General features: G+C 44.6%; 1 protein-coding gene across 2 annotated transcripts; it reads right to left on the reverse strand.

Annotated features, from left to right (window-relative positions):
* Nucleotides 1–35,455: 35,455 nt before the first annotated feature.
* On the reverse strand, nt 35,456–104,086 carry LOC129851493 (rho GTPase-activating protein 40-like). Of its 2 annotated transcripts, none has more exons than XM_055918073.1 (15): nt 103,922–104,086; nt 76,297–76,523; nt 73,312–73,586; nt 54,823–55,144; nt 53,836–53,996; nt 51,924–52,089; nt 51,600–51,691; nt 51,420–51,497; nt 51,114–51,273; nt 47,227–47,309; nt 46,353–46,658; nt 41,551–41,694; nt 41,270–41,418; nt 40,574–40,641; nt 35,456–38,799 (listed from the first exon to the last, which is right to left on the reverse strand). In XM_055918073.1, exons 1-15 carry the CDS (start codon nt 104,029–104,031, stop codon nt 38,684–38,686), a joined length of 2,457 nt encoding a protein of 818 aa, XP_055774048.1. In that variant the 5' UTR covers nt 104,032–104,086; the 3' UTR covers nt 35,456–38,683. The 2 variants fall into 2 exon arrangements, with proteins under 2 accessions (XP_055774048.1, XP_055774047.1); XM_055918072.1 differs by lacking the exon at nt 103,922–104,086 and adding an exon at nt 78,720–79,163.
* Nucleotides 104,087–144,179: the final 40,093 nt, after the last annotated feature.

Genomic DNA, 144,179 nt, shown 5'->3' on the forward strand with positions numbered 1-144,179 from the left:
GTCCACATCACCAACAAACTGTCATGGTCCAAACACACCAAGACAGTTGTGAAGAGGGCACAACAACGCCTTTTCCCCATCAGGAGACTGAAAAGATTTGGCATGGGTCCCCAGATCCTCAAAAAGTTAAACAGCTGCACCAACGAGAGCATCCTAACCGGTTGCATCACCGCCTGGTATGGCAACTGCTCACCATAAGGCGCTACAGAGGGTAGTGTGAACGGCCCAGTACATCACTGTGGCCAAGCTTCCTACCATCCAGGACCTATATACTAGGCATGTCAGTGGAAGACCCCAAAAATGGTCAGAGACAACAGTCATCCAAGTCATGTTCTCTTTTCTACCACACGGTAAGCGGTACCTGAATGCCAAGTCTAGGACCAAAAGGATCCTTAACAGCTTCTACCCCCAAGCCATAAGACTGCTGAACAACTAATCAAATGACCACCAGGACTATTTACATTGACCCCCCCCCCCCCCCCCCCCCCCCTTGGTTTTACACTGCTGCTACTTGCTGTTTATTATCACTTTACAAATTACCTCGACTAACCTGTACCCCCACACATTGACTTGGTACCTGTACCCCCTGTATATATCCCCACACATTGACTCGGTACCAATACGCCCTGTATATAGCCTCCACATTGACTCGGTACCGTAACACCCTGTATATACCCTCCACATTGACTCTGTGCCGGTACGCCCTGTATATAGCCTCCACATTGACTCGGTTCCGGTAACCCCTGTATATAGCCTCCACATTGACTCAGTACCTGTACCCCCTGTATATAGCCTCCACATTGACTCGGTACCAGTACCCCCTGTATATAGCCTCCACATTGACTCTGTACCTATATCCCCTGTATATAGCCTCCACATTGACTCAGTACCGGTACCCCCTGTATATAGCCTCCACATTGACTCGGTACCGTAACACCCTGTATATAGCCTCCACATTGACTCAGTACCGGTACCCCCGGTATATAGCCTCCACATTGACTTGGTACCGTAACACCCTGTATAGAGCCTCCACATTGACTCGGTACCTGTATCCTATGTATAGAGCCTCCACATTGACTCAGTACCGTAATACCCTGTATAGAGCCTCCACATTGACTCGGTACCGTAACACCCTGTATAGAGCCTCCACATTGACTCGGTACCTGTACCCCATGTATATAGCCTCCACATTGACTTGGTACCGTAACACCCTGTATAGAGCCTCCACATTGACTCGGTACCTGTACCCCATGTATATAGCCTCCACATTGACTTGGTACCGTAACACCCTGTATAGAGCCTCGTTATTGTTATGTACATTCCTTGTGTTACTTTTTGATTGATGATATTTTTATTTTATTTTTACTTTAGTTTATTTGGTAAATATTTTATTAACTCTTGTAAGTAAGCATTTCACTATAAGGTCTACACCTATTCTATTTGGCGCATGTGACAAATACAATTTTATTTTATTTATTTTATGTCTTGTAAACAAAGAATCAAATAGCGGAGATGGTCAATTCAGCACCACGGACAGCAGAGATTTATCTCAGTTCTGGGGCACGTTCAGAAGGACACTACGTTTTGAAACGTTCAGATATAAATACGTAATGTAGAACAAACACGCCTCTCCGACATGTAGACCAATGAATGATACGCCTCTCCGACATGTAGACCAATGAATGATGTCGGCTCTATTTGTGGCATTTTTATCTGCAACGTTGGACAACGTTTGGCAACTGAACGTGGCCCAGATGTTTCGACCTTCAGCACCACAGAGCAGTGGACAGCGACAGACCGTTACTCAGGCGCTACTGAAAACACAGTTACCACTGAGGGAATCCCTGAGGGTAAACTGGGAAGGTCTAGTAGCAGCAATAAGCATTACTGGGTCGGGAAGACTGACTCTCACACAAACTGTTTCATAGACTGTTCACACATATCTGAATTGAAACGTTTGCATTTAGAATTGTAAATAATTGGGAATCAATCTGCAAATGATTGAAATAGACAACATAGTTAGATCTCTATGGAAGTATGGACTTCTCCAGTGATTACCTGAACTAAAAGTCAGTCTGTGAACTGTTCATGAAACAATTGATCGTCATGCTAGTGGCAATGGGAAATAATCAATGGATATCACACTTCACTTAATCCAGCACTGGAGCTCTAGAGTCTGGGGCATGTGTCTGGTGTGTGTGTCTGGTGTGTGTGTGTCTGGTGTGTGTGTCTGGTGTGTGTGTCTGGTGTGTGTGCCTGGTGTGTGTGTCTGGTGTGTGTGTGTGTGTCTGGTGTGTGTGTGTCTGGTGTGTGTGTGTCTGGTGTGTGTGTGTCTGGTGTGTGTGTGTGTCTGGTGTGTGTGTGTCTGGTGTGTGTGCCTGGTGTGTGTGTCTGGTGTGTGTGTGTGGTGTGTGTGTCTGGTTTGTGTGTCTGGTGTGTGTGCCTGGTGTGTGTGTCTGTTGTGTGTGTGTCTGTTGTGTGTGTCTGGTGTGTGTGTGTGTGTGTGTGTGTGTGTGTGTGTGTGTGTGTGTGTGTGTGTGTGTGTGTGTGTGTGTGTGTGTGTGTGTGTGTGTGTGTGACTCATGGCTAATGTCTCCTTGTAGTGAGTACAGCAGCGAGTCACAGACACAGTAGATCATGTACAACCGTTTTGTTCTCATTAAATTTGAATGTGTGTGTGAGAAGCGCCGCCATATCAGCTCTCCCTGGGCCCCAAGCACTTCTGCCTTGGGTCATATTCAGTAGAGAGAAAACGTTTTGAAACAGACTGAAACAGGGAGGTATATCCTGAACCTTGACCACTAAGAACACAGATTTCTGCTATGGTAAGCCCTACTGAACACAACCCTGGCGTGTATAACTAGGAGAGGTGTAGCTGCCTGCCTTATCTATTTAAATCTGTTTCACTGTATATAGACTTTGTTGTTTTCTTTTGTTCTACTGTATTATTGACGGTATGTTTTTGTTTATTCCATTTGTTGTTATTTGTTATTTGTTCTTGTATGTGTCGAATTGCTATGCTTTATCTTGGCCAGGTCGCAGTTGCAAATGAGAACTTGTTCTCAACTAGCCTACCTGGTTAAATAAAGGTGAAATATATATATTTTTAAATGACTGTAATCATTCTGAAGAGGCAAGTCACTCCAAGTCGTGATTCAACGTTTCTGTCAAAGTCATGATCTGACATAGGACAGACATGAAATGATGCAGTGAGTTGATGAGTACATGTTACATGTATTCTTTCCCATCGCAGGCCATTGCTGTCTGTAACCATTTAGCCAAATACTGGTGTTCCCTCCCCTCTATTAAAGACCTTATTTTAGTGCCTAATATTAGCCGCTACATCAGCATCCCATCTACCTAGCATAAGCTCTGTTTCTATTAGCATAACACTCACCGTCCTCTCATCACTTGCTGCGCTCCAAATTGCACCCTATTCCCTATATAGTGCACTACATTTGACCAGGACCCATAGGGCTCTGGTCAAATGTAGTGCTGCATTATATAGGGTTATAGATACCATTTAGGACACCCTCACTATGAATGATTCATTGAAATGCACCATCTTGTCCCCAAATTGACTACATTCAGAAACTCTGAAAAGGTTTTTGTTCAGTGCTCAGTCATTGTGATGTTCTCTGGATGGATACAGGCAGGAAACCCTTTGATTTAATTGAAGCTAGCGGCGCTCTGGACTGGAGAGTGCTTGTAGCCCTACCTTAGTAAAGAGTCGATCAGGTTGAATGAGTAAAAAACACTGTTTGACTTTGAAAACGTTTGATTGTGTGTGTGTGTGTGTGCTGTGTGTGTGTTATGTATGGTGTGTGTGTGTGTGCTGTGTGTGTGTTATGTATGGTGTGTGTGTGTGTGCTGTGTGTGTGTTATGTATGGTGTGTGTGTGTGTGTTGTGTGTGTGTGTGTGTGTGTTATGTATGGTGTGTGTGTGTGTGTGTGCTGTGTGTGTGTTATGTATGGTGTGTTTGTGCGAGCGAGCATATATGTGTGCGTGTCTCTCTCTCTCTCTGTCGGTGTGCGAGTGTGTCGTCCCCCATCCCCCAGCCAGCTAGCCACAGCCACTCCTGGATGTCATTAACGTCTATTGTGGGCTTCACAATCACACTCAGTAAACTCAAGCTCTTATCATCAGACACCAGACACACTGTAATAGCCACAGTCACACATCCCCAGTAGAACAGACACAACTATTGATTCCTGGACTGATGTGTCAGACACACACACACACACTCTCACACACACACACACACACACACACACACACACACACACACACACACACACACACACACACACACACACACACACACACACACACACACACACACACACACACACACACACACACACACACACACACACACATATATTCAAGGATTGGTTTGTCTCTCCAGGAACAACATATGATGTCATGTGCCAGTAACAATATCTGCACCTGTCCTGCTTGTCTTTGGACATATCCTACTGTATGAAGCCTACCAATCCTACTGTATGAAGCCTACCAATCCTACTGTATGAAGCTTACCAATCCTACTGTATGAAGCTTACCAATCCTACTGTATGAAGCCTACCAATCCTACTGTATGAAGCATACCAATCCTACTGTATGAAGCCTACCAATCCTACTGTATGAAGCCTACCAATCCTACTGTATGAAGCTTACCAATCCTACTGTATGAAGCCTACCAATCCTACTGTATGAAGCCTACCAATCCTACTGTATGAAGCCTACCAATCCTACTGTATGAAGCCTACCAATGTATGCCATTTAGCAGACGCTTTTATCCAAAGCGACTTACAGTCACGCGCCATACATTTTACTTATGGGTGGTCCCGGGAATCGAACCCACTATCCTGGCGTTGCAAGCACCATGCTCTCCTCTGAGCTACAACAAAACACTGAATTAGCTTGGTTAATTATAACTATGTAGTTATTTGTATTTGACAGAAATTCTCAATACAGGACTACTACTACTGTTTCTTCATAAATACCAGATGCCCCCCTCCCTCCATCTCTCCCTGCTCACCCCGAGGCCTCCCTGTGTCACCGTAGCTCACCACTGATTGCTTTCTGATCTCACTCCTGTTCTGTTTAAACAGCATGGTCTCTCATGTGGCGGGGCAATGGAACACAAGTACAGCCCCAGGGTGCAATGCAGCCGCTAGCAGCCAGACTTGGGTTCAAACGCTATTTGAAATAATTTCAAATACTTTACCTGCCCTTGATTGAGTTTACCTGTTGCCAAAAGTCTGAAAAGTGCAAACCACAAACCCTGTCCATCTGGCAGCTCAAGGCATGCTAAAACAAACACAAGTATCTGAAACATATCAACTACTATTTGAATCCAGGTCTGGTCTGGCGAGCAGCAGCTGCCTGTGTGTCTGCGGGGCTGCAAACTAGGAAGGTAGGCACAGGGACCTGACCTACTGGTACTTTGGCCTTCTCAGCCTCCGTCTGCCACTCCCGGGTACGGAGGAGAGGCCCCATCTAATGGGAAGCCCCGGGTACAGAGGGGAGGCCCCATGTAAATGGAGGCCACATCTAAAGGTGAGCCCTTTAACACATGTAATGTTAGTTTGGACTGGTTCAGGTAATCCAAGAGACACCAGAGGGTCAAGGTGCATTTCAGACTGGTTCAGGTAATCCAAGAGACACCAGAGGGTCAAGGAGCAGCAGAAACAGTTTAGCTGCTGATGTGAGGAGAGAATGAGGGGAATGGTAGGCATGTGGCAGTGGATTCTTCTGTTTCTCATTTAGCTGTGAAGTGCAGGTAGACATTTTATACAAATCACTGACTTTATTGCATTTACTGCAGACATATTGTTATACTTTGGCAACATTTCATTTAGGAATATTAGGACGGATTGTATTTTTGGAAATCTGATAAATTATATTTATAACAAACAAAAGATGCACAGTATGTTTGTGTGCAATGATTTCTACTGAGGCTCCTGGGACATAGGTAGAGGTCCTAGAGGATATAGGTAGAGGAACTAGAGGATATAGGTAGAGGAACTAGAGGATATAGGTAGAGTACCTAGAGGATATAGGTAGAGGATATAGGTAGAGGACCTAGAGGATATAGGTAGAGGACCTAGAGGATATAGGTAGAGTACCTAGAGGATATAGGTAGAGTACCTAGAGGATATAGGTAGAGGATATAGGTAGAGGAACTAGAGGATATAGGTAGAGGACCTAGAGGATATAGGTAGAGGAACTAGAGGATATAGGTAGAGGAACTAGAGGATATAGGTAGAGGAACTAGAGGATATAGGTAGAGGGACTAGAGGATATAGGTAGAGGAACTAGAGGATATAGGTAGAGGACCTAGAGGATATAGATAGAGGACCTAGAGGATATAGGTAGAGGAACTAGAGGATATAGGTAGAGGATATAGGTAGAGGACCTAGAGGATATAGGTAGAGGACCTAGAGGATATAGGTAGAGGAACTAGAGGATATAGGTAGAGGAACTAGAGGATATAGGTAGAGGACCTAGAGGATATAGGTAGAGGATATAGGTAGAGGACCTAGAGGATATAGGTAGAGGACCTAGAGGATATAGGTAGAGTACCTAGAGGATATAGGTAGAGTACCTAGAGGATGTAGGTAGAGGACCTAGAGGATGTAGGTAGAGGATATAGGTAGAGGAACTAGAGGATATAGGTAGAGGATATAGGTAGAGGACCTAGAGGATATAGGTAGAGGACCTAGAGGATATAGGTAGAGGATATAGGTAGAGGAACTAGAGGATATAGGTAGAGGAACTAGAGGATATAGGTAGAGGAACTAGGGGATATAGGTAGAGGAACTAGAGGCTATAGGTAGAGGACCTAGAGGATGTAGGTAGAGGCCCTAGAGGATATAGGTAGAGGAACTAGAGGATATAGGTAGAGGATATAGGTAGAGGACCTAGAGGATGTAGGTAGAGGACCTAGAGGATATAGGTAGAGGAACTAGAGGATATAGGTAGAGGAACTAGAGGATATAGGTAGAGGAACTAGGGGATATAGGTAGAGGAACTAAATGATATAGGTAGAGGGACTAGAGGATATAGGTAGAGGAACTAGAGGATATAGATAGAGGATATAGGTAGAGGGACTAGAGGATATAGGTAGAAGACCTAGAGGATATAGATAGAGGAACTAGAGGCTATAGGTAGAGGAACTAAATGATATAGGTAGAGGGACTAGAGGATATAGGTAGAGGATATAGGTAGAGGTCCTAGAGGATATAGGTAGAGGAACTAGAGGATATCGGTAGAGGACCTAGAGGATATAGGTAGAGGATATAGGTAGAGGACCTAGAGGATATAGGTAGAGGATATAGGTAGAGGACCTAGAGGATATAGGTAGAGGACCTAGAGGATATAGGTAGAGGACCTAGAGGATATAGGTAGAGGACCTAGAGGATATAGGTAGAGGATATAGGTAGAGGACCTAGAGGATATAGGTAGAGGATATAGGTAGAGGACCTAGAGGATATAGGTAGAGGACCTAGAGGATATAGGTAGAGGATATAGGTAGAGGACCTAGAGGATATAGGTAGAGGAACTAGAGGATATAGGTAGAGGAACTAGAGGATATAGGTAGAGGAACTAGAGGATATAGATAGAGGACCTAGAGGCTATAGGTAGAGGAACTAAAGGATATAGGTAGAGGAACTAGAGGATATAGGTAGAGGAACTAGAGGATATAGGTACAGGAACTAAAGGATATATGTAGAGGACCTAGAGGATATAGGTAGAGGAACTAGAGGATATATGTAGAGAAACTAGAGGATATAGGTAGAGGACATAGAGGATATAGGTACAGGAACTAAAGGATATAGGTAGAGGACCTAGAGGATATAGGTACAGGAACTAGAGGATATAGGTAGAGGAACAAAAGGATATAGGTAGAGGACCTAGAGGATATATAGGTAGAGGACCTAGAGGATATAGGTAGAGGACCTAGAGGATATAGGTAGAGGAACTAGAGGATATAGGTAGAGGACCTAGAGGTTATAGGTAGAGGACCTAGAGGATATAGGTAGAGGACCTAGAGGATATAGGTAGAGGAACTAGAGGATATAGGTAGAGGAACTAGAGGATATAGGTAGAGGAACTAGAGGATATAGGTAGAGGAACTAGAGGATATAGGTAGAGGACCTAGAGGATATAGGTAGAGGATATAGGTAGAGGAACTAGAGGATATAGGTAGAGAATATAGGTAGAGGATATAGGTAGAGGACCTAGAGGATATAGGTAGAGGAACTAGAGGATATAGGTAGAGGTCCTAGAGGATATAGGTACAGGAACTAAAGGATATAGGTAGAGGATCTAGAGGATATGGGTAGAGGATATAGGTAGAGGAACTAGATGATATAGGTAGAGGACCTAGAGGATATAGGTAGAGGACCTAGAGGATATAGGTAGAGGTCCTAGAGGATATAGGTACAGGAACTAAAGGATATAGGTAGAGGACCTAGAGGATATAGGTAGAGGATATAGGTAGAGGAACTAGATGATATAGGTAGAGGACCTAGAGGATATAGGTAGAGGAACTAGAGGATATAGGTAGAGGTCCTAGAGGATATAGATAGAGGAACTATAGGATATAGGTAGAGGACCTAGAGGATATAGGTAGAGGTCCTAGAGGATATAGGTAGAGGAACTAGAGGATATAGGTAGAGGAACTATAGGATATAGGTACAGGAACTAAAGGATATAGGTAGAGGAACTAGAGGATATAGGTAGAGGACCTAGAGGATATAGGTAGAGGAACTAGAGGATATAGGTAGAGGATATAGGTAGAGGAACTAGAGGATATAGGTAGAGGACCTAGAGGATATAGGTAGAGGACCTAGAGGATGTAGGTAGAGGACCTAGAGGATATAGGTACAGGAACTAAAGGATATAGGTAGAGGACCTAGAGGATATAGGTACAGGAACTAAAGGATATAGGTAGAGGAACTAGAGGATATAGGTAGAGGACCTAGAGGGTATAGGTAGAGGAACTAGAGGATATAGGTAGAGGATATAGGTAGAGGACCTAGAGGATATAGGTAGAGGAACTAGATGATATAGGTAGAGGACCTAGAGGATATAGGTAGAGGAACTAGAGGATATAGGTAGAGGTCCTAGAGGATATAGGTACAGGAACTAAAGGATATAGGTAGAGGACCTAGAGGATATGGGTAGATGATATAGGTAAAGGCACTAGAGGATATAGGTAGAGGAACTAGAGGATATAGGTAGAGGACCTAGCGGATATAGATAGAGGACCTAGAGGATATAGGTAGAGGAACTAGAGGATATAGGTAGAGAATATAGGTAGAGGATATAGGTAGAGGACCTAGAGGATATAGGTAGAGGACCTAGAGGATATAGGTAGAGGACCTAGAGGATATAGGTAGAGGACCTAGAGGATATAGGTAGAGGATATAGGTAGAGGACCTAGAGGATATAGGTAGAGGAACTAAAGGATATAGGTAGAGGAACTAGAGGATATAGGTAGAGGACCTAGAGGATATAGGTAGAGGACCTAGAGGATGTAGGTAGAGGACCTAGAGGATATAGGTACAGGAACTAAAGGATATAGGTAGAGGACCTAGAGGATATAGGTACAGGAACTAAAGGATATAGGTAGAGGAACTAGAGGATATAGGTAGAGGACCTAGAGGATATAGGTAGAGGACCTAGAGGATATAGGTAGAGGAACTAGAGGCTATAGGTAGAGAAACTAGAGGCTATAGGTAGAGGAACTAAAGGATATAGGTAGAGGAACTAGAGGATATAGGTAGAGGAACTAGAGGATATAGGTAGAGGACCTAGAGGATATAGGTAGAGGACCTAGAGGATATAGGTAGAGGAACTAGAGGATATAGGTAGAGGATATAGGTAGAGGAACTAGAGGATATAGGTAGAGGACCTAGAGGATATAGGTAGAGGAACTAGAGGATATAGGTAGAGGAACTAGAGGATATAGGTAGAGGACCTAGAGGATATAGGTGGAGGACCTAGAGGATATAGGTAGAGGACCTAGAGGATATAGGTAGAGGACCTAGAGGATGTAGGTAGAGGACCTAGAGGATATAGGTACAGGAACTAAAGGATATAGGTAGAGGAACTAGAGGATATAGGTAGAGGACCTAGAGGATATAGGTAGAGGAACTAGAGGCTATAGGTAGAGAAACTAGAGGCTATAGGTAGAGGCACTAAAGGATATAGGTAGAGGACCTAGAGGATATGGGTAGAGGATATAGGTAGAGGAACTAGAGGATATAGGTAGAGGAACTAGAGGATATAGGTAGAGTGACTAGAGGATATAGGTAGAGGACCTAGAGGATATAGGTAGAGGATATAGGTAGAGGACCTAGAGGATATAGGTAGAGGAACTAGAGGATATAGGTAGAGGAACTAGAGGATATAGGTAGAGGAACTAGAGGATATAGGTAGAGGAACTAGAGGATATAGGTAGAGTGACTAGAGGATATAGGTAGAGGACCTAGAGGATATAGGTAGAGGATATAGGTAGAGGACCTAGAGGATATAGGTAGAGGACCTAGAGGATATAGGTAGAGGACCTAAAGGATATAGGTAGAGGAACTAGAGGATATAGGTAGAGGATATAGGTAGACGACCTAGAGGATATAGGTAGAGGACCTAGAGGATATAGGTAGAGGATATAGGTAGAGGAACTAGAGGATATAGGTAGAGGATATAGGTAGAGGAACTAGAGGATATAGGTAGAGGAACTAGGGGATATAGGTAGACGACCTAGAGGATATAGGTAGAGGAACTAGAGGATATAGGTAGAGGATATAGGTAGAGGAACTAAAGGATATAGGTAGAGGACCTAGAGGATATAGGTAGAGGACCTAGAGGATATAGGTAGAGGATATAGAGGATATAGGTACAGGAACTAGAGGATATAGGTAGAGGACCTAGAGGATATAGGTACAGGAACTAGAGGATATAGGTAGAGGAACTAGAGGATATAGGTAGAGGAACTAGAGGATATAGGTAGAGGAACTAGAGGATATAGGTAGAGGAACTAGAGGATATAGGTAGAGGAACTAGAGGATATAGGTAGAGGATATAGGTAGAGGAACTAGAGGATATAGGTAGAGGATATAGGTAGAGGAACTAAAGGATATAGGTAGAGGAACTAGAGGATATAGGTAGAGGATATAGGTAGAGGAACTAAAGGATATAGGTAGAGGAACTAGAGGATATAGGTAGAGGAACTAAAGGATATAGTTAGAGGTCCTAGAGGATATAGGTAGAGGAACTAGAGGATATAGGTAGAGGATATAGGTAGAGGAACTAAAGGATATAGGTAGAGGAACTAGAGGATATAGGTAGAGGAACTAGAGGATATAGGTAGAGGACCTAGAGGATATAGGTAGAGGAACTAGAGGATATAGGTAGAGGATATAGGTAGAGGAACTAGAGGATATAGGTAGAGGAACTAGGGGATATACAAGAAATTCTTCCTCGTTTTGGAAGGAACAAGCCTGAAAACTTGAACAAACACTGTTGACATCTACTGGAAGCCAAAGGAATTGCAATCTGGGAGCTGGAATGACATAGGACCCATAGCTTTCCATTGAAAGAGCACAGGATCTAAAAAAAAAAAATTCTGGTTGTTTTTTCTTCTGATTTTTGGCTACCATATCAATTGTGTTATAGTCTCATACATTATTTTAACATTTCCACAAACTTCAAAGTATTTTCTATCCAATGATACCAATAACATGCATATCCTGGCTTTTGGGCCTGAGTAACAGGCAGTTTACTTTGGGCACGTCAGTCAGGCAGAAATTCTGAAAAAAAGGACCCTAGCCTGCATTTGAGCCAATCAATTGTGTTGTGACAAGGTAGAGGTGGTATACAGAAGATAGCCCTATTTGGTAAAAGACCAAGTCCATATTATGGCAAGAACAGCTCAAATAAGCAAAGAGAAACAACAGTCCATCATTACTTTAAGACATGAAGGTCAGTCAATTCGGAAAATTTCAAGAGCTTTGAAAATTTCTTCAAGTGCAGTCGCAAAAACCATCAAGCGCTATGATGAAACTGTCTCTCATGAGGACCGCCACAGGAAAGGAAGACCCAGAGTTATCTCTGCTGAAGAGGATAAGTTCATTAGAGTTACCAGTCTCAGAAATTGCAGCCCAAATAAATGCTTTACAGAGTTCAATTTACAGACACATCTCAACAGCAACTGTTCAGAGGAGACTATGTGAATCAGGCCTTCATGGTTGAATTGCTGCAAAGAAACAACTACTAAAGGACAACAATAATAATAAGATAATTACTTGGGCTAAGAAACACGAGCAATGGACATTAGACCGGTGGAAATCTATCCTTTGGTCTGATTAGTCCAAATTTGAGAATTTTGGTTCCAACCGCCGGGTCTTTGTGAGACGCAGAGAAGGTGAATGGATGATCACTGCATTTGTGGTTCCCACCGTGAAGCATGAAGGAGGAGGTGTTATGGTGTGGGGGTGCTTTGCTGTTGACACTGTCAGTGATTTATTTAGAATTCAAGGCACATGTAACCAGCATGGCTACCACAGCATTCTGCAGCGATACGCCATCCCATCTGGTTTGCCCTTAGTGGGACTATCATTTGTTTTTCAACAGGACAATGACCAACACACCTCCAGGCTGTGTAAGGGCTATTTGACCAAGAATCAGAGTGATGGAGTGTTGCATCAGATGACCTGGCCTCCACAATCACCCGACCTCAATCCATTTGAGAAGGTTTGGGATGATTTGGACCGCAGGGTGAAGGAAAAGCAGGCAACAAGTGCTCAGCATATGTGGGAACTCCTTCAAGACTGTTGGAAAAGCATTCCACCTCAGGAAGCTGGTTGAGAGAATGCCAAGAGTGTGCAAAGCTGTCATCAAGGCAATTGCTACTTTGAAGAATCTCAAATCTAATATATATTTTGATTTGTTTAACACTTTTTTGGTTATTACATGATTCCATATGTGTTATTTCATAGTTTTGATATCTTCACTATTTTTCTACAATTTAGAAAATAGTTAAACATAAAGAAAAGCCCTTGAATGAGTAGGTGTGTCCAAACTTTTGACTGGTACTGTAGGTAGAGGAACTAGAAGAAGGGTCATGGTGTAATGATGTACGCTGAATTCAGGGAGTCAATACATTTAATAAATAAATGAACAAAACAAAGAATCAGGAACAGCACACCGACATGAAACAGAAACAATGACGACTGGGGAAGGAACCAAAGGGAGTGACATATAAACAGCACACCGACATGAAACAGAAACAATGACGACTGGGGAAGGAACCAAAGGGAGTGACATATAAACAGCACACCGACATGAAACAGAAACAATGACGACTGGGGAAGGAACCAAAGGGAGTGACATATAAACAGCACACCGACATGAAACAGAAACAATGACGACTGGGGAAGGAACCAAAGGGAGTGACATATAAACAGCACACCGACATGAAACAGAAACAATGACGACTGGGGAAGGAACCAAAGGGAGTGACATATAAACAGCACACCGACATGAAACAGAAACAATGACGACTGGGGAAGGAACCAAAGGGAGTGACATATAAACAGCACACCGACATGAAACAGAAACAATGACGACTGGGGAAGGAACCAAAGGGAGTGACAGATAAAGGGCAGGTAATCAAAGAGGTGATGGAGTCCAGGTGAGTGTCATTATGCACGTAACGCCGGTGACAGGTGTGCGCCCTAACGAGCAGCCTGGTGACCTAGAGGCCGGAGAGGGAGCACAACGTGTTTCTGTCACCCTCAGGTTTTACATTAATGTGTAGAAAATTAATTTCCTCCAACTATAGGTGTCATTTCACCATCTATACTTGATCTTCTAGCATTTCAATCTTAGCTACATGGTTTCCTCCACAATCCTTGTCTTCCTTCCAGCTTCCCCCACCCTGGATCTGTGGATCCCCTGCAGGGTTTTCATTTGGGGCTGGATGGTTATGGCCTTACCCTTGTCTCTCTGTCTATGAAACCACTCTCCTCCTCCACATAATCACTGCCAATTCAGCTCTTTGTTTCCATCCATAAGTACACCAGGCTGGCTGGGGGATTGCTATCATCACACTTTGCTCCCTCTGTGTTTAGCAGCCCCCCCCCCCCCCCACCTTTCCCGTTTAGTCACTCTTTCATATCCCCCACGCCATCCTCCATCATTACCTGTTTATATATCTCCCACGCCATCCTCCATCATTACCTGTTTATATATCTCCCACGCCATCCTCCATCATTACCTGTTTATATATCTCCCACACCATCCTCCATCATTACCTGTTTATATATCTCCCACGCCATCCTCCATCATTACCTGTTTATATATCTCCCACACCATCCTCCATCATTACCTGTTTATATATCTCCCACCGCCATCCTCCATCATTACCTGTTTATATATCTCCCACACCATCCTCCATCATTACCTGTTTATATATCTCCCACACCATCCTCCGTCATTACCTGTTTATATATCTCCCACGCCATCCTCCATTATTACCTGTTTATATATCTCCCACACCATCCTCCGTCATTACCTGTTTATATATCTCCCACACCATCCTCCGTCATTACCTGTTTATATATCTCCCACCGCCATCCTCCATCATTACCTGTTTATATATCTCCCACACCATCCTCCATCATTACCTGTTTATATATCTCCCACACCATCCTCCATCATTACCTGTTTATATATCTCCCACACCATCCTCCATCATTACCTGTTTATATATCTCCCACGCCATCCTCCGTCATTACCTGTTTATATATCTCCCACGCCATCCTCCATCATTACCTGTTTATATATCTCCCACGCCATCCTCCATCATTACCTGTTTATATATCTCCCACCGCCATCCTCCATCATTACCTGTTTATATATCTCCCACACCATCCTCCATCATTACCTGTTTATATATCTCCCACACCATCCTCCATCATTACCTGTTTATATATCTCCCACACCATCCTCCATCATTACCTGTTTATATATCTCCCACACCATCCTCCATCATTACCTGTTTATATATCTCCCACACCATCCTCCGTCATTACCTGTTTATATATCTCCCACACCATCCTCCATCATTACCTGTTTATATATCTCCCATGCCATCCTCCATCATTACCTGTTTATATATCTCCCACCGCCATCCTCCATCATTCCCTGTTTATATATCTCCCACGCCATCCTCCATCATTACCTGTTTATATATCTCTCATGTCATTTTACATAATTTACTGCCCTCCTCTCCTTCCTTCATCACTCTGTACCTCCATCCAGACTCCTGCCAGTTAAGACAGCCTCTCCTCTCCTCTCCTCTCCTCTCCTCTCCTCTCCTCTCCTCTCCTCTCCTCTCCTCTCCTCTCCTCTCCTCTCCTCTCCTCTCCTCTCCTCTCCTCTCCTCTCCTCTCCTCTCCTCTCTTCTCCACTGTTCTGTTGTGATCATACCTCCACCCTTCTAAAGCAGCGTTGTTATCAGCAGCTACAGCTTTAATTCATTATAGGAGTGAAAGGACAGGAGATTAATAGTACCCCTTCTACCCTCTCCTCTTCTCTCCTCTCGTCTCTCGTCTCTTGGCTCTTTCTCCTCCCTCCCTCTCTCTCTCCCCTCTCTCTCTCTCTCTCTCCCTCTCTCTCTCTCTCTCTCTCTCTCTCTCTCTCTCTCTCTCTCTCTCTTGCTCTTTCTCTCTTATCTCTCTGTATCTTTTATCCCTCTCTCCTCTCTATCTCCCTGTCTTCTTCTCTCACAGCTGGTGCTTTTTGAAGGATGAAAAGGCCAAAATCAATGTAAATGCTTCATTTTGAATTGACTGTCTGCACACCAGCTGAATGTTCTGATCCAGGTGTGTGGCCAGATATCTGATAACGTCAGAAGAAGGTATAGATTGATTTTAGATAATCCAGATGATCAGATCAACTACCCACACACAGATGAATCCTTCTGCTAGTCTTAATTGAATTTAATCAAGACTATTGATATTTTGATGCTGAAAGTCTAAATCATAGATTCGGTTGTTTACGTGTAAATAATCTAAGGTTAATATATATTTGTGCTTGTCTCCACCCCCCACCAGGTGTCTCCCATTTGTCCCCCATTATCTCCTGTGTATTGATACCTGCGTTTGTCTGTTTGTCTGTTGCCAGTTTGTCTTGTCCCGTCAAGTCCTACCAGCGTGTTCCTGTTTTCCCTGTGTTTCCTGTGTTCCCTGTGTTCCCTGTGTTTCCTGTGCTCCCCGTGTTTCCTGTGTTCCCCTTGTTTCCTGTGTTTCCTGTGCTCTCCGTGTTCCCTGTGTTTCCTGTGCTCCCCGTGTTTCCCGTGTTTCACGTGTTCCCCGTGTTTCCCGTGTTTCCCGTGTTTCCTGTGTTTCCCTGTGTTTCCTGTGCTCCCTGTATTTCACATGTTTCCCGTGTTCCCCGTGTTTCCCGTGTTCCACGTGTTTCCCGTGTTCCCCGTGTTTCCCGTGTTCCCCGTGTTTCCCGTGTTCCCTGTGCTCCCTGTGTTTCCCTGTGTTTCCTGTGCTCTAGTGAAAGTATTATTTAAACCGTGTTCATGTTACCAAAATGTTCATTGTTTCCAAACATCACACAATGGTAAATCCTCACCACACTACTCCTGCAGTCTTTATTGGGTCTAAACGGCATCAGGAACCATTGGTCCAGAGAGCCTTCTGTGTAAACGGCATCAGGAACCGCTGGTCAATAGAGCTCTCTGTGTAAATAGCAGGCAGCTTGAACAAATACACTGTCCTTGCTAGGAGGGAGGATATTGTCTCAAAAGAACTAAAAATGACAGAGATAGTGGGCAAATTCAGAGAGGGTTTGCTGTCCGAGTATGAGTGTTGTACTGTACTGTAGTGTGGCCTAGTTGAGGGGGATGGGTACCTCATGCATGAACAGCTCTCCTAGCCCACACACGCACGTGCACACACGCACGTGCACACACGCACGTGCACACACGCACGTGCACACACGCACGTGCACACACGCACGTGCACACACGCACGTGCACAACAGATTAGTGGGTTGGTTTCTCCTTTGCAGTCGTATGACTCATGGTCTAGAGCTGTGGCGACTGTCCATGGGGATTCCCAGTCAACAGCAGTCAGCAATCACACACACACCACAACAACAATAAACACATGAGGATATAATGGTGGCAGGATAAGGGATAGCCTGGGTTCAAGATAATATCCGTAGGCTGTTAAAAATTAATGTCAAGATTTATTTAGACTGCATTGCAATACCATTAAAAAAATATATATTGCAGATTCTTTCCCCCAAAAATGTTGTACTGTAATTTCAGTTAAATAAAAATTAAATACAATTGTAGTTGTCACGTGCCGAATACAACAAGTGTAGACTTTACCGTGAAATGCTTACTTACATCAATGTGCAGGGGTACAAGGTAGTTGAGTTAATATGTACATGTGGGTAGAGGTAAAAGTGACTAGGCAATCAGGGTAGATAATAAAGAGAGTAGCAGCAGCGTGTGTGTGTGTGTGTGTGTGTGTGTGTGTGTGTGTGTGTGTGTGTGTGTGTGTGTGTGTGTGTGTGTGTGTGTGTGTGTGTGTGTGTGTGTGTGTGGCGTCAATATGCACGTGTGTGTGTGAGTGTATGTACACAAAAAATTTGCAAGTGTTAAAATCTCGGTGTTAAGGTGAAAAGTGTCATGAGTGTTATACATACCTGAGTGTTGATTCTAGTGGGGTTAACACCAGTGTTATATCTGAGTGTTGATTCTAGTAGTGGGGTTAAAACCAGTGTAATATCTGAGTGTTGATTCTAGTGGGGTTAACTCCAGTGTTATATCTGAGTGTTGATTCTAGTGAGGTTAAAACCAGTGTTATATCTGAGTGTTGATTCTAGTAGTGGGGTTAAAACCAGTGTAATATCTGAGTGTTGATTCTAGTGGGGTTAACTCCACTGTTATATCTGAGTGTTAATATCAGTATTGATTCTAGTGGGGTTAATACCAGTGTTATATCTGAGTGTTGGTTCTAGTGGGGTTAACTCCAGTGTTATATCTGAGTGTTGATTCTAGTGGGGTTAACACCAGTGTTATATCTGAGTGTTGATTCTAGTGAGGTTAACACCAGTGTTATATCTGAGTGTTGATTCTAGTGGGGTTAACACCAGTATTATATCTGAGTATTGATTCTAGGGAGGTTAACACCAGTGTTATATCTGAGTGTTGGTTCTAGTGGGGTTAACACCAGTATTATATCTGAGTATTGATTCTAGGGAGGTTAACACCAGTGTTATATCTGAGTGTTAATATGAGTATTGATTCTAGTGGGGTTAACACCAGTGTTATATCTGAGTGTTAATATGAGTATTGATTCTAGTGGGGTTAACACCAGTGTTATATATGAGTGTTGATTCTAGTGAGGTTAACACCAGTATTTTATCTGAGTGTTGATTCTAGTGAGGTTAACACCAGTGTTATATCTGAGTATTGATTCTAGTAGTGGGGTTAATACCAGTGTTATATCTGAGTATTGATTCTAGTAGTGGGGTTAATACCAGTGTTATATATGAGTGTTAATATCAGTATTGATTCTAGTGGGGTTAATACCAGTGTTATATCTGAGTATTGATTCTAGTGGGGTTAACACCAGTGTTATATCTGAGTGTTGATTCTATTGAGGTTAACACCAATGTTATATCTGAGTGTTGGTTCTAGTGAGGTTAACTCCAGTGTTATATCTGAGTGTTGGTTCTAGTGGGGTTAACACCAGTGTTATATCTGAGTGTTGATTCTAGTGAGGTTAAAACCAGTGTTATATATATCTGAGTGTTGATTCTAGTGAGGTTAACACCAGTATTTTATCTGAGTGTTGATTCTAGTGAGGTTAACGCCAGTGTTATATCTGAGTATTGATTCTAGTGGGGTTAACGCCAGTGTTATATCTGAGTATTGATTCTAGGGAGGTTAACACCAGTGTTATATATGAGTATTGATTCTAGTGGGGTTAACTCCAGTGTTATATCTGAGTATTGATTCTAGTAGTGGGGGTAATACCAGTGTTATATATGAGTATTGATTCTAGTAGTGGGGTTAATACCAGTGTTATATCTGAGTATTGATTCTAGTGGGGTTAACTCCAGTGTTATATCTGAGTATTGATTCTAGGGAGGTTAACACCAGTGTTATATCTGAGTGTTAATATGAGTATTGATTCTAGTGGGGTTAACACCAGTGTTATATATGAGTGTTGATTCTAGTGAGGTTAACACCAGTGTTATATCTGAGTATTGGTTCTAGTGGGGTTAACTCCAGTGTTATATCTGAGTATTGATTCTAGTAGTGGGGTTAATACCAGTGTAATATCTGAGTATTGATTCTAGTAGTGGGGTTAATACCAGTGTTATATCTGAGTATTGATTCTAGTGAGGTTAACTCCAGTGTTATATCTGAGTGTTGGTTCTAGTGGGGTTAATACCAGTGTTATATCGGAGTGTTGGTTCTAGTGGGGTTAAAACCAGTGTTATATCTGAGTGTTGATTCTAGTTGATTCTAATCTTCTGTATACCACCCCTACCTTGTCACAACACAACTGATTGGTTCAAACGCATTAAGAAAGAAAGAAATTCCACAAATTAACTTTTAAGAAGGCACACCGTTTAATTGAAATGCATTCCAGGTGACTACCTCTCGAAGCTGGTTGAGAGAATGCCAAGAGTGTACAAAGCTGTTGTCAATATATTTTGATTTGTTAAACACTTTTTTGGTTACTACATGATTCCATATATGTTATTTCATAGTTTTGATGTCTTCACTATTATTCTACAATGTAGAAAATAGTAAAAATAAACAAAAACCCTTGAATTTGAGGTGTTCGGAAACTTTTGACTGGTAGTGTATGCAAATAAGGCTGTACAACCTGAGTGTGTGTAACCGTGTGTGTGTTTACTGTTGAAGCCAGGATACATATGCAAGACAGCAAGCATTTCATTTTTTTTATTTTATTTTAATTTTTAATTTTACCTTTATTTAACTAGGCAAGTCAGTTAAAGAACAAATTCTTATTTTCAATGACGGCCTAGGAACAGCGGGTTAACTGCCTTGTTCAGGGGGCAGAACGACAGATTTTTAAAGATTTTTAAATTGATGTGTGTACAAAAAACTTGTCAGCTGCAAAAACTAAATTCTTCACAAAAAAATATGAGCGAATTATAGAAGTGTAAAAAGCATTTCTGTTGTAAAGGACAAAAAGCCTTTCCTCTTCTTTTTTTTACAAGATCATTTTAGTAGCGGCTAATTCATATTATTACTGAAATTGCCTCAAATTGGTTGCCATGGTTATCTTTTTAGCTTTGTGCCTCAGTCAGTGGCTGATGATTCGAACAGAGACCTAGAAAGAGATGTGGTGGTGGGGTTGGAGGGAGAGAGCGATAGAGAGGAGAGGGGAAGAAAGATACGCTGCAAGGCAGTGACCTGGTAATAGTAAATCTGTCCACAGGCCATATACCCAGATAGTTGCCATGGTCACAATAATTGGGAGGCACGCAGGGAGTGAGTGGGGCTACGGTACGAGGAGAGGAGGAAAGAGGAGGGTAGAACAGAGGAGAGGCGAGAGAAGAGGAGATGGGAGGAAAATAGAAGAGAGGAAGATGGGAGAGGATAATACAAAATAAATGAGGGCAAGGGATTGGAGAAGAGAGGAGAAATGAGGGGAAGGGATTGGAGAAGAGAGGAGAAATGAGGGGAAGGGATTGGAGAAGAGAGGAGAAATGAGGCGAAGGGATTGGAGAAGAGATGAGAAATGAGGCGAAGGGATTGGAGAAGAGAGGAGAAATGAGGCGAAGGGATTGGAGAAGAGAGGAGAAATGAGGGGAAGGGATTGGAGAAGAGAGGAGAAATGAGGGGAAGGGATTGGAGAAGAGAGGAGAAATGATGCGAAGGGATTGGAGAAGAGAGGAGAAATGAGGGGAAGGGATTGGAGAAGAGAGGATAAATGAGGGGAAGGGATTTGAGAAGAGAGGAGAAATGAGGCGAAGGGATTGGAGAAGAGAGGAGAAATGAGGGGAAGGGATTGGAGAAGAGAGGAGAAATGAGGGGAAGGGATTGGAGAAGAGAGGAGAAATGAGGCGAAGGGATTGGAGAATAGAGGAGAAATGAGGGGAAGGGATTGGAGAAGAGAGGAGAAATGAGGGGAAGGGATTGGAGAAGAGAGGAGAAATGAGGCGAAGGGATTGGAGAAGAGAGGAGAAATGAGGGGAAGGGATTGGAGAAGAGAGGAGAAATGAGGGGAAGGGATTGGAGAAGAGAGGAGAAATGAGGCGAAGGGATTGGAGAAGAGAGGAGAAATGAGGGGAAGAGATTGGAGAAGAGAGGAGAAATGAGGCGAAGGGATTGGAGAAGAGAGGAGAAATGAGGGGAAGGGATTGGAGAAGAGAGGAGAAATGAGGGGAAGGGATTGGAGAAGAGAGGAGAAATGAGGCGAAGGGATTGGAGAAGAGAGGAGAAATGAGGGGAAGAGATTGGAGAAGAGAGGAGAAATGAGGCGAAGGGATTGGAGAAGAGAGGAGAAATGAGGGGAAGGGATTGGAGAAGAGAGGAGAAATGAGGCGAAGGGATTGGAGAAGAGAGGAGAAATGAGGCGAAGGGATTGGAGAAGAGAGGAGAAATGAGGGGAAGGGATTGGAGAAGAGAGGAGAAATGAGGGGAAGGGATTGAGAAGAGAGGAGAGAAATAGGAGAATAGAGTTTGAGACCTAGCTGCAGTCTGGATGGAGGCAGTACATGCTGGCTGTTTGACGGAACAGTGCAGTCTACCAGCGGAGAGTGGGACGTCCTCTCTCTGTTTTTTGAAGCCACAACAAGCTGCTCACTGGTGAGTGACACTGGTGAGAATATTTCACTTACAATGCAATGGAGGGAAGTGAGGCGTAACTTCCATTTCTCTTTTCAAGGTTAGGATTACTCCCCAGTCAGCACCTGAACTTGTCGGGTGTGTGGTTTTTATATTCTTTAATCCTCAAAGGCAGTTTTATCGTGCCAATTTCACGGAAACCGCAATGTAAGATAAAAAAAACATGATTAGAACACACACATACACAACCACACACAAGAATAAGACTCTCTCTGTCTGTCTGTCTCTCTAATCTCTCTCTATCTCTCTCTCTCTCTCTCTCTGTCTGCCCCCCTTCTCTCTGTCTCTCTTTGTCTCTCTCTCTGTCTCTCTTTGTCTCTCTCTCTGCCTCTGTCTGTCTGTCTGTCTGTCTGTCTGTCTGTCTGTCTGTCTGTCTGTCTGTCTGTCTGTCTCTGTCTCTGTCTCTGTCTCTGTCTCTGTCTCTGTCTCTGTCTCTCTCTCTCTCTCTCTCTCTCTCTCTCTCTCTCTCTCTCTCTCTCTCTCTCTCTCTCTCTCTCACTGTCTCTCTCTCTCTCTCTCTCTCTCTCTCTCTCTCTCTCTCTCTCTGTCGCTGTGCTGGTGTGAGTGAGTGTCTCAATATTCGCGGTGCCCCAGGGGAGAGGGTGTCTGTTGGTGTGATGTGACATGGTGGATAGAACAGCCAGAGGTGTGAGTGTGTCACCAACATCTCAGAGTGTCTGCCGTCTGCAGCCTGACAGAAATAAACTGACATATTCTGTCAGCAGGGAAACCCCATTGAGCTGTGTGTTTGCGTGTGAATGGGTGTGTAGTTTAGTTGTGTTCACCAGCACGCGCCATTCATCTGATGTGAATGACTCAGATATAAATATATACTGTATGTTAATTCTCTTAATAACTCTCTTCATTTGAACAAGGGTTTCTGTTCACTATGTTTCCTCCCCAAAGATAACGGCTGTGTTTAGATCTCATCGTTTCATCTTTAATTATCGATTTTATTAATGGCACTTTTTACATGGAAATTTCATTTCACAACATAATATTTTTGTGCTTTTCATTATTGAAATTCTATTCAATTCAGACTTATTTTTAATTAAACGGATTTCCTTTTTTTCTTGAAACAGGAAAAATGGATATTTGAATATCTTTGATGTTCCTTTGACGGTACCAATGTATTCCCAGCAGCCAGCCTTCCTCTCTCTGAGCAGATAGCCTTTTGTGTGTTTATTACGTGCATCATTAATTGAAATGCTAATTGATTCTGAGGCAGGAGGCTTTGAGAGCAGAAACCCTATTCCTCCTGGCCTGGTCTCCATTGATAGAGGCTTTATGCACCTGCTGAAACTGAGTGACACATATTGACAGAATAACCTCTTGTAGTGTGTGTGTGTGTGTGTGTGTGTGTGTGTGTGTGTGTGTGTGTGTGTGTGTGTGTGTGTGTGTGTGTGTTTTCATTAAACATGCTATTGATATTGTTGAGTTTAAAGAAGTGTGTAGTAGTAGAGTGAACAGAGAGCCATTTGGTTGAATGCAGAAAAACTATAAATGCAGTTGTCTAGGACACACACACACACACACACACACACACACACACACACACACACACACACACACACACACACACACACACACACACACACACACACACACACACACACACACACACACACACACACACACACACACACACACACACACACACACACACACACACACCCAGCCCCCCATCATTACATGGTAATTTGGGAAACTAGAGCATGGGCAGCTAAATGATCCATGTCATGTTGCTAGGAGACACCAGGGCTGGATGTTACAGATAAATGCTCGAATTCCACCCCTGGCTGAGAGTAGAGCAGAGAGAGAGAGGAGGATGGGGGAGGAGAGAGAGAGAGAGAGGAGGATAGAGGGGAGTAGAGAGAGAGAGAGGAGGATAGAGAGGGAGTAGAGAGTGAGAGAGCGAGAGAGGAGGATAGAGGGGGAGTAGAGAGAGAGGAGGATAGGGGGAGCAGAGAGAGAGAGGAGGATAGAGGGGGAGTAGAGAGAGAGAGAGAGAGAGGAGGATAGAGGGGGAGAGAGGAGGATAGAGGGGGAGCAGAGAGGGAGAGAGAGGAGGATAGAGGGGGAGCAGCGAGAGGGAGAGAGGAGGATAGAGGGGGAGCAGAGAGAGGGAGAGAGGAGGATGGGGGAGCAGAGAGCGGGAGAGAGAAGAATAGAGCAGGAAAGAGGAGGATGGGGAGCAGAGAGATGGAGAGAGGAGAGGATGGGGAGCAGAGCGAGGGAGAGAGGAGGATAGAGAGGGAGTAGAGAGGGCGAGAGAGGAAGATGGCGTGCGGCTGGGAGCAGAGAGAGAGAGAGACAGGAGGAGTAGAGAGGGGGAGAGAGGAGGATAGGGGGGCAGAGAACGGGAGAGATGAGGATGGGGCAGAGAGAGGGAGAGAGGAGGATAGAGGCGGAGCAGAGAGCGAGAGAGAAGAGGATGGGGGAGCAGCGAGAGGGAGAGAGGAGGATAGAGGCGGAGCAGAGAGCGAGAGAGAAGAGGATGGGGGAGAAGCGAGAGGGAGAGAGGAGGATAGGGGGGAGCAGAGAGGGGAGAGAGGAGGATGGGGGGAGCAGAGAGAGGGAGAGAGGAGGATGTGGGGGAGCAGAGAGAGGGAGAGAGGAGGATGGGGAGCAGAGAGAGGTAGAGAGGGCATGGGGGGGAGCAGAGAGTGGGAGAGAGGAGGATAGGGGGGAGCAGAGAGAGGGAGAGAGGAGGATAGGGGGAGCAGAGAGCGGGAGAGAGAAGGATGGGGGGGAGCAGAGAGTGGGAGAGAGGAGGATGGGGGGGAGCAGAGAGAGGGAGAGAGGGATAGGGGGGAGCAGAGAGCGGGAGAGAGGAGGGTGAGGGGAGCAGAGAGCGGGAGAGAGGAGGATGGGGGGGGCAGAGAGAGGGAGAGAGGAGGATGGGGGGGCAGAGAGGAGGATGAGGGGAGCAGCGAGAGGGAGAGTGGAGGATAGGGGAGCAGAGAGAGGGAGAGAGGAGGATGGGGGGGCAGAGAGGGGGAGAGAGGAGGATAGGGGGGAGCAGCGAGAGGGAGAGTGGAGGATAGGGGAGCAGAGAGAGGGAGAGAAGAGGATGGGGGGAGAGGTCATGTGACTGAGGGGGGAGACATTCTCGTTCATTGGACCTATATCTATCCTACCCTGCCTTTCTAAGGTCTTCGAAAGCCAAGTCAACAAACAGATTACCGACCATTTCGAATCCCACCATACCTTCTCCACTATGCAATCTGGTTTCAGAGCTGGCCATGGGTGCACCTCAGCCACGCTCAAGGTCATAAACGATATCTTAACCGCCATCGATAGGAAACAATACTGTGCAGCCGTATTCATTGACCTGGCCAAGGCTTTTGACTCTGTCAATCACCACATCCTCATCGGCAGACTCGACAGCCTTGGTTTCTCTAATGATTGCCTCGCCTGGTTCACCAACTACTTCTCTGATCGAGTTCAGTGTGTCAAATCGGAGGGTCTGTTGTCCGGGCCTCTGGCAGTCTCTATGGGGGTGCCACAGGGTTCAATTCTTGGACCGACTCTCTTCTCTGTATACATCAATGATGTCGCTCTTGCTGCTGGTGATTCTCTGATCCATCTCTACGCAGACGACACTATTCTGTATACTTCTGGCCCTTCTTTTGACACTGTGTTAACAACCCTCCAGGCGAGCTTCAATGCCATACAACTCTCCTTCCGTGGCCTCCATTTGCTCTTAAATACAAGTAAAACTAAATGCATGCTCTTCAACCGATTGCTGCCCGCACCTGCCCGCCTGTCCAGCATCACTACTCTGGACGGCTCTGACTTAGAATATGTGGACAACTACAAATACCTAGGTGTCTGGTTAGACTGTAAACTCTCCTTCCAGACTCACATCAAACATCTCCAATCCAAAGTTAAATCTAGAATTGGCTTCCTATTCCGCAACAAAGCATCCTTCACTCATGCTGCCAAACATACCCTTGTAAAACTGACCATCCTACCAATCCTCGACTTCGGTGATGTCATTTACAAAATAGCCTCCAAAACCCTACTCAATAAATTGGATGCAGTGTATCACAGTGCCATCCGTTTTGTCACCAAAGCCCCATATACTACCCACCACTGCGACCTGTACACTCTCGTTGGCTGGCCCTCGCTTCATACTCGTCGTCAAACCCACTGGCTCCAGGTCATCTACAAGACCCTGCTAGGTAAAGTCCCCCCTTATCTCAGCTCGCTGGTCACCATAGCAGCACCTACCTGTAGCACGCGCTCCAGCAGGTATATCTCTCTGGTCACCCCCAAAACCAATTCTTCCTTTGGCCGCCTCTCCTTCCAGTTCTCTGCTGCCAATGACTGGAACGAACTACAAAAATCTCTGAAACTGGAAACACTTATCTCCCTCACTAGCTTTAAGCACCAGCTGTCAGAGCAGCTCATAGATTACTGCACCTGTACATAGCCCATCTATAATTTAGCCCAAACAACTACCTCTTTACCTACTGTATTTATTTATTTATTTATTTTGCTCCTTTGCACCCCATTATTTCTATCTCTACTTTTTTCCATCTCTACTATCTCTACTTTTTTTTACTTTTTTTTACTTGCTATATTGTATTTACTTCGCCACCATGGCCTTTTTATATTTTTATTTATTTATATATATATTTTGTTTGCCTTCACCTCCCTTATCTCACCTCACTTGCTCATATTGTATATAGACTTATTTTTCACTGTATTATTGACTGTATGTTTGTTTTACTCCATGTGTAACTATGTGTTGTTGTATGTGTCGAACTGCTTTGCTTTATCTTGGCCAGGTCGCAATTGTAAATGAGAACGTGTTCTCAATTTGTCTACCTGGTTAAATAAAGGTGAAATAAAATAAAATAAATAAAATTGTTGATCTACTCCTCTACTCTCTCCACTCTACACTGTGCAGTGTAGTGACCAAGAGGAACACAGTGTATTAGCTGTGCAGTGTAGTGACCCAGAGGAACACAGTGTATTAGCTGTGCAGTGTGGTGACCGAGAGGAACACAGTGTATTAGCTGTGCAGTGTGTTGAAAGAGAGGAACACTGTGTACTAGCTGTGCAGTGTAGTGACCGAGAGGAACACAGTGTATTAGCTGTGCAGTGTGTTGAAAGAGAGGAACACAGTGTATTAGCTGTGCAGTGTAGTGACGAGAGGAACACAGTGTATTAGCTGTGCAGTGTGTTGAAAGAGAGGAACAATGTGTATTAGCTGTGCAGTGTAGTGACGAGAGGAACACAGTGTATTAGCTGTGCAGTGTAGTGACTGAGAGCAACACTGTGTATTAGCTGTGCAGTGTAGTGACCGAGAGGAACACTGTGTATTAGCTGTGCAGTGTAGTGACCGAGAGGAACACTGTGTATTAGCTGTGCAGTGTAGTGACGAGAGCAACACAGTGTATTAGCTGTGCAGTGTGTTGAAAGAGAGGAACACTGTGTATTAGCTGTGTAGTGTGTTGAAAGAGAGGAACACAGTGTTTTAGCTGTGCAGTGTAGTGAAAGAGAGGAACACAGTGTATTAGCTGTGCAGTGTAGTGACCGAGAGGAACACTGTGTATTAGCTGTGCAGTGTGTTGAAAGAGAGGAACACTGTGTATTAGCTGTGCAGTGTAGTGACCGAGAGGAACACAGTGTATTAGCTGTGCAGTGTGTTGAAAGAGAGGAACACTGTGTATTAGCTGTGCAGTGTAGTGACCGAGAGGAACACTGTGTATTAGCTGTGCAGTGTGTTGAAAGAGAGGAACACTGTGTATTAGCTGTGCAGTGTGTTGAAAGAGAGGAACACAGTATATTAGCTGTGCAGTGTAGTGACCAAGAGGAACACAGTGTATTAGCTGTGCAGTGTAGTGACCGAGAGGAACACTGTGTATTAGCTGTGCAGTGTGTTGAAAGAGAGGAACACGGTGTATTAGCTGTGCAGTGTAGTGACCGAGAGGAACACAGTGTATTAGCTGTGCAGTGTGTTGAAAGAGAGGAACACTGTGTACTAGCTGTGCAGTGTAGTGACCGAGAGGAACACAGTGTATTAGCTGTGCAGTGTGTTGAAAGAGAGGAACACAGTGTATTAGCTGTGCAGTGTAGTGACGAGAGGAACACAGTGTATTAGCTGTGCAGTGTGTTGAAAGAGAGGAACAATGTGTATTAGCTGTGCAGTGTAGTGACGAGAGGAACACAGTGTATTAGCTGTGCAGTGTAGTGACTGAGAGCAACACTGTGTATTAGCTGTGCAGTGTAGTGACCGAGAGGAACACTGTGTATTAGCTGTGCAGTGTAGTGACCGAGAGGAACACTGTGTATTAGCTGTGCAGTGTAGTGACGAGAGCAACACAGTGTATTAGCTGTGCAGTGTGTTGAAAGAGAGGAACACTGTGTATTAGCTGTGCAGTGTGTTGAAAGAGAGGAACACAGTGTTTTAGCTGTGCAGTGTGTTGAAAGAGAGGAACACAGTGTATTAGCTGTGCAGCGTAGTGAAAGAGAGGAACACAGTGTATTAGCTGTGCAGTGTAGTGACCGAGAGGAACACTGTGTATTAGCTGTGCAGCGTAGTGAAAGAGAGGAACACAGTGTATTAGCTGTGCAGTGTAGTGACGAGAGGAACACTGTGTATTAGCTGTGCAGCGTAGTGAAAGAGAGGAACACAGTGTATTAGCTGTGCAGTGTAGTGACGAGAGGAACACTGTGTATTAGCTGTGCAGCGTAGTGAAAGAGAGGAACACAGTGTATTAGCTGTGCAGTGTAGTGACCGAGAGGAACACTGTGTATTAGCTGTGCAGTGTGTTGAAAGAGAGGAACACTGTGTATTAGCTGTGCAGTGTAGTGACCGAGAGGAACACAGTGTATTAGCTGTGCAGTGTGTTGAAAGAGAGGAACACTGTGTATTAGCTGTGCAGTGTAGTGACCGAGAGGAACACTGTGTATTAGCTGTGCAGTGTGTTGAAAGAGAGGAACACTGTGTATTAGCTGTGCAGTGTGTTGAAAGAGAGGAACACAGTATATTAGCTGTGCAGTGTAGTGACCAAGAGGAACACAGTGTATTAGCTGTGCAGTGTAGTGACCGAGAGGAACACTGTGTATTAGCTGTGCAGTGTAGTGACCGAGAGGAACACTGTGTATTAGCTGTGCAGTGTAGTGACCGAGAGGAACACTGTGTATTAGCTGTGCAGTGTAGTGACCGAGAGGAACACAGTGTATTAGCTGTGCAGTGTAGTGACCGAGAGGAACACTGTGTATTAGCTGTGCAGTGTAGTGAAAGAGAGGAACACAGTGTATTAGCTGTGCAGTGTAGTGACCGAGAGGAACGCAGTGTATTAGCTGTGCAGTGTGTTGAAAGAGAGGAACACTGTGTATTAGCTGTGCAGTGTGTTGAAAGAGAGGAACACTGTGTATTAGCTGTGCAGTGTGTTGAAAGAGAGGAACACTGTGTATTAGCTGTGTAGTGTGTTGAAATAGAGGAACACTGTGTATTAGCTGTGCAGTGTAGTGACCGAGAGGAACACTGTGTATTAGCTGTGCAGTGTGTTGAAAGAGAGGAACACTGTGTATTAGCTGTGCAGTGTAGTGACCGAGAGGAACACTGTGTATTAGCTGAGCAGTGTAGTGACCGAGAGGAACACTGTGTATTAGCTGTGCAGTGTAGTGACCGAGAGGAACACTGTGTATTAGCTGTGCAGTGTAGTGACCGAGAGGAACACTGTGTATTAGCTGTGCAGTGTGTTGAAAGAGAGGAACACAGTGTATTTTTCATTACGTGTATTTTTTCTTTAAAAAATATATTTCTGTAACTTCTGGTTTTGAGCGTCATTATCATACATTGTTATCATAAGTTGTCCTTTATAATGCTATAAAGGACTTCTGGCCCACCACAAAACAGAGGCCTTGAATGAGGAAGACAAAGAACTGTGATTGGTGGAGAGAGTAGTGTGTAGGGGGGTGTGGGTTAGGGAGTCGGAGGTAAAGGGGCAGAGAGTTTGGGGTAGGTGGGCAGAGAGTTTGGGGTAGGTGGGCAGAGAGTTTGGGGTAGGTGGGCAGAGAGCTTGGGGTAGGTGGGCAGAGAGTTTGGGGTAGGTGGGCAGAGAGTTTGGGGTAGGTGGGCAGAGAGTTTGGGGTAGGTGGGCAGAGAGTTTGGGGTAGGTGGGCAGAGAGTTTGGGGTAGGTGGGCAGAGAGTTTGGGGTAGGTGGGCAGAGAGTTTGGGGTAGGTGGGCAGAGAGTTTGGGGTAGGTGGGCAGAGAGTTTGGGGTAGGTGGGCAGAGAGTTTGGTGTAGGGGGATCCTTCCATCACCTCTATGCAATACAGATAATGTCACGCCCTGACCGTAGAGAGACTTTTTATTTCTCTATTTGGTTAGGTCGGGGTGTGATTTGGGTGGGCATTCTAGTTTTTCTATTTCTTTGTTGGCCCGGGTATGGTTCCCAATCAGAGGCAGCTGTCTATCATTGTCTCTGATTGGGGATCATACTTAACCAGCCTTTTTTCCACCTTTAGTGTGTGGGATCTTGTTTGTGTCTAGTTGCGTTCTGCACTGCATGTAGCCTTACGTTCGTTTTGTATTTTGTTGTTTTTTCCTGTGTCATTTAAATAAAAGAAAGATGTCCGCCTACCACGCTGCACCTTGATCCGTTCATTCCATCAACGAACGTGACAGCTAATTTCCATTTATCTTGTGATTACAGTCATTTAGATGCGGCAAGAGGAGGCCTTGTCAGTGTCTGAGGTTAAGTAAGACTGTAGTACTAGGAGCAGCTGTAATAGCCTGGGTATTAAACACTGAATGTTGAATACCCAGGCTATGTTGCTTCTCTGAAATAGATCCTTTACTTGAATTTTAAAGACATGTTCTTACTTTATGGGTTGGTTTTCTGAACAGTGAACTTCAATAGTATTGGGAACAGTGACAAATATTAGATTTTTGTTGTCTCTATACTCCAGAACTTTGAATTTGAATTTACATTATATTTGTATATGGACCAAAAGCATTGGAAAAATTTAGTCTATTTAAGTGTATCAAAGTAAAGTCCCATTTTTGTAGCATTCACTGACTACAACAAGCTTGTGACTCCACGAATGTGTTGGATGCATAAGCAATACTTTTGTAGCTCACTGTATATCAAGCCTAGTGTTGGACTAAATCAATTCTTAGTCCAGAACTAGGCTTAATATGTGTCTGGGAAACCGGCCCTGTAAATTCTAGAATATTCTCAATTGATGAGCTAGTTAGTTAAGACAAGTTTTCCAGGGGCTAATGCATTTAATCAGGGAACACGCAGAACAGCCTACTACACCCTCCACCATTACAAGGTTCATCAACTGATTAGGCCTCTGCAATCACCATTACTAACTCAGAGAAGCTGTAGCTGTTGTTGTTTTGTGAGAACATGCCTGCTCCCATAGTCTTCTATAGTCTTCTATAGTCTTCCATTGTCTTCCATAGTCTTCCATAGTCTTTCCATAGTCTTCCATTGTCTTCCATTGTCTTCCATAGTCTCATAGTCTTCTATAGTATTCTATAGTCTTCAATAGTATTCCATAGTCTTGCATAGCCACCCATAATCTTCCCATAATCTTCCATAGTCCATAGTCTTTCCATAGTCTTCCATAGTCTTCCATAGTCTCATAGTCTCCCATGGTCTTCCATGGTCTTATAGTCTTCCATTGTCTTCCATAGTCTTTCCATAGTCTTCCATAGTCTCATAGTCTCCCATAGTCTTCTATAGTCTTCCACAGTGTTCTATAGTCTTCAATAGTCTTCCATAGTCTTCCATGGTCTCCCATAGTCTTCCATAGTCTTCCATCGTCTCCCATAGTCTTCCATAGTCTTCCATCGTCTTCCATAGTCTTCCATAGTCTCATAGTCTTCCATTGTCTTCCATAGTCTTCCATAGTCTCATAGTCTCCCATAGTCTTCCATGGTCTTCCATTGTCTTCAATAGTCTCATAGTCTTCTATAGTCTTCCATAATCTTCAATAGTCTTCCATAGTCTTCCATAGTCATTCCATAGTCTCATAGTCTCCCATAGTCTTCCATAGTCTTCCATTGTCTTCCATAGTCTTTCCGTAGTCTTCCATTGTCTTCCATAGTCTTCCATTGTCTTCCATAATCTCATAGTCTTCCATAGTCTTCCATAGTCTTTTCAAAGTCTTTCATAGTCTCATAGCTTTTCATAGTCTTTCCATAGTCTTCCGTAGTCTTCAATAGTCTTTCCATAGTCTTCCATTGTCTTCAATAGTCTTCAATAGTTTTCCATAGTCTTTCCATAGTCTTCCATAGTCTTCTATAGTCTCATAGTCTTTTCATAGTCTCATAGTCTTCCATAGTCTCATAGTCTTCCATAGTCTTCTATAGTCTCATAGTCTTTTCATAGTCTCATAGTCTTCCATAGTCTCATAGTCTTCCATAGTCTTCTATAGTCTCATAGTCTTTTCATAGTCTCATAGTCTTCCATAGTCTCATAGTCTTCCATAGTCTTCCATAGTCTCATAGTCTTTTCATAGTCTTCCGTAGTCTTCTATAGTGTTTCCATAGTCTTCCATAGTCTTTCCATAGTTTTTCATAGTTTTTCCATAGTCTTTCCAAAAGACTATGAAAAATCTCAAGTGTTATTACATACAGCCGGGAAGAACTGTTGGATATAAAAGCAATGTCAACTTACCATCATTACGACCAGGAATACGTCTTTCCCGAAGTGGAGCCTTTGTACGGACCTCCACCCTGGACATGGGATCTAATCCCAGAGGCCGACCCAAAACAACACGGTCGCCGCAGGAGAGGCAGACGGAGCGGACTACTGGTCAGACTCAGAAGAAGAGCACACCATCCACCACTTCCGAGCATATTACTCGCCAATGTCCAATCTTTAGATAACAAGGTGGACGAAATTAGGGCACGAGTTGCCTTCCAGAGAGACATCAGAGATTGTAATATTCTCTCTTTCACGGAAACATGGCTCACTCGGGATATCTTGTCAGAGTCGGTACAGCCACCCGGTTTCTTCATACATCGGGCCGACAGAAACAAACATCTCTCTGGTAAGAAGAAGGGCGGGGGTGTATGAGTCATTATGATTAATGACTCATGGTGTAATCACAACAACATACAGGAACTCAAGTTCTTTTGTTCACCTGACCTAGAATTCCTTACAATCAAATGCCAACCGCATTTTCTTCCAAGAGAATTCTCTTAGATTATAGTCACAGCCGTGTATATCCCTCCACAAGCAGATACCTCGTCGGCCCTGAAAGAACTTCACTGGACTCTATGTAAACTGGAAACCATATATCCTGAGGCTGCATTTATTGTAGCTGAGGATTTTAACAAAGCTAACCTGAGAACAAGACTTCTTAAATTCTATCAGCATATTGAATGCGCAACACCAGCTGGTAGCATTCTGGATCATTGCTACTCTAACTTCCGCGATGCATACAAAGCCCTCCCCCGCCCTGCCGTCGGCAAATCTGACCCAAATCTGACCACTACTCCATTTCGTTGCTCCCAGTCTATAGACAGAAACCAAAACAGGAAATGCCCACGCTCAGGTCTATACAATGCTGGTTTGACCAATCAGATTCCACGCTTCAAGATTTATATCATGTGGACTGGGATATGTTACGGAATAGCCTCAGACAATAACATTGATGTATACGCTGACTCAGTGAGCGAGTTTATTAGCATGTGCATCGAAGATGTCATACTCGCTTTGAGGATAAGACAGTGCCATTGACACGGCCTGCTACCAAAGCCTGTGGGCTCTCCTTCTCCATGGCCAACGGGACTAAAACATTCAAACGCGTTAACCCTCGCAAGGCTGCTGGTCCAGATGGTATCCCTAGCCACGTACTCAGAGCATGCGCAGACCAGCTGGCTGGTGTGTTTACGGACATATTCAATCAATCCCTATCCCAGTCTGTTGTTCCCACATTCTTCAAGAGGGCCAACATTGTTCCTGTTCCGAAGAAAGCTAAGGTAACTGAACTAAATTACTAATGCCCCGTTGCACTCACTTCCGTCATCATGAAGTGCTTTGAGAGACGAGTCAAGGATCATATCACCTCCACCCTACCTGATACCCTAGACCCACTCCACTTTGCTTACCGCCCCAATAGGTCCACAGACGATGCAATCGCCACCACACTGCACACTGCCCTATCCCATGTGGACAAGAGTAATACCTATGTAAGAATGCTGTTCATTGACTACAGCTCAGCCTTCAACACCATAGTACCCTCCAAACTCATCATTAAGCTCTGGGTCTCGAGCCCACCCTGTGCAATTGGGTCCTGGACTTCCTGATGGGCCGCCCCCCAGGTGGTGGAGGTAGGAAACAACATCTCCACACTGGAGCTCCACAAGGGTGCATGCTCAGCCCTCTCCTATACTCCATGTTCACCCATGACTGCGTGGCCATGCACGCCTCCAACTCCATCATCAAGTTTTCAGATGACACAACAGTAGTAGGCTTGATTACCAACAACAGGGAGGAGATGAGTGCGCTCAGAGTGTGGTGTCAGGAAAACAACCTCTCATTCAATGTCAATAAAACAAAGGAGATGATCGTGGACTTCAGGAAAAAGCAGAGGGAGTACCCCCCTATCCACATCGATGGGACAGCAGTGGAGAAGTTCCTCTGAGTACTCATCACGGACAAACTGAAATGGTTCACCCACACAGACAGTGTGGTGAAAAAGGTGCAACAGCACCTCTTCAACCTCAGGACGCTGAAGACATTTGGCTTGTCACCTAAAACCCTCACAAACCTTTACAGATGCACAATTGAGAGCATTCTGTCGGGCTGTATCACCGCCTGGTACGGCAACTGTACTGCCCACAACCGCAGGGCTCTCCAGAGGGTCTGCACAACGCATCACCGGGGGAAAACTACCTGCCCTCAGGACACCTACAGCACCCGATGTCACAGGAAGGACAAAAAGGTCATCAATGACAACAACCACCCGAGCCACTGCCTGTTCACCCCGAAGGCGAGGTCAGTACAGGTGCATCAAAGCTGGGACCGAGAGACTGAAAAATTGCTTCTATCTCAAGGCCATCAGACTGTTAAACAGCCATCACTAACACAGAGAGGCTGCTGCCTACATACAGACTTGAAATCATTGGCCACTTTAATAAATGGATCACTAGTCACTTTAATAACGCCACTTTAATAATTTAGTTTACATATCTTACATTACTCATCTCATATGTATATACTATATTTTATGCCATCTATTGCATCTTGCCTATGCCGTTCTGTCATTTGTTCATCCATATATTTATATGTATATATTCTTATTCCATCCCTTTAGATTTGTGTGTATTAGGTAGTTGTTGTGGAATTGTTAGATTACATGTTAGATATTGCTGTGCTGTCGGAACTAGAAGCACAAGCACTTTGATACACTCACAATAACATCTGCTAACCATGTGTATGTGACCAATAATATTTGATTTGATATAGTAATTCCATAGTCTTCCCATAGTATTTCCGTAAATTCAATATTTGTGAAATAACACACAGTTCACAATATTGTTTTCACATTTATTAACAAAAGAAATTTGCACCAGGCTTACCTAAATTACTTTCCCTTGACAAGAGTAGAAAATAATTGCTTTTGTAAACAGTACAAATACACCTACTGCATGCGGTAATTCCATATAGGGTTTTGGTTCTAAACCACATATACAGAACTAGCATTGTAACCTACAGTAGGGTAAATGTCTTTCAGAGCATTAAAGTAGCATTTGATAGTGAGTGGATTATTACAAAGCAAAGTCCATTCATTGAAGACATTCAGTCTACTCAAGGTATTACAGTAAAATAGATTTCTCTATTTTCCGTTACTCCTCATGTCCTCAGATCTTGACACACACATGTGTTTATGACATCACGTACTAGTGTAGAAGACACGGAACATTGAACATTCCAATACGTCAGTTCTCCACATTCTGTACATGTGGCCCATGTTATTGGTCAGCTGTTTGCGTGTGTGTTTGCATGTGTGTTTATGTGTGTGTGTGTTTGCGTGTGTGCTTGCGTGTGTGTTTGCATCAATATCTCCTCATGTACTGTGGACCGGGGTGTATAGTGTCACTACTTCCCCTAAGGGAGAACAGAGCTTTAGAGGTGACCTAGTTCCACTGATTAACGTCAGCAGAAGGCCGTGTGTGTGTGTGTGTGTGTTCCATCAGTGCTTTGTGCCGGGGTACTGAACTGTGCCATGGACTCAGGACTCAACCCAATTTGGCTTGTGTAATGAAGCAAGCAAACACACACACACACACACACACACACACACACACACACACACACACACACACACACACACACACACACACACACACACACACACACACACACACACACACACACACACACACACACACACACACACACACACACACACACACACACACACACACACGACACAGAGATAATAACATCCGTATAACACCCATGTATTACCCTCTGTATCAACCAGAAGAACTGACTCCTCTGTGGTAATGTTCATGGAATACATGAACCGATACATGAGCCAATACATGAACCAATACATGAACCGATACATGAACCAATACATGAACCAATACATGAACCAATACATGAACCAATACATGAACCGATACATGAACCAATACATGAACCAATACATGAACCGATACACGAACCAATACACAAACCAATACATGAACCAATACATGAACCGATACATGAACCAATACATGAACCAATACACCGTGACGATGCATCAGCCGGTCGTGTGACAGACAGGGAATTACACCGTGTGATGGATGCTGGCTGTCATTACACTGCTGCTCGGTTCTCTCTCCTAAAATGGCAGCACAATAGAATAGGAGGCTGTGGCTCTGACTCTGTACTGAACAATGACTGAATCAATGACTGAACCAATGACTGAACAATGAATGAACCAGTGACTGAACCAATGACTGAACCAAATGACTGCTGTGACTGAGATGAGATCTATGCAGTTTGTTACATTCTTGTTGTCACTTCTGAGGAGACTGGTAGCTAAACATACATTCATGGTAGGTTGTAGATGTGTAAATTCATGGTAGGTTGTAGATGTGTAAATTCATGGTAGGTTGTAGATGTGTAAATTCATGGTAGGTTGTAGATGTGTAAATTCATGGTAGGTTGTAGATATGTAAATTCATGGTAGGTTGTAGACGTGTAAATTCATGGTAGGTTGTAGATGTGTAAATTCATGGTAGGTTGTAGATGTGTAAATTCATGGTAGGTTGTAGATGTGTAAATTCATGGTAGGTTGTAGATGTGTAAATTCATGGTAGGTTGTAGATGTGTAAATTCATGGTAGGTTGTAGATGTGTAAATTCATGGTAGGTTGTAGATGTGTAAATTCATGGTAGGTTGTAGATGTGTAAATTCATGGTAGGTTGTAGATGTGTAAATTCATGGTAGGTTGTAGATGTGTAAATTCATGGTAGGTTGTAGATGTGTAAATTCATGGTAGGTTGTAGACGTGTAAATTCATGGTAGGTTGTAGATATGTAAATTCATGGTAGGTTGTAGATGTGTAAATTCATGGTAGGTTGTAGACGTGTAAATTCATGGTAGGTTGTAGATATGTAAATTCATGGTAGGTTGTAGATATGTAAATTCATGATAGGCTGTCATGTAGAATATGTGTATACTTTATATTGATGTGATGGTGCAATGTCCAAGCTTCATCAAAACGTGTAAACACTATCCATAGATTACATGTAGAAATGTATTCTAAAGGAGTGATGACACATGGGTAATAGGACTAGAGAATAAATATGCAGAACCGCAGCAAAGTACAACTGATCAAAAACATTTACAAGAATAAGAACACTGTCTGAAAAAAGTCCCCGAAAAGAGTGGATGAGCTTACATGACTGTTATGTTACTACCAGAAACATATATTGAACCATTTCAAAGGAGAACCTTAATGACTACATACATACAGATACATACAATCAATTATAAATAGTCAATCCATCGTGATATTCAATACTTCATCAAATCCTTCAAAAACAAAAAACAAACAGAAAGGTTGAAGTCCAGCTTCACTATCTGTCTTAAACAACCGTTCCCGTTAGAGGTACTATAATCATGTCTTAGAGGTTGACCTTTGATCCCTTAGAGAGAACTATGCCCTCTGTCCCCTGTGCTCTTCTGGAGCCACCAGAGGCCAAGAGCCACCAGGGACAGGGATCTAAGAGTCCCTTACATGTCCCTTACATCAGTTCATCAGAGTACCTGACTTTCCCTCTGTGTGACATTAAAGAAATAGACAAACAAGGAAAAGAGATGCATGTTCCTCTCTTATTACTTTGTGATCAAATGGCCTGAGCAGAAGGAACGGAGAGAGAGAGTGGGAGAGAAAGAAAGAAAAACAGAAAGAAAGAAAGAAAGAGAGACTCGGTGGCAGCTGCATCAGATTCCCATCTGGGCTTCTGCGGATGCTGGGAAGTGATTGGCTGAGAGCCTGAGAGCTTAGCTGACAAGCCGGGAAGCAGCCTCAGACACAAGCTCAGGCACTCCTTCACCTGAAGTCGGGAGGTCTTGTGTTTATCAGCAGTAGCTGCTTTACTTCTCCTAGTCTGGTCTCCCCCGCAATGGGCAGAGAGAGGGCTCGGTCTTGAAGTGGTTTGTGGTGGCAGCATCCTCTTCTCCTCCACACCTGGTCTCCCTCCTCCTCTGGCTGGCTCTTGAAGCCCCCTGCTGGTCTCTCCCTCATCCTGCGACTGTCTTATATCTGCAGTCCCCTACTGGTGGTCAGTGGTTTCGGTTTGATGACCCACTCTCCACTGGGGTTGTTGTTGTACAGGTCCAGGAGATGGGTCTGTGGGTCCAGGCAGTGCTCACCTACAGGACAGAACAGAACAACACAAGGCAGAGTCAATACTGAGCGACAGATTTTGTAATTGAACATGTTTTTATACAGGTTATTCTCATTCAGATAAAATCTATTCTGCAAGAGAGAAGTTTGAAATGAAAAACATAAACTCTGCCTTGTTTTTGGTCCGTGAATGCATGTACATTCTGAGTGGCGTGTGAACGATTGGGTCCAGTACATAACAGTGCAGTAGCTACATGTGGAAGCATTTGTCTGCTCTGATAACTGCAGATGCACACCGTTGCCCCCCCCTCTCTCTCGCTCTCTCTCCCTCTCTCTTTCTCTCCCTCTCTCTCCCCCCTCTATCCCTCTCTCTCTATCCCTCCCCTCCCCCCCCTCTCTCTCTCTTTCTCCCCCATCTCTCCCCCCTCCCTCTCTCTCTCTCCCCCTCTATTTCTCTCCCCTCTCTCTCTCTCTCTCCCTCTCCCTCTCTCCCCCCCTCTCCCCCCCCCCCTCTTTCTCTCCCCCCTCTCTCCCTCTCTCTCTCTTCCCCCCCTCTCTCACCCCCCCTCTACCCCTCTCTCACCCTCCCTCTACCCCTCTCTCCGCCCCCCTCTCTCTCCAGTTCATTGCGTAAGGCCTGGCCAGCATAATCAGTTCAATCAGCAGAAAGACATGCACATGTCAGAGTCACTCATGTCACCTTCTAATGTGGCTCTCAGCCTGATTAGATAGCAAACCGGGATTCAAAGTCTATTTGAAATAATTTATTGAACTGTGCTTGATTGAGCTTGCCTGATGCAATTAAATAGCATTAGAAAGAATGGAAAGAAAACAAACACTCCAAGTTTTTGAAAGATTTCAAATAGTATTTGAACCCATGTCTGGTAGATAGTCTGGGTATGGGGTGGAGGCTGGTAGATAGACTGGGTAAGGGGTGGAGGCTGGTAGATAGTCTGGGTATGGGGTGGAGGCTGGTAGATAGACTGGGTAAGGGGTGGAGGCTGGTAGATAGTCTGGGTAAGGGGTGGAGGCTGGTAGATAGTCTGGGTATGGGGTGGAGTCTGGTAGATAGACTGGGTAAGGGGTGGAGGCTGGTAGATAGTCTGGGTATGGGGTGGAGGCTGGTAGATAGACTGGGTAAGGGGTGGAGGCTGGTAGATAGACTGGGTATGGGGTGGAGGCTGGTAGATAGTCTGGGTAAGGGGTGGAGGCTGGTAGATAGACTGGGTAAGGGGTGGAGGCTGGTAGATAGTCTGGGTAAGGGGTGGAGGCTGGTAGATAGTCTGGGTAAGGGGTGGAGGCTGGTAGATAGACTGGGTAAGGGGTGGAGGCTGGTAGATAGACTGGGTAAGGGGTGGAGGCTGGTAGATAGTCTGGGTAAGGGGTGGAGGCTGGTAGATAGACTGGGTAAGGGGTGGAGGCTGGTAGATAGACTGGGTAAGGGGTGGAGGCTGGTAGATAGTCTGGGTAAGGGGTGGATGCTGGTAGATAGTCTGGGTATGGGGTGGAGGCTGGTAGATAGTCTGGGTATGGGGTGGAGGCTGGTAGATAGTCTGGGTATGGGGTGGAGGCTGGTAGATAGTCTGGTTATGGGGTGGAGGCTGGTAGATAGTCTGGTTATGGGGTGGAGGCTGGTAGATAGTCTGGGTATGGGGTGGAGGCTGGTAGATAGACTGGTTATGGGGTGGAGGCTGGTAGATAGCCTGGGTAAGGGGTGGAGGCTGGTAGATAGCCTGGGTAAGGGGTGGAGGCTGATAGATATTCTGGGTAAGGGGTGGAGGCTTGTGTTGTGGTACCTACCAATATTTCCTCCCACTTCATACATGGCACAGTCCGGGTAGGATCCCAAATCATTTACCAAACCGTTCCTGTGATAAAGAACAGACAGACTTGTTCTTCATTTAATGGATTCGGTCAACTTCAGCAATCTCAATTTCTGCTCAGTGAAATGCCAGCGTAGTATTTCTGAAGAAAGGTTTTCTATGCAGTGGTTTTACTGTGTTTAGAGGTCACCACTAGGACAGGGATTCAGTGGTTTTACTGTGTGTTTAGAGGTCACCACTAGGACAGGGATTCAGTGGTTTTACTGTGTGTTTAGAGGTCACCACTAGGACAGGGATTCAGTGGTTTTACTGTGTGTTTAGAGGTCACCACTAGGACAGGGATTCAGTGGTTTTACTGTGTGTTTAGAGGTCACCACTAGGACAGGGATTCAGTGGTTTTACTGTGTGTTTAGAGGTCACCACTAGGACAGGGATTCAGTGGTTTTACTGTGTGTTTAGAGGTCACCACTAGGACAGGGATTCAGTGGTTTTACTGTGTGTTTAGAGGTCACCACTAGGACAGGGATTCAGTGGTTTTACTGTGTGTTTAGACGTCACCACTAGGACAGAGTTTTCCCTGATCAGTTGACGTAGTCAGGAAAAACTGTACATGGGGTAAAAGGAGGGATACTAAAAGCCATATGATTGTTTCATTGATTGTAGTGTACTGTACCTTTTGAGCAGGCCCTTGGTGCTGTCAGAGGTGTACAGGTGCCTGTGGAACTGAGCCAGCAGGTCTGATGCTCTGGAGTTTATGTTGACCTTGACCTCCATGGTGCTGCTCATCAGTTCTCCCATCTGGATCTTTACTGTACGACATGGCTGGTGGGCGAGACGGGGGAAACGGGGGAGAGGAGAGAGAAATAGATGCTAAATGAGAGCCAGTGAGAGAACACAAGTCCGAGTGTAAGTGCAAGTTACAACAGTATTAGTCGTTTCTAGAAGAACAGCTACCTCGGAGGAGTCCTTGTCAGGTTTATCCTTGCGTTCCTGGTGAATTTTCCTCAGCAGGTTCTTGATGCGGCGGTCGTAGAACTGGTACCTTCGGTTACTGTTCTCATTCAGCTTACGCACCTGGCTCATCAGGAAGTTAGGGATCTGCCATGGAGAAAGATATTTCATTCATTCACTTGTCATTACAATGATCTTCTTGTTGTTAACCTTGACATGAGTACCCGCCTAGTTTTTTGACTTAACCTTGTATACACACTATAGGTTGTCTGATGAGTAAACGGTAAGAGAGAGAAGCTGTGCAAAGGAACGTAAGTGTTGGTGGTCTTCCCACCATAGCGGCGGGAAGATGTTTTGAGCGTGGGGGTCGGGGGGGGGCTGACCTTGGCGTGGGTGTTGGTTCTCTCGGGGGAGGGTCGACAGGCTACGTGACTCTCACTCAGTTTCAATATGACAGCTCACCATACACACAAGCGCCCGTTAGGTGTCCAGAAATGACAGCCTCTAAAAACATATCTAACTGATGGGACCCACACAAACAGGACAAGCTACACTTTTTATCCAAATCATGACAGGTTTATCTTCAACTCAAAATAGACAGGTTAATTAAAGTAGGGACATAAATGTTCCAACCACGAGCTGCAGTTTTGGAATAATACATGCATCTCGTCTATTTTAGGCTTTTCTTGAAAACTGCTAGTGTGTCATTTAGAATGAGTTAAAACCCCCTCTAACTGCTAGTGTGTCATTTAGAATGAGTTAAACCCCTCTAACTGCTAGTGTGTCATTTAGAATGAGTTAAACCCCTCTAACTGCTAGTGTGTCATTTAGAATGAGTTAAAACCCCTCTAACTGCTAGTGTGTCATTTAGAATGAGTTAACCCCCCCTAACTGCTAGTGTGTCATTAGGAATGAGTTAAAACCCCTCTAACTGCTAGTGTGTCATTAGGAATGAGTTAAAACCCCTCTAACTGCTAGTGTGTCATTTAGAATGAGTTAAAAAAAACTAACTGCTAGTGTGTCATTTAGAATGAGTTAAACCCCTCTAACTGCTAGTGTGTCATTTAGAATGAGTTAAACTCCCCCTAACTGCTACTGTGTCATTTAGAATGAGTTAAACTCCCCCTAACTGCTACTGTGTCATTTAGAATGAGTTAAACCCCCCTAACTGCTAGTGTGCCATTTAGAATGAGGTAAACTCCCCCTAACTGCTACTGTGTCATTTAGAATGAGTTAACCCCCCCCCCTAACTGCTACTGTGTCATTTAGAATGAGTTAACCCCCCCCCCCCTAACTGCTACTGTGTCATTTAGAATGAGTTAACCTCCCCCCTAACTGCTAGTGTGTCATTTAGAATGAGTTAAACTCCCCCTAACTGCTAGTGTGTCATTATAATGAGTTTTAAAAAATGAACTGTTGGTGTGTCATTTAGAATGAGTTAACCCCCCCCTAACTGCTAGTGTGTCATTTAGAATGAGTTAAACCCCCCTAACTGCTAGTGTGTCATTTAGAATGAGTTAAACTCCCCCTAACTGCTAGTGTGTCATTATATCGAGTTAAAACCCCTCTAACTGCTAGTGTGTCATTTAGAATGAGTTAAACTCCCCCTAACTGCTAGTGTGTCATTATAATGAGTTTTAAAAAATGAACTTTTGGTGTGTCATTTAGAATGAGTTAAACCCCCCTAACTGCTAGTGTGTCATTTAGAATGAGTTAAAACCCCTCTAACTGCTAGTGTGTCATTATAATGAGTTTTAAAAAATGAACTGTTGGTGTGTCATTTAGAATGAGTTAAACTCCCCCTAACTGCTAGTGTGTCATTATAATGAGTTAAAACCCACTAACTGCTAGTGTGTCATTTAGAATGAGTTAAAACCCCCCTAACTGCTAGTGTGTCATTTCGAATGAGTTAAAACCCCCATAACTGCTAGTGTGTCATTATAATGAGTTAAAACCCACTAACTGCTAGTGTGTCATTTAGAATGAGTTAAAACCCCCCTAACTGCTAGTGTGTCATTTCGAATGAGTTAAAACCCCCATAACTGCTAGTGTGTCATTATAATGAGTTAAAACCCACTAACTGCTAGTGTGTCATTTAGAATGAGTTAAACCCCTCTAACTGCTAGTGTGTCATTTAGAATGAGTTAAAACCCACTAACTGCTAGTGTGTCATTTAGAATGAGTTAAACCCCTCTAACTGCTAGTGTGTCATTTAGAATGAGTTAAACCCCCCTAACTGCTAGTGTGTCATTTAGAATGAGTTAAACTCCCCCTAACTGCTAGTGTGTCATTTAGAATGAGTTAAACCCCCCTAACTGCTAGTGTGTCATTTAGAATGAGTTAAACTCCCCCTAACTGCTAGTGTGTCATTTAGAATGAGTTAAAACCCCCCTAACTGCTAGTGTGTCATTTAGAATGAGTTAAAACCCCCCTAACTGCTAGTGTGTCATTTAGAATGAGTTAAAACACCCCTAACTGCTAGTGTGTCATTATAATGAGTTAAAACCCCTCTAACTGCTAGTGTGTCATTATAATGAGTTAAAACCCCCTCTAACTGCTAGTGTGTCATTTAGAATGAGTTAAACCCCCCCTAACTGCTAGTGTGTCATTTAGAATGAGTTAAAACCCCTCTAACTGCTAGTGTGTCATTTAGAATGAGTTAAACCCCCCCTAACTGCTAGTGTGTCATTTAGAATGAGTTAAACCCCCCCTAACTGCTAGTGTGTCATTTAGAATGAGTTAAACCCCCCCTAACTGCTAGTGTGTCATTTAGAATGAGTTAAAACCCCTCTAACTGCTAGTGTGTCATTTAGAATGAGTTAAAACCCCTCTAACTGCTAGTGTGTCATTTAGAATGGGTTAAAACCCCTCTAACTGCTAGTGTGTCATTTAGAATGAGTTAAACCCCCCTAACTGCTAGTGTGTCATTTAGAATGAGTTAAACCCCCCCTAACTGCTAGTGTGTCATTTAGAATGAGTTAAAACCCCTCTAACTGCTAGTGTGTCATTTAGAATGAGTTAAAACCCCTCTAACTGCTAGTGTGTCATTTAGAATGAGTTAAACCCCCCCTAACTGCTAGTGTGTCATTTAGAATGAGTTAAACCCCCCCTAACTGCTAGTGTGTCATTTAGAATGAGTTAAACCCTCCTAACTGCTACTGTGTCATTTAGAATGAGTTAACCCCCCCCCCTAACTGCTAGTGTGTCATTTAGAATGAGTTAAACCCCCCTAACTGCTAGTGTGTCATTATAATGAGTTAAAACCCCTGTAACTGCTAGTGTGTCATTTAGAATGAGTTAAAACCCCCCTAACTGCTAGTGTGTCATTATAATGAGTTAAAACCCCTCTAACTGCTAGTGTGTCATTTAGAATGAGTTAAAACACCCCTAACTGCTAGTGTGTCATTATAATGAGTTAAAACCCCTCTAACTGCTAGTGTGTCATTTAGAATGAGTTAAACCCCCCTAACTGCTAGTGTGTCATTATAATGAGTTAAAACCCACTAACTGCTAGTGTGTCATTTAGAATGAGTTAAAACCCCTAACTGCTAGTGTGTCATTTAGAATGAGTTAAAACACCCCTAACTGCTAGTGTGTCATTATAATGAGTTAAACTCCCCCTAACTGCTACTGTGTCATTTAGAATGAGTTAAACCCCTCTAACTGCTAGTGTGTCATTTAGAATGAGTTAAACCCCCCTAACTGCTAGTGTGTCATTTAGAATGAGTTAAACTCCCCCTAACTGCTAGTGTGTCATTTAGAATGAGTTAAACACCCCTAACTGCTAGTGTGTCATTTAGAATGAGTTAAACTCCCCCTAACTGCTAGTGTGTCATTTAGAATGAGTTAAAACCCCCCTAACTGCTAGTGTGTCATTTAGAATGAGTTAAAACCCCCCTAACTGCTAGTGTGTCATTTAGAATGAGTTAAAACACCCCTAACTGCTAGTGTGTCATTATAATGAGTTAAAACCCCTCTAACTGCTAGTGTGTCATTATAATGAGTTAAAACCCCCCTAACTGCTAGTGTGTCATTTAGAATGAGTTAAACCCCCCCTAACTGCTAGTGTGTCATTTAGAATGAGTTAAAACCCCTCTAACTGCTAGTGTGTCATTTAGAATGAGTTAAAACCCCTCTAACTGCTAGTGTGTCATTTAGAATGGGTTAAAACCCCTCTAACTGCTAGTGTGTCATTTAGAATGAGTTAAACCCCCCTAACTGCTAGTGTGTCATTTAGAATGAGTTAAACCCCCCCTAACTGCTAGTGTGTCATTTAGAATGAGTTAAACCCTCCTAACTGCTAGTGTGTCATTTAGAATGAGTTAAACCCCCCTAACTGCTAGTGTGTCATTTAGAATGAGGTAAACTCCCCCTAACTGCCACTGTGTCATTTAGAATGAGTTAAACCCCTCTAACTGCTAGTGTGCCATTTAGAATGAGTTTAAAAAAAACTAACTGCTAGTGTGTCATTTAGAATGAGTTAAAACCCCCCTAACTGCTAGTGTGTCATTATAATGAGTTAAAACCCACTAACTGCTACTGTGTCATTTAGAATGGTCTGGGACTCTGGTGCGCTAGATAAACTGTAAACACACTGGCTGTGTTTACAGTTTCATTAATTAATTAACAAGGCTTGTGGAAGAAATAACTCCCTTGTGTAGTTTTACAATCTTACCACCAGGGGATGCTGCTGCACCCCTACGTCCCGCACCCTTGCTACAATCACAACCAAGCTTCTGAGGTTTCTATTGGTAAATAAATACTTAACTGAAAAGTGTTGTTGGTAGTCTGAAGTTTTTACTTACGGTCCAGAGCAGGTCCTGGTAGCGTATGAGTAGCCTCATGATGTCAGCAGCCTTCTCAGCATGTCCTTTCTCCTCCCCAGGACCCCCGTCAGTGAGGCGGGAGGGTACGGCCTTGTGGAGTAACAGGTTGGGGGCCTTCTCAGCATGTCCTTTCTCCACCCCTGGCCCCCCGTCAGTAAGGCGGGAGGGTACGGCCTTGTGGAGGAACAGGAACAGGTTGGGGGCCATGATGGTGGACACGGCCCACAGGTTCATACGGTTCCTCCTCTCTCTGGAGACTACCTTGGAGAGGAACTCCAACAGAGCCTGAACAGAGGAGACGGAGCATTTATTGTCTGTTCCCACAGAAATGTGCTTTCAAAGGAGAGGAGACCTGTTTTACAGCGAGCCCCTCTATCAGTAATAAAAATGAAATTGTTGACTTGAACGATGACGGTGGCTGAAGTGTTTTTTTGACAATGTTATGCTGTGTCATCAACAGAGGGACAAAGGCTCTGAAACGTTTAATCAGACCAGACACCTGGATGTCATCCATGATGATGTCATCTTAAAGGTAACCTAGTAATGTGAAAGTATTCAAGTAGTCACGATTATTTATTCCACATACGTGAACAAGAGTACAAGCTAGTTACATAAGAGCAGAACAACTCATCTAGGTGCTGAAAGCTGATGCCATTACCTCCTACCATACGTGGAGGAGTTGACACATTATATTATGTAAGAGATATGACTCATTAATGCATCACCTACAAGATTTACGTGTGGAGGTTTGAGATGTAATACATTATACAGAAGAAGTGGAGATTTAAAGTGCATCGCTATAGCCATCTGGTTACTTCATGGTCACGGAATCATTTGGAATCTCCCAGAATACCTTGAGTGTGTTCCTGTTGGGTTCAGGCAGTAGGAGGATAAGGAGGTTCAGAACGTGTAGCTTCTGTTTCAGCTCAGGGATGTCTGTAGAGCAGGAGGAAGGGGAAAGACCGAACAGACAACAGGGATATGAAGGATCAACACACACTCATTTAATTTCCTTTGGCCCAACCATGATCTGATCTGTAGAGATGAATGACTCTGACAGGAAGCCATTAGGTTTAAAATGATTCATCATTCATCTAATGTGAAGAAGACGTGTCTAAAGTTTTACATTCACATCACAAGCTATTTATTACTTTAATCATTCTGTCATTTATTTAATGGCATTAAAACTGTACAGGAAGTGGCATTATTAATAGTATAGCAGATTCAGACGAGCAGCTTAAAGGCTATCGTGTTGTTTATCTTCATTAGACCTCTAAGTAGCATGGACATAAGAGATTAGCACTGCGTTCTGCTGCCGATACAGGAAGAACACCTAGATTTAGATCTGTACAGCATGCATGGCTGTGTGACTGGGCGGTCACAGGAGATCAGTGTGTGTGTGTGTTTTTGTGGGTACCAGAAGTCCTCACAAGGATAGTAAAACAAGGACAGTGGGGACATTTTAGGCTCAGGGGTTAGGTTTAGGGTTAGAGGTTTGGGCAGTGCATTTGGAAAGTATTCAGACCCTTTGACTTTTTCCACATTTTGTTACGTTACAGCCTTATTCTAAAATGGATTAAAATGTTTTTTCTCCTCATCAATCTACACACAATACCCCGTAATGACAAAGCAAAAACAGGTTTTTATACATTTTTGCAAATGTATAAAAAAATAAAAACGTCAATATCACATTTACATGAGTATTCAGACCCTTTACTCAGTACTTTGTTGAAGCACCTTTGGTAGCGATTACAGCTTTGAGTCTTCTTAGGTATGACGCTACAAGCTTGGCACACCTGTATTTGGGGACTTTCTCCCATTCTTCTCAGCAGATCCTCTCAAGCTCTGTCAGGTTGGAGGGGGAGTGTCAATGCACAGCTATTTTCAGGTCTCTCCAGAGATGTTCGATCGGGTTCAAGTCCGGGCTCTGGCTGGGCCACTCAAGGACATTCAGAGACTTGTCCCGAAGCCACTCCTGCGGCTGTGTGCTTAGGGTCGTTGTCCTGTTGGAAGGTGGAGCTACGCCCCAGTCTGAGGTCCTGAGCGCTCTGGAGCAGGTTTTCATCAAGGATTGCTCTGTACTTTGCTCTGTTCATCCTTCCCTCGATCCTGACTAGTCTCCCAGCCCCTGCCGCTGAAAAACATCCCCAGAGCATCATACTGCCACGACCACGCTTCACAGTAGGGATGGTTCCAGGTTTCCTCCAGACGTGACGCTTGGCATTCAGGCCAAAGAGTTCAATCTTGGTTTCTTCAGACCAGAGAATCTTGTTTCTCCTGGTCTGAGTCCTTTAGGTGCCTTTTGGCAAACTCCAAGCGGGCTTTTATGTGCCTTTTACTGAGGAGTGGCTTCTGTTTGGCCATTCTACCATAACGGCCTGATTGATGGAGTGCTGCAGAGATGGTTCTCCTTATGGAAAGTTCTCCCATCTCCACAGAGGAACTCTGGAGTTCTTTCAGAGTGACCATCGGGTTCTTGGTTACCCCGCCTGACCAAGGCCCTTCTCCCCCGATTTCTCAGTTTGGCCATGTGGCCAGCTCTAGGAAGAGTCTTGGTGGTTCCAAACTTCTTCCATTTAAGAATGATGGAGGCCACTGTGTTATTGGGGACCTTCAATGCTGCAGAAATGTTTTGGTACCTTTCCCCAGATCTGTGCCTCGACACAATCCTGTCTCGGAGTTCTATGAACAATTCCTTCGACCTCATGGCTTGTTTTTTGCTCTGACATGCACTGTCAACTGTGGGACCTTATATAGACAGGTGTGTGCCTTTTCAAATCATGTCCAATCAATTGAATTTACCACAGGTGGACTCCAATCAAGTTGAAGAAACATCTCAAGGATGATCAATGGAAACAGGATGCACCTGAGCTCAAGTTTGAGTCTCATAGCAAAGGGTCTGAATACTTATGGAAATAAGGTATTAATTTTCTTTAACCTTAATACATTTGCAAAAATGTCTAAAAACCTGTTTTCACTTTGTCATTATGGGGTATTGTGTGTCGATTGATGAGGGAAAAATGTTTTTTAATCATTTTAGAATAAGGCTGTAACGTAACAAAATGTGGAAAAAGTCAAGGGGTCTGAATACTTTCAGAATGCACTGTATAGTTTTGGGGTTAGGGTTAAGGTTAGGGTTAAGGTTAGGGTTAAGGTTAGGGTTAAGGTTAGGGTTAAGGTTAGGGTTAAGGTTAAGGTTAGGGGTTAGGTTTAGGGGTTAGGGGTTAAGGTTAGGGTTAAGTTTAGGGGTCAGGGTTAGGGGTTAAGGTTAGGGTTAGGGTTAGGGGTTAAGGATAGGGTTAGGTTTAGGGGTTAGGGTTAGGGGTTAAGGTTAGGGTTAGGTTTAGGGGTTAGGGTTAGGGGTTAGGGTTATGGGTTAAGGTTAGGTTTAGGTTTAGGGGTTAGGGAAAATAGGATTTTGAAAGGGAATAAATAGTTTGGTCCCCACATGGATAGTAAAACAAAACTGTGTGTGTGTGTGTGTGTGTGTGTGTGTGTGTGTGTGTGTGTGTGTGTGTGTGTGTGTGTGTGTGTGAAATGCTTAGATACATAATGATAACGTGACTCAGACTAAGTACTGACTATATACACTCAGACTAGGTAATGACTATATACACTCAGACTAAGTAATGACTATATACACTCAGACTAAGTAATGACTATATAGACTCAGACTAAGTAATGACTATATAGACTCAGACTAAGTAATGACTATATACACTCAGATTAAGTAATGACTATATACACTCAGACTAAGTAATGACTATATACACACCCCCGACATATTTATATTTGGACAGTGAGGCTAAAATGTTTAATGTCGCTCTATACTTTGAGATCAAATGATTTATATGACAGTACAGAATGTCACCTTTTATTTGAGGGTATTTTCATGCATATCTGTTTTACCATTTAGAAATAAATGCACTTTATGTATATTTTGTAGTCCCCCATTTGAAGGAGTCATAAGTATTTGTAAAAATGTGTTGACATCAAGCTTGTAATTATAAATAATCTATTGTGTCATTTTGGAGTCACTTTTATTGTAAATAAGAATATAATATGTTTCTGAACAGTTCTACATTCATGTGGATGTTACCATGATTCCTGATAATCCTGAATGAATCGTGAATAATAATGAGTGAGAAATTTACAGATGCACAAAGATCATATCCCCAAAACATACTAACCTCACACCATTACCAATAACAGTTAGCATGTATTTGGGGTATGATATTTATGCCTCTGTAACTTTCTCACTCATCATTATTCATGGTTATCCATAATTCTATTCTTATTTACAATAAAAGTGACTCCAAAATGACAAAAATGATTGACCAGTCATTTCTATTGGGCACAACATAATCCAAAACACAATCAAAACAAACTGCAAATGCATCCAACAAGTTTGTAGAGTCACAAGCTGGATGTAGTCATTGCATGCTAGGAATGTGGGACCTTTTGACAAAATGTTATACACTATAAATACATTTGTCCAAATACTAATGACACCTTCGAATGAGGGGGGGGGGGGGGACTAGATACATAAAGTGCTTTCATTTCTAAAGAGTAAATCAGATACGTATGAAAATACCCTCAATAAAAGGTGACATTCTGCACTGTCACCTCATATAAAACATTTGATCTCAAATCCAAAACGCTGGACTATAGAGCCACATTCAAAGTTGTAGCTTCGCTGTCCAAATAAATACATAGGGGATTGTCTGTGTGCATACTCACCCCTGGCAGCACTGAAGGTGTTGAGGTGCTCCGCGGTGAGAAGTGGAGAGGGTAGTTCTCTGATAAACTTCTTCAACAGGGCGGCGACATCGTTAGGACTGACCTCGTCCCAGCTGAACCCTCCAGAGTAAAAGTTCTGCTCCAGGTCCTGCTGCAGCTTCTGATCACAGGGAGAAACAGACAACATTGTTGAACAGTGTACAGGTATTTTTTATTTCATGACTGTATTTTGTTTGTACCCTGCACATGCAGGACTGTGCATGTACAATTTTCTAATTAGAAACAAGTGATGGGAAAATATCTCACCTTGATTCTGGACTGAGAGCCTGAAACCCGCAGAATACCCTCTGAGTCTACTCCCCTCTTCTCCAGGAACCACAGCAGCTGTTGAAGAGACATAAATATAAGAACAGCAGCAGACATGCAGGCCATCATGTTCTTGGTTTTCAAGATAGATACTAGAAGTTGGTATTATGTTTAGCTTACCGCCTGCAGGATGAGAGGAGTGGTAGCAGTGGATTTGACTTTCTGGTCATTCTCCAACAGGGTGGCCAGTGGAACCCCAAACAGAGCACTCTCTGTGAACGAAATAGAGAGAGAGAGAGAGAGAGAGAGAGAGAGAGAGAGAGAGAGAGACATAGAGAGAGACAGAGAGAGGAAAGGTTAGTATTGCTGTCAACTCCTGTACTCTTTTCACATCTCCCAGGGCTTGACATATGCGTGTGGCTGCTGAGGCAGGAGGAGCATGCAAGGCCACACACACTGGGCTCGCAGTTTGTGTGTGTGTAAGTTGTGTTAGAGTTCACATACCTGGGATCTTCCTCTTGCAGGTCTTGTGTCGTTTGACGTCGAGCTCCAGCAGGTCACAGAGCGCTGTCATGTCGATCAGGGCCAGCTGACGTACCTTTTTCATGTCCTGGTTGGACAAGTCCTGGATACGAGTTACACCCAGACGACACTGGGGGCAGATCACCCTCTGTAGTGGAGGGAGTGGAAGGGAGACAGAGAGACAGAGAGACAGAGAGACAGAGAGACAGAGAGACAGAGAGACAGAGAGACAGAGAGACAGAGAGACAGAGAGACAGAGAGACAGAGAGACAGACAGACAGACAGACAGACAGACAGACAGACAGACAGACAGACAGACAGACAGACAGACAGACAGACAGACAGAGAATTAGCAATGGATACAAAGTGCGAGTATGGGGACACATTTTTCTACACGTCATCTATATTCCTCCCTCTCTTTCTCTCCCTCCTGTCTCCCCTCTCACCCTCCCCCTCTCCCCTTCCCCTTCTCTATGCAATGCCTGTAACTGAAAGGGTGAAAACTAAGCTGTTGCAAACCATGTGTATTTAACATTTAATCTAACTATACTGAACAAAAATATAAATGCAACATTAAATAATTTCAAAGATTTGACTGAGTAGACAGTTCATATAAGGAAATCAGTCAATTGAAATTAATAAATTAGGCCCTAATCTATGGATTTCACATGGATGGGCAGGGGTACTCACAAACAGGGATGTAAAGAAATTTGTGCACAAAATTTGAGAGAAATAAGCTTTTTGTGCATATGGAACATTTCTGGGATCTTTTATTTCAGCTCATGAAACATGAAACCAACACTTTACATGTTCCGTTTATATTTTTGTTCAATATAATAATAGAACAGGAATGATCCTAAATTCATTCTCTGCACATACCTACGTAAAACAGTCCTTGCTTTGTTCCGTACTAAAATCCCTCAGTCTGATTTCCTAACACTGTTATCTAACCTGCTGTACAGGGTCCCAGTCTGAGTTCCTAACACTGTTATCTAACCTACAGTACAGGGTCCCAGTCTGAGTTCCTAACACTGTTATCTAACCTGCTGTACAGGGTCCCAGTCTGAGTTCCTAACACTGTTATCTAACCTGCTGTACAGGGTCCCAGTCTGAGTTCCTAACACTGTTATCTAACCTACAGTACAGGGTCCCAGTCTGAGTTCCTAACACTGTTATCTAACCTACAGTACAGGGTCCCAGTCTGAGTTCCTAACACTGTTATCTAACCTACAGTACAGGGTCCCAGTCTGAGTTTCTAACACTGTTATCTAACCTACAGTACAGGGTCCCAGTCTGAGTTCCTAACACTGTTATCTAACCTACTGTACAGGGTCCCAGTCTGAGTTCCTAACACTGTTATCTAACCTACAGTACAGGGTCCCAGTCTGAGTTCCTAACACTGTTATCTAACCTACTGTACAGGGTCCCAGTCTGAGTTCCTAACACTGTTATCTAACCTACAGTACAGGGTCCCAGTCTGAGTTCCTAACACTGTTATCTAACCTGCTGTACAGGGTCCCAGTCTGAGTTCCTAACACTGTTATCTAACCTACTGTACAGGGTCCCAGTCTGAGTTCCTAACACTGTTATCTAACCTACAGTACAGGGTCCCAGTCTGAGTTCCTAACACTGTTATCTAACCTGCTGTACAGGGTCCCAGTCTGAGTTCCTAACACTGTTATCTAACCTACAGTACAGGGTCCCAGTCTGAGTTCCTAACACTGTTATCTAACCTACAGTACAGGGTCCCAGTCTGAGTTCCTAACACTGTTATCTAACCTACAGTACAGGGTCCCAGTCTGAGTTGGCGTAGGAGGAGAGTTTTTCTGTTCTAATGCCTAAGATGATGTGTTCCACGCATTGCATGTGTACCGAGTGAGAGAGAGACTCTTACAGGAAGTGTGCCATCCTCCTTCCTCTTGCAGCTGTTCTTCATCTGAGTCAGCTTAGCCTGTTTTAACAAGATGGCCGCCTGTTCGCAGTAGGCCACGTCTGTGATGAAAATCTCCTCTTTAGGGGCTCCTCCATGCTTCTTCTGCTGGTCCAAGCTGACCTCTGACAAACAAAATCAGGTTGATGTGTTAATGATAGTGTGCCTCATAGCAGTCATAACGGTTAGCATAATGTAGCTGTCTGAGGTAGTAAAACACAATGAAATGTTCGCTCATGAATGCTGACCCCAAAGGTGATCGGGCCAGTACATCACCGGGGCCAAGCTTCCTGCCATTCAGGACCTCTATACCAGGCGGTGTCAGAGCAAGGCCCTAAAAATTGTCAACAACTCCAACCATCCTAGTCATAGACTGTTCTCTGCTACTGCACGGCAAGCGGTACCGGAGCGCCAAGTCTAGGTTCAAGAGGCTTCTAAACAGCTTCTACCCCCAAGCCATAAGACTCCTGAACATCTAGTCAAATGGCTACCCAGACTATTTGCATTGCCCCCCCCCCCTCCACGCTGCTGCTACTCTTTGTTATTATCTTTGCATAGCCACTTTAATAACTCTACTCTTTAATTACTTGTTATTCTTATCACTTACTTTTTGTAGGTATTTTATTAAAACTGCATTGTTGGTTAAGGGCTTGTTAGTAAGCATGTGACAAATACAATTTGATTTGATTTGATCTTTAATTAAGTTTAGTTCACCTTAGACCAGCTGGTCTGTGGAGTGAGAGTTCAGGATTCATCTGAACCAATCAGAAGAGAGGATGTACACACACACACACACACACACACACACACACACACACACACACACACACACACACACACACACACACACACACACACACACACACACACACACACACACACACACACGGTCAATGTATGTTATACTGTCAGGTGGTACATATGGAATAAAGATGTAGAGATAGCTGGTACCTTGTAGTGGTGTCTTGTTGATGGTCTCCATACTGTCATCCGATAGGGATGATTTAGGCTCTGTAGGCTCAGGGTCTTGACACTCCGGTAGGGATGATTTAGGCTCTGTAGGCTCAGGGTCTTGACACTCCGGTAGGGATGATTTAGGCTCTGTAGGCTCAGGGTCTTGACACTCCGGTAGGGATGATTTAGGCTCTGTAGGCTCAGGGTCTTGACACTCCGGTAGGGATGATTTAGGCTCTGTAGGCTCAGGGTCTTGACACTCCGGTAGGGATGATTTAGGCTCTGTAGGCTCAGGCTCTTGACACTCCGGTAGAGGTGTCTGAGCGGAGAGAAGAGAAGGAAACATGTCAAACAATCTATCACATTGATTGATAAAGCCCTTTTTAACTTCTTATGGCTGAGATCCCGTTAACGGGATCGATATGACAACAGCCATTGAAAGTGCAGGTCGCCAAATTCAAAACAACAGAAATCTCATAATTAAAGATACACTTCTTGTTAATCCCACTACAGTGTCCAATTTCAAATAGGCTTTACAGCGAAAGCACCACAAACAATTGTTAGGTGAGTGCCTATTCACAGAAAAACACAGCCATTTTTCCAGCCAAAGAGAGGAGTCACAAAAAGCAGAAATAGAGATAAATTAATCACTAACCTTTGATGATCTTCATCAGATGACACTCATAGGACTTCATGTTACACAATACATGTATGTTTTGTTCGATAAAGTTCATATTTATATAAAAAAATCTGAGTTTACATTGACGCGTTATGTTCAGTAGTTCCAAAACATCCGGTGATTTTGCAGAGAGCCGCATCACTTCACAGAAATACTCATCATAAATGTTGATGAAAATACAAGTATTATACATGGAACCTTAGATAAACTTCTCCTTAATGCAACCGCTGTGTCAGATTTCAAAAACACTTTACTGAAAAAGCAAACCATGTAATAATCTGAGTACGGCGCTCAGAGCCCAAAACAACCATAAAGATATCCGCCATGTTGTGTGAAATAGCATCATACATTTTCACTTACCTTTGATGATCTTCATCAGAATGCACACCCGGGAATCCCAGTTCCACAATTAATGTTTGATTTGTTCGATAAAGTTCATAATTTATGTCCGTTACAGTCCGTAGAAACATGTCAAACGATGTATAGAATCAATCTTTAGGATGTTTTTAACATAAATCTTCAATAATGTTCCAACCGGAGAATTCCTTTGTCTGTAGAAATGCAATGGAACAGAGCTCGCTCACACGTGAACGAGCGTCACGAGCTCATGGCACTCTGCCAGACACCTGGCTCAAACAGCCCTTATGAGCCCCCACTTCACAGTACAAGCATCAAACAAGGTTCTAAAGACTGTTGACATCTAGTGGAAGCCTTAGGAAGTGCAATATGAGTTCTGTTATAATCACAGACATCATTCAAACAGTTTTCTATCCAAATATACTGATAATATGCATATCTTAGCTTCTGGGACTGAATAGCAGGCAGTTTACTCTGGGCACCTCTGGGCACCTTATTCATCCTAGCTACTCAATACTGCCCCCCAGCCATAAGAAGTTTTAACATCGGCAGTTTGTCGCAAAGTGCTTTTGCAGTAACACATCCTAGAACCCAAAGAGCAAGCAAACATGTCTACCAATAGAGGTAGGACGAGCTAGAGTACAGTAACAGCTAGTCTCTTTACAGTGTCATGTCACTTCATGGTGTCTGATGACTGAATGGAAGCACGGAGAGAATAATTGTTTTCTAGTGTTAAACAACTGATAGGATCAGAGAAACACATATATTACTCCATCTCGGGAGCTCAGACGACAAGAATGGCCTTTACATGTGATTTCCCTTTATTCTGATAGGTCAACTGTCTTTATAGAACACCAGCATCAGTGAGAATAGAGGAATGAATGCAGTGAAGGCTATTATTTAACCAAAGGGATTCTGGGAGATGTGCTCTGTGTGGACTAGAGTAAACCTTTCATTGGATGTGTACTTGACTCAGCTGGTGTAAAATCAAAGAACAAAAGCCTGAAAGCATACACACAATTGTGTGTGTATGTATTTGTTTCGTTTCAGCTGCATGAACAGGAAATCCATCCTGTTATCACAGAAAAAATAATATCTACGGACAGATTGCACCATTAAGAAGAGTCAGTAGGAAGCAATTTGGAAATGAAATCCTACAGAAAGCTCCTTGAGGAAGAAGAGTGACAGTAAGACAGTACAAACAATGTGTCAGCAGTCAGTGGGACAGTAAGACAGTACTAACAACGTGTCAGCAGTCAGTGGGACAATAAGACAGTACTAAACCATGTGTCAGCGGTAAGTAAGACAGTACTAAACCATGTGTCAGCGGTCAGTAAGACAGTACTAAACCATGTGTAAGCGGTCAGTAAGACAGTAAGACAGTACTAAACCATGTGTAAGCGGTCAGTAAGACAGTAAGACAGTAATAAACCATGTGTAAGCGGTCAGTCTGACAGTAAGACAGTACTAAACCATGTGTAAGCGGTCAGTAAGACAGTAAGACAGTACTAAACCATGTGTCAGCGGTCAGTCTGACAGTAAGACAGTACTAAACCATGTGTAAGCAGTCAGTAAGACAGTAAGACAGTACTAAACCATGTGTAAGAGGTCAGTAAGACAGTAAGACAGTACTAAACCATGTGTAAGCGGTCAGTCTGACAGTAAGACAATACTAAACCATGTGTAAGAGGTCAGTAAGACAGTACTAAACCATGTGTAAGAGGTCAGTAAGACAGTACTAAACCATGTGTCAGCGGTCAGTAAGACAGTACTAAACCATGTGTAAGCGGTCAGTAAGACAGTACTAAACCATGTGTAAGCGGTCAGTAAGACAGTAAGACAGTACTAAACCATGTGTAAGCAGTCAGTAAGACAGTAAGACAGTACTAAACCATGTGTCAGCGGTCAGTAAGACAGTAAGACAGTACTAAACCATGTGTAAGAGGTCAGTAAGACAGTAAGACAGTACTAAACCATGTGTAAGCGGTCAGTCTGACAGTAAGACAGTACTAAACCATGTGTAAGCGGTCAGTAAGACAGTAAGACAGTACTAAACCATGTGTAAGCGGTCAGTAAGACAGTAAGACAGTACTAAACCATGTGTCAGCGGTCAGTAAGACAGTAAGACAGTACTAAACCATGTGTAAGAGGTCAGTAAGACAGTAAGACAGTACTAAACCATGTGTAAGCGGTCAGTAAGACAGTAAGACAGTACTAAACCATGTGTAAGAGGTCAGTAAGACAGTAAGACAGTACTAAACCATGTGTAAGCGGTCAGTCTGACAGTAAGACAATACTAAACCATGTGTAAGAGGTCAGTAAGACAGTACTAAACCATGTGTAAGAGGTCAGTAAGACAGTACTAAACCATGTGTAAGCGGTCAGTCTGACAGTAAGACAGTGCTAAACCATGTGTAAGAGGTCAGTAAGACAGTACTAAACCATGTGTCAGCGGTCAGTAAGACAGTAAGACAGTACTAAACCATGTGTAAGAGGTCAGTAAGACAGTACTAAACCATGTGTAAGAGGTCAGTAAGACAGTAAGACAGTACTAACAACGTGTCAGCAGTCAATGGGACAATAAGACAGTATTAACCATGTGTCAGCGGTCAGTAAGACAGTACTAAACCATGTGTAAGCAGTCAGTAAGACAGTAAGACAGTACTAAACCATGTGTAAGCGGTCAGTAAGACAGTAAGACAGTACTAAACCATGTGTAAGAGGTCAGTAAGACAGTACTAAACCATGTGTAAGCGGTCAGTCTGACAGTAAGACAGTGCTAAACCATGTGTAAGAGGTCAGTAAGACAGTACTAAACCATGTGTAAGCGGTCAGTAAGACAGTAAGACAGTACTAAACCATGTGTAAGCAGTCAGTACGACAGTAAGACAGTACTAAACCATGTGTCAGCGGTCAGTAAGACAGTAAGACAGTACTAACAACGTGTCAGCAGTCAATGGGACAATAAGACAGTATTAACCATGTGTCAGCGGTCAGTAAGACAGTACTAAACCATGTGTAAGCAGTCAGTAAGACAGTAAGACAGTACTAAACCATGTGTAAGCGGTCAGTAAGACAGTAAGACAGTACTAAACCATGTGTAAGCAGTCAGTAAGACAGTACTAAACCATGTGTAAGCAGTCAGTAAGACAGTAAGACAGTACTAAACCATGTGTAAGAGGTCAGTAAGACAGTACTAAACCATGTGTAAGCAGTCAGTAAGACAGTAAGACAGTACTAAACCATGTGTAAGAGGTCAGTAAGACAGTACTAAACCATGTGTAAGCAGTCAGTAAGACAGTAAGACAGTACTAAACCATGTGTAAGAGGTCAGTAAGACAGTACTAAACCATGTGTAAGAGGTCAGTGAGACAGTACTAAACCATGTGTAAGCGGTCAGTAAGACAGTAAGACAGTACTAAACCATGTGTAAGCGGTCAGTAAGACAGTAAGACAGTACTAAACCATGTGTAAGCGGTCAGTAAGACAGTATGACAGTACTAAACCATGTGTAAGCGGTCAGTAAGACAGTAAGACAGTACTAAACCATGTGTAAGCGGTCAGTAAGACAGTACTAAACCATGTGTAAGCGGTCAGTAAGACAGTACTAAACCATGTGTAAGCGGTCAGTAAGACAGTACTAAACCATGTGTCAGAGGTCAGTAAGACAGTAAGACAGTACTAACAACGTGTCAGCAGTCAGTGGGACAATAAGACAGTATTAACCATGTGTCAGCGGTCAGTAAGACAGTACTAAAACATGTGTAAGCAGTCAGTAAGACAGTAAGACAGTACTAAACCATGTGTAAGAGGTCAGTAAGACAGTACTAAACCATGTGTAAGAGGTCAGTAAGACAGTACTAAACCATGTGTAAGCAGTCAGTAAGACAGTAAGACAGTACTAAACCATGTGTAAGAGGTCAGTAAGACAGTACTAAACCATGTGTAAGCAGTCAGTAAGACAGTAAGACAGTACTAAACCATGTGTAAGAGGTCAGTAAGACAGTACTAAACCATGTGTAAGAGGTCAGTAAGACAGTACTAAACAATGTGTAAGCGGTCAGTAAGACAGTACTAAACCATGTGTCAGAGGTCAGTAAGACAGTAAGACAGTACTAACAACGTGTCAGCAGTCAGTGGGACAATAAGACAGTATTAACCATGTGTCAGCGGTCAGTAAGACAGTACTAAAACATGTGTAAGCAGTCAGTAAGACAGTAAGACAGTACTAAACCATGTGTAAGAGGTCAGTAAGACAGTACTAAACCATGTGTAAGAGGTCAGTAAGACAGTACTAAACCATGTGTAAGCAGTCAGTAAGACAGTAAGACAGTACTAAACCATGTGTAAGAGGTCAGTAAGACAGTACTAAACCATGTGTAAGCAGTCAGTAAGACAGTAAGACAGTACTAAACCATGTGTAAGAGGTCAGTAAGACAGTACTAAACCATGTGTAAGAGGTCAGTAAGACAGTACTAAACAATGTGTAAGCGGTCAGTAAGACAGTAAGACAGTACTAAACCATGTGTAAGCGGTCAGTAAGACAGTAAGACAGTACTAAACCATGTGTAAGCGGTCAGTAAGACAGTATGACAGTACTAAACCATGTGTAAGCGGTCAGTAAGACAGTAAGACAGTACTAAACCATGTGTAAGCGGTCAGTAAGACAGTAAGACAGTACTAAACCATGTGTAAGCGGTCAGTAAGACAGTACTAAACCATGTGTAAGCGGTCAGTAAGACAGTACTAAACCATGTGTCAGAGGTCAGTAAGACAGTAAGACAGTACTAACAACGTGTCAGCAGTCAGTGGGACAATAAGACAGTATTAACCATGTGTCAGCGGTCAGTAAGACAGTACTAAACCATGTGTAAGCGGTCAGTCTGACAGTAAGACAGTACTAAACCATGTGTAAGCGGTCAGTAAGACAGTAAGACAGTACTAAACCATGGGTAAGAGGTCAGTAAGACAGTACTAAACCATGTGTAAGAGGTCAGTAAGACAATACTAAACCATGTGTAAGCGGTCAGTAAGACAGTAAGACAGTACTAAACCATGTGTAAGCGGTCAGTAAGACAGTAAGACAGTACTAAACCATGTGTAAGCGGTCAGTAAGACAGTAAGACAGTACTAAACCATGTGTAAGAGGTCAGTAAGACAGTAAGACAGTACTAAACCATGTGTCAGCGGGCAGTCTGACAGTAAGACAGTACTAAACCATGTGTAAGAGGTCAGTAAGACAGTAAGACAGTACTAAACCATGTGTAAGCGGTCAGTCTGACAGTAAGACAATACTAAACCATGTGTAAGAGGTCAGTAAGACAGTACTAAACCATGTGTAAGAGGTCAGTAAGACAGTACTAAACCATGTGTAAGCGGTCAGTCTGACAGTAAGACAGTGCTAAACCATGTGTAAGAGGTCAGTAAGACAGTACTAAACCATGTGTCAGCGGTCAGTAAGACAGTAAGACAGTACTAAACCATGTGTAAGCGGTCAGTAAGACAGTAAGACAGTACTAAACCATGTGTAAGCAGTCAGTAAGACAGTAAGACAGTACTAAACCATGTGTCAGCGGTCAGTAAGACAGTAAGACAGTACTAACAACGTGTCAGCAGTCAGTGGGACAATAAGACAGTATTAACCATGTGTCAGCGGTCAGTAAGACAGTACTAAACCATGTGTAAGCAGTCAGTAAGACAGTAAGACAGTACTAAACCATGTGTAAGCGGTCAGTAAGACAGTAAGACAGTACTAAACCATGTGTAAGCGGTCAGTAAGACAGTACTAAACCATGTGTAAGCAGTCAGTAAGACAGTAAGACAGTACTAAACCATGTGTAAGAGGTCAGTAAGACAGTACTAAACCATGTGTAAGCAGTCAGTAAGACAGTAAGACAGTACTAAACCATGTGTAAGAGGTCAGTAAGACAGTACTAAACCATGTGTAAGAGGTCAGTAAGACAGTACTAAACCATGTGTAAGCGGTCAGTAAGACAGTAAGACAGTACTAAACCATGTGTAAGCGGTCAGTAAGACAGTAAGACAGTACTAAACCATGTGTAAGCGGTCAGTAAGACAGTAAGACAGTACTAAACCATGTGTAAGCGGTCAGTAAGACAGTAAGACAGTACTAAACCATGTGTAAGCGGTCAGTAAGACAGTAAGACAGTACTAAACCATGTGTAAGCGGTCAGTAAGACAGTAAGACAGTACTAAACCATGTGTAAGCGGTCAGTAAGACAGTACTAAGCCATGTGTAAGCAGTCAGTAAGACAGTAAGACAGTACTAAACCATGTGTAAGACGTCAGTAAGACAGTACTAAACCATGTGTAAGAGGTCAGTAAGACAGTACTAAACCATGTGTAAGCGGTCAGTAAGACAGTAAGACAGTACTAAACCATGTGTAAGCGGTCAGTAAGACAGTAAGACAGTACTAAACCATGTGTAAGAGGTCAGTAAGACAGTACTAAACCATGTGTAAGCGGTCAGTAAGACAGTAAGACAGTACTAAACCATGTGTAAGAGGTCAGTAAGACAGTACTAAACCATGTGTAAGAGGTCAGTAAGACAATACTAAACCATGTGTAAGCGGTCAGTAAGACAGTAAGACAATATTAAACCATGTGTAAGCGGTCAGTAAGACAGTAAGACAGTACTAAACCATGTGTAAGCGGTCAGTAAGACAGTAAGACAGTACTAAACCATGTGTAAGCGGTCAGTAAGACAGTACTAAACCATGTGTAAGCGGTCAGTCTGACAGTAAGACAGTACTAAACCATGTGTAAGAGGTCAGTAAGACAGTAAGACAGTACTAAACCATGTGTAAGCGGTCAGTAAGACAGTAAGACAGTACTAAACCATGTGTCAGCGGGCAGTCTGACAGTAAGACAGTACTAAACCATGTGTAAGAGGTCAGTAAGACAGTAAGACAGTACTAAACCATGTGTAAGCGGTCAGTCTGACAGTAAGACAATACTAAACCATGTGTAAGAGGTCAGTAAGACAGTACTAAACCATGTGTAAGAGGTCAGTAAGACAGTACTAAACCATGTGTAAGCGGTCAGTCTGACAGTAAGACAGTGCTAAACCATGTGTAAGAGGTCAGTAAGACAGTACTAAACCATGTGTCAGCGGTCAGTAAGACAGTAAGACAGTACTAAACCATGTGTAAGCGGTCAGTAAGACAGTAAGACAGTACTAAACCATGTGTAAGCAGTCAGTAAGACAGTAAGACAGTACTAAACCATGTGTCAGCGGTCAGTAAGACAGTAAGACAGTACTAACAACGTGTCAGCAGTCAGTGGGACAATAAGACAGTATTAACCATGTGTCAGCGGTCAGTAAGACAGTACTAAACCATGTGTAAGCAGTCAGTAAGACAGTAAGACAGTACTAAACCATGTGTAAGCGGTCAGTAAGACAGTAAGACAGTACTAAACCATGTGTAAGCAGTCAGTAAGACAGTACTAAACCATGTGTAAGCAGTCAGTAAGACAGTAAGACAGTACTAAACCATGTGTAAGAGGTCAGTAAGACAGTACTAAACCATGTGTAAGCAGTCAGTAAGACAGTAAGACAGTACTAAACCATGTGTAAGAGGTCAGTAAGACAGTACTAAACCATGTGTAAGAGGTCAGTAAGACAGTACTAAACCATGTGTAAGCGGTCAGTAAGACAGTAAGACAGTACTAAACCATGTGTAAGCGGTCAGTAAGACAGTAAGACAGTACTAAACCATGTGTAAGCGGTCAGTAAGACAGTAAGACAGTACTAAACCATGTGTAAGCGGTCAGTAAGACAGTAAGACAGTACTAAACCATGTGTAAGAGGTCAGTAAGACAGTAAGACAGTACTAAACCATGTGTAAGCGGTCAGTAAGACAGTAAGACAGTACTAAACCATGTGTAAGCGGTCAGTAAGACAGTACTAAGCCATGTGTAAGCAGTCAGTAAGACAGTAAGACAGTACTAAACCATGTGTAAGAGGTCAGTAAGACAGTACTAAACCATGTGTAAGAGGTCAGTAAGACAGTACTAAACCATGTGTAAGCGGTCAGTAAGACAGTAAGACAGTACTAAACCATGTGTAAGCGGTCAGTAAGACAGTAAGACAGTACTAAACCATGTGTAAGAGGTCAGTAAGACAGTACTAAACCATGTGTAAGCGGTCAGTAAGACAGTAAGACAGTACTAAACCATGTGTAAGAGGTCAGTAAGACAGTACTAAACCATGTGTAAGAGGTCAGTAAGACAATACTAAACCATGTGTAAGTGGTCAGTAAGACAGTAAGACAATACTAAACCATGTGTAAGCGGTCAGTAAGACAGTAAGACAGTACTAAACCATGTGTAAGCGGTCAGTAAGACAGTAAGACAGTACTAAACCATGTGTAAGCGGTCAGTAAGACAGTACTAAACCATGTGTAAGCGGTCAGTCTGACAGTAAGACAGTACTAAACCATGTGTTAGAGGTCAGTAAGACAGTAAGACAGTACTAAACCATGTGTAAGCGGTCAGTAAGACATTAAGACAGTACTAAACCATGTGTCAGCGGTTAGTAAGACAGTAAGACAGTACTAAACCATGTGTCAGCGGTCAGTCTGACAGTAAGACAGTACTAAACCATGTGTAAGCGGTCAGTAAGACAGTAAGACAGTACTAAACCATGTGTAAGCGGTCAGTAAGACAGTAAGACAGTACTAAACCATGTGTAAGCGGTCAGTAAGACAGTAAGACAGTACTAAACCATGTGTAAGAGGTCAGTAAGACAGTAAGACAGTACTAAACCATGTGTAAGAGGTCAGTAAGACAGTAAGACAGTACTAAACCATGTGTAAGCGGTCAGTAAGACAGTAAGACAGTACTAAACCATGTGTAAGCGGTCAGTAAGACAGTAAGACAGTACTAAACCATGTGTAAGCGGTCAGTAAGACAGTACTAAACCATGTGTAAGCGGTCAGTAAGACAGTAAGACAGTACTAAACCATGTGTAAGCGGTCAGTAAGACAGTAAGACAGTACTAAACCATGTGTAAGCGGTCAGTAAGAAAGTATGACAGTACTAAACCATGTGTAAGCGGTCAGTAAGACAGTAAGACAGTACTAAACCATGTGTAAGCGGTCAGTAAGACAGTAAGACAGTACTAAACCATGTGTAAGAGGTCAGTAAGACAGTAAGACAGTACTAAACCATGTGTAAGAGGTCAGTAAGACAGTAAGACAGTACTAAACCATGTGTAAGCGGTCAGTAAGACAGTAAGACAGTACTAAACCATGTGTAAGCGGTCAGTAAGACAGTACTAAACCATGTGTAAGCAGTCAGTAAGACAGTAAGACAGTACTAAACCATGTGTAAGAGGTCAGTAAGACAGTACTAAACCATGTGTAAGCAGTCAGTAAGACAGTAAGACAGTACTAAACCATGTGTAAGAGGTCAGTAAGACAGTACTAAACCATGTGTAAGAGGTCAGTAAGACAGTACTAAACCATGTGTAAGCGGTCAGTAAGACAGTAAGACAGTACTAAACCATGTGTAAGCGGTCAGTAAGACAGTAAGACAGTACTAAACCATGTGTAAGCGGTCAGTAAGACAGTAAGACAGTACTAAACCATGTGTAAGCGGTCAGTAAGACAGTAAGACAGTACTAAACCATGTGTAAGCGGTCAGTAAGACAGTAAGACAGTACTAAACCATGTGTAAGCGGTCAGTAAGACAGTAAGACAGTACTAAACCATGTGTAAGCGGTCAGTAAGACAGTACTAAGCCATGTGTAAGCAGTCAGTAAGACAGTAAGACAGTACTAAACCATGTGTAAGACGTCAGTAAGACAGTACTAAACCATGTGTAAGAGGTCAGTAAGACAGTACTAAACCATGTGTAAGCGGTCAGTAAGACAGTAAGACAGTACTAAACCATGTGTAAGCGGTCAGTAAGACAGTAAGACAGTACTAAACCATGTGTAAGAGGTCAGTAAGACAGTACTAAACCATGTGTAAGCGGTCAGTAAGACAGTAAGACAGTACTAAACCATGTGTAAGAGGTCAGTAAGACAGTACTAAACCATGTGTAAGAGGTCAGTAAGACAATACTAAACCATGTGTAAGCGGTCAGTAAGACAGTAAGACAATATTGAACCATGTGTAAGCGGTCAGTAAGACAGTAAGACAGTACTAAACCATGTGTAAGCGGTCAGTAAGACAGTAAGACAGTACTAAACCATGTGTAAGCGGTCAGTAAGACAGTACTAAACCATGTGTAAGCGGTCAGTCTGACAGTAAGACAGTACTAAACCATGTGTAAGAGGTCAGTAAGACAGTAAGACAGTACTAAACCATGTGTAAGCGGTCAGTAAGACAGTAAGACAGTACTAAACCATGTGTCAGCGGGCAGTCTGACAGTAAGACAGTACTAAACCATGTGTAAGAGGTCAGTAAGACAGTAAGACAGTACTAAACCATGTGTAAGCGGTCAGTCTGACAGTAAGACAATACTAAACCATGTGTAAGAGGTCAGTAAGACAGTACTAAACCATGTGTAAGAGGTCAGTAAGACAGTACTAAACCATGTGTAAGCGGTCAGTCTGACAGTAAGACAGTGCTAAACCATGTGTAAGAGGTCAGTAAGACAGTACTAAACCATGTGTCAGCGGTCAGTAAGACAGTAAGACAGTACTAAACCATGTGTAAGCGGTCAGTAAGACAGTAAGACAGTACTAAACCATGTGTAAGCAGTCAGTAAGACAGTAAGACAGTACTAAACCATGTGTCAGCGGTCAGTAAGACAGTAAGACAGTACTAACAACGTGTCAGCAGTCAGTGGGACAATAAGACAGTATTAACCATGTGTCAGCGGTCAGTAAGACAGTACTAAACCATGTGTAAGCAGTCAGTAAGACAGTAAGACAGTACTAAACCATGTGTAAGCGGTCAGTAAGACAGTAAGACAGTACTAAACCATGTGTAAGCAGTCAGTAAGACAGTACTAAACCATGTGTAAGCAGTCAGTAAGACAGTAAGACAGTACTAAACCATGTGTAAGAGGTCAGTAAGACAGTACTAAACCATGTGTAAGCAGTCAGTAAGACAGTAAGACAGTACTAAACCATGTGTAAGAGGTCAGTAAGACAGTACTAAACCATGTGTAAGAGGTCAGTAAGACAGTACTAAACCATGTGTAAGCGGTCAGTAAGACAGTAAGACAGTACTAAACCATGTGTAAGCGGTCAGTAAGACAGTAAGACAGTACTAAACCATGTGTAAGCGGTCAGTAAGACAGTAAGACAGTACTAAACCATGTGTAAGCGGTCAGTAAGACAGTAAGACAGTACTAAACCATGTGTAAGAGGTCAGTAAGACAGTAAGACAGTACTAAACCATGTGTAAGCGGTCAGTAAGACAGTAAGACAGTACTAAACCATGTGTAAGCGGTCAGTAAGACAGTACTAAGCCATGTGTAAGCAGTCAGTAAGACAGTAAGACAGTACTAAACCATGTGTAAGAGGTCAGTAAGACAGTACTAAACCATGTGTAAGAGGTCAGTAAGACAGTACTAAACCATGTGTAAGCGGTCAGTAAGACAGTAAGACAGTACTAAACCATGTGTAAGCGGTCAGTAAGACAGTAAGACAGTACTAAACCATGTGTAAGAGGTCAGTAAGACAGTACTAAACCATGTGTAAGCGGTCAGTAAGACAGTAAGACAGTACTAAACCATGTGTAAGAGGTCAGTAAGACAGTACTAAACCATGTGTAAGAGGTCAGTAAGACAATACTAAACCATGTGTAAGTGGTCAGTAAGACAGTAAGACAATACTAAACCATGTGTAAGCGGTCAGTAAGACAGTAAGACAGTACTAAACCATGTGTAAGCGGTCAGTAAGACAGTAAGACAGTACTAAACCATGTGTAAGCGGTCAGTAAGACAGTACTAAACCATGTGTAAGCGGTCAGTCTGACAGTAAGACAGTACTAAACCATGTGTAAGAGGTCAGTAAGACAGTAAGACAGTACTAAACCATGTGTAAGCGGTCAGTAAGACATTAAGACAGTACTAAACCATGTGTCAGCGGTTAGTAAGACAGTAAGACAGTACTAAACCATGTGTCAGCGGTCAGTCTGACAGTAAGACAGTACTAAACCATGTGTAAGCGGTCAGTAAGACAGTAAGACAGTACTAAACCATGTGTAAGCGGTCAGTAAGACAGTAAGACAGTACTAAACCATGTGTAAGCGGTCAGTAAGACAGTAAGACAGTACTAAACCATGTGTAAGAGGTCAGTAAGACAGTAAGACAGTACTAAACCATGTGTAAGAGGTCAGTAAGACAGTAAGACAGTACTAAACCATGTGTAAGCGGTCAGTAAGACAGTAAGACAGTACTAAACCATGTGTAAGCGGTCAGTAAGACAGTAAGACAGTACTAAACCATGTGTAAGCGGTCAGTAAGACAGTACTAAACCATGTGTAAGCGGTCAGTAAGACAGTAAGACAGTACTAAACCATGTGTAAGCGGTCAGTAAGACAGTAAGACAGTACTAAACCATGTGTAAGCGGTCAGTAAGACAGTATGACAGTACTAAACCATGTGTAAGCGGTCAGTAAGACAGTAAGACAGTACTAAACCATGTGTAAGCGGTCAGTAAGACAGTAAGACAGTACTAAACCATGTGTAAGAGGTCAGTAAGACAGTAAGACAGTACTAAACCATGTGTAAGAGGTCAGTAAGACAGTAAGACAGTACTAAACCATGTGTAAGCGGTCAGTAAGACAGTAAGACAGTACTAAACCATGTGTAAGCGGTCAGTAAGACAGTACTAAACCATGTGTAAGCGGTCAGTCTGACAGTAAGACAGTACTAAACCATGTGTAAGAGGTCAGTCTGACAGTAAGACAGTACTAAACCATGTGTAAGCGGTCAGTAAGACAGTAAGACAGTACTAAACCATGTGTAAGCGGTCAGTAAGACAGTAAGACAGTACTAAACCATGTGTAAGAGGTCAGTAAGACAGTACTAAACCATGTGTAAGAGGTCAGTAAGACTGTAAGACAGTACTAAACCATGTGTAAGAGGTCAGGAAGACAGTAAGACAGTACTAAACCATGTGTCAGCGGTCAGTAAGACAGTAAGACAGTACTAAACCATGTGTAAGCGGTCAGGAAGACAGTAAGACAGTACTAAACCATGTGTAAGCGGTCAGGAAGACAGTAAGACAGTACTAAACCATGTGTAAGAGGTCAGTAAGACAGTAAGACAGTACTAAACCATGTGTAAGCGGTCAGTAAGACAGTACTAAACCATGTGTCAGCGGTCAGTAAGAAAGTAAGACAGTACTAAACCATGTGTAAGAGGTCAGTAAGACAGTAAGACAGTACTAAACCATGTGTAAGCGGTCAGTAAGACAGTACTAAACCATGTGTAAGCGGTCAGTAAGACAGTAAGACAGTACTAAACCATGTGTAAGAGGTCAGTAAGACAGTAAGACAGTACTAAACCATGTGTAAGAGGTCAGTAAGACAGTAAGACAGTACTAAACCATGTGTAAGCGGTCAGTAAGACATTAAGACAGTACTAAACCATGTGTCAGCGGTTAGTAAGACAGTAAGACAGTACTAAACCATGTGTCAGCGGTCAGTCTGACAGTAAGACAGTACTAAACCATGTGTAAGCGGTCAGTAAGACAGTAAGACAGTACTAAACCATGTGTAAGCGGTCAGTAAGACAGTAAGACAGTACTAAACCATGTGTAAGCGGTCAGTAAGACAGTAAGACAGTACTAAACCATGTGTAAGAGGTCAGTAAGACAGTAAGACAGTACTAAACCATGTGTAAGAGGTCAGTAAGACAGTAAGACAGTACTAAACCATGTGTAAGCGGTCAGTAAGACAGTAAGACAGTACTAAACCATGTGTAAGCGGTCAGTAAGACAGTAAGACAGTACTAAACCATGTGTAAGAGGTCAGTAAGACAGTACTAAACCATGTGTAAGCGGTCAGTAAGACAGTAAGACAGTACTAAACCATGTGTAAGCGGTCAGTAAGACAGTAAGACAGTACTAAACCATGTGTAAGCGGTCAGTAAGACAGTATGACAGTACTAAACCATGTGTAAGCGGTCAGTAAGACAGTAAGACAGTACTAAACCATGTGTAAGCGGTCAGTAAGACAGTAAGACAGTACTAAACCATGTGTAAGAGGTCAGTAAGACAGTAAGACAGCACTAAACCATGTGTAAGAGGTCAGTAAGACAGTAAGACAGTACTAAACCATGTGTAAGCGGTCAGTAAGACAGTAAGACAGTACTAAACCATGTGTAAGCGGTCAGTAAGACAGTACTAAACCATGTGTAAGCGGTCAGTCTGACAGTAAGACAGTACTAAACCATGTGTAAGAGGTCAGTCTGACAGTAAGACAGTACTAAACCATGTGTAAGCGGTCAGTAAGACAGTAAGACAGTACTAAACCATGTGTAAGCGGTCAGTAAGACAGTAAGACAGTACTAAACCATGTGTAAGAGGTCAGTAAGACAGTACTAAACCATGTGTAAGAGGTCAGTAAGACTGTAAGACAGTACTAAACCATGTGTAAGAGGTCAGGAAGACAGTAAGACAGTACTAAACCATGTGTCAGCGGTCAGTAAGACAGTAAGACAGTACTAAACCATGTGTAAGCGGTCAGGAAGACAGTAAGACAGTACTAAACCATGTGTAAGCGGTCAGGAAGACAGTAAGACAGTACTAAACCATGTGTAAGAGGTCAGTAAGACAGTAAGACAGTACTAAACCATGTGTAAGCGGTCAGTAAGACAGTACTAAACCATGTGTCAGCGGTCAGTAAGAAAGTAAGACAGTACTAAACCATGTGTAAGAGGTCAGTAAGACAGTAAGACAGTACTAAACCATGTGTAAGCGGTCAGTAAGACAGTACTAAACCATGTGTAAGCGGTCAGTAAGACAGTAAGACAGTACTAAACCATGTGTAAGAGGTCAGTAAGACAGTAAGACAGTACTAAACCATGTGTAAGCGGTCAGTAAGACAGTAAGACAGTACTAAACCATGTGTAAGCGGTCAGTAAGACAGTACTAAACCATGTGTAAGCGGTCAGTCTGACAGTAAGACAGTACTAAACCATGTGTAAGAGGTCAGTAAGACAGTAAGACAGTACTAAACCATGTGTAAGCGGTCAGTAAGACATTAAGACAGTACTAAACCATGTGTCAGCGGTTAGTAAGACAGTAAGACAGTACTAAACCATGTGTCAGCGGTCAGTCTGACAGTAAGACAGTACTAAACCATGTGTAAGCGGTCAGTAAGACAGTAAGACAGTACTAAACCATGTGTAAGCGGTCAGTAAGACAGTAAGACAGTACTAAACCATGTGTAAGCGGTCAGGAAGACAGTAAGACAGTACTAAACCATGTGTAAGAGGTCAGTAAGACAGTAAGACAGTACTAAACCATGTGTAAGAGGTCAGTAAGACAGTACTAAACCATGTGTAAGCGGTCAGTAAGACAGTAAGACAGTACTAAACCATGTGTAAGCGGTCAGTAAGACAGTAAGACAGTACTAAACCATGTGTCAGCGGTCAGTAAGACAGTAAGACAGTACTAAACCATGTGTAAGAGGTCAGTCTGACAGTAAGACAGTACTAAACCATGTGTAAGAGGTCAGTAAGACAGTAAGACAGTACTAAACCATGTGTAAGAGGTCAGTCTGACAGTAAGACAGTACTAAACCATGTGTAAGAGGTCAGTAAGACAGTAAGACAGTACTAAACCATGTGTAAGAGGTCAGTAAGACAGTAAGACAATACTAAACCATGTGTAAGCGGTCAGTAAGACAGTAAGACAGTACTAAACCATGTGTAAGAGGTCAGTAAGACAGTAAGACAGTACTAAACCATGTGTAAGAGGTCAGTCTGACAGTAAGACAGTACTAAACCATGTGTAAGAGGTCAGTAAGACAGTAAGACAGTACTAAACCATGTGTAAGAGGTCAGGAAGACAGTAAGACAGTACTAAACCATGTGTCAGCGGTCAGTAAGACAGTAAGACAGTACTAAACCATGTGTAAGCGGTCAGGAAGACAGTAAGACAGTACTAAACCATGTGTAAGCGGTCAGGAAGACAGTAAGACAGTACTAAACCATGTGTAAGAGGTCAGTAAGACAGTAAGACAGTACTAAACCATGTGTAAGCGGTCAGTAAGACAGTAAGACAGTACTAAACCATGTGTAAGCGGTCAGTAAGACAGTAAGACAGTACTAAACCATGTGTAAGCGGTCAGTAAGACAGTACTAAACCATGTGTAAGCGGTCAGTCTGACAGTAAGACAGTACTAAACCATGTGTAAGAGGTCAGTCTGACAGTAAGACAGTACTAAACCATGTGTAAGAGGTCAGTAAGACAGTAAGACAGTACTAAACCATGTGTAAGAGGTCAGTAAGACAGTATGACAGTACTAAACCATGTGTAACCGGTCAGTAAGACAGTAAGACAGTACTAAACCATGTGTAACCGGTCAGTAAGACAGTAAGACAGTACTAAACCATGTTTAAGCGGTCAGTAAGACAGTAAGACAGTACTAAACCATGTGTCAGCGGTCAGTAAGACAGTAAGACAGTAAGACAGTAAGACAGTACTAAACCATGTGTAAGAGGTCAGTAAGACAGTAAGACAGTACTAAACCATGTGTAAGAGGTCAGTAAGACAGTAAGACAGTACTAAACCATGTGTAAGAGGTCAGTAAGACAGTACTAAACCATGTGTAAGCGGTCAGTAAGACAGTAAGACAGTACTAAACCATGTGTAAGCGGTCAGTAAGACAGTAAGACAGTACTAAACCATGTGTCAGCGGTCAGTAAGACAGTAAGACAGTACTAAACCATGTGTAAGCGGTCAGTAAGACAGTACTAAACCATGTGTAAGAGGTCAGTAAGACAGTAAGACAGTACTAAACCATGTGTAAGCGGTCAGTAAGACAGTAAGACAGTACTAAACCATGTGTAAGCGGTCAGTAAGACAGTACTAAACCATGTGTCAGCGGTCAGTAAGACAGTACTAAACCATGTGTAAGAGGTCAGTAAAACAGTAAGACAGTACTAAACCATGGGTAAGAGGTCAGTAAGACAGTAAGACAGTACTAAACCATGTGTAAGCGGTCAGTAAGACAGTAAGACAGTACTAAACCATGTGTAAGCGGTCAGTAAGACAGTACTAAACCATGTGTAAGAGGTCAGTAAGACAGTAAGACAGTACTAAACCATGTGTAAGAGGTCAGTAAGACAGTAAGACAGTACTAAACCATGTGTAAGCGGTCAGTCTGACAGTAAGACAGTAAGACAGTACAAACAATGTGTCAGCAGTCAGTGGGACAGTAAGACAGTACTAAACCATGTGTCAGCGGTCAGTCTGACAGTAAGACAGTACTAAACCATGTGTCAGCGGTCATTCTGACCTGAGCAATAGAAGAGTTTGATGAGCTGAAGATTTCCCTGACGTCACGTGGCACGGGTTTTCTCCTCTTCCTCAGGGAGAGTGTGTAGGAGTCAAGTCTCCTCTGGACGGCTGCGGCCTGCGTACGGGTCAGAGTGGACAGCAGTATGGCCTGGTCAACATCCTGGTCCTCACTGTCTCTGTCTCTGTCCCTGTCTCTGTCTGGTCTCTGCTGCTGCTGTCTGATCAGAGTGGACAGACCGGCATCCTGCAGCCACCGCTCTTCCTGCTCCCCCTCTGGAACAGCAATACAATACAACTTTATTAAACATGACTTTAAACACATAGTTTTAGTCATTACACAGACTCATCTACCTGCTCCCCCTCTGGAACAACAATACAACTTTATTAAACATGACTTTAAACACATAGTTTTAGTCATTACACAGACTCATCTACCTGCTCCCCCTCTGGAACAACAATACAATACAACTTTATTAAACATGACTTTAAACACATAGTTTTAGTCATTACACAGACTCATCTACCTGCTCCCCCTCTGGAACAAAAATACATCTATCTAGTCATTACATAATAGCTTCATCACAGAGCCTATACAGAGTTCTCCCTAGGTGGCGCTAATGAGTCATTCTAGGGGAGGGCTGGGAGATTTAACACCTTCAAGAATAACCAATAAACTAGCAGACACAGTGATTAAATTAATACATTTAAATGAATTCATATTTAAACATTTTCTCACAGTATTTTTCCTAGAATTATCCTGGTAATTTCATTTTTCAATGGTCAACAGAACATGGACTATAGTTATGAGGGCCAGACTAGAGCAATTCCTGTAATTCACAGTGTGTGTGTGTGTGTGTGTGTGTGTGTGTGTGTGTGTGTGTGTGTGTGTGTGTGTGTGTGTGTGTGTGTGTGTGTGTGTGTGTGTGTGTGTGTGTGTGTGGACACACCTACTCATTCTAGGGTTTTCATTTATTTGAATTGTTTGACACTTTTTGTGGTTACCACATGATTCCATATGTGTTTTTTCATAGTTTTGATGTTTTCACTACTATTCTACAATGTTGAAAATAGTAAAAAGAAAAGAAAAACCCTTGAATGAGTAGGTGTCCAAACTTTTGAATGGTACTGTATATTTTATTTGTTTTACATAGTGGAGCAGCTCAGTCTACAAGGTGGGGCAGTGCAGCTCAGTCTACAAGGTGGGGCAGTGCAGCTCATTCTACAAGGTGGGGCAGTGCAGCTCAGTCTACAAGGTGGGGCAGTGCAGCTCAGTCTACAAGGTGGGGCAGTGCAGCTCATTCTACAAGGTGGGGCAGTGCAGCTCATTCTACAAGGTGGGGCAGTGCAGCTCATTCTACAAGGTGGGGCAGTGCAGCTCAGTCTACAAGGTGGGGCAGTGCAGCTCAGTCTACAAGGTGGGGCAGTGCAGCTCATTCTACAAGGTGGGGCAGTGCAGCTCAGTCTACAAGGTGGGGCAGTGCAGCTCATTCTACAAGGTGGGGTAGTGCAGCTCAGTCTACAAGGTGGGGCAGTGTAGCTCAGTCTACAAGGTGGGGCAGTGCAGCTCAGTCTACAAGGTGGGGCAGTGTAGCTCAGTTTACAAGGTGGGGCAATGCAGCTCAGTCTACAAGGTGGGGCAGTGCAGCTCAGTCTACAAGGTGGGGCAGTGCAGCTCAGTCTACAAGGTGGGGCAGTGCAGCTCAGTCTACAAGGTGGGGCAGTGCAGCTCAGTCTACAAGGTGGGGCAGTGCAGCTCAGTCTACAAGGTGGGGCAGTGCAGCTCAGTCTACAAGGTGGGGCAGTGCAGCTCATTCTACAAGGTGGGGTAGTGCAGCTCAGTCTACAAGGTGGGGCAGTGTAGCTCAGTCTACAAGGTGGGGCAATGCAGCTCAGTCTACAAGGTGGGGCAGTGCAGCTCAGTCTACAAGGTGGGGCAGTGCAGCTCAGTCTACAAGGTGGGGCAGTGCAGCTCAGTCTACAAGGTGGGGCAGTGCAGCTCATTCTACAAGGTGGGGTAGTGCAGCTCAGTCTACAAGGTGGGGCAGTGTAGCTCAGTCTACAAGGTGGGGCAGTGCAGCTCAGTCTATAAGGTGGGGCAGTGCAGCTCAGTCTACAAGGTGGGGTAGTGCAGCTCAGTCTACAAGGTGGGGCAGTGTAGCTCAGTTTACAAGGTGGGGCAATGCAGCTCAGTCTACAAGGTGGGGCAGTGCAGCTCAGTCTACAAGGTGGGGCAGTGCAGCTCAGTCTACAAGGTGGGGCAGTACAGCTCAGTCAACAAGGTGGGGCAGTGCAGCTCAGTCTACAAGGTGGGGCAGTGCAGCTCAGTCTACAAGGTGGGGCAGTGCAGCTCAGTCTACAAGGTGGGGCAGTGCAGCTCAGTCTACAAGGTGGGGCAGTGCAGCTCAGTCTACAAGGTGGGGCAGTGCAGCTCAGTCTACAAGGTGGGGCAGTGCAGCTTTTACATTATTTGGGGAGAACCCTGCTTTACATACTGCGTACTTGTACATGTGTGTATGTATGTGTGTGTGTGTGTGTGTACTTTTGTACATGCATGTGACTGTTCACATTATACTATTACCTGCAGTTCCATGCATTGCATTTGTATCTTCTGTGTAACGACTAAGACTGGATCTTATAGAGGGAAAGTACATTGTAACATTGCGGTTCTATACAGAGCACACACATTCACATACACCCCCCCCCCCCCCCCCCCCCCCCCACACACACACACACACACACACACACACACACACACACACACACACACACACACACACACACACACACACACACACACACACACACACACACACACACACACACACACACACACACACACACACACACACACACGGTTCAACACAACTCGCCAAAAAACAACAGGCAACACAATAACAACCAATTCTCACTGTTTATATTAAGACAATAGACTCATGCAGGTAATCGACTGACTTACACACAACTCTTCTGTCTCTGTTCTTACCTTCAGAGTGTCTGGAGTCTCGTCTGGCGCTGTCAGTGTCAAGGTCAGTGTATCCGCTTCCCTGGCTACGTATGGTCTCCACCTCGCTCCAGAAGGAGTCCAGACACAGTTTGTCCGGGTGCTGTTGTTGATCCTGGTGGGATGCTATACAATGTTCAGCTGCAGCTTGGTCCTGGTATCTTGGCCTGGCCCAGGGCTCACCGTTCATCTCGGAGGGACTGGGGCTCCTGACAACCAGATAGACAGGAGGAAACAACAAAACATCCAAGATAAACGGAGACGGGAGAATAATAGAGAGACGAGGGATCCAGATTCCACAGAGATGGAGAGACAAAAGCTGGAGGAGGGATGCAGGGCGGGAGGGAGGGAGGGAAGGAGGCAGGGCCTGAGGGAGGAGAGGGAGAGTGTGGACTGGATGGACACAAAGACTCCGGTTTCCATTGTTCTCAATAATACTGGCCCGGGGGTGTGATACTGTGTGTGGCCAGTAGATGTCACTGTGGCGCTGTTTCCACCCAATTTTCTCCAGGCTTTAAAAAAAAAATCTAAATGAGATTCAAATAATCCATTGATTGTGGTTGCATAATATTCAACACACTGTTAACATAATGAACGCCTTGACAAGTTCCATAGAAAATGTTATAACCTAATCTCCTAATAACCTAAGGATTCAGTATCTCAGTATCTCCACTTGCACATTCATCTTCTGCACATCTACCATTCCAGTGTTTAATTGCTAAATTGTAATTACTTCGCCACCATGGCCTATTTATTGCCTCACCTCCCTTATCCTACCTCATTTGCACACGCTGTAAATATACTTTTTATTTTGTGTTATTGATTGTATGTTTGTTTATTCCATGTGTAACTCCGTGTTGTTTGTGTCGAATTGCTTTGCTTTATCTTGGCCAGGTCGCAATTGTAAATCAGAACTTGTTCTCAACTAGCCTACCTGGTTAAATAAAGGTGAAATAAAATGTAAAAAATTTAATTCAGAGTTACATCCCTTGACTAATAATTGTGCTGGTCGTTCCAGTCTGCTGTGTAGAGCGTACAGACAGGTAGTCATTATTCTCAATTAACAGAGAAACAGAGACATAAGGCCTGAGGCGACACAATGAGGGTGGACAGTGGAAGTATGTTCCCTGACTGATCCCTCACAGGATCAGAATGTGTTTTCCAGTTCTATCAAACCTTCTCTCCTAGTCAGCAGAGAAGTATCTCTTAGATTCCTGTGTCTATAGGCCTCTCTGACAGTGTGGCATTCTTACGGGGATTAGGTTTATGACTTGAACGATGTTGATGAGTGTCAGAGTCATTTTTCAGACGATGAAATGACAGTCTGAAGTGCCTTAATATCCATGTTCTGTTAGTTTTGACTTGGGTCCTTAAACCAAAACAGCTAGTACTGTTTCCTCTCACAATGTCTCTTTGTGATTTACTTTCACAGTTTGCACTGTAGTTTACTGTAGTTTTGTGTCAACATTTCTACTGTAGCTTCCTGTAGTTTTGCTTCAGTTTGAACTGTAGTTTCCTGTAGTTTTGTTTCACAGTTTCTACTGTAGCTTCCTGTAGTTTTGTTTCACAGTTTCTACTGTAGTTTCCTGTAGTTTAGTTTGCAATCAGTTATAGTGAGGTGGAAATGTTCCTACTTCTTCTCTTGATAGCCTAGTCATTGAGGAACGTTGATAAAACCATCTACTCAGCCCTTTGACATGCTAAACGGGTCCAGCCGAGGCCTATACAGGGCAGGGTGACTGGCCGTTATTGCCCATTTCTGTAACCTGTTTAAAAAGCTCCTTAAAACAATGTGGAAATAAACAGATAATCCCTTGATATCAGAACGGGCTCACAGATCGACAACAGTCAAAACAACTGTTATAAATAAAAACAAATAAAAACAAATAAAACAATAACACAACTGTTATAGAACACATAACACAACTGTTATAGAACACATAACACAACTGTTATAGAACACGAACAGAACATATAATATCAAAACAAATGTGTTGTATTTTATGATATTTAATGGTCACATACCGTAACCTTCCAGATAAAATCATAAGAACAGAATGAAGCCTCATAAATCACACAACAGCTGCAGCTGACACGCATGCCCCACAGAACTAAGTCCTACAGACAAAATAGGCTCAGCAATATATATACCCTGCTTCCACAGTCAGTCAACCATCAGGAAACTACTGTTGATGAATTCTAACCCGTATTGATAGTGAGACAGTACTGTGCCATGGAGTGAGGCATACAGTATGTATAAGGGTTGCATAACTCAAGAAGTCACACAAATCTCTCCTGATTTACTCTAGTCTGAGTGAAGCCTGTGATCTGAAGTTAAGAGCCTTCCCCAAGTCAGTAGTCAGCAGATCCAGAATCATATAGTCCAGTCCACTGCACCTACATACCTGTCGGTAACGTGGGAGGTTGATTTGGATCCCAGCCTACTGAAGGAGCAGTGGGTGGTTCCGAGCTTCAGCCCGTTCAGCCGTGTGTGGGGTAGAAAATGGCTGGTGGTTCTGGAGATAGGAGGGAGCCTGTTCGCTACCTCCATTCTCAATCAGTGCTTCAGGGCTTTTACGAGTCCTTAAGTATCTCTCTTTTGTTTTCCACTCTCTCTAGTCAAAAATAAGATTCCAGTGCTCGAGGGCTTTTACGAGTCCTTAAGTATCTCTCTTTTGTTTTCCACTCTCTCTAGTCAAAAATAAGATTCCAGTGCTCGAGGGCTTTTAACGGCAGAGTGCACGTTGTGTACATGTATGTAAGGTGACGGGTGAAGGAATGCTGTGTTTGTGTGAGGTGACGAATGAAGGAATGCTGTGTGTGTGTGATGGTGGCTAGTCATCAACACCTAGTTGTGTCCTTCCTCTGAGGACACACCCTGTAATCCTGGTCTCTGATTAAATCCTAGATCTGGCCTCCACAACCCACCTGACTGGAGTGGATTAGCAATACTAATACACATTAGTGTATCACACATGTATTTACTTATGGGTGGTCCTTAGACTTGAACCCTCTATTCTGCCACTGCACTCAGAAGACTACATATACTGGCATGGCATGGGTCCTCAGATCCTCAAAAGGTTTTACAGCTGCACCATCGAGAGCATCCTGACGGGTTGCATCACTGTCTGGTATGGCATCTGCTCGGCCTCCGACCGCAAGGCACTACAGAGGGTAGTGCGTACGGCCCAGTACATCACCGGGGCCAAGTTACCTGCCATCCAGGACCTCTACATCAGGCGGTGTCAGATGAAGACCCTAAAAATTGTCAAAGACTCCAGCCACCCTAGTCATAGACTGTTCTCTCTGCCACGCTGCTGCTACTCTCTGTTATTATCTATACATAGCCAATTTAATAACTCTACCTACATGTACATAATTACTTCAATTACCTCGACACCGGTGCCCCTGCACATTGACACATTGACTCTGTACCGGTACCGGCTGTATATAACCTGCACATTGACTCTGTATCGGTACCGGCTGTATATAACCTCCACATTGACTCTGTACCTGTACCCCCTGTATATAGCCTCCATATTGACTCTGTACCGGTACCCCCTGTATATAGCCTCCATATTGACTCTGTACCGGTACACCCTGTATATAGCCTCCACATTGACTCTGTACCTGTACCCCCTGTATATAGCCTCCACAATGACTCTGTACCGGTACCCACTGTATATAGCCTCCACATTGACTCTGTACTGGTACCCCCTGTATATAGCCTCCACATTGACTCTGTACCGGTACCCACTGTATATAGCCTCCACATTGACTCTGTACCTGTACCCCCTGTATATAGCCTCCACATTGACTCTGTACCGGTACTCCCTGTATATAGCCTCCACATTGACTCTGTACCAGTACCCCCTGTATATAGCCTCCTCACATTGACTCTGTACCAGTACCCCCTGTATATAACCTCCACATTGACTCTGTACCAGTACCCCCTGTATATAGCCTCCTCACATTGACTCTGTACCAGTACCCCCTGTATATAGCCTCCACATTGACTCTGTACCAGTACTCCCTGTATATAGCCTCCACATTGACTCTGTACCGGTACCGGCTGTATATAACCTCCACATTGACTCTGTACCGGTACCGGCTGTATATAGCCTCCACATTGACTCTGTACCGGTACCCCCTGTATATAACCTCCACATTGACTCTGTACCGGTACCCCCTGTATATAACCTCCACATTGACTCTGTACCGGTACCCCCTGTATATAGCCTACACACTGACTCTGTACCGGTACCGGCTGTATATAACCTCCACATTGACTCTGTACCGGTACCGGCTGTATATAACCTGCACATTGACACATTGACTCTGTACCGGTACCGGCTGTATATAACCTCCACATTGACTCTGTACCGGTACCCCCTGTATATAACCTCCACATTGACTCTGTACCGGTACCCCCTGTATATAGCCTCCACATTGACTCTGTACCGGTACCCCCTGTATATAGCCTCCACATTGACTCTGTACCAGTACCCCCTGTATATAGCTTCCTCACATTGACTCTGTACCAGTACCCCCTGTATAAAGCCTCCACATTGACTCTGTACCAGTACCCCCTGTATATAGCCTCCACATTGACTCTGTACCGGTACCCCCTGTATATAGCCTCCTCACATTGACTCTGTACCGGTACCCACTGTATATAGCCTCCACATTGACTCTGTACCAGTACCCCCTGTATATAGCCTCCACATTGACTCTGTACCGGTACTCCCTGTATATAACCTCCACATTGACTCTGTACCAGTACCCCCTGTATATAGCATCCACATTGACTCTGTACCGGTACCGGCTGTATATAACCTCCACATTGACTCTGTACCGGTACCGGCTGTATATAACCTCCACATTGACTCTGTACCGGTACCGGCTGTATATAACCTGCACATTGACACATTGACTCTGTACCGGTACCGGCTGTATATAACCTGCACATTGACACATTGACTCTGTACCGGTACCCCCTGTATATAGCCTGCACACTGACTCTGTACCGCTACCGGCTGTATATAACCTCCACATTGACTCGGTACCGGTACCCCCCGTATATAACCTCCACATTGACTCTGTACCGGTACCCCTGTATATAACCTCCACATTGACTCTGTACCTGTACCCCCTGTATATAACCTGCACATTGACACATTGACTCTGTACCGGTACCCCCTGTATATAACCTGCACATTGACTCTGTACCGGTACCCCCTGTATATAGCCTCCACATTGACTCTGTACCGGTACCGGCTGTATATAGCCTCCACATTGACTCTGTACCGGTACCCCCTGTATATAGCCACCTCACATTGACTCTGTACCGGTACCCACTGTATATAGCCTCCACATTGACTCTGTACCAGTACCCCCTGTATATAGCCTCCACATTGACTCTGTACCGGTACTCCCTGTATATAACCTCCACATTGACTCTGTACCAGTACCCCCTGTATATAGCATCCACATTGACTCTGTACCGGTACCGGCTGTATATAACCTCCACATTGACTCTGTACCGGTACCGGCTGTATATAACCTCCACATTGACTCTGTACCGGTACCGGCTGTATATAACCTGCACATTGACACATTGACTCTGTACCGGTACCGGCTGTATATAACCTGCACATTGACACATTGACTCTGTACCGGTACCCCCTGTATATAGCCTGCACACTGACTCTGTACCGCTACCGGCTGTATATAACCTCCACATTGACTCGGTACCGGTACCCCCGGTATATAACCTCCACATTTACTCTGTACCGGTACCCCCTGTATATAACCTCCACATTGACTCTGTACCTGTACCCCCTGTATATAACCTGCACATTGACACATTGACTCTGTACCGGTACCCCCTGTATATAACCTGCACATTGACTCTGTACCGGTACCCCCTGTATATAGCCTCCACATTGACTCTGTACCGGTACCGGCTGTATATAGCCTCCACATTGACTCAGTACCGGTACCCCCTGTATATAACCTCCACATTGACTCTGTACCGGTACTCCCTGTATATAACCTCCACATTGACTCTGTACCAGTACCCCCTGTATATAACCTCCACATTGACTCTGTACCGGTACTCCCTGTATATAACCTCCACATTGACTTTGTACCGGTACCCCCTGTATATAGCCTCCACATTGACTCTGTACCGGTACCCCCTGTATATAACCTCCACATTGACTCTGTACCGGTACTCCCTGTATATAGCCTACACATTGACTCTGTACCGGTACCCCCTGTATATAGCCTCCACATTGACTCAGTACCGGTACCCCCTGTATATAACCTCCACATTGACTCTGTACCGGTATTCCCTGTATATAACCTCCACATTGACTCTGTACCAGTACCCCCTGTATATAACCTCCACATTGACTTTGTACCGGTACCCCCTGTATATAGCCTCCAAATTGACTCTGTACCGGTACCCCCTGTATATAACCTCCACATTGACTCTGTACCGGTACTCCCTGTATATAGCCTACACATTGACTCTGTACCGGTACCCCCTGTATATAGCCTCCACATTGACTTTGTACCGGTACCCCCTGTATATAGCCTCCACATTGACTCTGTACCGGTACCCCCTGTATATAACCTCCACATTGACTCTGTACCGGTACTCCCTGTATATAACCTCCACATTGACTCTGTACCAGTACCCCCTGTATATAGCCTCCACATTGACTCTGTACCGGTACTCCCTGTCTATAACCTCCACATTGACTCTGTACCGGTACCCCCTGTATATAACCTCCACATTGACTCTGTACCGGTACTCCCTGTATATAACCTCCACATTGACTCTGTACCGGTACCCCCTGTATATAACCTCCACATTGACTCTGTACCGGTACCCCCTGTATATAACCTCCACATTGACTCTGTACCGGTACCCCCTGTATATAGCCTCCACATTGACTCTGTACCGGTACTCCCTGTATATAACCTCCACATTGACTCTGTACCGGTACCCCCTGTATATAACCTCCACATTGACTCTGTACCGGTACTCCCTGTATATAACCTCCACATTGACTCTGTACCGGTACCCCCCGTATATAAACTCCACATTGACTCTGTACCGGTACCCCCTGTATATAACCTCCACATTGACTCTGTACCGGTACCCACTGTATATAGCCTCCACATTGACTCTGTACCGGTACCGGCTGTATATAACCTCCACATTGACTCTGTACCGGTACTCTCTGTATATAACCCACATTGACTCTGTACCGGTACCCCTTGTATATAACCTCCACATTGACTGTGTACCGGTACCGGCTGTATATAACCTCCACATTGACTCTGTACCGGTACCCCCTGTATATAGCCTCCACATTGACTCTGTACCGGTACCCCCTGTATACAGCCTACACACTGACTCTGTACCGGTACCGGCTGTATATAACCTCCACATTGACTCTGTACCGGTACTCCCTGTATATAGCCTACACACTGACTCTGTACCGGTACCGGCTGTATATAACCTCCAAATAGACTCTGTACCGGTACTCCCTGTATATAACCTCCACATTGACTCTGCACCAGTACCCCCTGTATATAGCCTCCACATTGACTCTGTACCGGTACTCCCTGTATATAACCTCCACATTGACTCTGTACCGGTACCCCCTGTATATAACCTCCACATTGACTCTGTACCGGTACTCCCTGTATATAACCTCCACATTGACTCTGTACCGGTACCCCCTGTATATAACCTCCACATTGACTCTGTACCGGTACCCCCTGTATATAACCTCCACATTGACTCTGTACCGGTACCCCCTGTATATAGCCTCCACATTGACTCTGTACCGGTACTCCCTGTATATAACCTCCACATTGACTCTGTACCGGTACCCCCTGTATATAACCTATACATTGACTCTGTACCGGTACTCCCTGTATATAACCTCCACATTGACTCTGTACCGGTACCCCCCGTATATAAACTCCGAATTGACTCTGTACCGGTACCCCCTGTATATAACCTCCACATTGACTCTGTACCGGTACCCACTGTATATAGCCTCCAAATTGACTCTGTACCGGTACCGGCTGTATATAACCTCCACATTGACTCTGTACCGGTACTCTCTGTATATAACCCACATTGACTCTGTACCGGTACCCCCTGTATATAACCTCCACATTGACTGTGTACCGGTACCGGCTGTATATAACCTCCACATTGACTCCGTACCGGTACCCCCTGTATATAGCCTCCACATTGACTCTGTACCGGTACCCCCTGTATATAGCCTACACACTGACTCTGTACCGGTACCGACTGTATATAACCTCCACATTGACTCTGTACCGGTACTCCCTGTATATAGCCTACACACTGACTCTGTACCGGTACCGGCTGTATATAACCTCCACATTGACTCTGTACCGGTACTCCCTGTATATAGCCTCCACATTGACTCTGTACCGTAACACCCTGTATATAACCTCCACATTGACTCGGTACCGGTACCGGCTGTATATAACCTCCACATTTACTCTGTACCGGTACCGGCTGTATATAACCTCCACATTGACTCTGTACCGGTACTCCCTGTATATAGCCTACACACTGACTCTGTACCGGTACCCACTGTATATAACCTCCACATTGACTCTGTACCGGTACCCACTGTATATAGCCTCCACATTGACTCTGTACCGGTACCGGCTGTATATAACCTCCACATTGACTCTGTACCGGTACTCCCTGTATATAACCTCCACATTGACTCTGTACCGGTACCCCCTGTATATAACCTCCACATTGACTCTGTACCGGTACCGGCTGTATATAACCTCCACATTGACTCTGTACCGGTACCCCCTGTATATAGCCTCCACATTGACTCTGTACCGGTACCACCCTGTATATAGCCTCCACATTGACTCTGTACTGGTACCACCCTGTATATAGCCTACACACTGACTCTGTACCGGTACCGGCTGTATATAACCTCCACATTGACTCTGTACCGGTACTCCCTGTATATAGCCTACACACTGACTCTGTACCGGTACCGGCTGTATATAACCTCCACATTGACTCTGTACCGGTACTCCCTGTATATAGCCTCCACATTGACTCTGTACCGTAACACCCTGTATATAACCTCCACATTGACTCGGTACCGGTACCGGCTGTATATAACCTCCACATTGACTCTGTACCGGTACCGGCTGTATATAACCTCCACATTGACTCTGTACCGGTACTCCCTTTATATAGCCTACACACTGACTCTGTACCGGTACCGGCTGCATATAAACTCCACATTGACTCTGTACCGGTACCGGCTGTATATAACCTCCACATTGACTCTGTACCGGTACCGACTGTATATAGCCTCCACATTGACTCTGTACCAGTACCCCCTGTATATAGCCTCCTCACATTGACTCTGTACCAGTACCCCCTGTATAAAGCCTCCACATTGACTCTGTACCAGTACCCCCTGTATATAGCCTCCACATTGACTCTGTACCGGTACCCCCTGTATATAGCCTCCTCACATTGACTCTGTACCGGTACCCACTGTATATAGCCTCCACATTGACTCTGTACCAGTACCCCTCTGTATATAGCCTCCACATTGACTCTGTACCGGTACTCCCTGTATATAACCTCCACATTGACTCTGCACCAGTACCCCCTGTATATAGCCTCCACATTGACTCTGTACCGGTACTCCCTGTATATAACCTCCACATTGACTCTGTACCGGTACCCCCTGTATATAACCTCCACATTGACTCTGTACCGGTACTCCCTGTATATAACCTCCACATTGACTCTGTACCGGTACCCCCTGTATATAACCTCCACATTGACTCTGTACCGGTACCCCCTGTATATAACCTCCACATTGACTCTGTACCGGTACCCCCTGTATATAGCCTCCACATTGACTCTGTACCGGTACTCCCTGTATATAACCTCCACATTGACTCTGTACCGGTACCCCCTGTATATAACCTCCACATTGACTCTGTACCGGTACTCCCTGTATATAACCTCCACATTGACTCTGTACCGGTACCCCCCGTATATAAACTCCACATTGACTCTGTACCGGTACCCCCTGTATATAACCTCCACATTGACTCTGTACCGGTACCCACTGTATATAGCCTCCACATTGACTCTGTACCGGTACCGGCTGTATATAACCTCCACATTGACTCTGTACCGGTACTCTCTGTATATAACCCACATTGACTCTGTACCGGTACCCCCTGTATATAACCTCCACATTGACTGTGTACCGGTACCGGCTGTATATAACCTCCACATTGACTCTGTACCGGTACCCCCTGTATATAGCCTCCACATAGACTCTGTACCGGTACCCCCTGTATATAGCCTACACACTGACTCTGTACCGGTACCGGCTGTATATAACCTCCACATTGACTCTGTACCGGTACTCCCTGTATATAGCCTACACACTGACTCTGTACCGGTACCGGCTGTATATAACCTCCACATTGACTCTGTACCGGTACTCCCTGTATATAGCCTCCACATTGACTCTGTACCGTAACACCCTGTATATAACCTCCACATTGACTCGGTACCGGTACCGGCTGTATATAACCTCCACATTTACTCTGTACCGGTACCGGCTGTATATAACCTCCACATTGACTCTGTACCGGTACTCCCTGTATATAGCCTACACACTGACTCTGTACCGGTACCCACTGTATATAACCTCCACATTGACTCTGTACCGGTACCCACTGTATATAGCCTCCACATTGACTCTGTACCGGTACCGGCTGTATATAACGTCCACATTGACTCTGTACCGGTACTCCCTGTATATAACCTCCACATTGACTCTGTACCGGTACCCCCTGTATATAACCTCCACATTGACTCTGTACCGGTACCGGCTGTATATAACCTCCACATTGACTCTGTACCGGTACCCCCTGTATATAGCCTCCACATTGACTCTGTACCGGTACCACCCTGTATATAGCCTCCACATTGACTCTGTACCGGTACTCCCTGTATATAACCTCCACATTGACTCTGTACCAGTACCCCCTGTATATAGCATCCACATTGACTCTGTACCGGTACCGGCTGTATATAACCTCCACATTGACTCTGTACCGGTACCGGCTGTATATAACCTCCACATTGACTCTGTACCGGTACCGGCTGTATATAACCTGCACATTGACACATTGACTCTGTACCGGTACCGGCTGTATATAACCTGCACATTGACACATTGACTCTGTACCGGTACCCCCTGTATATAGCCTGCACACTGACTCTGTACCGCTACCGGCTGTATATAACCTCCACATTGACTCGGTACCGGTACCCCCGGTATATAACCTCCACATTGACTCTGTACCGGTACCCCCTGTATATAACCTCCACATTGACTCTGTACCTGTACCCCCTGTATATAACCTGCACATTGACACATTGACTCTGTACCGGTACCCCCTGTATATAACCTGCACATTGACTCTGTACCGGTACTCCCTGTATATAGCCTCCACATTGACTCTGTACCGTAACACCCTGTATATAACCTCCACATTGACTCGGTACCGGTACCGGCTGTATATAACCTCCACATTTACTCTGTACCGGTACCGGCTGTATATAACCTCCACATTGACTCTGTACCGGTACTCCCTGTATATAGCCTACACACTGACTCTGTACCGGTACCCACTGTATATAACCTCCACATTGACTCTGTACCGGTACCCACTGTATATAGCTTCCACATTGACTCTGTACCGGTACCGGCTGTATATAACCTCCACATTGACTCTGTACCGGTACTCCCTGTATATAACCTCCACATTGACTCTGTACCGGTACCCCCTGTATATAACCTCCACATTGACTCTGTACCGGTACCGGCTGTATATAACCTCCACATTGACTCTGTACCGGTACCCCCTGTATATAGCCTCCACATTGACTCTGTACCGGTACCACCCTGTATATAGCCTCCACATTGACTCTGTACTGGTACCACCCTGTATATAGCCTACACACTGACTCTGTACCGGTACCGGCTGTATATAACCTCCACATTGACTCTGTACCGGTACTCCCTGTATATAGCCTACACACTGACTCTGTACCGGTACCGGCTGTATATAACCTCCACATTGACTCTGTACCGGTACTCCCTGTATATAGCCTCCACATTGACTCTGTACCGTAACACCCTGTATATAACCTCCACATTGACTCGGTACCGGTACCGGCTGTATATAACCTCCACATTGACTCTGTACCGGTACCGGCTGTATATAACCTCCACATTGACTCTGTACCGGTACTCCCTGTATATAGCCTACACACTGACTCTGTACCGGTACCGGCTGCATATAACCTCCACATTGACTCTGTACCGGTACCGGCTGTATATAACCTCCACATTGACTCTGTACCGGTACCGACTGTATATAGCCTCCACATTGACTCTGTACCAGTACCCCCTGTATATAGCCTCCTCACATTGACTCTGTACCAGTACCCCCTGTATAAAGCCTCCACATTGACTCTGTACCAGTACCCCCTGTATATAGCCTCCACATTGACTCTGTACCGGTACCCCCTGTATATAGCCTCCTCACATTGACTCTGTACCGGTACCCACTGTATATAGCCTCCACATTGACTCTCTACCAGTACCCCCTGTATATAGCCTCCACATTGACTCTGTACCGGTACTCCCTGTATATAACCTCCACATTGACTCTGCACCAGTACCCCCTGTATATAGCCTCCACATTGACTCTGTACCGGTACTCCCTGTATATAACCTCCTCATTGACTCTGTACCGGTACCCCCTGTATATAACCTCCACATTGACTCTGTACCGGTACTCCCTGTATATAACCTCCACATTGACTCTGTACCGGTACCCCCTGTATATAACCTCCACATTGACTCTGTACCGGTACCCCCTGTATATAGCCTCCACATAGACTCTGTACCGGTACCCCCTGTATATAGCCTACACACTGACTCTGTACCGGTACCGGCTGTATATAACCTCCACATTGACTCTGTACCGGTACTCCCTGTATATAGCCTACACACTGACTCTGTACCGGTACCGGCTGTATATAACCTCCACATTGACTCTGTACCTGTACCCCCTGTATATAACCTCCACATTGACTGTGTACCGGTACCGGCTGTATATAACCTCCACATTGACTCTGTACCGGTACCCCCTGTATATAGCCTCCACATAGACTCTGTACCGGTACCCCCTGTATATAGCCTACACACTGACTCTGTACCGGTACCGGCTGTATATAACCTCCACATTGACTCTGTACCGGTACTCCCTGTATATAGCCTACACATTGACTCTGTACCGGTACCGGCTGTATATAACCTCCACATTGACTCTGTACCGGTACTCCCTGTATATAGCCTCCACATTGACTCTGTACCGTAACACCCTGTATATAACCTCCACATTGACTCGGTACCGGTACCGGCTGTATATAACCTCCACATTTACTCTGTACCGGTACCGGCTGTATATAACCTCCACATTGACTCTGTACCGGTACTCCCTGTATATAGCCTACACACTGACTCTGTACCGGTACCCACTGTATATAACCTCCACATTGACTCTGTACCGGTACCCACTGTATATAGCCTCCACATTGACTCTGTACCGGTACCGGCTGTATATAACGTCCACATTGACTCTGTACCGGTACTCCCTGTATATAACCTCCACATTGACTCTGTACCGGTACCCCCTGTATATAACCTCCACATTGACTCTGTACCGGTACCGGCTGTATATAACCTCCACATTGACTCTGTACCGGTACCCCCTGTATATAGCCTCCACATTGACTCTGTACCGGTACCACCCTGTATATAGCCTCCACATTGACTCTGTACCGGTACTCCCTGTATATAACCTCCACATTGACTCTGTACCAGTACCCCCTGTATATAGCATCCACATTGACTCTGTACCGGTACCGGCTGTATATAACCTCCACATTGACTCTGTACCGGTACCGGCTGTATATAACCTCCACATTGACTCTGTACCGGTACCGGCTGTATATAACCTGCACATTGACACATTGACTCTGTACCGGTACCGGCTGTATATAACCTGCACATTGACACATTGACTCTGTACCGGTACCCCCCTGTATATAGCCTGCACACTGACTCTGTACCGCTACCGGCTGTATATAACCTCCACATTGACTCGGTACCGGTACCCCCGGTATATAACCTCCACATTGACTCTGTACCGGTACCCCCTGTATATAACCTCCACATTGACTCTGTACCTGTACCCCCTGTATATAACCTGCACATTGACACATTGACTCTGTACCGGTACCCCCTGTATATAACCTGCACATTGACTCTGTACCGGTACTCCCTGTATATAGCCTCCACATTGACTCTGTACCGTAACACCCTGTATATAACCTCCACATTGACTCGGTACCGGTACCGGCTGTATATAACCTCCACATTTACTCTGTACCGGTACCGGCTGTATATAACCTCCACATTGACTCTGTACCGGTACTCCCTGTATATAGCCTACACACTGACTCTGTACCGGTACCCACTGTATATAACCTCCACATTGACTCTGTACCGGTACCCACTGTATATAGCCTCCACATTGACTCTGTACCGGTACCGGCTGTATATAACCTCCACATTGACTCTGTACCGGTACTCCCTGTATATAACCTCCACATTGACTCTGTACCGGTACCCCCTGTATATAACCTCCACATTGACTCTGTACCGGTACCGGCTGTATATAACCTCCACATTGACTCTGTACCGGTACCCCCTGTATATAGCCTCCACATTGACTCTGTACCGGTACCACCCTGTATATAGCCTCCACATTGACTCTGTACTGGTACCACCCTGTATATAGCCTACACACTGACTCTGTACCGGTACCGGCTGTATATAACCTCCACATTGACTCTGTACCGGTACTCCCTGTATATAGCCTACACACTGACTCTGTACCGGTACCGGCTGTATATAACCTCCACATTGACTCTGTACCGGTACTCCCTGTATATAGCCTCCACATTGACTCTGTACCGTAACACCCTGTATATAACCTCCACATTGACTCGGTACCGGTACCGGCTGTATATAACCTCCACATTGACTCTGTACCGGTACCGGCTGTATATAACCTCCACATTGACTCTGTACCGGTACTCCCTGTATATAGCCTACACACTGACTCTGTACCGGTACCGGCTGCATATAACCTCCACATTGACTCTGTACCGGTACCGGCTGTATATAACCTCCACATTGACTCTGTACCGGTACCGACTGTATATAGCCTCCACATTGACTCTGTACCAGTACCCCCTGTATATAGCCTCCTCACATTGACTCTGTACCAGTACCCCCTGTATAAAGCCTCCACATTGACTCTGTACCAGTACCCCCTGTATATAGCCTCCACATTGACTCTGTACCGGTACCCCCTGTATATAGCCTCCTCACATTGACTCTGTACCGGTACCCACTGTATATAGCCTCCACATTGACTCTGTACCAGTACCCCCTGTATATAGCCTCCACATTGACTCTGTACCGGTACTCCCTGTATATAACCTCCACATTGACTCTGCACCAGTACCCCCTGTATATAGCCTCCACATTGACTCTGTACCGGTACTCCCTGTATATAACCTCCTCATTGACTCTGTACCGGTACCCCCTGTATATAACCTCCACATTGACTCTGTACCGGTACTCCCTGTATATAACCTCCACATTGACTCTGTACCGGTACCCCCTGTATATAACCTCCACATTGACTCTGTACCGGTACCCCCTGTATATAACCTCCACATTGACTCTGTACCGGTACCCCCTGTATATAGCCTCCACATTGACTCTGTACCGGTACTCCCTGTATATAACCTCCACATTGACTCTGTACCGGTACCCCCTGTATATAACCTCCACATTGACTCTGTACCGGTACTCCCTGTATACAACCTCCACATTGACTCTGTACCGGTACCCCCCGTATATAAACTCCACATTGACTCTGTACCGGTACCCCCTGTATATAACCTCCACATTGACTCTGTACCGGTACCCACTGTATATAGCCTCCACATTGACTCTGTACCGGTACCGGCTGTATATAACCTCCACATTGACTCTGTACCGGTACTCTCTGTATATAACCCACATTGACTCTGTACCGGTACCCCCTGTATATAACCTCCACATTGACTGTGTACCGGTACCGGCTGTATATAACCTCCACATTGACTCTGTACCGGTACCCCCTGTATATAGCCTCCACATAGACTCTGTACCGGTACCCCCTGTATATAGCCTACACACTGACTCTGTACCGGTACCGGCTGTATATAACCTCCACATTGACTCTGTACCGGTACTCCCTGTATATAGCCTACACACTGACTCTGTACCGGTACCGGCTGTATATAACCTCCACATTGACTCTGTACCGGTACTCCCTGTATATAGCCTCCACATTGACTCTGTACCGTAACACCCTGTATATAACCTCCACATTGACTCGGTACCGGTACCGGCTGTATATAACCTCCACATTTACTCTGTACCGGTACCGGCTGTATATAACCTCCACATTGACTCTGTACCGGTACTCCCTGTATATAGCCTACACACTGACTCTGTACCGGTACCCACTGTATATAACCTCCACATTGACTCTGTACCAGTACCCACTGTATATAGCCTCCACATTGACTCTGTACCGGTACCGGCTGTATATAACGTCCACATTGACTCTGTACCGGTACTCCCTGTATATAACCTCCACATTGACTCTGTACCGGTACCCCCTGTATATAACCTCCACATTGACTCTGTACCGGTACCGGCTGTATATAACCTCCACATTGACTCTGTACCGGTACCCCCTGTATATAGCCTCCACATTGACTCTGTACCGGTACCACCCTGTATATAGCCTCCACATTGACTCTGTACCGGTACTCCCTGTATATAACCTCCACATTGACTCTGTACCAGTACCCCCTGTATATAGCATCCACATTGACTCTGTACCGGTACCGGCTGTATATAACCTCCACATTGACTCTGTACCGGTACCGGCTGTATATAACCTCCACATTGACTCTGTACCGGTACCGGCTGTATATAACCTGCACATTGACACATTGACTCTGTACCGGTACCGGCTGTATATAACCTGCACATTGACACATTGACTCTGTACCGGTACCCCCTGTATATAGCCTGCACACTGACTCTGTACCGCTACCGGCTGTATATAACCTCCACATTGACTCGGTACCGGTACCCCCGGTATATAACCTCCACATTGACTCTGTACCGGTACCCCCTGTATATAACCTCCACATTGACTCTGTACCTGTACCCCCTGTATATAACCTGCACATTGACACATTGACTCTGTACCGGTACCCCCTGTATATAACCTGCACATTGACTCTGTACCGGTACCCCCTGTATATAGCCTCCACATTGACTCTGTACCGGTACCGGCTGTATATAGCCTCCACATTGACTCAGTACCGGTACCCTCTGTATATAACCTCCACATTGACTCTGTACCGGTACTCCCTGTATATAACCTCCACATTGACTCTGTACCAGTACCCCCTGTATATAACCTCCACATTGACTCTGTACCGGTACTCCCTGTATATAACCTCCACATTGACTCTGTACCGGTACCCCCTGTATATAGCCTCCACATTGACTCTGTACCGGTACCCCCTGTATATAACCTCCACATTGACTCTGTACCGGTACTCCCTGTATATAGCCTACACATTGACTCTGTACCGGTACCCCCTGTATATAGCCTCCACATTGACTTTGTACCGGTACCCCCTGTATATAGCCTCCACATTGACTCTGTACCGGTACCCCCTGTATATAACCTCCACATTGACTCTGTACCGGTACTCCCTGTATATAACCTCCACATTGACTCTGTACCAGTACCCCCTGTATATAACCTCCACATTGACTCTGTACTGGTACCCCCTGTATATAACCTCCACATTGACTCTGTACCGGTACCCCCTGTATATAACCTCCACATTGACTCTGTACCGGTACTCTCTGTATATAGCCTCCACATTGACTCTGTACCGGTACTCCCTGTATATAACCTCCACATTGACTCTGTACCGGTACCCCCTGTATATAACCTCCACATTGACTCTGTACCGGTACTCCCTGTATATAACCTCCACATTGACTCTGTACCGGTACTCCCTGTATATAACCTCCACATTGACTCTGTACCGGTACCCCCTGTATATAGCCTCCACATTGACTCTGTACCGGTACCCCCTGTATATAACCTCCACATTGACTCTGTACCGGTACTCCCTGTATATAGCCTACACATTGACTCTGTACCGGTACCCCCTGTATATAGCCTCCACATTGACTTTGTACCGGTACCCCCTGTATATAGCCTCCACATTGACTCTGTACCGGTACCCCCTGTATATAACCTCCACATTGACTCTGTACCGGTACCCCCTGTATATAACCTCCACATTGACTCTGTACCGGTACCCCCTGTATATAGCCTCCACATTGACTCTGTACCGGTACTCCCTGTATATAACCTCCACATTGACTCTGTACCGGTACCCCCTGTATATAACCTCCACATTGACTCTGTACCGGTACCGGCTGTATATAACCTCCACATTGACTCTGTACTGGTACCCCCTGTATATAACCTCCACATTGACTCTGTACCAGTACCCCCTGTATATAACCTCCACATTGACTCTGTACCGGTACTCTCTGTATATAGCCTCCACATTGACTCTGTACCGGTACTCCCTGTATATAACCTCCACATTGACTCTGTACCGGTACCCCCTGTATATAACCTCCACATTGACTCTGTACCGGTACCCCCTGTATATAACCTCCACATTGACTCTGTACCGGTACCCCCTGTATATAACCTCCACATTGACTCTGTACCGGTACCCGCTGTATATAACCTCCACATTGACTCTGTACCGGTACCCCCTGTATATAGCCTCCACATTGACTCTGTACCGGTACCACCCTGTATATAGCCTCCACATTGACTCTGTACCGGTACCACCCTGTATATAGCCTACACACTGACTCTGTACCGGTACCGGCTGTATATAACCTCCACATTGACTCTGTACCGGTACTCCCTGTATATAGCCTCCACACTGACTCTGTACCGGTACCGGCTGTATATAACCTCCACATTGACTCTGTACCGGTACTCCCTGTATATAGCCTCCACATTGACTCTGTACCGTAACACCCTGTATATAACCTCCACATTGACTCGGTACCGGTACCGGCTGTATATAACCTCCACATTGACTCTGTACCGGTACCGGCTGTATATAACCTCCACATTGACTCTGTACCGGTACTCCCTGTATATAGCCTACACACTGACTCTGTACCGGTACCGGCTGTATATAACCTCCACATTGACTCTGTACCGGTACCCCCTGTATATAGCCTGCACACTGACTCTGTACCGGTACTCCCTGTATATAGCCTCCACATTGACTCTGTACCGGTACCGACTGTATATAGCCTCCACATTGACTCTGTACCGGTACCGGCTGTATATAACCTCCACATTGACTCTGTACCGGTACTCCCTGTATATAGCCTCCACATTGACTCTGTACCGGTACCGACTGTATATAGCCTCCACATTGACTCTGTACCGGTACCCCCTGTATATAACCTCCACATTGACTCTGTACCGGTACCGGCTGTATATGACCCCGCAATTGTTATTATTCTTATATCGTACATTTTTGTAGGTATTTTATTAAAACTGCATTGTTGGTTAAGGGCTTGTAAGTAAGCATTATCTACACCTGTTGTATTCGGCACGTGACAAATTAAAATGAATTTGATTTGATTTACTGTGTATTCACAGGTGGTGTGATCAAAACACACTTTACGTGTTTGTTTTTCACAGCTAAAGACAATCTCAATCAGCTCAATCCCATAAATCAAAGTGAGGAAGATAGATGTAGGGAAGGTAAATACCTGGTTATTATTACTCTCCATACCTGTGTGAGATGACAGGTTTGAGGAAACCAGGGGAACAGGCTTGTTAGCAATACCTGCCCCCCCCCCCCCTTATCTCGTAAACTCTCCTATTTCACTCTCTCTGCCCCCCCACCACTAAGTTAACATGTGATTAGGCAAACCAAAACAGACAGGCTGAAAGGTGAAAGGGTAATATTATCATGTTGTTTTGTGACTTTATCAACAACAGACCAAGTTAAATAAAACATCTCCTTATGTCAAATGTTGCCTCTACAGTAAACTCAATATTGTTATTAGATAATGCAGACAGCTGAATCATTATTTCAGGCCAAGATGCTTCATCAAAATCAAATGATTTGTCAAATGTTCCCGAATACAAAGCCCTTTCTCAACAATGCAGAGGTAAAAAGTAAGACAAGTTGCTAATAAACATAGAAAATAGGAACACAAGAGATAACAATAACGAGGCTCCATAGTCCATGTGCAGGGGTACGAGGTAGTTGAGGTAATTATGTACATATAGGTAGGGATAAAAGTGATTAGGCAAGCAGGATAGATAATAAACAGAGTAGCAGCAGCGTACGTGGAGTGTGTGTGTGTGTGTGTGTGTGTGTGTGTGTGTGTGTGTGTGTGTGTGTGTGTGTGTGTGTGTGTGTGTGTGTGTGTGTGTGTGTGTGTGTGTGTGTGTGTGTGTGTGTGTGTGTGCAGAGAGTCAGTGCAAAAAAGGATCAACGCAAATAGTCCTTGTAGCCATTTGATGAACTGTTCAGGAGTCTTATGGCTTGGGGTTAGAAGCTGTTCAGGAGTCTTATGGCTTGGGGTTAGAAGCTGTTCAGGAGTCTTATGGCTTGGGGTTAGAAGCTGTTCAGGAGTCTTATGGCTTGGGGTTAGAAGCTGTTCAGGAGTCTTATGGCTTGGGGTTAGAAGCTGTTTAGGAGTCTTATGGCTTGGGGTTAGAAGCTGTTTAGGAGTCTTATGGCTTGGGGTTAGAAGCTGTTCAGGAGTCTTATGGCTTGGGGTTAGAAGCTGTTCAGGAGTCTTATGGCTTGGGGTTAGAAGCTGTTCAGGAGTCTTATGGCTTGGGGTTAGAAGCTGTTCAGGAGTCTTATGGCTTGGGGTTAGAAGCTGTTCAGGAGTCTTATGGCTTGGGGTTAGAAGCTGTTCAGGAGTCTTATGGCTTGGGGTTAGAAGCTGTTCAGGAGTCTTATGGCTTGGGGTTAGAAGCTGTTCAGGAGTCTTATGGCTTGGGGTTAGAAGCTGTTCAGGAGTCTTATGGCTTGGGGTTAGAAGCTGTTCAGGAGTCTTATGGCTTGGGGTTAGAAGCTGTTCAGGAGTCTTATGGCTTGGGGTTAGAAGCTGTTTAGGAGTCTTATGGCTTGGGGTTAGAAGCTGTTTAGGAGTCTTATGGCTTGGGGTTAGAAGCTGTTCAGGAGTCTTATGGCTTGGGGTTAGAAGCTGTTCAGGAGTCTTATGGCTTGGGGTTAGAAGCTGTTCAGGAGTCTTATGGCTTGGGGTTAGAAGCTGTTCAGGAGTCTTATGGCTTGGGGTTAGAAGCTGTTTAGGAGTCTTATGGCTTGGGGTTAGAAGCTGTTTAGGAGTCTTATGGCTTGGGGTTAGAAGCTGTTCAGGAGTCTTATGGCTTGGGGTTAGAAGCTGTTCAGGAGTCTTATGGCTTGGGGTTAGAAGCTGTTCAGGAGTCTTATGGCTTGGGGTTAGAAGCTGTTCAGGAGTCTTATGGCTTGGGGTTAGAAGCTGTTCAGGAGTCTTATGGCTTGGGGTTAGAAGCTGTTCAGGAGTCTTATGGCTTGGGGTTAGAAGCTGTTCAGGAGTCTTATGGCTTGGGGTTAGAAGCTGTTTAGGAGTCTTATGGCTTGGGGTTAGAAGCTGTTTAGGAGTCTTATGGCTTGGGGTTAGAAGCTGTTCAGGAGTCTTATGGCTTGGGGTTAGAAGCTGTTTAGGAGTCTTATGGCTTGGGGTTAGAAGCTGTTCAGGAGTCTTATGGCTTGGGGTTAGAAGCTGTTCAGGAGTCTTATGGCTTGGGGTTAGAAGCTGTTCAGGAGTCTTATGGCTTGGGGTTAGAAGCTGTTCAGGAGTCTTATGGCTTGGGGTTAGAAGCTGTTCAGGAGTCTTATGGCTTGGGGTTAGAAGCTGTTCAGGAGTCTTATGGCTTGGGTAAGAAGCTGTTCAGGAGTCTTATGGCTTGGGGTTAGAAGCTGTTCAGGAGTCTTATGGCTTGGGGTTAGAAGCTGTTCAGGAGTCTTATGGCTTGGGGTTAGAAGCTGTTCAGGAGTCTTATGGCTTGGGGTTAGAAGCTGTTCAGGAGTCTTATGGCTTGGGGTTAGAAGCTGTTCAGGAGTCTTATGGCTTGGGGTTAGAAGCTGTTCAGGAGTCTTATGGCTTGGGGTTAGAAGCTGTTCAGGAGTCTTATGGCTTAGGGTTAGAAGCTGTTCAGGAGTCTTATGGCTTGGGGTTAGAAGCTGTTTAGGAGTCTTATGGCTTGGGGTTAGAAGCTGTTCAGGAGTCTTATGGCTTAGGGTTAGAAGCTGTTCAGGAGTCTTATGGCTTGGGGTTAGAAGCTGTTCAGGAGTCTTATGGCTTGGGGTTAGAAGCTGTTCAGGAGTCTTATGGCTTGGGGTTAGAAGCTGTTCAGGAGTCTTATGGCTTGGGGTTAGAAGCTGTTCAGGAGTCTTATGGCTTGGGGTTAGAAGCTGTTCAGGAGTCTTATGGCTTGGGGTCAGAAGCTGTTCAGGAGTCTTATGGCTTGGGGTTAGAAGCTGTTCAGGAGTCTTATGGCTTGGGGTTAGAAGCTGTTCAGGAGTCTTATGGCTTGGGGTTAGAAGCTGTTCAGGAGTCTTATGGCTTGGGTAAGAAGCTGTTCAGGAGTCTTATGGCTTGGGTAAGAAGCTGTTCAGGAGTCTTATGGCTTGGGATTAGAAGCTGTTCAGGAGTCTTATGGCTTGGGGTTAGAAGCTGTTCAGGAGTCTTATGGCTTGGGGTTAGAAGCTGTTCAGGAGTCTTATGGCTTGGGGTTAGAAGCTGTTTAGGAGTCTTATGGCTTGGGGTTAGAAGCTGTTTAGGAGTCTTATGGCTTGGGGTTAGAAGCTGTTCAGGAGTCTTATGGCTTGGGGTTAGAAGCTGTTCAGGAGTCTTATGGCTTGGGGTTAGAAGCTGTTCAGGAGTCTTATGGCTTGGGGTTAGAAGCTGTTCAGGAGTCTTATGGCTTGGGGTTAGAAGCTGTTCAGGAGTCTTATGGCTTGGGGTTAGAAGCTGTTCAGGAGTCTTATGGCTTGGGGTTAGAAGCTGTTCAGGAGTCTTATGGCTTGGGGTTAGAAGCTGTTTAGGAGTCTTATGGCTTGGGGTTAGAAGCTGTTTAGGAGTCTTATGGCTTGGGGTTAGAAGCTGTTCAGGAGTCTAATGGCTTGGGGTTAGAAGCTGTTTAGGAGTCTTATGGCTTGGGGTTAGAAGCTGTTCAGGAGTCTTATGGCTTGGGGTTAGAAGCTGTTCAGGAGTCTTATGGCTTGGGGTTAGAAGCTGTTCAGGAGTCTTATGGCTTGGGGTTAGAAGCTGTTCAGGAGTCTTATGGCTTGGGGTTAGAAGCTGTTTAGGAGTCTTATGGCTTGGGGTTAGAAGCTGTTTAGGAGTCTTATGGCTTGGGGTTAGAAGCTGTTCAGGAGTCTTATGGCTTGGGGTTAGAAGCTGTTCAGGAGTCTTATGGCTTGGGGTTAGAAGCTGTTCAGGAGTCTTATGGCTTGGGGTTAGAAGCTGTTCAGGAGTCTTATGGCTTGGGGTTAGAAGCTGTTCAGGAGTCTTATGGCTTGGGGTTAGAAGCTGTTCAGGAGTCTTATGGCTTGGGGTTAGAAGCTGTTCAGGAGTCTTATGGCTTGGGGTTAGAAGCTGTTCAGGAGTCTTATGGCTTGGGGTTAGAAGCTGTTCAGGAGTCTTATGGCTTGGGGTTAGAAGCTGTTCAGGAGTCTTATGGCTTGGGGTTAGAAGCTGTTCAGGAGTCTTATGGCTTGGGGTTAGAAGCTGTTTAGGAGTCTTATGGCTTGGGGTTAGAAGCTGTTTAGGAGTCTTATGGCTTGGGGTTAGAAGCTGTTCAGGAGTCTTATGGCTTGGGGTTAGAAGCTGTTCAGGAGTCTTATGGCTTGGGGTTAGAAGCTGTTCAGGAGTCTTATGGCTTGGGGTTAGAAGCTGTTCAGGAGTCTTATGGCTTGGGGTTAGAAGCTGTTTAGGAGTCTTATGGCTTGGGGTTAGAAGCTGTTTAGGAGTCTTATGGCTTGGGGTTAGAAGCTGTTCAGGAGTCTTATGGCTTGGGGTTAGAAGCTGTTCAGGAGTCTTATGGCTTGGGGTTAGAAGCTGTTCAGGAGTCTTATGGCTTGGGGTTAGAAGCTGTTCAGGAGTCTTATGGCTTGGGGTTAGAAGCTGTTCAGGAGTCTTATGGCTTGGGGTTAGAAGCTGTTCAGGAGTCTTATGGCTTGGGGTTAGAAGCTGTTCAGGAGTCTTATGGCTTGGGGTTAGAAGCTGTTTAGGAGTCTTATGGCTTGGGGTTAGAAGCTGTTTAGGAGTCTTATGGCTTGGGGTTAGAAGCTGTTCAGGAGTCTTATGGCTTGGGGTTAGAAGCTGTTTAGGAGTCTTATGGCTTGGGGTTAGAAGCTGTTCAGGAGTCTTATGGCTTGGGGTTAGAAGCTGTTCAGGAGTCTTATGGCTTGGGGTTAGAAGCTGTTCAGGAGTCTTATGGCTTGGGGTTAGAAGCTGTTCAGGAGTCTTATGGCTTGGGGTTAGAAGCTGTTCAGGAGTCTTATGGCTTGGGGTTAGAAGCTGTTCAGGAGTCTTATGGCTTGGGTAAGAAGCTGTTCAGGAGTCTTATGGCTTGGGGTTAGAAGCTGTTCAGGAGTCTTATGGCTTGGGGTTAGAAGCTGTTCAGGAGTCTTATGGCTTGGGGTTAGAAGCTGTTCAGGAGTCTTATGGCTTGGGGTTAGAAGCTGTTCAGGAGTCTTATGGCTTGGGGTTAGAAGCTGTTCAGGAGTCTTATGGCTTGGGGTTAGAAGCTGTTCAGGAGTCTTATGGCTTGGGGTTAGAAGCTGTTCAGGAGTCTTATGGCTTAGGGTTAGAAGCTGTTCAGGAGTCTTATGGCTTGGGGTTAGAAGCTGTTTAGGAGTCTTATGGCTTGGGGTTAGAAGCTGTTCAGGAGTCTTATGGCTTAGGGTTAGAAGCTGTTCAGGAGTCTTATGGCTTGGGGTTAGAAGCTGTTCAGGAGTCTTATGGCTTGGGGTTAGAAGCTGTTCAGGAGTCTTATGGCTTGGGGTTAGAAGCTGTTCAGGAGTCTTATGGCTTGGGGTTAGAAGCTGTTCAGGAGTCTTATGGCTTGGGGTTAGAAGCTGTTCAGGAGTCTTATGGCTTGGGGTCAGAAGCTGTTCAGGAGTCTTATGGCTTGGGGTTAGAAGCTGTTCAGGAGTCTTATGGCTTGGGGTTAGAAGCTGTTCAGGAGTCTTATGGCTTGGGGTTAGAAGCTGTTCAGGAGTCTTATGGCTTGGGTAAGAAGCTGTTCAGGAGTCTTATGGCTTGGGTAAGAAGCTGTTCAGGAGTCTTATGGCTTGGGATTAGAAGCTGTTCAGGAGTCTTATGGCTTGGGGTTAGAAGCTGTTCAGGAGTCTTATGGCTTGGGGTTAGAAGCTGTTCAGGAGTCTTATGGCCTGGGGTTAGAAGCTGTTCAGGAGTCTTATGGCCTGGGGTTAGAAGCTGTTCAGGAGTCTTATGGCCTGGGGTTAGAAGCTGTTCAGGAGTCTTATGGCTTGGGGTTAGAAGCTGTTCAGGAGTCTTATGGCTTGGGGTTAGAAGCTGTTCAGGAACCTTTTGGTCACAGACTTGGCGCTCCAGTAACACTTGCAGTGCGGTAGCAAAGTGAACAGTCTATGACTTGGGTAGCTGAGGTCTTTGACAATTTTCCTGGCCTTCCTCTGACGCCGCCTGGTATAGAGGTCCTGGATGGCAGGAAGCTCAGCCACAGTGATGTACTGGACCATCCCCACTACCCTCTGTAGCGCCTTGTGGTCAGATACCAAGCAGTTGCCATTTCAAGCGGTGATGCAGCCAGTCAAGTTACTCTCGATGGTGCAGCTGTAGAACTGTTTGAGGATCTCAGGGCCCATGCCAAATCTTTTCATCCTCCAGATGGGGAAGAGGCGTTGTTGTGCCTTCATCACGACTGTGTGTGTGTGGGTGTATCATGTTAAGTCCTCAGTGATGTGGACACCGAGGAACCTAAAGCTCTCCACCCGCTCCACTACAGCCCCGTTGATGTGAATGGGGGCGTGCTCAGCCCTCCATTTCCTGTAGTCCTCGTTCAACTCCTTTGACCTGCTGACGTTGTGGGAGAGGTTGTTGTACCGGCACCATACTGCCAGGTCTCTGACCTCCTCCCTATAGGCTGTCTCGTGTTCATGCTCTTTGATTCAACATTTAATTGACCTTATAGGCTACTGTATGGAAGCAGAGAAGTGGTGAAGCAAGTAGCATATTACACATGCTGTTATAATCAAATCCCCTATTAGTGTTTCTTCCAGGTCTAAAAATAGCCTTATATTTGACACCGGGATTTTTAAGTGGTGAAAACGGGCCTTAAAGGCAAAGCAGTCAAATATCTCAGACCAGAAGGATCCTCAGTAAGTCACAAGGTTGTCAACCACAGGAATATTCCTCTAGAGATTTCAATAGAAAGAGGAACAGTGAAAGTTAACAATCTGATCTGATCGCCAGGCTTCCGCGTTTCACCTCAGGATTCTGGAATGAAAACAACCCGACAAGCCTATACCTATTTTTAAACGTCCCGAGCACCACCAACGCCCACAGCACATGGAGGTAACGTATAATTGTTATACAGGAACTATACATACAGTAAAGATTATGGTCTGAAAACCTTGATACTAACCCTGATAATACTGCACAAGTTCATGTCAAAGCACAGTTAGCCTATTTTACAACCCAGAGTTACCCAACATCAATCAAGTCAAGTAATTAAGTCATCTACTTCGTCATCTCACGATAGATTACAGGAAGCTACAGGTCACATTCTACAGGTTGAATTCATTTGGAATCCTCTGCTGTGTGACAGAATTCAACAGTTAAGTCATGCAGACCTGAGATAGAGAGACCTTCTTTCCACTGGTGATCAGATCACTACAGCACATGGAGGGAAAGAAGGAAGGGGATTGAAGCTCAGTGAAGGAAAGTGCTGATGTGTCTGCTCTGACTGGTTGTGAGTTGACAACATATTATCAATCAATACTCCAAAAATGTGTCTTATTCCAAGTGCTCAATGAATTGTACTTCTGAGTAAAAATGACACAATGGTAGAAATCGTGATCCATTCATTCAGAAATGATAAATAGTTGAGGTTAGTGCCTATAAGGGTATGAGCCTACCTGGCCTTGGGTCTGGGTGGTCCATTGGCTTTACCTGAGCCTTGCTGCTTGGCCCGAGATACACTTCTCCATAGCGGCATCCTCCCTGTCGTCTCCTCTCTCTCCCCCATGCTGCTGCTTGCTAGTAGGAGAAAACAGCAGCTGCCCCGGCCTTCCCCGCTTGCTCCGCTCTGCAAGCTGCTTCCTTATAATCTCCTCAGGCAGTAAACACATTACAGTCAGAAAGGAAGTACGGACTGTTTCATTGCTCTTACTTTGTTAGTGGGACGTCACACTGTCTGTTGCATCCTGAGGCAGGAAAGAACTGGAGAAGGTCGAGGGCCTTGGGGCCTTGGGGCCTGGGTAAAGTATGGGCTGGGGGGCAGGGGGAAGTAGGCCTCGCATGGGGGGGTGGAAGCATGGGGGAAGTAGGCCTGGCATGGGGGGGTGGAAGCATGGGGGAAGTAGGCCTGGCATGGGGGGTGGAAGCATGGGGGAAGTAGGCCTGGCATGGGGGGTAGAACCATGGGGGAAGTAGGCCTGGCATGGAGGGGTGGAAGCATGAGGGAAGTAGGCCTAGCGTGGGGGGTGGAAGCATGGGGGAAGTAAGCTTGGGGGGGTGGAAGCATGGGGGAAGTAGGCCTGGCGTGGGGGGGTGGAAGCATGGGGGAAGTAGGCTTGGGGGGGTGGAGGCATGGGGGAAGTAGGCCTGGCGTGGGGGGGTGGAAGCATGGGGGAAGTAGGCTTGGGGGGGTGGAAGCATGGGGGAAGTAGGCCTGGCGTGAGGGGGTGGAAGCATGGGGGAAGTAGGCCTGGGGGACTGGGGGAAGTAGGCCTGGGAGGCTGGGGAAAGTAGGCCTGGGGGACTGGGGGAAGTAGGACTGGGAGGCTGGGGAAAGTAGACCTGGGGGACTGGGGGAAGTAGGACTGGGGGAAGTAGGTCTGTGGGGCTGGGGGAAGTAGGACTGGGGGACTGGGGGAAGTAGGACTGGGGGGCTGGGGGAAGTAGGCCTGTGGGGCTGGGGGAAGTAGGACTGGGGGAAGTAGGACTGGGGGAAATAGGACTGGGGGGAGTAGGCCTGTGGGGCTGGGGGAAGTAGCATGTGGGACTGGGGGAAGTAGGACTGGGGGAAATAGGACTGGGGGAAGTAGGCCTGTGGGGCTGGGGGAAGTAGGACTGGGGGAAGTAGGACGAGGGGGGAAGTAGGCCTGTGGAGCTAGGGGAAGTAGGACTGGGGGAAGTAGGCCTGTGCAGCTAGGGAAAGTAGGAATGGGGGAAGTAGGTGTGGGGGGATGGGCATGGCTGGGACCACACACACTCTCACACTATCCACCTACTGGATCCTCATGGCTCTTCCTGTCTCCTCGTGGCTCCTCCTGCCACCTCATAGCTCCTTCTGCCACCTCCTAGATCCTCCTGGCTTCTACTGCCTCCTCATGGCTCCTCCTATCCCCCCCTGGGTCCTCCTGGCTCTTCTACCTCCTACCTTCTGCCTCCTGGCTCCTCCAGTTCAGATCACCACAGATTAAGGAGGACACCCAGGGGCTTTCACCTTCTGGCCAGGGCCTATCCCTCCTCCATCCCTCCCTGCTTTCTCTTCCCTCCTCCATCCCTTCCTCCTCCATCACTCCCTCCTCCATCCCTTCCTCCTCCATCACTCCCTCCTCCATCCCTTCCTCCTCCATCACTCCCTCCTCCATCCCTTCCTCCTCCATCACTCCCTCCTCCATCCCTTCCTCCTCCATCACTCCCTCCTCCATCCTTTCTCTTCCCTCTTCCATCCCTCCCTCCTCTATACAGACTACAGCCCTCAGGATTGATTTATGAAGACTACAGCCCTCTGGACTGATTTATACAGACTACAGCCCTCTGGACTGATGTATACAGACTACAGCCCTTTGGACTGATTTATACAGACTACAGCCCTCTGGATTGATTTATACAGACTACAGCCCTATGGACTGATTTATACAGACTACAGTCCTCTGGACTGATTTATATAGACTACAGCCCTCTGGACTGATTTATATAGACTACAGCCCTCTGGACTGATTTATACAGACTACAGCCCTCTGGACTGATTTATACAGACTACAGCCCTCTCGATTGATTTATACAGACTACAGCCCTCTCGATTGATTTATACAGACTACAGCCCTCTGGACTGATTTATAGAGACTACAGCCCTCTGGACTGATTTATAGAGACTACAGCCCTCTGGACTGATTTATAGAGACTACAGCCCTCTGGCCTGATTTATATAGACTACAGCCCTCTTGTCACGATCGTGTGGCGGATTAACGGACCAAAATGCAGCAGTTGGAAAATAAGCCATCTTCTTTAATTATAACACGAAGATGAACAAGACACAAAAACACTTTAACAAAACAAGAAAACAACAAAACGACCGTGAAGCTACAAACGTTGTGCACATACAAACAGGCTACAAACGTTCTTACATAGACAATTACCCACAACCAATGAGAGCCTATGGCTACCCTAAATAAGGCTCCCAATCAGAGACAACCGAAATCAACTGTCTCTAATTGGGAACTCATTCAAGTAACCATAGACTCTCCTAGATAACTAACCACCATAGACAATGCTAAACATCTACACTCAACACAAAACCATATACTACACCCATTAACCCCTTTACCAAATAAACACCCAAAACAACAAAACATAAACATTCCCCATGTCACACCCTGACCTAACTAAAATAATAAAGAAAACCAAGAATAATAAGGCCAGGGCGTGACATAACCCCCCCCTTGAGGCGCGAACTCCGGGCGCACCATACACAGTCTAGGGGAGGGTCTGGGTGGGCTCCCCTCCACGGTGGCGGCTCCGGCTCTGGTCGTAGTCCCCTCGTCACCACAGTACCTAACCACCTCCTAGGCTTTCTCCAAACGACCCCCCTCCACATTAACCCCATTGCATTAAGGGGCAGTTCCGGACTAAAGGACCGTACCAGGGTAAGGGACAGTACCAGGATAAGAGGCAGTACCAGGGTAAGGGGCAGTACCAGGGTAAGGGGCAGCACCAGGGTAAGGGGCAGCACCAGGGTAAGGGGCAGCACCAGGGTAAGGGGCAGCTCCAGGGTAAGGGGCAGCTCCGGACTGAGGAATGGCAGCTCCGGACTGAGGGACTGCAGCTCCGGACTGAGGGACGGCCCATGGCTGGCTGACAGATCTGGCTGCTCATGGCTGGCTAACGGATCTGGCTGCTCATGGCTGGCTGACGGATCTGGCTGCTCATGGCTGGCTGACGGATCTGGCTGCTCATGGCTGGCTGACGGATCTGGCTGCTCATGGCTGGCTGACGGATCTGGCTGCTCATGGCTGGCTGACGGATCTGGCTGCTCATGGCTGGCTGACGGATCTGGCTGCTCATGGCTGGCTGACGGATCTGGCTGCTCATGGCTAGCTGACGGATCTGGCTGCTCATGGCTAGCTGACGGATCTGGCTGCTCATGGCTAGCTGACGGATCTGGCTGCTCATGGCTAGCTGACGGATCTGGCTGCTCATGGCTAGCTGACGGATCTGGCTGCTCATGGCTAGCTGACGGATCTGGCTGCTCATGGCTAGCTGACGGATCTGGCTGCTCATGGCTAACTGACGGATCTGGCTGCTCATGGCTAACTGACGGATCTGGCTGCTCATGGCTAGCTGACGGATCTGGCTGCTCATGGCTGGCTGACGGATCTGGCTGCTCATGGCTGGCTGACTGATCTGGCTGCTCATGGCTGGCTGACTGATCTGGCTGCTCATGGCTGGCTGACTGATCTGGCTGCTCCTGTCTGGTTGGCGGCTCTGGCAGATCCTGTCTGGTTGGCGGCTCTGGCAGATCCTGTCTGGTTGGCGGCTCTGGCAGATCCTGTCTGGTTGGCGGCTCTGGCAGATCCTGTCTGACGGACGGCTCTAGCGGCTCCTGTCTGGCTGGCGGCTCTAGCGGCTCCTGTCTGGCGGACGGCTCAGTGGGCTCATGGCAGACGGGCGGCTTTGCAGGCTCATGGCAGACGGGCGGCTTTGCAGGCTCATTGCAGACGGATGGCTCAGATGGCGCTGGGGAGACGGATGGCTCAGATGGCGCTGGGGAGACGGATGGCTCAGATGGCGCTTGGCAGACGGGCAGTTCAGTCATTGCAGTGCATACGGCAGACTCCTGCCGGCTGAGGCGCACTGTAGGCCTGGTGCGTGGTGCCGGGACTGGTGGCACCGGGCTGGGGACACGCATCTCAGGGCTAGTGCGGGGAGCAGCAACAGGACGCACAGGACTCTGGGGACACACAGGAGGCTTGGTGCGTGGTTTAGACACTGGTGGTAAAGGGCTGGAGACACGCACCATATAGCTAGTGCGTGGAGGAGGCACTGGTGGTACTGTATTGGGGCGGGGAGGTGGCGCCGGAAATACCGGACCGTGCAGGCGTACTGGCTCCCTTGAACGCCGAGCCTGCCCAACCTTACCTGGTTCTATGCTCCCCGTCGCCTGACCAGTGCGGGGAGGTGGAATAACCCGCACCGGCCTATGTAGGCGAACCGGGGACACCATGCGTAAGGCTGGTGCCATGTACGCCGGCCCGAGAAGACGCACTGGTGACCAGATGCGTTGGGCCGGCTTCATGACATACGGCTCAACGCTCAGTCTAGCCCGGCCGATACGTGAAGCTGAAATGTACCGCACCGGGCTATGCACGCGTACAGGAGACACCGTGCGCTCTACTGCGTAACACGGTGTCTGCCCGTACTCCCGCTCTCCACGGTAAGTACAGGGAGTAGGCGCAGGTTTCCTACCTGACTTCGCCACACTCCCTTTAAGGCCCCCCCCAAGAAATTTTTGGGGTGTACTCACGGGTTTCCAGCCTTGTCTCCGTGCTGCCTCCTCATATCGCCTCCTCTCGGCTTTCGCTGCCTCCAGCTCTTCACGAGGGAGGCGATATTCTCCAGGTTGATCCCAAGGTCCATCTCTTTCCAATTCGTCCTCCCAACTCCAGAGATCCTGTGTAGGTAGGTCCTGTTGCCGCCTTCCATGCCGCTTGGTCCTATGGTGGGTAATTCTGTCACGATCGTGTGGCGGATTAACGGACCAAAATGCAGCAGTTGGAAAATAAGCCATCTTCTTTAATTATAACACGAAGATGAACAAGACACAAAAACACTTTAACAAAACAAGAAAACAACAAAATGACCGTGAAGCTACAAACGTTGTGCACATACAAACAGGCTACAAACGTTCTTACATAGACAATTACCCACAACCAATGAGAGCCTATGGCTACCCTAAATAAGGCTCCCAATCAGAGACAACCGAAATCAACTGTCTCTAATTGGGAACTCATTCAAGTAACCATAGACTCTCCTAGATAACTAACCACCATAGACAATGCTAAACATCTACACTCAACACAAAACCATATACTACACCCATTAACCCCTTTACCAAATAAACACCCAAAACAACAAAACATAAACATTCCCCATGTCACACCCTGACCTAACTAAAATAATAAAGAAAACCAAGAATAATAAGGCCAGGGCGTGACACCTCTGGACTGATTTATACAGACTACAGCCCTCTGGACTGATTTATACAGACTACAGCCCTCTGGACTGATTTATACAGACTACAGCCCTCTGGCCTGATTTATAGAGACTACAGCCCTCTGGCCTGATTTATACACACTACAGCCCTCTGGCCTGATTTATAGAGACTACAGCCCTCTGGACTGATTTATACAGACTACAGCCCACTGGACTGATTTATATAGACTACAGCCCTCTGGCCTGATTTATACACACTACAGCCCTCTGAACTGATTTATATAGACTACAGCCCTCTGGCCTGATTTATACACACTACAGCCCTCTGAACTGATTTATACACACTACAGCCCTCTGGCCTGATTTATACACACTACAGCCCTCTGGCCTGATTTATAGAGACTACAGCCCTCTGGCCTGATTTATACACACTACAGCCCTCTGGCCTGATTTATAGAGACTACAGCCCTCTGGACTGATTTATACAGACTACAGCCCACTGGACTCATTTATATAGACTACAGCCCTCTGGCCTGATTTATACACACTACAGCCCTCTGAACTGATTTATATAGACTACAGCCCTCTGGCCTGACTTATACACACTACAGCCCTCTGGCCTGATTTATACAGACTACAGCCCTCTGGCCTGATTTATAGAGACTACAGCCCTCTGAACTGATTTATACACACTACAGCCCTCTGGCCTGATTTATACACACTACAGCCCTCTGGCCTGATTTATACACACTACAGCCCTCTGGCCTGATTTATAGAGACTACAGCCCTCTGGACTGATTTATACAGACTACAGCCCTCTGGCCTGATTTATACAGACTACAGCCCTCTGGACTGATTTATACAGACTACAGCCCTCTGGACTGATTTATAGAGACTACAGCCCTCTGGACTGATTTATAGAGACTACAGCCCTCTGGCCTGATTTATACACACTACAGCCCTCTGGCCTGATTTATAGAGACTACAGCCCTCTGAACTGATTTATACACACTACAGCCCTCTGAACTGATTTATACACACTACAGCCCTCTGGCCTGATTTATACACACTACAGCCCTCTGGCCTGATTTATAGAGACTACAGCCCTCTGGCCTGATTTATACACACTACAGCCCTCTGGCCTGATTTATAGAGACTACAGCCCTCTGGACTGATTTATACAGACTACAGCCCACTGGACTCATTTATATAGACTACAGCCCTCTGGCCTGATTTATACACACTACAGCCCTCTGAACTGATTTATATAGACTACAGCCCTCTGGCCTGACTTATACACACTACAGCCCTCTGGCCTGATTTATACAGACTACAGCCCTCTGGCCTGATTTATAGAGACTACAGCCCTCTGAACTGATTTATACACACTACAGCCCTCTGGCCTGATTTATACACACTACAGCCCTCTGGCCTGATTTATACACACTACAGCCCTCTGGCCTGATTTATAGAGACTACAGCCCTCTGGACTGATTTATACAGACTACAGCCCTCTGGCCTGATTTATACAGACTACAGCCCTCTGGACTGATTTATACAGACTACAGCCCTCTGGACTGATTTATAGAGACTACAGCCCTCTGGACTGATTTATAGAGACTACAGCCCTCTGGCCTGATTTATACACACTACAGCCCTCTGGCCTGATTTATAGAGACTACAGCCCTCTGAACTGATTTATACACACTACAGCCCTCTGGCCTGATTTATACACACTACAGCCCTCTGGCCTGATTTATAGAGACTACAGCCCTCTGAACTGATTTATAGAGACTACAGCCCTCTGAACTGATTTATACACACTACAGCCCTCTGGCCTGATTTATACACACTACAGCCCTCTGGCCTGATTTATACACACTACAGCCCTCTGGACTGATTTATATAGACTACAGTCCTCTGGCCTGATTTATACACACTACAGCCCCCTGGACTGATTTATACACACTACAGCCCTCTGGCCTGATTTATACACACTACAGCCCTCTGGACTGATTTATATAGACTACAGTCCTCTGGCCTGATTTATACACACTACAGCCCTCTGGCCTGATTTATACACACTACAGCCCTCTGGCCTGATTTATACACACTACAGCCCTCTGGCCTGATTTATATAGACTACAGCCCTCTGGCCTGATTTATACACACTACAGCCCTCTGGCCTGATTTATAGAGACTACAGCCCTCTGGACTGATTTATACAGACTACAGCCCACTGGACTCATTTATATAGACTACAGCCCTCTGGCCTGATTTATACACACTACAGCCCTCTGAACTGATTTATATAGACTACAGCCCTCTGGCCTGACTTATACACACTACAGCCCTCTGGCCTGATTTATACAGACTACAGCCCTCTGGCCTGATTTATAGAGACTACAGCCCTCTGAACTGATTTATACACACTACAGCCCTCTGGCCTGATTTATACACACTACAGCCCTCTGGCCTGATTTATACACACTACAGCCCTCTGGCCTGATTTATAGAGACTACAGCCCTCTGGACTGATTTATACAGACTACAGCCCTCTGGCCTGATTTATACAGACTACAGCCCTCTGGACTGATTTATACAGACTACAGCCCTCTGGACTGATTTATAGAGACTACAGCCCTCTGGACTGATTTATAGAGACTACAGCCCTCTGGCCTGATTTATACACACTACAGCCCTCTGGCCTGATTTATAGAGTCTACAGCCCTCTGAACTGATTTATACACACTACAGCCCTCTGGCCTGATTTATACACACTACAGCCCTCTGGCCTGATTTATAGAGACTACAGCCCTCTGAACTGATTTATAGAGACTACAGCCCTCTGAACTGATTTATACACACTACAGCCCTCTGGCCTGATTTATACACACTACAGCCCTCTGGCCTGATTTATACACACTACAGCCCTCTGGACTGATTTATATAGACTACAGTCCTCTGGCCTGATTTATACACACTACAGCCCCCTGGACTGATTTATACACACTACAGCCCTCTGGCCTGATTTATACACACTACAGCCCTCTGGACTGATTTATATAGACTACAGTCCTCTGGCCTGATTTATACACACTACAGCCCTCTGGCCTGATTTATACACACTACAGCCCTCTGGCCTGATTTATACACACTACAGCCCTCTGGACTGATTTATATAGACTACAGCCCTCTGGCCTGATTTATACACACTACAGCCCTCTGGCCTGATTTATACACACTACAGCCCTCTGGCCTGATTTATAGAGACTACAGCCCTCTGAACTGATTTATACACACTACAGCCCTCTGGCCTGATTTATACACACTACAGCCCTCTGGCCTGATTTATACACACTACAGCCCTCTGGACTGATTTATATAGACTACAGTCCTCTGGCCTGATTTATACACACTACAGCCCCCTGGACTGATTTATATAGACTATAGCCCTCTGGCCTGATTTATAGAGACTACAGCCCTCTGGACTGATTTATACAGACTACAGCCCTCTGGACTGATTTATATAGACTACAGCCCTCTGGCCTGATTTATACAGACTACAGCCCTCTGGCCTGATTTATACACACTACAGCCCTCTGGCCTGATTTATAGAGACTACAGCCCTCTGGCCTGATTTATAGAGACTACAGCCCTCTGGCCTGATTTATACACACTACAGCCCTCTGGACTGATTTATATAGACTATAGCCCTCTGGCCTGATTTATAGAGACTACAGCCCTCTGGACTGATTTATATAGACTACAGTCCTCTGGCCTGATTTATACAGACTACAGCCCTCTGGACTGATTTATAGAGACTACAGCCCTCTGGCCTGATTTATACAGACTACAGCCCTCTGGACTGATTTATATAGACTATAGCCCTCTGGCCTGATTTATAGAGACTACAGCCCTCTGGACTGATTTATACAGACTACAGCCCTCTGGCCTGATTTATACACACTACAGCCCTCTGGCCTGATTTATAGAGACTACAGCCCTCTGGACTGATTTATACAGACTACAGCCCTCTGGCCTGATTTATACACACTACAGCCCTCTGGACTGATTTATATAGACTATAGCCCTCTGGCCTGATTTATAGAGACTACAGCCCTCTGGCCTGATTTATACAGACTACAGCCCTCTGGACTGATTTATACACACTACAGCCCTCTGGCCTGATTTATAGAGACTACAGCCCTCTGGACTGATTTATACAGACTACAGCCCTCTGGACTGATTTATACACACTACAGCCCTCTGGACTGATTTATACAGACTACAGCCCTCTGGACTGATTTATACAGACTACAGCCCTCTGGACTGATTTATACAGACTACAACCCTCTGGCCTGATTTATATAGACTATAGATCTGGATTATCACCCTGCTCTCTTCTCATCTGATCTTCCCCTCCTGCTGGCCTCCTGGCTTAGCAAGTCCCACCTCCCCTTTCCACCCCCCACCTCTGAGGGCCTGTGACAGGGCAGGGAGGAGAGAGGGATTTTTTTTTTTCACACTTCTGAACCAAGCCGAGCCCAACCAAGCCAGGTTGCTGAAGCCGTGTTGGAAATCCCAGACATTGTGAAAAGAAAACACCCGAGTTTAACCAGCAGCTTCCACTTGGTGTCGGCACGTTACAGAGCACATACATCAGGCTAAATGTTCAACAGATCTGAATGAAGAACAGGAACACATAAACAGTGTGAGCCTGGTATGGCATTCATATAACAGAGGTACGTCACAGTCACTGACTGAGTGGGTATGGCGCCATACTGGTCCATCCGCATTCCATTTCTGAACCATGCAGGTCTGGCAAATTCCGCAATGGTGACAAGAATAATAGAATTGTTGTTATAGACGACCGCAAATGGATGTATTATGCCTCCCGCTGTATTGTAACAGGAATGCTACGTATGTGGGGCCACGCAACTGCAGAGTTGTGTATCTGATAATCTCACTACAGTTTATGACAACGAGCAATGAAAGCCCTTGTTGTAAACCTCCCCTCCCCCTTCCTCTCCTCTCCTCTACTCTCCTCTCCTCTCATTTACATTACATTTACATTTAAGTCATTTAGCAGACGCTCTTATCCAGAGCGACTTACAAATCTCCTCTCCTCTCCTCTCCTCTCCTCTCCTCTCCTCTCCTCTCCTCTCCTCCTTCCTCTCCTCTCTCCTCTCCTCTCCTCTCCCCCTTCCTCTCCTCTCTCCTCTCCTCTCCAACAGCCACCAGTGAAGCCCATGAAACAAGACAAAGACGTTTGCTGCATTGTGGAGCAGTCTACACAGCAGGCACTTGAGCATGGTGGGCCCATAGCAACAGGTCTCTACACCCTAGCAACCTGCAACGCTGTGCACAACACAGGAATAGGCTACAGAAAATGAATTCAATGCAAGCATACACGTTTGAACTTTAAAAGTATTATCTAACATCAGTGGTGTAAAGTACAAATACTTTAAAGTACTACTTAAGTAGTTTTTTTTGGGTATCTGCACCTTACTTTACTGTTTCTATTTTGTTTTGCTTAATATGAAGAATTTTAAATGATTTAAACTTCTACTTTTGATACTTAAGTATATTTTAGCAATTACATTTACTTTTGATACTAAAGTATATTTAAAACCAAATACTTTCAGACTTTTACTCAAGTAGTATTTTACTGGCTGACTTTCACTTGAGTAACTTTTGATTAATTAAGGTATCCATACTTTTACTCAAGTATGACAATTGGGTATTTTTTTCCCACCACTGCCTAACACTTAAAACCATAGAAAACCGTGAAATGACACAGTCATGAACTATTGGAATTCAGCAGGTGAAGGCTAAAACTCCATGGAAATAGCCCATCATTTCCTTTGAAACAAACATTCGAACCCCCTGTGAAGTTATACCTGTCTCTCTGGGTGATATGGATAGTGTAGATCAGTAATGTATCAGCGACAGCCTGACAGCAGTGAAACAGTAGTGTAGGCTAGTAGGTGACATGCTATGGGGAGCAGCCATTCATGTTACGCTACTCACCTAGCTGGCGAATTCGTCACTACAGTAACTATAGCCAATTAAACTCAACTCCAACATGTACTTAAATATATTATAGATATAATATAGATCTTAGATTCTTCAAAGCAGCCACCCTTTGTCTTGATGACGGCTTCAAACACTCTTGGCATTCTCTCAACCAGCTTCACCTGGAATGCTTTTCCAACAGTCTTGAAGGAGTTCCCACATATGCTGAGCACTTGTTGGCTGATTTTCCTGCACTCTGCGGGTCCAACTCATCCCAAACCATCTCAATTAGGTTGAGGTCAGGTGATTGTGGAGGCCAGGTCATCTGATGCAGCACTCCATCAATCTCCTTCTTGGTCAAATAGCTCTTACACAGCCTGGAGGTGTGTTTGGTCATTGTTCTGTTGAAAGACAAATGTTAGTCCCACTAAATGCAAACCAGATGGGATGACGTATCGCTGCATAATGCTGTGGTAGCCATGCTGGTTAAGTGTGCCTTGAATTGTAAATAAAACACTGACAGTGTCACCAGCAAAGCACCCCCACACCATCACCCCCACACCCACACCATCACACCTCCATGCTTCACGGTGGGAACCACACATGCCGAGATCATCTGTTCACCTACTCTGCATCTCACAAAGACACAGCGGTTGGAATCGCAAATTTGGACTTTCCACCAGTCTAATGTCCATTGCTTGTGTTTCTTGGCCCAAGCCAGTCTCTTCTTCTTATTGGTGTCCTTTCGTAGTGGTTTGTTTGCAGCAATTTGACCATACAGGCCTGATTCACACAGTCTTTTCTGAACAGTTGATGTTGAGATGTGTCTGTTACTTGAACTCTGTGAAGCATTTATTTGGGCTGCAATTTATGAGGCTGGTAACTCTAATGAACTTATCCACTGCAGCAGAGGTAACTCTAAGTCTTCCTTTCCTGTGGCGGTCCTCATGAGAGCCAGTTTCATCATAGCGCTTGATGGTTTTTGCGACTGCACTTGAAGAAATTGACTGTAATCTATCTTTGCTTATTTGAGCTGCTCTTGTCATTATTTGGATTTGGTGTTTTACCAAATAGGGCGACTAACCTCATGAGCTGGTTGAGAGAATGCCAAGAGTGTGCATAGCTGTCATCAAGGCAAAGGGTGGCTACTGTGGCTACTAGATTTGAAGAATCTCAAATATAAAATATATTTAGATTTGTTTAACACGTTAATTTGGTTACTACATGATGCCATATGTGTTATTTCATCGTTTTTATGTCTTCACTATTATTCTACAATGTAGAAAATAGTAAAAATAAAGAAAAACCCTTGAATGAGTAGGTGTCCAAACTTTTGACTGGTACTGTATATTTGGAAGGCATAATTGTGTAACCTGCAGGTCCAAGATTGTTATGTGTTCTTCATTTATTAGCTGTTTTTTATATTATAGCCTTTCAATTAGTAATAAACAAGGCTACTTAGTAATAAACATTGACTAAAATATTGATCATGGAAGTATTTATGCAGTAGCATTTTCCCCAAGGTAAAGTAAAATGAATGAACGGGTTTGGTATACTGTTTAAACCTACAGAACTTCTACTGCCATAATATAATTCAGCCCTAAACCCAATTGAAACACTAATGCACTTTTATTGATGCCCATAAAGGTTATAAACATGACATAAAACATACTAAATAAAGAAACACTACAAAATACACTATTTTTGCAATGACTTTATAAGGGGGATTTCTCACTCCTACACCTTCATCATTCCATATGGGTGTACTATAACACCCTGGTATTAGACTATAACACCCTGGTAATGGACTATAACACCCTGGTAATGGACTATAACACCCTGGTATTAGACTATAACACCCTGGTATTAGACTATACACCCTGGTATTAGACTATAACACCCTGGTATTAGACTATAACACCCTGGTAATAGACTATAACACCCTGGTATTAGACTATAACACCCTGGTATTAGACTATACACCCTGGTATTAGACTATAACACCCTGGTATTAGACTATAACACCCTGGTATTAGACTATAACACCCTGGTAATAGACTATAACACCCTGGTATTAGACTATAACACCCTGGTATTAGACTATAACACCCTGGTATTAGACTATAACACCCTGGTAATAGACTATAACACCTTGGTATTAGACTATAACACCCTGGTATTAGACTATAACACCCTGGTAATAGACTATAACACCCTGGTAATAGACTATAACACCCTGGTATTAGACTATAACACCCTGGTATTAGACTATAACACCCTGGTATTAGACTATAACACCCTGGTAATAGACTATAACACCCTGGTAATGGACTATAACACCCTGGTATTAGACTATAACACCCTTGTATTAGACTATAACACCCTGGTATTAGACTATAACACCCTGGTATTAGACTATAACACCCTGGTATTGGACTATAACAGCCTGGTATTAGACTATAACACCCTGGTATTAGACTATAACACCCTGGTATTAGACTATAACAGCCTGGTATTAGACTATAACACCCTGGTAATAGACTATAACACCCTGGTATTGGACTATAACAGCCTGGTATTAGACTATAACACCCTGGTATTAGACTATAACACCCTGGTATTAGACTATAACAGCCTGGTATTAGACTATAACAGCCTGGTATTGGACTATAACACCCTGGTATTAGACTATAACACCCTGGTATTAGACTATAACACCCTGGTATTAGACTATAACACCCTGGTATTAGACTATAACACCCTGGTAATGGACTATAACACCCTGGTATTAGACTATAACACCCTGGTATTAGACTATAACACCCTGGTAATGGACTATAACACCCTGGTAATGGACTATAACAGCCTGGTATTAGACTATAACACCCTGGTATTAGACTATAACCAGCCTTGTATTAGACTATAACACCCTGGTAATGGACTATACCACCCTGGTAATGGACTATAACACCCTGGTAATGGACTATAACACCCTGGTATTAGACTATAACCAGCCTTGTATTAGACTATAACACCCTGGTAATGGACTATAACACCCTGGTATTAGACTATAACAGCCTGGTAATGGACTATAACAGCCTGGTAATGGACTATACACCCTGGTATTAGACTATAACACCCTGGTATTAGACTATAACACCCTGGTATTAGACTATAACACCCTGGTATTAGACTATAACACCCTGGTAATGGACTATAACACTCTGGCATTAGACTATAACACCCTGGTAATGGACTATAACACCCTGGTAATGGACTATAACACCCTGGTAATGGACTATAACACCCTGGTATTAGACTATAACACCCTGGTAATGGACTATAACACCCTGGTAATGGACTATAACACCCTGGTAATGGACTATAACACCCTGGTATTAGACTATAACACCCTGGTATTAGACTATAACACCCTGGTATTAGACTATAACACCCTGGTAATGGACTATAACACCCTGGTATTAGAATATAACACCCTGGTAATGGACTATAACACCCTGGTAATGGACTATAACACCCTGGTAATGGACTATAACACCCTGGTATTAGACTATAACACCCTGGTATTAGACTATAACACCCTGGTATTAGACTATAACACCCTGGTATTAGACTATAACACCCTGGTATTAGACTATTACAACCTGGTATTAGACTATAACACCCTGGTATTAGACTATAACACCCTGGTATTAGACTATACACCCTGGTATTAGACTATAACACCCTGGTATTAGACTATAACACCCTGGTATTAGACTATAACACCCTGGTAATGGACTATAACACCCTGGTATTAGACTATAACACCCTGGTATTAGACTATACACCCTCGTAATGGACTATAACACCCTGGTAATGGACTATAACACCCTGGTAATAGACTATAACACCCTGGTATTAGACTATAACACCCTGGTATTAGACTATAACACCCTGGTATTAGACTATAACACCCTGGTATTAGACTATAACACCCTGGTATTAGACTATAACACCCTGGTATTAGACTATAACACCCTGGTAATGGACTATAACACCCTGGTATTAGACTATAACACCCTGGTATTAGACTATAACACCCTGGTATTAGACTATAACACCCTGGTATTAGACTATACACCCTGGTATTAGACTATAACACCCTGGTATTAGACTATAACACCCTGGTATTAGACTATAACACCCTGGTATTAGACTATAACACCCTGGTATTAGACTATAACACCCGGGTATTAGACTATACACCCTGGTATTGGACTATAACACCCTGGTATTAGACTATAACACCCTGGTATTAGACTATAACACCCTGGTATTAGACTATAACACCCTGGTAATGGACTAGAACACCCTGGTAATGGACTATAACACCCTGGTATTAGACTATAACACCCTGGTATTAGACTATAACACCCTGGTATTAGACTATAACACCCTGGTATTAGACTATAACACCCTGGTAATGGACTATAACACCCTGGTATTAGACTATAACACCCTGGTAATGGACTATAACACCCTGGTATTAGACTATAACACCCTGGTATTAGACTATAACACCCTGGTATTAGACTATTACAACCTGGTATTAGACTATAACACCCTGGTATTAGACTATAACACCCTGGTATTAGACTATACACCCTGGTATTAGACTATAACACCCTGGTATTAGACTATAACACCCTGGTATTAGACTATAACACCCTGGTAATGGACTATAACACCCTGGTATTAGACTATAACACCCTGGTATTAGACTATACACCCTCGTAATGGACTATAACACCCTGGTAATGGACTATAACACCCTGGTAATAGACTATAACACCCTGGTATTAGACTATAACACCCTGGTATTAGACTATAACACCCTGGTATTAGACTATAACACCCTGGTATTAGACTATAACACCCTGGTATTAGACTATAACACCCTGGTATTAGACTATAACACCCTGGTAATGGACTATAACACCCTGGTATTAGACTATAACACCCTGGTATTAGACTATAACACCCTGGTATTAGACTATAACACCCTGGTATTAGACTATACACCCTGGTATTAGACTATAACACCCTGGTATTAGACTATAACACCCTGGTATTAGACTATAACACCCTGGTATTAGACTATAACACCCTGGTATTAGACTATAACACCCGGGTATTAGACTATACACCCTGGTATTGGACTATAACACCCTGGTATTAGACTATAACACCCTGGTATTAGACTATAACACCCTGGTATTAGACTATAACACCCTGGTAATGGACTAGAACACCCTGGTAATGGACTATAACACCCTGGTATTAGACTATAACACCCTGGTATTAGACTATAACACCCTGGTATTAGACTATAACACCCTGGTATTAGACTATAACACCCTGGTAATGGACTATAACACCCTGGTATTAGACTATAACACCCTGGTAATGGACTATAACACCCTGGTATAAGACTATAACACCCTGGTAATGGACTATAACACCCTGGTATTAGACTATAACACCCTGGTAATGGACTATAACACCGTGGTATTAGACTATAACACCCTGGTATTAGACTATAACACCCTGGTATTAGACTATAACAGCCTGGTATTAGACTATAACACCCTGGTAATAGACTATAACACCCTGGTATTGGACTATAACAGCCTGGTATTAGACTATAACACCCTGGTATTAGACTATAACACCCTGGTATTAGACTATAACACCCTGGTATTAGACTATACACCCTGGTATTAGACTATAACACCCGGGTATTAGACTATAACACCCTGGTATTAGACTATAACACCCTGGTATTAGACTATACACCCTGGTATTGGACTATAACACCCTGGTATTAGACTATAACACCCTGGTATTAGACTATAACACCCTGGTATTAGACTATACACCCTGGTATTAGACTATAACACCCGGGTATTAGACTATAACACCCTGGTATTAGACTATAACACCCTGGTATTAGACTATACACCCTGGTATTGGACTATAACACCCTGGTATTAGACTATAACACCCTGGTAATAGACTATAACACCCTGGTATTAGACTATAACACCCTGGTATTAGACTATAACACCCTGGTATTAGACTATAACACCCTGGTAATAGACTATAACACCTTGGTATTAGACTATAACACCCTGGTATTAGACTATAACACCCTGGTAATAGACTATAACACCCTGGTAATAGACTATAACACCCTGGTATTAGACTATAACACCCTGGTATTAGACTATAACACCCTGGTATTAGACTATAACACCCTGGTAATAGACTATAACACCCTGGTAATGGACTATAACACCCTGGTATTAGACTATAACACCCTGGTATTAGACTATAACACCCTGGTATTAGACTATAACACCCTGGTATTAGACTATAACACCCTGGTATTGGACTATAACACCCTGGTATTGGACTATAACAGCCTGGTATTAGACTATAACACCCTGGTATTAGACTATAACACCCTGGTATTAGACTATAACAGCCTGGTATTAGACTATAACACCCTGGTAATAGACTATAACACCCTGGTATTGGACTATAACATTCTGGTATTAGACTATAACACCCTGGTATTAGACTATAACACCCTGGTATTAGACTATAACAGCCTGGTATTAGACTATAACAGCCTGGTATTGGACTATAACACCCTGGTATTAGACTATAACACCCTGGTATTAGACTATAACACCCTGGTATTAGACTATAACACCCTGGTATTAGACTATAACACCCTGGTATTAGACTATAACACCCTGGTAATGGACTATAACACCCTGGTATTAGACTATAACACCCTGGTATTAGACTATAACACCCTGGTAATGGACTATAACACCCTGGTAATGGACTATAACAGCCTGGTATTAGACTATAACACCCTGGTATTAGACTATAACCAGCCTTGTATTAGACTATAACACCCTGGTAATGGACTATACCACCCTGGTAATGGACTATAACACCCTGGTAATGGACTATAACACCCTGGTATTAGACTATAACCAGCCTTGTATTAGACTATAACACCCTGGTAATGGACTATAACACCCTGGTATTAGACTATAACAGCCTGGTAATGGACTATAACAGCCTGGTAATGGACTATACACCCTGGTATTAGACTATAACACCCTGGTATTAGACTATAACACCCTGGTATTAGACTATAACACCCTGGTATTAGACTATAACACCCTGGTAATGGACTATAACACCCTGGCATTAGACTATAACACCCTGGTAATGGACTATAACACTCTGGTAATGGACTATAACACCCTGGTAATGGACTATAACACCCTGGTATTAGACTATAACACCCCGGTAATGGACTATAACACCCTGGTAATGGACTATAACACCCTGGTAATGGACTATAACACCCTGGTATTAGACTATAACACCCTGGTATTAGACTATAACACCCTGGTATTAGACTATAACACCCTGGTAATGGACTATAACACCCTGGTATTAGACTATAACACCCTGGTAATGGACTATAACACCCTGGTAATGGACTATAACACCCTGGTATTAGACTATAACACCCTGGTAATGGACTATAACACCCTGGTAATGGACTATAACACCCTGGTAATGGACTATAACACCCTGGTATTAGACTATAACACCCTGGTATTAGACTATAACACCCTGGTATTAGAATATAACACCCTGGTAATGGACTATAACACCCGGGTATTAGACTATACACCCTGGTATTGGACTATAACACCCTGGTATTAGACTATACACCCTGGTATTAGACTATAACACCCTGGTATTAGACTATAACACCCTGGTATTAGACTATAACACCCTGGTAATGGACTATAACACCCTGGTATTAGACTATAACACCCTGGTATTAGACTATACACCCTCGTAATGGACTATAACACCCTGGTAATGGACTATAACACCCTGGTAATAGACTATAACACCCTGGTATTAGACTATAACACCCTGGTATTAGACTATAACACCCTGGTATTAGACTATAACACCCTGGTATTAGACTATAACACCCTGGTATTAGACTATAACACCCTGGTATTAGACTATAACACCCTGGTATTAGACTATAACACCCTGGTATTAGACTATAACACCCTGGTATTAGACTATAACACCCTGGTATTAGACTATAACACCCTGGTAATGGACTATAACACTCTGGTATTAGACTATAACACCCTGGTAATGGACTATAACACCCTGGTATTAGACTATAACACCCTGGTAATGGACTATAACACCCTGATATTAGACTATAACACCCTGGTAATGGACTATAACACCGTGGTATTAGACTATAACACCCTGGTATTAGACTATAACACCCTGGTATTAGACTATAACACCCTGGTATTAGACTATAACACCCTGGTATTAGACTATACACCCTGGTATTAGACTATAACACCCGGGTATTAGACTATAACACCCTGGTATTAGACTATAACACCCTGGTATTAGACTATACACCCTGGTATTGGACTATAACACCCTGGTATTAGACTATAACACCCTGGTAATAGACTATAACACCCTGGTATTAGACTATAACACCCTGGTATTAGACTATAACACCCTGGTATTAGACTATAACACCCTGGTAATAGACTATAACACCTTGGTATTAGACTATAACACCCTGGTATTAGACTATAACACCCTGGTAATAGACTATAACACCCTGGTAATAGACTATAACACCCTGGTATTAGACTATAACACCCTGGTATTAGACTATAACACCCTGGTATTAGACTATAACACCCTGGTAATAGACTATAACACCCTGGTAATGGACTATAACACCCTGGTATTAGACTATAACACCCTGGTATTAGACTATAACACCCTGGTATTAGACTATAACACCCTGGTATTAGACTATAACACCCTGGTATTGGACTATAACACCCTGGTATTGGACTATAACAGCCTGGTATTAGACTATAACACCCTGGTATTAGACTATAACACCCTGGTATTAGACTATAACAGCCTGGTATTAGACTATAACACCCTGGTAATAGACTATAACACCCTGGTATTGGACTATAACAGCCTGGTATTAGACTATAACACCCTGGTATTAGACTGTAACACCCTGGTATTAGACTATAACAGCCTGGTATTAGACTATAACAGCCTGGTATTGGACTATAACACCCTGGTATTAGACTATAACACTCTGGTATTAGACTATAACACCCTGGTATTAGACTATAACACCCTGGTATTAGACTATAACACCCTGGTATTAGACTATAACACCCTGGTAATGGACTATAACACCCTGGTATTAGACTATAACACCCTGGTATTAGACTATAACACCCTGGTAATGGACTATAACACCCTGGTAATGGACTATAACAGCCTGGTATTAGACTATAACACCCTGGTATTAGACTATAACCAGCCTTGTATTAGACTATAACACCCTGGTAATGGACTATACCACCCTGGTAATGGACTATAACACCCTGGTAATGGACTATAACACCCTGGTATTAGACTATAACCAGCCTTGTATTAGACTATAACACCCTGGTAATGGACTATAACACCCTGGTATTAGACTATAACAGCCTGGTAATGGACTATAACAGCCTGGTAATGGACTATACACCCTGGTATTAGACTATAACACCCTGGTATTAGACTATAACACCCTGGTATTAGACTATAACACCCTGGTATTAGACTATAACACCCTGGTAATGGACTATAACACCCTGGCATTAGACTATAACACCCTGGTAATGGACTATAACACCCTGGTAATGGACTATAACACCCTGGTAATGGACTATAACACCCTGGTATTAGACTATAACACCCTGGTAATGGACTATAACACCCTGGTAATGGACTATAACACCCTGGTAATGGACTATAACACCCTGGTATTAGACTATAACACCCTGGTATTAGACTATAACACCCTGGTATTAGACTATAACACCCTGGTAATGGACTATAACACCCTGGTATTAGACTATAACACCCTGGTAATGGACTATAACACCCTGGTAATGGACTATAACACCCTGGTAATGGACTATAACACCCTGGTATCAGACTATAACACCCTGGTATTAGACTATAACACCCTGGTATTAGACTATAACACCCTGGTATTAGACTATAACACCCTGGTATTAGACTATAACACCCTGGTATTAGACTATTACACCCTGGTATTAGACTATAACACCCTGGTATTAGACTATAACACCCTGGTATTAGACTATACACCCTGGTATTAGACTATAACACCCTGGTATTAGACTATAACACCCTGGTATTAGACTATAACACCCTGGTAATGGACTATAACACCCTGGTATTAGACTATAACACCCTGGTATTAGACTATACACCCTCGTAATGGACTATAACACCCTGGTAATGGACTATAACACCCTGGTAATAGACTATAACACCCTGGTATTAGACTATAACACCCTGGTATTAGACTATAACACCCTGGTATTAGACTATAACACCCTGGTATTAGACTATACACCCTGGTAATGGACTATAACACCCTGGTGATGGACTATAACAGCCTGGTAATGGACTATAACACCCTGGTATTAGACTATAACACCCTGGTATTAGATTATAACACCCTGGTATTAGATTATAACACCCTGGTATTAGACTATAACACCCTGGTATTAGACTATAACACCCTGGTATTAGACTATAACAGCCTGGTATTGGACTATAACACCCTGGTATTAGACTATAACACCCTGGTATTAGACTACAACACCCTGGTAATGGACTATAACACCCTGGTGATGGACTATAACACCCTGGTATTAGACTATAACAGCCTGGTATTAGACTATAACAGCCTGGTATTGGACTATAACACCCTGGTATTAGACTATAACACCCTGGTATTAGACTATAACAGCCTGGTATTGGACTATAACACCCTGGTATTAGAATATACACCCTGGTATTGGACTATAACACCCTGGTATTAGACTATAACACCCTGGTAATGGACTATAACACTCTGGTATTAGACTATAACAGCCTGGTAATGGACTATAACACCCTGGTAATGGACTATAACAGCATGGTAATGGACTATAACACCCTGGTATTAGACTATAACCAGGCTTGTAATGGACTATACACCCTGGTATTAGACTATAACACCCTGGTATTAGACTATAACACCCTGGTATTAGACTATAACACCCTGGTATTAGACTATAACACCCTGGTATTAGACTATAACACCCTGGTATTAGACTATAACACCCTGGTATTAGACTATAACACCCTGGTATTAGACTATAACACCCGGGTATTAGACTATACACCCTGGTATTGGACTATAACACCCTGGTATTAGACTATAACACCCTGGTATTAGACTATAACACCCTGGTATTAGACTATAACACCCTGGTAATGGACTAGAACACCCTGGTAATGGACTATAACACCCTGGTATTAGACTATAACACCCTGGTATTAGACTATAACACCCTGGTATTAGACTATAACACCCTGGTATTAGACTATAACACCCTGGTAATGGACTATAACACCCTGGTATTAGACTATAACACCCTGGTAATGGACTATAACACCCTGGTATTAGACTATAACACCCTGGTAATGGACTATAACACCCTGGTATTAGACTATAACACCCTGGTAATGGACTATAACACCCTGGTATTAGACTATAACACCCTGGTATTAGACTATAACACCCTGGTATTAGACTATAACACCCTGGTATTAGACTATAACACCCTGGTATTAGACTATAACACCCTGGTATTAGACTATACACCCTGGTATTAGACTATAACACCCGGGTATTAGACTATAACACCCTGGTATTAGACTATAACACCCTGGTATTAGACTATACACCCTGGTATTGGACTATAACACCCTGGTATTAGACTATAACACCCAGGTATTAGACTATACACCCTGGTATTAGACTATAACACCCTGGTATTAGACTATACACCCTGGTATTAGACTATAACACCCTGGTATTAGACTATACACCCTGGTATTAGACTATACACCCTAGTATTAGACTATAACACCCTGGTATTAGACTATAACACCCTGGTAATGGACTATAACACCCTGGTATTAGACTATAACACCCTGGTAATAGACTATTACACCCTTGTATTAGACTATAACACCCTGGTATTAGACTATAACACCCTGGTTTTAGACTATAACACCCTGGTATTAGACTATACACCCTGGTAATGGACTATAACCAGCCTCGTAATGGACTATAACACCCTGATATTAGACTATAACACCCTGGTATTAGACTATAACACCCTGGTATTAGACTATACACCCTGGTATTAGACTATACACCCTGGTAATGGACTATACACCCTGGTATTAGACTATAACAGCCTTGTATTAGACGATAACACCCTGGTATTAGACTATACACCCTGGAATTAGACTATACACCCTCGTAATGGACTATAACACCCTGGTATTAGACTATAACACCCTGGTAATGGACTATACACCCTGGTAATAGACTATACACCCTGGTAATAGACTATACACCCTGGTATTAGACTATAACACCCTGGTATTAGACTATACACCCTGGTATTAGACAATAACACCCTGGTAATAGACTATAACACCCTGGTAATAGACTATAACACCCTGGTATTAGACTATAACAGCCTGGTATTAGACTATACACCCTGGTATTAGACTATAACACCCTGGTATTAGACTATAACACCCTGGTAATGGACTATAACACCCTGGTATTAGACTATAACACCCTGGTAATGGACTATAACACCCTGGTAATGGACTATAACACCCTGGTAATGGACTATAACACCCTGGTATTAGACTATAACACCCTGGTATTAGATTATAACACCCTGGTAATGGACTATAACACCCTGGTATTAGACTATAAGACCCTGGTAATGGACTATAACACCCTGGTAATGGACTATAACACCCTGGTATTAGACTATAACACCCTGGTAATGGACTATAACACCCTGGTAATGGACTATAACACCCTGCTAATGGACTATAACCGGCCTTGTAATGGACTATAACCGGCCTTGTAATGGACTATAACAGCCTGGTATTAGACTATAACAGCCTTGTAATGGATATTAACCAGCCTTGTAATGGACTATAACACCCTGGTAATGGACTATAACACCCTGGTAATGGATTATAACACCCTGGTAATGGATTATAACACCCTGGTATTAGACTATAACACCCTGGTAATGGACTATAACACCCTGGTAATGGACTATAACACCCTGGTATTAGACTATACACCCTGGTAATGGACTATAACCAGCCTCGTAATGGACTATACACCCTGGTAATGGACTATAACCAGCCTTGTAATGGACTATACACCCTGGTAATGGACTACAGCCAGCCCTGTAGTGGACTATACACCCTGGTAATGGACTATAACACCCTGGTATTAGACTATAACCAGCCTTGTAATGGACTATAACCAGCCTTGTAATGGACTATAACCAGCCTTGTAATGGACTATAACCAGCCTGGTAATGGACTATAACCAGCCTTGTAATGGACTATAACCAGCCTGGTAATGGACTATAACCAGCCTGGTAATGGACTATAGCCAGCCTGGTAATGGACTATAACCGGCCTTGTAATGGACTATAACCAGCCTTGTAATGGACTATAACCGGCCTTGTAATGGACTATAACCGGCCTTGTAATGGACTATAACCGGCCTTGTAGTGGACTATAGCCAGCCCCGTAGTGGACTATACACCCTGGTAATGGACTATAACCAGCCTGGTAATGGACTATAACCAGCCTGGTAATGGACTATAACCAGCCTGGTAATGGACTATAACCAGCCTGGTAATGGAATATAACCAGCCTGGTAATGGACTATAACCAGCCTGGTAATGGACTATAACCATCCTTGTAATGGGCTATAGCCAGCCCTGTAGTGGACTATACACCCTGGTAATGGACTATTGCCAGCCTTGTAGTGGACTATAACCAGCCTTGTAATGGACTATAGCCAGCCTGGTAATGGACTATAACCAGCCTGGTAATGGACTATAACCAGCCTGGTAATGGACTATAACCAGCCTGGTAATGGACTATAACCAGCCTGGTAATGGACTATAGCCAGCCCTGTAGTGGACTATACACCCTGGTATTAGACTATAACACCCTGGTATTAGACTATAACACCCTGGTATTAGACTATAACACCCTTGTAATGGACTATAACCAGCCTGGTAATGGACTATAACCAGCCTTGTAATGGACTATAACCGGCCTTGTAATGGACTATAACCGGCCTTGTAATGGACTATAACCGGCCTTGTAGTGGACTATAACCAGCCCTGTAGTGGACTATAGCCAGCCCTGTAGTGGACTATACACCCTGGTAATGGACTATAACCAGCCTGGTAATGGACTATAACCAGCCTGGTAATGGACTATAACCAGCCTGGTAATGGACTATAACCAACCTGGTAATGGACTATAACCAGCCTGGTAATGGACTATAACCAGCCTGGTAATGGACTATAACCAGCCTGGTAATGGACTATAGCCAGCCCTGTAGTGGACTATACACCCTGGTAATGGACTATAGCCAGCCTTGTAATGGACTATAGCCAGCCTTGTAGTGGACTTTAACCAGCCTTGTAGTGGACTATAGCCAGCCTTGTAGTGGACTATAGCCAGCCTTGTAGTGGACTATAGCCAGCCTTGTAGTGGACTATAACCACCCTTGTAGTGGACTATAACCAGCCCTGTAATGGACTATAGCCAGCCTTGTAGTGGACTATAGCCAGCCTTGTAGTGGACTATAGCCAGCCTTGTAGTGGACTATAGCCAGCCTTGTAGTGGACTATAGCCAGCCTTGTAGTGGACTATAGCCACCCTGGTAATGGACTTAAACCAGCCTTGTAGTGGACTATAGCCAGCCTTGTAGTGGACTATAGCCAGCCTTGTAGTGGACTATAGCCAGCCTTGGGAGGGAAGAATCAATCTTGTTTAACTGGACAGACAGAATTCTGTCTAGCTTCCTGTTTTTGTTTTCATTTTCCTTTTGGTTTCTCTGCAGACATTTCAGTTAGGGTAATGTTGTCTGTGAGTGCTGAGGTCAGTAAAACCAACCAACTGTCTTCCTGCCATTGTTCCAGCACACACAAATACACGCACACACCACACTCACACAAACACACAAATACACACACACACACAAATACACGCACACACCACACAAATACACGCACACACCACACTCACACAAACACACACACACAAATACACAAAACACACACACCACACACACACACACAAATACACACACACAAGCCCACATACCATTAGAGACCTGATGAGGGCTAGCTAGGCCACACCCCCCGGGTTAGCCTCTCCTCCCACGCACTGATGGTTTCTCATAGTTTCCATGGATACAGTGAATATGGCAGGGATTCTGCAGATGGGGTACCCTGATAGAATGGATGTTTGCTTATAAGAAGGAATTGGAAGAGGTACTCTGATAAGACATTCTATTTGTGCAAATCTTTAGAATAAACACTGGCTGCAGTAGATCATCTTGTTACTCTCAGTTATTTTACATATATATTCATAGTATTTTACATAGTCATGCTACAGTTATACAGTTTATATTATATACAAATATTATAAACCTAGTCTGCAATAGTTCTACTCCCATCACAGAGGAGTCAGTCTGAGATGGATCGTGTCTGTGTCACCGTGTTTGTCTTCAACTGAAACTGTCTGTTTGTTTACATTCTAAAATAAGGATAAGGCCTCCATTTGCTTGTCTGCTGACATGTGCTCATTAGGCTGGATGACGTACTAGATCTTAAAGCCTTTGGAAAAGGCCCAGGCAATGGCTAGCATTGGTAGGTTGGTCTGTCTATCTATCTACAGTTGAAGTCAGAAGTTTACATACACTTAGGTTGGAGTCATTAAAACTCGTTCTTCAACCACTCCACAAATGTCTTGTTAACAAACTATAGTTTTGGCAAGTCGGTTAGGACATCTACTTTGTGCATGACACAAGTAATATTTTCCAACAATTGTTTACAGACAGATTATTTCACTTATAATTCACTGTATCACAATTCCAGTGGGTCAGAAGTTTACATACACTAAGTTGACTGTGTCTTTAAACAGCTTGGAAATTCCAGAAAATTATGTCATGGCTTTAGAAGCTTCTGATAGGCTAATTGACATAATTTGAGGTCAATTGGAGGTGTACCTGTGGATGTATTTCAAGGCCTACCTTCAAACTCAGTGCCTCTTTGCTTGACATCATGGGAAAATCTAAAGAAATCAGCAAAGACCTCAGAAAAATATTGCAGACCTCCACAAGTCTGGTTCATCTTTGGGAGCAATTTCCAAACGCCTGAAGGTACCACGTTCATCTGTACAAACAATAGTACGCAGGTATAAACACCATGGGACCACGGAGCCGTCATACCGCTCAGGAAGAGACACGTTCTGACTCCTAGAGATGAACGTACTTTGGTGCGAAAATTGCAAATCAATCCCAGAACAACAGCAAAGGACCTTGTGAAGATGCCGGAGGAAACAGGTACAAAAGTATCTATATCCACAGTAAAACGAGTCCTATATCGACATAACCTGAAAGGCCGCTCAGCAAGGAAGAAGCCACTGCTCCAAACCCACCATAAAAAAGCCAGACTACAGTTTGCAACTGCACATGGGGACAAATATCATACTTTTTGGAGAAATGTCCTCTGGTCTGATGAAGAGGTGGCAGCATCATGTTGTGGGGGTGCTTTGCTGCAGGAGGGACTGGTGCACTTCACAAAATAGATGGCATCATGAGGAGTGAAAATTACGTGGATATATTGAAGCAACATCTCAAGACATCAGTCAGGAAGTTAAAGCTTGGTCGCAAATGGGTCTTCCAAATGAACAATGACCCCAAGCATACTTCCAAAGTTGTGGCAAATTGGCTTAAGGAGAACAAAGTCAAGGTATTGGAGGGGCCATCACAAAGCCCTGACCTCAATCCTATAGAAAACTGAAAAAGCGTGTGCGAGCAAGGAGGCCTACAAACCTGACTCAGTTACACCAGCTCTGTCAGGAGGAATGGGCCAAAATTCACCCAACTTATTGTGGGAAGCTTGTGAAAGGCTACCCAAAACGTTTGACCCAAGTTAAACAATTTAAAGGCAATGTTACCAAATACTAATTGAGTAAACTTTTGGCACACTGGGAATGTGATGAAAGAAATAAAAGCTGAAATAAATAATTCTCTCTACCATTATTCTGACATTTCACATTCTTAAAATAAAGTGGTGATCCTAACTGACATAAGACAGGGAATTTTTACTGGGATTAAATGTCAGGAATTGTGAAAAGCTGAGTTTAAACGTTTAAACGTATTTGACAAAGGTGTATGTAAACTTCCGACTTCAATTGTATCTATCTCTGCCATTTTAGAAATCACTTGAAATCTGCCTTGTCCAAGTCTGAACCACACTAAAATTTCATCAAAAAGGAACATAATTGGATACTCAACCATAGGATTTAAATGGATACTATAAAACTGGAATATATTTTACATGTCAAAACTGGAATAGATCCAACATGTTAAAACTGGAATACATCCAACATGTCACGTTCCTGACCTGTTTTCTGTTGTTTTGTATGTGTGTGATGGTCAGGGCATGAGTTTTGGGTGGGCAGTCTATGTTTTCCGTTTCTATGTTGGTTTTGGGTTGCCTGGTATGGCTCTTAATTAGAGGCAGGTGTTTTGCGTTTTCCTCTAATTGAGAGTCATATTAAGGTAGGAGGTTCTCACTGTTTGTTTGTGGGTGATTGTCGCTGTGTCTGTGTATTTTGCACCACACGGTACTGTCTCGTCTCGTTCGTTCGGTCGTTCCTGTCTGTTCATGTGTTTCCTCGTTTCATGTAAGTTCATAGTTTAGGTCTGTCTAGTTCGTTTTGTTATTTTGTTTATCATTCAAGTGTATTTCGTTTCGTGTTTTTCCGTCTTGTCATTAAAACATTATGTATTCATCACCCGCTGCGCCTTGGTCAACTCACTCACCGAAAGAGAGCCGTTACAGAATCACCCACCAAACCCAGATCAAGCAGCGGGTTAACGGACAGCAACGACAGCAGCAGTGGGAAAAGGAGGATTGGACATGGGAAGAGATCCTGGACGGTAAAGGACCCTGGGCAGAGCCAGTGGAGTGTCGCCGCCCCAAAGCGGAGCTGGAGGCATCGAAAGCGGAGAGGCGACGTTATGAGGAGGCAGCATGGAAGCAAGGCTGGAAGCCCGCAAGTACTACCCTAAAATTTCTTGGGGGGGGCTAAGAGGTAGTGGGCCGAGGGCAGGTAGGAGACCTGCGCCCACTTCCCAGGCTAACCGTGGAGAGCGGGAGTACGGGCAGACGCCGTGTTACGCAGTAGAGCGCACGGTGTCTCCTGTACGGGTGCATAGCCCAGTGCGGGTTATTCCACCTCCCCGCACTGGTAGGGCTAGATTGGGCATTGAGCCAAATGTCATGAGGCCGGCCCTACATATCTGGCCACCAGTACGTCTCCTTGGGCTGGCTTACATGGCACCAGCCTTACGCATGGTGTCCCCGGTTCGCCAACACAGCCCAGTGCGGGTTATTCCACCTCCCCGCACTGGACGGGCTACGGGGAGCATGCAACCAGGTAAGGTTGGGCAGGCTCAGTGCTCAAGGGAGCCAATACGCCTGCACGGTCCGGTATTTCCGGTGCTACCTCCTCGCCCCAGCCCAGTACCACCAGTGCCTACACCACGCACCAGGCTTCCAGTGCGTTTTAAGAGCCCTGTTCCTCCTCCACGCACTCTCCCTATGGTGCGTGTCTCCAGCCCAGTGCCTCCAGTTCCGGCACCACGCACTAAGCCATCTGTGCGTCTCCAGAGCCCTGTACGCACTGTTCCTTCTCCCCGCACTCGCCCTGAGGCCTATAGTGCGCTTCGAGAGGTCAGTGTGCCCTGTTCCTGCTCCCCGCACTAGCCTTGAAGTGCGTGCCGTCATCCCGGTACCTCCAGTTCCGGCACCACGCACCAGGCCTACTGTGCGCCTCAGCAGGGCAGAGTCGGCCGTCTGCCCAACGCCTTCTGCACTGTCTGTCTGCCCAGCGCCGTCTGAGCCATCTGTCTGTCCAGCGCCGTCTGAGCCATCTGTCTGTCCAGCGCCGTCTGAGCCATCTGTCTGCCCAGCGCCGTCTGAGCCATCCGTCTGCCCAGCGCCGTCTGAGCCATCCGTCTGCCCAGCGCCGTCTGAGCCATCCGTCTGCCCAGCGCCGTCTGAGCCATCCGTCTGCCCAGCGCCGTCTGAGCCATCCGTCTGTCCAGCGCCGTCTGAGCCGTCCGTCTGCCCAGCGCCTTCTGAGCCGTCCGTCTGCCCAGCGCCTTCTGAGCCGTCCGTCTGCCCAGCGCCTTCTGAGCCGTCCGTCTGCCCAGCGCCTTCTGAGCCGTCCGTCTGCCCAGCGCCTTCTGAGCCGCCAGCCAGTCAGGAGCTGCCAGAGCCGCCAGCCAGTCAGGAGCTGCCAGAGCCGCCAGCCAGTCAGGAGCTGCCAGAGCCGCCAGCCAGTCAGGAGCTGCCCCACAGTCAGGAGCTGTCCCTCAGCCCGGACCTGCCGGAGTCCCTCAGCCCGGACCTGCCGGAGTCCCTCAGCCCGGACCTGCCGGAGTCCCTCAGCCAGGACCTGCCGGAGTCCCTCAGCCAGGACCTGCCGGAGTCCCTCAGCCAGGACCTGCCGGAGTCCCTCAGCCAGGACCTGCCGGAGTCCCTCAGCCAGGACCTGCCGGAGTCCCTCAGCCAGGACCTGCCGGAGTCCCTCAGCCAGGACCTGCCGGAGTCCCTCAGCCAGGACCTGCCCGAGTCCCTCAGCCAGGACCTGCCCGAGTCCCTCAGCCAGGACCTGCCCGAGTCCCTCAGCCAGGACCTGCCAGAGTCCCTCAGCCAGGACCTGCCAGAGTCCCTCAGCCAGGATCTGCCAGAGTCCCTCAGCCAGGACCTGCCAGAGTCCCTCAGCCAGGACCTGCCAGAGTCCCTCAGCCAGGACCTGCCAGAGTCCCTCAGCCAGGACCTGCCCCTTATCCCGGTGCTGCCCCTTATCCCGGTGCTGCCCCTTATCCCGGTGCTGCCCCTTCATTTAGGTGGTTTTAGTTGGAGGGTGGTCATTGGGAGGGGAATACAGAAGCGGGGAGTGACTATGGTGGTGTGGGGACAGCGTCCGGAGCCTGAGCCACCACCGTGGTCAGATGCCCACCCAGACCCTCCCCTGGACTTTGTGCTGGTGCGCCCGGCGTTCGCACCTTGAGGGGGGGGTTCTGTCACGTTCCTGACCTGTTTTGTATGTGTGTGATGGTCAGGGCGTGAGTTTTGGGTGGGCAGTCTATGTTTTCCGTTTCTATGTTGGTTTTGGGTTGCCTGGTATGGCTCTTAATTAGAGGCAGGTGTTTTGCGTTTTCCTCTAATTGAGAGTCATATTAAGGTAGGAGGTTCTCACTGTTTGTTTGTGGGTGATTGTCGCTGTGTCTGTGTATTTTGCACCACACGGTACTGTCTCGTCTCGTTCGTTCGGTCGTTCCTGTCTGTTCATGTGTTTCCTCGTTTCATGTAAGTTCATAGTTTAGGTCTGTCTAGTTCGTTTTGTTATTTTGTTTATCATTCAAGTGTATTTCGTTTCGTGTTTTTCCGTCTTGTCAAATAAACATTATGTATTCATCACCCGCTGCGCCTTGGTCTACTCACTCACCGAAAGAGAGCCGTTACACAACATGTTAAAACTGGAATCGATTTTACATGTTAAAAGTGGAATCGATTTTACATGTTAAAACTGGAATAGATCTTACATCATAAACTGGAATAGATCTTACATGTTAAAACTGGAATAGATCTTACATGTTAAAACTGGAATAGATCTTACTTATTAAAACTGGAATAGATCCAACATGTTAAAACTGGAATAGATCTTACATGTTAAAACTGGAATAGATCCAACATGTTAAAACTGGAATAGATCCAACATGTTAAAACTGGAATACATCCAACATGTTAAAACTGGAATAGATCCAACATGTTAAAACTGGAATAGATCTTACATGTTAAAACTGGAATAGATCTAACATGTTAAAACTGGAATAGATCTTACATGTTAAAACTGGAATAGATCTTACATGTTAAAACTGGAATAGATCCAACATGTTAAAACTGGAATAGATCCAACATGTTAAAACTGGAATAGATCTTACATGTTAAAACTGGAATAGATCTTACATGTTAAAACTGGAATAGATCCAACATGTTAAAACTGGGATAGATCCAACATGTTAAAACTGGAATAGATCCAACATGTTAAAACTGGAATAGATCTTACATGTTAAAACTGGAATAGATCTTACATGTTAAAACTGGAATAGATCCAACATGTTAAAACTGGAATAGATCCAACATGTTAAAACTGGAATAGATCTTACATGTTAAAACTGGAATAGATCTTACATGTTAAAACTGGAACAGATCTTACATGTTAAAACTGGAACAGATCCAACATGTTAAAACTGGAATAGATCCAACATGTTAAAACTGGAATAGATCTTACATGTTAAAACTGGAATAGATCTTACATGTTAAAACTGGAATAGATCTTACATGTTAAAACTGGAATAGATCTTACATGTTAAAACTGGAATAGATCTTACATGTTAAAACTGGAATAGATCCAACATGTTAAAACTGGAATAGATCCAACATGTTAAAACTGGAATAGATCCAACATGTTAAAACTGGAATAGATCCAACATGTTAAAACTGGAATAGATCTTACATATTAAAACTGGAATAGATCCAACATGTTAAGTCTGGAATAGATCCAACATGTTAAAACTGGAACAGATCTTACATGTTAAAACTGGAACAGATCTTACATGTTAAAACTGGAATAGATCCAACATGTTAAAACTGGAATAGATCTTACATGTTAAAACTGGAATAGATCCAACATGTTAAAACTGGAATAGATCTTACATGTTAAAACTGGAATAGATCCAACATGTTAAAACTGGAATAGATCTTACATGTTAAAACTGGAATAGATCTTACATGTTAAAACTGGAATAGATCTTACATGTTAAAAATTTATTCTGCTATTTTAGCCACACCTGTTGGTGACAGGTGCATAAAATCGAGTATACAGCCATGCAATCTCCATAGACAAACATTGGTAGTAGAATGGCCCATACTGAAGAGCTCAGTGACTTTCAACTTGGCAACACCACAAAATGCCACCTTTCCAACAAGTCAGTTAGTCACATTTCAGCCTTCTAGGAGCAACAATTGCTCAGCCGTGAAGTGGTAGGCCACACAAGCTCACAGAACGGGACCGCCGAGTGCTGAACCGCCGAGGGCGTAAAAATCGTCTGTCCTTGGTTGCAACACTCACTACAGAGTTCCAAACTGCCTCTGGAAGCAACATCAGCACAAGAACTGTTCATCGGGAACTTAATGAAATGGATTTCCATGGCCGAGCAGCCGCACACAACTCTTAAGATCACCATGCACAATGCCAAGTGTCGGCTGGAATGGTGTAAAGCTCGCCGCCATTGGACTCTGGAGCAGTGGAAACGCCTTCTCTGGAGTGATGAATCACGCTTCACCCTCTGGCAGTCCGATGGACGAATCTGGGTTTGGCGGAGGCGAGGAAAATGCTACCTGCACCAATGCATAGTGCCTACTGTAAAGTTTGGTGGATGAGGAATAACGGTCTGGAGCTCTTTTTCATGATTCAGGCTAGGCCCCTTAGTTCCAGTGAAGGGAAATCTTAACGCTACAGCATACAATGACATTCTAGATGATTCTGTGCTTCCAACTTTGTGGCAACAGTTTGGGGAAGGCCCTTTTCTGTTTCAGCATGACATTGCCCCCATTATACAAAGCGAGGTCCATACAGAAATGGTTTGTCGAGATCGGTGTGGAAGAACTTGACTGGCCTGCAAAGAGCCCTGACCTGAACCCCATCGAACACCTTTGGGATGATTTGGAAAGCCGACTGCAATCCAGGCCTAATCGCCCAACATCAGTGCCCAACCTCACTAACGTACAGCAGCAGAGGGACCAACTCCATATTAATGGCCATGATTTTGGAATGTTCGCATATAGTGTATTTCACATCCTATATAAACTATGGATACTATGCTGTACAACATTATGGAAACAACAGACCTACAGCCTTGTCAGGGCATGGTTTGTGGTTTTACTTTGGGTTAGCACAATACGCTAGGCCAGGGTTCACTTCAGTGGGTATCATGTAAAGAAACCAACAATGCCTGCTATTGAAGCGGTGCCAAATCTCCTGCTATTTATGACCAGCTATTCATTCAGACTATAGTAATATCCTGTACAGAGATTAACCCTGATCTAAGAGTGGCATGTTGGGTCAGGGATAGATAGATAGATAGATAGATAGATAGATAGATAGATAGATAGATAGATAGATAGATAGATAGATAGAACAAATCCAATTTTGATAAACTCCCATATCTACTGGGAGAAATTCCACAGTGTGCCATCACAGCAGCAAGATTTGTGACCTGTTGCCACAAGAAAAGGGCAACCAGTGAAGAACAAACACCATTGTAAATACAACCCATATTTATGCTTATTTATTTTCCATTGTGTACTTTAACCATTTGTACATTGTTACAACAAATTGTGCGAGCCCTATGGGACTCCCAGTCATGGCCGGTAATGACACAGCCTGGTACCACCTCTATTCTGCTAAGTCATTGGTTTCTCAGGACTTTAGTAAATTACCACACCAGCACCAGCCTGTGTTGTAGATAAATTACCACACCACACCAGCACCAGCCTGGGTTGTAGATAAATTACCACAGCAGCACCAGCACCAGCCTGGGTTGTAGATAAATTACCACAGCAGCACCAGCCTGGTTGTAGATAAATTACAACACCAGCACCAGCACCAGCCTGGGTTGTAGATAAATTACCACAGCAGCACCAGCCTGGTTGTAGATAAATTACCACAGCAGCACCAGCCTGGTTGTAGATAAATTACCACAGCAGCACCAGCCTGGTTGTAGATAAATTACCACAGCAGCACCAGCACCAGCCTGTGTTGTAGATAAATTACCACAGCAGCACCAGCACCAGCCTGTGTTGTAGATAAATTACCACAGCAGCACCAGCCTGGTTGTAGATAAATTACCACAGCAGCACCAGCCTGGTTGTAGATAAATTACCACACCAGCACCAGCCTGGTTGTAGATAAATTACCACAGCAGCACCAGCCTGGTTGTAGATAAATTACCACACCACACCAGCACCAGCCTGGGTTGTAGATAAATTACCACAGCAGCACCAGCCTGGTTGTAGATAAATTACCACAGCAGCACCAGCCTGGTTGTAGATAAATTACCACAGCAGCACCAGCACCAGCCTGGTTGTAGATAAATTACCACACCACACCAGCACCAGCCTGGTTGTAGATAAATTACCACAGCAGCACCAGCCTGGTTGTAGATAAATTACCACAGCAGCACCAGCCTGGTTGTAGATAAATTACCACAGCAGCACCAGCACCAGCCTGGGTTGTAGATAAATTACCACAGCAGCACCAGCCTGGGTTGTAGATAAATTACCACACCAGCACCAGCCTGGTTGTAGATAAATTACCACACCAGCACCAGCACCAGCCTGGGTTGTAGATAAATTACCACAGCAGCACCAGCCTGGTTGTAGATAAATTACCACAGCAGCACCAGCCTGGTTGTAGATAAATTACCACACCAGCACCAGCCTGGTTGTAGATAAATTACCACAGCAGCACCAGCTTGGTTGTAGATAAATTACCACACCACACCAGCACCAGCCTGGGTTGTAGATAAATTACCACAGCAGCACCAGCCTGGTTGTAGATAAATTACCACAGCAGCACCAGCCTGGTTGTAGATAAATTACCACAGCAGCACCAGCACCAGCCTGGTTGTAGATAAATTACCACACCACACCAGCACCAGCCTGGTTGTAGATAAATTACCACAGCAGCACCAGCCTGGTTGTAGATAAATTACCACAGCAGCACCAGCCTGGTTGTAGATAAATTACCACACCAGCACCAGCACCAGCCTGGGTTGTAGATAAATTACCACAGCAGCACCAGCCTGGTTGTAGATAAATTACCACAGCAGCACCAGCCTGGTTGTAGATAAATTACCACAGCAGCACCAGCCTGGTTGTAGATAAATTACCACAGCAGCACCAGCACCAGCCTGTGTTGTAGATAAATTACCACAGCAGCACCAGCACCAGCCTGGGTTGTAGATAAATTACCACAGCAGCACCAGCCTGGTTGTAGATAAATTACCACAGCAGCACCAGCCTGGTTGTAGATAAATTACCACAGCAGCACCAGCCTGGTTGTAGATAAATTACCACAGCAGCACCAGCCTGGTTGTAGATAAATTACCACAGCAGCACCAGCCTGGTTGTAGATAAATTACCACAGCAGCACCAGCACCAGCCTGTGTTGTAGATAAATTACCACAGCAGCACCAGCACCAGCCTGGTTGTAGATAAATTACCACAGCAGCACCAGCCTGGGTTGTAGATAAATTACCACACCAGCACCAGCCTGTGTTGTAGATAAATTACCACACCACACCAGCACCAGCCTGGTTCTAGATAAATTACCACAGCAGCACCAGCCTGGTTGTAGATAAATTACCACACCAGCACCAGCCTGGTTGTAGATAAATTACCACAGCAGCACCAGCCTGGTTGTAGATAAATTACCACAGCAGCACCAGCCTGGTTGTAGATAAATTACCACACCAGCACCAGCACCAGCCTGGTTGTAGATAAATTACCACAGCAGCACCAGCCTGGTTGTAGATAAATTACCACAGCAGCACCAGCCTGGTTGTAGATAAATTACCACAGCAGCACCAGCCTGGTTGTAGATAAATTACCACAGCAGCACCAGCCTGGTTGTAGATAAATTACCACAGCAGCACCAGCCTGGTTGTAGATAAATTACCACAGCAGCACCAGCCTGGGTTGTAGATAAATTACCACAGCAGCACCAGCCTGGTTGTAGATAAATTACCACAGCAGCACCAGCCTGGTTGTAGATAAATTACCACAGCAGCACCAGCCTGGTTGTAGATAAATTACCACAGCAGCACCAGCACCAGCCTGGTTGTAGATAAATTACCACAGCAGCATCAGCCTGGGTTGTAGATAAATTACCACAGCAGCACCAGCCTGGTTGTAGATAAATTACCACAGCAGCACCAGCCTGGGTTGTAGATAAATTACCACAGCAGCACCAGCCTGGTTGTAGATAAATTACCACAGCAGCACCAGCACCAGCCTGGGTTGTAGATAAATTACCACAGCAGCACCAGCCTGGGTTGTAGATAAATTACCACAGCAGCACCAGCCTGGTTGTAGATAAATTACCACAGCAGCACCAGCACCAGCCTGGTTGTAGATAAATTACCACAGCAGCACCAGCCTGGTTGTAGATAAATTACCACAGCAGCACCAGCCTGGGTTGTAGATAAATTACCACAGCAGCACCAGCCTGGTTGTAGATAAATTACCACAGCAGCACCAGCCTGGTTGTAGATAAATTACCACAGCAGCACCAGCCTGGTTGTAGATAAATTACCACAGCAGCACCAGCACCAGCCTGGTTGTAGATAAATTACCACAGCAGCACCAGCCTGGTTGTAGATAAATTACCACAGCAGCACCAGCCTGGTTGTAGATAAATTACCACAGCAGCACCAGCCTGGTTGTAGATAAATTACCACAGCAGCACCAGCCTGGTTGTAGATAAATTACCACAGCAGCACCAGCCTGGTTGTAGATAAATTACCACACCACACCAGCACCAGCCTGGTTGTAGATAAATTACCACAGCAGCACCAGCCTGGTTGTAGATAAATTACCACAGCAGCACCAGCACCAGCCTGGTTGTAGATAAATTACCACAGCAGCACCAGCCTGGGTTGTAGATAAATTACCACAGCAGCACCAGCCTGGTTGTAGATAAATTACCACAGCAGCACCAGCCTGGTTGTAGATAAATTACCACAGCAGCACCAGCCTGGTTGTAGATAAATTACCACACCAGCACCAGCCTGGGTTGTAGATAAATTACCACAGCAGCACCAGCACCAGCCTGGTTGTAGATAAATTACCACAGCAGCACCAGCCTGGTTGTAGATAAATTACCACAGCAGCACCAGCCTGGGTTGTAGATAAATTACCACACCACACCAGCACCAGCCTGGTTGTAGATAAATTACCACACCAGCACCAGCCTGGGTTGTAGATAAATTACCACACCACACCAGCACCAGCCTGGTTGTAGATAAATTACCACACCAGCACCAGCCTGGGTTGTAGATAAATTACCACACCACACCAGCACCAGCCTGGTTGTAGATAAATTACCACAGCAGCACCAGCCTGGTTGTAGATAAATTACCACAGCAGCACCAGCCTGGTTGTAGATAAATTACCACAGCAGCACCAGCCTGGTTGTAGATAAATTACCACAGCAGCACCAGCCTGGTTGTAGATAAATTACCACAGCAGCACCAGCCTGGTTGTAGATAAATTACCACAGCAGCACCAGCCTGGTTGTAGATAAATTACCACACCACACCAGCACCAGCCTGGGTTGTAGATAAATTACCACAGCAGCACCAGCCTGGTTGTAGATAAATTACCACAGCAGCACCAGCCTGGTTGTAGATAAATTACCACACCACACCAGCACCAGCCTGGTTGTAGATAAATTACCACAGCAGCACCAGCCTGGTTGTAGATAAATTACCACAGCAGCACCAGCCTGGTTGTAGATAAATTACCACAGCAGCACCAGCACCAGCCTGGGTTGTAGATAAATTACCACAGCAGCACCAGCACCAGCCTGGTTGTAGATAAATTACCACAGCAGCACCAGCACCAGCCTGGGTTGTAGATAAATTACCACAGCAACACCAGCACCAGCCTGGGTTGTAGATAAATTACCACACCAGCACCAGCCTGGGTTGTAGATAAATTACCACAGCAACACCAGCACCAGCCTGGGTTGTAGATAAATTACCACAGCAGCACCAGCACCAGCCTGGGTTGTAGATAAATTACCACAGCAGCACCAGCACCAGCCTGGGTTGTAGATAAATTACCACAGCAGCACCAGCACCAGCCTGGGTTGTAGATAAATTACCACAGCAGCACCAGCACCAGCCTGGTTGTAGATAAATTACCACAGCAGCACCAGCCTGGTTGTAGATAAATTACCACAGCAGCACCAGCACCAGCCTGTGTTGTAGATAAATTACCACAGCAGCACCAGCACCAGCCTGGGTTGTAGATAAATTACCACAGCAGCACCAGCCTGGTTGTAGATAAATTACCACACCACACCAGCACCAGCCTGGTTGTAGATAAATTACCACAGCAGCACCAGCCTGGTTGTAGATAAATTACCACAGCAGCACCAGCCTGGTTGTAGATAAAT

The sequence above is a fragment of the Salvelinus fontinalis genome, chromosome 3 (assembly GCF_029448725.1).
Source record: "Salvelinus fontinalis isolate EN_2023a chromosome 3, ASM2944872v1, whole genome shotgun sequence".
Taxonomy (NCBI): domain Eukaryota; kingdom Metazoa; phylum Chordata; class Actinopteri; order Salmoniformes; family Salmonidae; genus Salvelinus; species Salvelinus fontinalis.

Excerpts from the sequence above, each read along its gene's own strand:
- LOC129851493 (XM_055918072.1), bottom strand. The coding sequence starts at position 78,865 with ATGGAGGTAGCGAACAGGCTCCCTCCTATCTCCAGAACCACCAGCCAT. Across the intron at positions 53,997-54,822 it reads CAACAAGACACCACTACAAG|AGGTCAGCTTGGACCAGCAG; the intron begins GTACCAGCTATC and ends TTTGTTTGTCAG. Across the intron at positions 40,642-41,269 it reads ACCAAGGGCCTGCTCAAAAG|GAACGGTTTGGTAAATGATT; the intron begins GTACAGTACACT and ends TCTTTATCACAG.